Consider the following 144,179-nt stretch of genomic DNA (forward strand, 5'->3'; position numbering starts at 1 on the left):
AGCGGCTTCCGAGGTGGCTCGGGAGTTCATGGCTTCCATGACGGCCATGGACCTGACCCAATTAGTGCAGGGCCCCACTCACGAAGGGGGCCACACACTGGACCTCATTTTTGTATCTGAACAGTGGACGAGTGATCTGGGAATAGGGGACTTAGTCATCACGCCCCTGTCATGGTCAGACCACTCATCCCTCCGGCTGGACTTCCCTGGCGCTATCCCCCACCGCGAGGAGGCGGAACCAGACTCTACAAGCTGGTACCGCCCCAGGCACCTGATGGAATCGGATAGATTCCAGACGGAGCTTGGGCCAATACCTGTAGCCTTGTCCCGCTCCCGCTCCGAGGACCTAGTGACTGCCTGGAATAGGGCGACGACTGGGGCCTTGGACCGGGTTGCGCCTTTGCGACCTCTCCTGCGGCATCGACCCACCCGGGCTCCTTGGTTTACTGAGGAGCTAAGGGTGATGAAGCGCCACAGGAGACGTCTAGAGAGCAGGTGGAGGTCCTCACGCTCCGAATCTGACCGAACACAGGTAAGAGCCTATTTGCGGACTTACCTTGTGGCAATAAGAGCGGCCAAGCGTAGATATTGTGCTGCCCTTATTGCGTCCGTGGATAACCGCCCTGCCGCCCTGTTTCGGGTGACCCGCTCCCTTTTATCGCAGGGGACGCGGGAGACACCCTTACAGGGAAGAGCAGAGGAGTTTGGGGAATATCTTCAGGACAAAATCGATCAGATCCGGAGCGGATGGACCTCCGTCAGTGGACCAGACGAGCCGTCAACAGCGAGTCTTGAGAGACCATTCTGGGAGGAGTTTGACTCTGCTGCCCCCGAGGATTTGGACAGGTTGCGTGGACGGCTGCGACCCACCACATGTTCAATGGACCCGTGCCCCTCCTGGCTGGTACTGGCAGCCTGGGAGGTGACACGAGGCTGGCTTCTGAGCCTGGTGAACGCCTCATTGGGTGAGGGTTACTTACCAACCGCCTTGAAAGAGGCGGTGGTGAGACCCTTGCTCAAGAGACCTTCGCTCGACCCAATGGAGCTAGCTAATTACCGTCCAGTCTCCAACCTCCCCTTCTTGGCGAAGGTTGTTGAGAATGTGGTGGCGCAGCAGTTTCCACGACACCTGGACGAATCCGACTATCTAGACCCACGCCAGTCCGGCTTCCGACCCGGGCACAGCACTGAGACAGCCTTGGTCGTGTTGGTTGATGATCTCTGGAGGGCCAGAGATAGGGGTTGTTCCTCTATCCTGGTCCTATTAGACCTCTCGGCGGCTTTTGATACCATCGACCATGGTATCCTATTGCGCCGGTTGGAGGGGATGGGAGTCGGAGGCACCATTTTGCGGTGGTTCGGCTCCTACCTCTCCGACCGGAAGCAATGTGTGTTGACAGGGGGGCAGAGGTCGTCCCTGAGGCCACTCACTTGTGGGGTGCCGCAGGGGTCGGTCCTCTCGCCTCTCCTGTTCAACGCATATGTGAAGCCGCTGGGTGAGATCATCCATGGCTTTGGGGTTGAGTACCACCTGTACGCTGATGACACTCAGCTGTACATTTCAACCCCAAACCACCCTAACGAGGCTGTCAAAGTGATGTCCCGGTGTTTGGAAGCCGTCGGGGTCTGGATGGGGGACAACAGACTCAAACTCAACCCCTCCAAGACCGAGTGGCTGTGGGTACCGGCACCTCGGTTCAGCCAGCTGACACCATCGCTGGCCATAGGGGGCGAACAACTGTCCCCTGTGGAGCGGGCGCGCAATTTGGGCGTCCTCCTTGAGGCCCGGCTGTCAATGGAGGACCATGTGGCAGCCGTGGCAAGGGGGGCGTTCCACCAGGTTCGCCTGGTGAGCCAATTGCGCCCCCTACTGGACCGGAGTGCCCTGCGCACGGTCACTCATGCGCTGGTGACGTCTCGCCTGGACTACTGCAATGCCCTCTACATGGGGCTTCCCTTGGGACGCATCCGGAGACTGCAGCTAGTTCAGAATGCAGCCGCGCGGGTTATCATGGGGAGTACACGTCACTCCCACGTAACACCGCTCCTGCGCGAGCTGCACTGGCTACCTGTGGCCTTTCGGGTGCGTTTCAAGGTATTGATTACCATCTTTAAAGCGCTCCATGGCATAGGAGCTAGTTATCTGCAGGATCGCATCCTACCACACACGTCCCTGCGACCTATCCGCTCACACAGGGAGGGACTCCTCCTGGTGCCATCCACTAGGCAGTGTCAGCGGGCGACACCTAGGAGTAGGTCCTTCTCTGTGATGGGCCCAACCCTCTGGAATGACCTCCCCCCCGACATTCGAACCACCACCGACCTCCGTTCCTTCCGTCAAAAGTTAAAGACTCACCTATTTCAATCAGCTGGCCTGGCACTCTCTTAGTTTTACCTCCCGGGGATTTATTTTAATTGGGTTTGGGTTTTTAATTGGGGATGTTTTTTAGGATTTTAGAATATATTTATTTCTTGTACAGCCTATCTCCTCCATCCAAATGTATTTGTTTTATGATTGTATTTTTATCTGCATTGACTGTACACCGCCCCGAGTCCCTTTTTGGGAGAGGGGGCGGTCTAGAAATCCAAGAAATAAAATAAAATAATAAAATTTTAGCTATGGTCTCGAGTAGTCTGTTATCTTTTAGCCCACTATCTCACCAGAGCATAGGCAGGAGTTAACCTTGGCCTGAATAGCATTCTTGATTCACTAGGGAAGATTTGGGGGAGTAAACCAAAACAATGTGTTGTTGCTCTGTGCTTTGCTTGTAAAAACTATATAAAAAAGCCAAATAAACTCTGCGAGAGCAGACAGATTTTTTGGACACAAACTGCCGTGATTGATTTCTGAAACCTACAGATATTTTATTTTTGTCAATTCTATATTAAAAATGCAGAATCAAACAATGTCTTCATGAAAGCTATAATCACGAAACCATAATGTGGTTTGTTTGGTTGGCTATGGCTTCACACACTATACAAACCCAACCAATATACTTTTGTTTATAGCTTATTTTATTCTTTGAAGCTTAGCCAATTGTATTTTATTCAGTACTGAATAGACAAGACAAACCTGGATTTAGCATGGATGTAGCATGAACACACCCATTGTCTTTCACACAAATAAGTGGTTCTTTTAAAATTCCCAGCTGCTAGTTGCAGTATGGTAAGCGTGCAAAGAATTTGAGAGTTCCGATCCGAGTCGGGGTGTCCCTGCATGGAAAGGAGTTAGTGTATTGAGGAGCAAGGAATCTGCTCCTGAAAGGTAGCTTCAAATGGGGTACAGAAATTATACATTTTTAAAGAAAAGGTGGAACTTTAGTGGAAGTGTCGTGTTTGAGTGTGTTTGTGTCATGTGATGTTTATTCTTGTGAATGTAGGGTTCCTCTGAGAATCAGGTTTGATTAACTCTATTTGCGTTTATAGACCTTCTTTGGTGTGTGTATTAAGTGGGTAACTTATTTGGCAGTTCAAGGAAGTTTGAGTAAAATAATTTCTCCTGTTTGCTATAAAATTTTCCATATGGGCATAGTATTTCAAAGTAAGGAAAAGAGATCTAATTCAAAAATATTGCTTTTATGTAGACAAATTTAACTGATGTCAAACGTTCAATTTTGTGACTTTGTTATCTAAAATAAACCCCCAAACGAAAAAAGACACATCTAATTTGTTGAGTGCTTTTGAATTTAATGAGCATAAGGTGCTTAATCGGTTAACATTAATGTAAACTATTAAATGAACTTCAGCTTATAATAAAATATGTTACTGAAGGAATTTGGGTATCCTTGGAAGCGAAACAACCTTTTTTTTCATACCCGCTGAATTCCGAGTCTGTTTTCATACGTGCCTGGACGACAAAGAGATTTTTTGCAGACATTGCCCTAATTCTACTTGTTAACTTCAGCAGAAGTCAGTAATTCTTAAATCCACTCGAAGTGAAAAAAGTAAAAAAGTTTGCAAAGCGTTATTGCGCCCAAAGACCAGCAGTTGTGGCAAAAATGTCCCCCGTAAAAACGCAGCGCCCAATCAATCCTGCACAAGGGTCAATTGGGTTTGTGATACGGGCTGACGAATGGGCTAAACGCAACAACGGCGCCCGCGGCTGTCTCCGGTTATCGATTAGTCTGGCCTGCTACTTTTTGCCGCTTTGGGCGCCATCTTTGTGGGGGGCGTCTGAAGGCGTCGAGACGTTGATTTCTTTGCCCGGCGTTAGGAGGAGCCGGCGTCCGTTCGGCTTCAAATCGAGCGATTGCTTCTGTCTGTAAGTGGCGCGGGCCATGAAAAGATGGCGGAGTGTTTTGGCGGCGACGACCGGATTTCTCGTCCCTCAGGATGGCTGGGGCAAGCTTGGTGCCTCAGGCGAGTTGGCATGAATGAACAATGGCTGCTGCTGGAGGATGGGAGCGAGGTGAGAGGGCCGAAGGCCTTTTCTCTCGAACAGGGCTTGAAGGGTTGAGGGAGGGACGGCGAAAAGAGGGAGAAAAAGCTCTTCCCGCGCCCCCTGGCGGCTGCTTAGGAATTACATTCGCGGAGTCCAGGGGTCTCCAACCTTGGCAATTTTAAGCCTGGCGGACTTCAACTCCCAGAATCCCCCAGGCAGCTTTGCTGGCTGGGGAATTCTGGGAGTTGAAGTCCGACAGGCTTAAAAGTTGCTAAGGTTTGAGACCTGCCAGCTTTTTTTTTTTATTAAGTGGTCCGCATTGAGGATCACACCGTGAAAACCCACCTGGCTGCGTTAAGCGAATTAAATTAACATTCTGGAACTGCCAGTGAGGATCTGGGGGGGTGGGGGAAAAACCCACTGTGCCAGAGTAACCTATTTTTATGACAGTAGCTACTTTGGTGTAGAGTATTAAAGGGATGTTGCAGATAAGTGTTTTTGAAACTTAGCAACTTTTAAGATGAGCGGACTTCCAACTTCCAGAATATCCCAAGCCAGCATACATGGGAGTTGAAACTTCACAACTTGAAGTTGTCAAGTTGTGGACTTCACAACTACTGGTTTCAAAAACAGCGCTCCAGGTGTAGTATCCTTGACTTCAGCAAACCTTTGGTAAGGTCTTTCGTCAATTACAGTGACCATGTGCTCTTCATCATAAAGGACAGCTCTCTTTTTTATTTCGGAGAGCTGTCCTTTAAATTTATTTAATTACTTTCTTGGTCTCTGTCTTGGAATTTTCCTTATAAAGCAAAGCCTGTAGCATAAAAACATTACTTAAAAAAAATCCTTGTGAACAGCTTTCAGATTTGTCACCCCCCTTTTTTTTTTAGGTTTGCCCTTTTAGTTTTTGTAAGAAAATATGTCACACTGCTCCTAATGTGTCCTTGTGGGTGGTGATGTATTTTCAATGAAGTGAAAATGTCCTGCATACTTTTTTTAAAAAAAAGTCCCTTCCTGGCTTACAATAATTCATTAGATTACAATTTTAAAAACACCTTGTCTATTTCTTTGTTTAGGTAACTGTAGGTCGAGGAGGTGGTGTCACTTACCAGCTGACATCAAAATCCTGTCCACTGATGATCTCTCGGAATCATTGCATTTTCAAGCAAAATGCCAACGGCGAGTGGACCGTGATGGATAATAAGGTAAATTAATCAGAAAAAGTCAAAGATGCTGAATGTGGAAACCAGTTTGAAAAAATGACATGGAAAGCCATAAGTTTTAATGATAGAAATTTTATATATATATATATATATATATATATATATATATATATATATATATATATATATATATATATATATATATATATATATATATATATATATATATATATATATATATATATATATATATATATATATATATATATATTTATATTTATATTTATATTTATATTTATATTTATATTTATATTTATATTTATATTTATATTTATATTTATATATATATATATTTATATATTTATTTTGTAGGCAATTTTTGAAATTAAGCACTTTCTGGAACCTAGCCTGCTATAATAAAAAACAACAACAGATTCAGGAACTTTGTTTGTGAAAATGTTATCCAGAATGCAAGATCATTATGTTTTACAGTATACTTTAAATTTATCAACTGGATTGGGGATTGGCAAGATGACAAGGGCATTTTAAATTTCATCAACTTTAACTAGCATGGTCAATGATAACAGACTGTGGCAACTGTAGTCTGTTAACGTCTGAAGGGCTGTTCATAGCTCACTTCTTAGCTGAAGAATTGATGAAGATATTCAATGGACAATAAAGGTTGATGTGATTGGAAGACTCCTTATCACTTAATTTCCCCTAGCTGACATGATTAATTTCAGGTTGTTCACGAGACCCCTGTTGTCTTAAAAAAATTTTTTTGGGGGGGGAACAATGCAGGGGAATTGGGAAGGTCTAATGCATAAGAGATCATTCCTACCATGTGTCATGTATTACCGTGTTTCCCCGAAAATACGACAGGGTCTTATATTTTTTTGACCCACGAAATATGGCCTTGGGCTTATTAGAGGGGGAGGTCTTCATATTTTTCAGGTGCAGGAAGCAGCAAGCCCACCAGCCCAACCCTCTCCGTCCCACCATCTGCTTGCCTGCGGCCACAATGACCCAAGTTCTCCTTGCATCCTGGACTTCGCCTGCCCTGCTTGCTGGCCGCGGAACAGCTGACTGTGCTGCTCTGGCCTCGCGGGGGGGGGGTGCTCTTCCTGGAAGAACGAACGAACGAACACACACAGACACCTTCCCCCTCCAAGGCAGCCACATCCCTTCACTAACCTGCTTTCCAGCTCCATTCTCCGTTCCACGTGCAGGACAAGAAAAGTAGGCTGTGTGCCTATGGTAAAAAAAATCCCAGAAAATACCTTCCAAGTTCTCACCCCCCCAAAAAAAAGATCTCGCAAAGTTGGAAGTAAACTAACAAACTACTTTTCTTGCCCTGCAGGTTAGTGGAGGGATGTGGCTGCCTTGCGGGGAGGGGGGGGAGATTAGGGATCTCTCTCTCTCTCTCACACACACACACAAACACACACCATCCTTTCCTTGGGAGCTCTGCACAGACGCAGAGAAGGCTTTGGATAGAGCATTTGGGGGATGTGCGTCTGCGCTGAGATCCCAAGGAAAGAAGGATTGCCAGGAAAAGGGGGATTTTGCCTCTTATCCTATTCTGAGTCTGTGCTGAACTTCAGAACAGGTTAAGAGAAAGTAAAATCTCCCCTCCCCATTTTCAAGCCATTCGCAAAAATGTCTCATTCCGAGCCTTCAATCCTGCAATATGCTGAAGGCTCGAAATGGAACGTTTTTGCAAACCGTTTGAAAATATGGAGGGGGATATTCCTGCCTTTCCGCCTGTTCTGAAGGTCACAGGATAAGAGACAAAATCCTCCCTCCCGCATGCCTTCAATCCTGCAATCCTGGATAATGTGAAGGCTTGGAATGTGGCGTTTTTCAAACGTCTTGAAAATGGGGAGGGGGATTTCGTCTCTTACGTATCCTGTGCCAATCTTCAGAACAGGGGCAGAGGCAGGAATATCTCCCTCCCCATTTTCAAGCCATTCTCAAAAACGCCCCATTTCGAGCCTTCAATGTGAATATGCAGGTGAGAAGCTCCTACTTCCTGTAGGCATTAAAATCCATACTCTTGGGACATCGAAAGAAGCCCTGCGAGGAGACACTGCTGCCGAAGTGCAGGAAATCTCCCCCCCCCCCCCAACCTGCAGATCGTCCTTTCAAAGAGGAGTTTCACCAGGATGAAGAGGTGGATGAAGGCGGCGTTTGTGTCACCTTCATCCTGGTGAAACTCCTCTTTGAAAGGACGATTTGCAGGTTGGGGAGGGGGAGATTTCCTGAACTTCGGCAGCAGTGTCTCCTCGCATGGCTTCTTCCGATGTCCCAGGTGTATTGATTTCCATGCCTTCTTTTCCTGTTCCGTGGACGGAATTGCGAGCTGTGACTGTCACCGTTAGGCAAGGAGGGCATGAGGCATTTGGATTGTGTTGCTTGGGCTCCGGCTTCTTTTGCAGCAGCGATTGGCTGCAAAAGCGACCGGCATTTGCTGTAGGTAGAGGCCTGAGTGGCACCCGCGAATCAGCTGTTTTGTGAACGGAGCAGCCCAACTGATCCGATTAAGGGGCCAAGAAGCCCTGAGGTGACCGGGGAAGGGAAGGGCTGCCCCCTGTTCTGGCTAAACCCACCCCTTCACTAGGGCTTATTTTAGGGGGAGGGTTTATATTTTTGCCCACCACGAAAATCTGGCATGGTCTTAGTTTCAGAACATGTCGTATTGTTGGGAAACACGGTATCTAGTGTAATTCTTTAAATAATCCTGTGTAAGTCAGCCCTTTTCCCCTCAGAGCTTGGGCATTCTGGCATGGATACTTTCCCCTCTTCCCCCCACACCACAAGCAGAGATAGAAAGACAAAATGTTGGTTCATGTGGAAGAAGACAGCTCCCTTTTCCAGTTCAAACCCTGCCTTGGCCCAGATACCACAAGTGGCTGAGTGCTCTTCCAGCTATTTGCATGCCCAGGATCATCACAATAGCATATTTTCTGCTGATTACTTTTCTTTTCTTTTGCTTGGTATTCACCTTGCTTTTGGGAAGTCTCTAATTCCCAGTAGCTTCATTTCCTCAGATTCCCAAGGAAAAGGAAATGGGGCTTCTAATTGGGCTGCGGTTCTAATGGAGCTGACTTACCCATTAAAAGTACTCTTCTCTTACCAATGGTAATTGGGACCAGAGCTTTGTTGTTAAGCAACACGGTTGTAAGGCACAATGCCACATGACTGTGCCAACTTATGATGGCAGTTCTGGCAGCCCCACTTACTGGTGTTAGGTAAATCCTGCATGGCTACAGCATCCAATGGTCACCAGTATTTGTGCCCTACTAGCTTCCCCATTGACTTTGCTTGTTGGAAATGGGAATGAAGGTCGCAAATGGTGATCATGTTGCATTGCAGAGGATGCTGCAATGTTGTAACTGCAGTCCAGTCGCCCAGTGCCCAAATCATGACCATATGACTGTGGAGATGCTGCAGTGACTGCAGCTATGAGGACCCATTGTAAGTATCCCTTACTGTCATAACTTCAAGTGATTGCTGAACTAGTGGATGTTAAATAACTACCTGTATTAATGCCACAGGAGAAACAGAAAAAGCATAAAGTGTGGGCCAATCAGAAAGAAATGTGAATTGTTTATTGATGAGGGAGGAAGAGGACTAATAGCCAATCTCTGAATCCACCATTTTCTTCTGGAAAATAGATTTCATCCTAGTTGTTATGAAATTCTGTAGGATCTTAGGATGGAAAGATGCAGGTCTCCTAGTCTTATACCAGGTCTTGTATTAGTGATCTTCCTGGGGGCTAGTTAATTCTGTCCCTTGAGCCTTCCCTTTTCCAAAGTATTCAAGAAACGTCTTGAGGCTAAGATGCTTCCAAGGCTCTAGGAAGTGGGTTCTCTCTGACTAACAAACCCAATATGTTCTTTAAGGCAACCTTAGATCTGTCTTATGGCTTAGGATAAATCAGAAATATGGTTTATTGTGATACAGGTAGCTGTCATAAAGAGACCACCTTGTTTTGCAACCATTTGCAGTTACGACTATCTGTATATGAATCTGGTCTTTAGGAGACCCCCCCCCCCAAAAAAAAATTATTGTGGCAGTACCATATTTTTTTTCCATATAAAAGCGCATATTTAAAATAATAAACAATAAAAACCATCCATGCATCGTTTGATAGAATATTATACTAAACATTACAGTAAAGGCAATAAAATAAAAACATACAATGGGATGAACAATGGGATTTCACTAATAAATTTTGGCCATTTCCTGTTGAAGTGGACGTGGAGTTTTCCTGTATACTATTTTGTATTATAAGTTGCCTTGGCACTTTGATATCTACAACAGGTATTCTATAATCTTAAAATATTTATAATAAACAGTACGATTTTTTAAAAAGAAATTATTTTGTCATCCATTAAATTAAATCAGCCAACAGCTATAGTCTTTTCCAGATAATGGAAGTAATTGGACAGCTAGTCTACTCTAGAGGTGGTGACTCTAGGAACAATTAATCAATTACAATTTGCTTTGCTGGACTTCTACTTTCCATTAAGTACTACTTCAACCCAAGTAATCAATGTTTTGCTGCGTTCACACTGCCTAGAATATTTGTTGGCTAGTGGCTTTTTGCTTAGCTCCAGATATTATATAACAAGCATTTGTAAGCACTAGACTGTTTTTGAAACTGTCTTGCAGAAATTTGCTAGAAAAAAATTATCTCTGAGCTAATGTTCAGTTATTTTATAGGTTATAAAACAATATACAGTATTTTGAAAGCAATCTCTGTAACTGTGATGTTATGGTAGGCAGAAGTCACGTCTACATATTTGAATCATCCTATGTATAGAATCAAACTTGTAAATTAACTGTATTTTATCTTGCAGTGAAGATGCCTACATGATAACACTGCATCCTCTGAAGCCGCACTTATTGGGAGTGGGAATGATCCAGTGTGATTTGCTTGACCAAGTAGTTAAGATTCCCAAGAAGTCAAAAGCAATAGCTGTTAGAACAGCTTGCATTACGTAACCAGAACTTGATGCTAGAATTTTTTTTGAGATTTCAATCTTGGTAGCAGATTTCTGTTTAGGCACTTTCGCTTCTAGTAGAGGTGTACAGTATGGTCAATTTGCCACAGCCAACTCATTACCAACTCACCATGGACTACTTGCTGTGGCCAATTTATCAAGTTGGCTGTGGCAAATCGTCATAAACTCATAGAAGAGTGTTATATTGCATCTGGTTATTAATTAGCTAATTAGAAGCCAGGCTAAATAAATTACTTTATTAAACAAATAAATACATTCCTTAATAGCCATATTAAATCTGCTTATCCATTGGATCACTTTTTTTCTTCATTTTTTCCCTTTGTTTCCCCCCATAAATTCTCCATAGCTCTTTTTTAAAAAATATCTTTGTTTTTAATTTCTATAGAGCCTAAATGGTGTCTGGCTGAACTGTGAACGCATTGACCCTTCAAGGGCCTATATTTTACAAGAGGGGGACTTTATCCAATTAGGTGTGCCTTTAAAACACAAAGAAACTGCTGAGTATGAATATACACTGATAAAAGAAGAAAGGAAGATAATTAGCCCATTTTTGGCACTGAAAAATGACCAGGTGACAGAAAAAGTAAAGGACAGAAGTAAACGTAAAATTAGCTTGGAGGAATCAGAGACATCTGGAGCCGAAGGGCCTTCCCATTCTAGATCCAAGAGAGATCGAGTATCCTCGGATAATGACTCTTTGGGAAAATCTCAGGAAGGCAGTACCGATCTGTCTAAACCACCAACGGAAAACACAGAAACCATAGTATTACTGTCGTCAAAACCAAGTAAAAAGGAGAAGAAGAAAAACCACTGTAACTCTGTTCAGCCTGCTCAAGTATTTCTCATCTCTAAGGAACAAAAAACACCAAGTCTGGAACAGTCTTGGAACAGTTTGGAACAAGTAATAAAAACTCTGGAAGGCATGACAAAGCTCAAAGCCAAAGTGCAGGAGAAGCAGACAGCGGTCTTGACTGTAAAACAAAAACCCAAATTTGCTCCAAAAGAGATTCAGGTATTGGAGCGGGAGCTGCAACAACTGCAAGAACAGTTATGTACCGAGCAGCAGCAACAGCAGCAACAAGTGGAACAGCTGGAGAAAACTTTCTGTAATGAACTACAGGTAGGTATAACCACGATGAGCTTTCATTTATCTTTTAAAAATAAGGGATGGGGGGTGGGGGCACTGCAGTGTACTTGGAAATGCCAATATTTGGGGTAAAGTAGTAGTCTAATAAAAGTAACATTTGTGGACTTTTGAAAAAGGTAACTTTTTGGTAAATTTAGTTACGTCTTATATAATTTTTAACTTTTTAAGCCTATTTTATGCATAACCTGCTGTTTTTTGTAGTGCAGTACCAGCACTTCATTCAAAAAAAGAATACATCCTTTGGCTTCCTAAAAAAATGATCATCCCAAACATGAATGAACAGAGGGAGGGAAAGGTCAGCTTTTTCAATATTGGCAAATCTTTTCAGATTTTTAGTCGCCATCACCCAATTTCCTCTCCTTTCTCCACAGAACTTGAAAATGTGAAAGGTTTCCTCTCTCCATAGGTTTTCCAAATTTCAGTCTTGGGCAATATGACAATTCTAGGGAATTTTAGAATGTTTATTTTTTTAAAATTAGAATTTGAAGGACTAATGTGTGCCACTGTGGGAAATGATGTTGTTCCCTGGGATGTTTTTCAAGAATAAAACAGCATTTTTATTCTTTATTCTTTATCTTTTATTCTTGTTTAAAATACAGTTTTCAATTACAAAGGATCCTCCTTTAAGATAAAAAGAGTAATTTCATTTGATGAAAAATAAATATTTAATATTCATGGAATATATGTTATGATTACTGGCTCTAGTTCTCCAGACCTGTTATTCTTTGGGGAGATATTTTGAAACATATTTTAAGTTGCATGTTTTCAATCAACAACACTTTTGGAAAAGGTAACTTATATTAATATAGAAAAATTCAATAGCAGCTATTAGGTTCACGTGTTTTCAGCTGAAGGTGTTTCTTCTTCTTCTGGTATGATAACCACTGATGTTTCACTGCTTTATCTGTTTCTATAAATTTGTTGTTTGGTGGGTGGAAGCGGGAGGGTTACCCTAGAAGAGAACAAAGGAACATTTTAAACATCAACAATAGAAGTATTGATGTTAAAAGTACAGTATAGTGTTTAGCAGGATATACTTTTGATTGACAAAAGTGAAGATGATTTTTCAGGATTTATTTTTATTTTAAAATTTTAGTTTTCACAACCAGTAATTGTCCTCTGCTGCATTTTCTTTTAAGTGTTTGGAGAAAAAACTTTGTACATGATATCCAGCAAACTGACATTTTTTTAAATATATATTTTTGTGCTTGTGATTCATATCCTGTTATTATGTAGACAGCAAACGAAGAACATGGAGAAGATAGACTGAAGGACCAACTTGCTCAGGTTATATTACAGGTAATTTTAGAAATTTTAATGTTTTTAATCACTTAAACAAGAAAACATAGTTATTAGATTCATACAAATCTCTTCGTTTCCCCATGGAGTTGGTTTTACACGGCTCTATTTTATGTTCTGTTTATCCTCTTTGTGTTCACTCAGGATTTTACTTTTTTTGTGGCCAGCTTCATCTTTTCCTTGGGCCAATCTAACTGACTTTGGCATTCCTATGCTATTTGTATTCTTAAAAGATTTTTTTTGCCTTATTTACATAAAAATATCTCCACCACATGATTATACTTTGTTGGTCAAAAATTGAGAACACGGTTAAAAACCTTTGTTTTGCCACAAATTCAGTTCTGAAGCTGTGGTCACTTATAGTTCCTCCAGGGAGGGACTGCAGCATGTTTAATTGCTCCGTAGTTGTAGTCGCTTCATCCACTTGATGTCCAGACCAATTATCTTACCCTACTAAAGAAGCTAGTTCCTGATAGCTGTAATTCTGTCTTGACAGTTTTAATACTACTGTATTTCATAGGCCTGACTGTCAACAAGTTGCCAATTTTGCATTGCATTTGACAACCTACATGATACCTGTCCAGAATTCATCCTATTTTGTTTTTTATATTTGTTTCTTTTCCATCTCCATATTGCCTCCTGTTCAGGGGTGGTATTCACTTACCTTCCCTACTGGTTTGCAAATGTAAGTGCGTGCACACAGCCTTCTGCGTATGCGCTTTTGGCGGAAAAAAAGGGCCTAAATGGGATGCCGTAGAGTCGGGGCGGGTGAGCGTGGCCACCCGCGATTTCTGCTACTGGTTCAGGCAAACTGATCTCAACTGGTAGAATACCACCTGTACTCCTGTTGTTTCTTATCAAGTTTGTTTTTCCCCCCTGAAGTTTATATAATTCAGAGATAACGGAGATGTGACCACTGAAAAATTGCTAGGACATTGTGTATCTTGATGTAGTGGAAGTCATTATAGTGTTGGCTTCTCCTATGAGATAAAGGTAGCCAACTTCTTGTTTTGAGGGAATTGTTCTTGCTCACCATTTATATTTTATTTATTCATCTTTTAACAACATTTTACACTGTGCTTCAGCCATCAAGTCCCAGTAATGTTAATGCTAGAACAGTGCCAAGTTACTAAAATAAAAAAAATAAGTGTTCTTAAATAAAGAATATGTATGTATATATGTATGTACTGTGTTTCCCTGAAAATAAGACAGGGTCTTATTTTCTTTTGACCCCCGAAAATAAGCACTTGGCCTTATTTTCGGGGAGGTCTTATTATTTTTGAGGTGCAGGAGGCGGCAAGCGTGGTCACTGCATGGCTGCTGCTGTGTTGCAGTATTTTCAGGGGAGGGATTATTTTCGCGCATGCGCTCAAAAGCCCATTTGGGCTTATCACCCGGGGAGGTCTTATTTACGGGGAAACAGGCTATGGCAGGGGTGTCTAAACTTGGGAACTTTAAGACTTGTGGACTTCAACTCCCAGAATTCCCCAGCCAGCATCTAAAGATAAAGTTCCCAAGTTTGGACACCCCTGGGCTATCGTATGTATATATGTATGTAGTAGTGGTGGTAAGGATGGTCACTTGCTTTGCTTGCTGCTTTTCCCTTTTCTCTTTTAGAGATTGTTTTCAGTGGTGATTTGAGAGGGTGGGAGGGGCAGTAGTCCAAGCCGATGATGCAGCAGCAGCAGAAGACAGCAATGAAGACAATTTACTTATATATCAAATGTATATATACAGGTAGTTCTTGACTTACGACTTCAGTTGAGTCCAACATTTATGTTGCCAAGTGAGACATTTGCTCAGTGAATGTTGTCCCACTTGACAACCTTTCTTGCCACCGTTGTTAAGTGAATCAGTGCAGTTGTTAAGTTAACACGGCTGTTAAATGAATCTGGCTTCCCCATTGACTTTGCTGGTCAGAAGGTCGTAAAAGGGGATCGCATGACCACGGGACACTGCAGCCGTCATAAATATGAATCAGTTACCAAGCATCCGAATTTTTATCACGTGACCATGGGGATGCTGCACTGCTCAAAAGTGTGGAAAAAACGGTCATTAGCCACTTTTTTCAGTGCTGTTGTAACTTTGAACGGTCACTAAATGAATTGTCGTAAGTCGAGGACTACCTGTATTTCTTTAATATATTGTGTATGTGTACCTACATTATAGATACCCATGCAGCTGCAGGGATGGGGGCAAAGAAGGCAGAATGATGAAAACAGTGCCGTGATGTAGGACCCAGTGCTTTTGGGTGCGTCTTGTGACATTACATGCATATACAAAAGGGGTGGGATTTGCAACACAACAATGCAATACTGTTTTTATCATTTTGTCTGCCGTGTATCTTTAAAGTTAATAGCTCTGTGTTATCATAGGCCTCTACTTTTTTTTTAGTGTTTTATGGTTTGATAATCGTGTACATGCAAATATTTGTACGTTTTACGGAACACATTCTGAAGAATAGAATTTCCGTGGCAACCAGCCTCAAAGATATTCATTTTAATGCAGCATATCAAATTATTTTGCCGAAACTGTTTTTGTTTGCTTTTAATTTTTAGCATCAGGCCCTGATGGAAGAACTGAATCGTAATAAGAAAGATTTTGAAGAAATAATTAAAGCCAAGGATAGGGAATTGAAAGAAACCAAGGTATGAATAGACCCTATGAATCTATGGAAAAATGGATAGTGCAGACGTTCTACAATCCTCTTTTTTAAGTGTCTATAAAATTTGTTCAGAAAGCTCCTGTCTTCCTTTCCACCGATACAGTGTGAAATGCCCCCCCCCCTTTTTTTTCCTTTTTATGTTTAAATATGATTGTGGATTGAAAAGCAGTATTTTAACTATAATCATATAGGAAAAAATTATATTTCTCAGTATACAATACATCATTGTAAGAAGCATGTTGTCCCTTTCCTAGCTTCAGCAATTGTATTCCTAGTGTTTTTGTGTTCTGTCTTGGCCTTAGGAGGAGAAGGAGAAAGCAAGAGCACAAAAAGAGGAGGCACTGAACCAGATGAACGATGTATTGGAGAATGAGCTGCAGTGTACAATTTGCTCTGAACACTTTATTGAGGTAAAATAAGTATTATTGTTTTGTTCAAAAGAGAACATTTTAGAGCAAAGTTTGTTCTCCCATATTTTCCAAGTTTGTTCTCCCATATTTTCATGAAAACCGTGGGGGAAGCTTAAAGCTTCCCTGTGAGGAAAACTTAAATGAGATACCAAAGATCTTATGAAAAGGATTTTTAAAAATGTAGACTAGAACTGCTGGAGCATATCAGTTAAATTTATTGAGCAACCGTCAATGAAAAAGTCTATTGAGGCAAACATGAGAATACCAGAAATAGATAAATGTTTTTCTGAGATGCCTCCCTTTGCTTTGCCCCATTTTTCCAGGTTAGGCACGCGGATACTTGTGAGTGTGTGTTTTCAGGTGATGGCATACAAATTGTTGAATCTCCATGTCCCCACTGCTATACCTTGTTGTACAATATAAAAGCAAATAAAAAATAAAACTGCGTATCAGCAAGGCATAATGTAACGTATTATCGCCACAGCCAGGAGATGGACTTTAACCCACTTCAAGGACCCCAGCCTGGGGAAAATGCCAAATTTTTAAGGCCTTACAAAAGATCTACAAGGATGGGATCAGAGGTGGTGTTCAGCAGGTTCTGAGCAGTTCTGGGGAACTGGTAAATACCACCTCTGACTGGCCCCACCCCATCTATTCTCTGCCTCCCGAGTCCCAGCTGATCGGGAGGGAATGGGGATTTTGCAGTAACCTTCCCCTGGAGTGAGATGGGAATGGAGATTTTACAGTATCCTTCCCCTGCCATGCCCACCAAGCCACACCCACAGAACCATTAGTAAAAATGTTTGAATTGCACCACAGATGGGTGCATCAGTGCTAATATTAATCTCAAGGAGGAGGATGTTCCAAAGGGCAGATGTCACAGCAGAGAAGGCTCTCCTCCTGGGCCCAGCTCTGGCAGGACAGGTAGAAACAATTAGGGAGAGATGGTTCCACAGGTAACCTGTCCTAAGCCATGAGAGGCTTTAAAGGTGACAACCAGCATCTTCAATTGCACCCGGAAGCATACCAGAAGCCAATGCAGCTTGTGGAGCAGTGGTATCACATGTGCCGAATGACTGGAACCAGCAACCGCCCATGTTGCTGCATTTTGCACAAACTGAAGTTGAAGCATCCAAATACTCTTCAAGGGCAGCTCCATGTAAAGTGAATTGCAGTAGTCCGATCTGGAGGTTGCAAGAGCATGGGTGGCTGTGATTAGGGGTCCCTTAGTCCAGGACAGGAGCAACTAACATCCAACCTTAAACTGTGCAACGGCTGCCATCTGCAGGAGCCGTGAGTCCAGGAGGATCCCAGATTGCAACAATGGATCTGTCTGGGCAATGCCACCCATCCAAACCCAAAGTTGGAAGATCCCTGGAACCAGAAGGTCCAAAAACATAGTCCTACTTGGTCTTGCTTGGATTGAAGGAAAGCTTATTGTGCCTGATCCAGGCCCTCAGTGCTTCAAGAATCTCTTAGAGAGTAAATTAACTAAACCAGAAGTGATTTAACACTTTTTATATATTTACATTTTTTAATTTGAAGTTTTGTTTTTTCTTCAAATGATGCAAAATATAACGCTAATATAAATGTAGATAGTACAGGTAGTCCTCAACTATCAACCACAATTCAGCCCAAAATGTATGTTGCTAAGTGAGAAATTTGTTAAATGAGTTTTACAACTTTCCTTGCCACATTTGTTATGTTAATCACTGCAGTTGTAAAATTAGCAACATGGTTCTTAAGTGAATCTTGTTTCCCCATTGACTTTGCTTGTGAGAAGGTCGCAAAAGGTGATCACATGACCCCGGGGCACTGCAACGGTCATAAATGTGAGTCAGCTGTCAAGCACCTGAATGTAAACGACCATGGGGATGCTGCCGTGGTCATAAGTATGAAAAAATGGTCCTAAGTCACCTTTTTCAATGCCATTGTAACTTTAAATGGTCACTAAACGACCTGCTGTAAGTCGAGGACCACCTGCACTATGGAAGAAATGTAACAAAATCTATTATACTGCACAGTGGAAATATGCAGAATAACCTTGGAAAGTGCCGGGTTTATGTTTCTCTTTTATACAATTAATTCTTCCCCGAGAAACTGTGATGAGCAAAAGAAGGACCTTCTATAAAGTGGCACTTTTTTTGCATTCTTTTTTTTTTTATAGGCTGTCACTCTGAATTGTGCTCATAGCTTCTGCTCCTATTGCATTGATGAATGGATGAAACGTAAGGTGGAGTGTCCGATATGTAGAGGGACAATATTATCCAAGACTCGGTCGCTGGTTCTAGACAACTGTATTGACCGGATGGTGGAAAACCTGGATGCTGAGACAAAGCGCCGTCGCCTGTCACTTATCCAAGAGAGAAAAGGTGAGAGGTGGGTCCTCCATTCCTAGCAGTTGAAATGTCTTTGTCAGTAGCTTATTTTAGGGAGTAATTTAGAAATGCATCGATAGTAAGCTAAACATACTTCTATAACTTAATTTTATTCATGATGAAATCCCTTATCTGCATTTCTACTATAGCTTTGGGATTGAATTGTGCTCAAATTTGAAAAGAGAACAATACAGCAAATTTGCCAGATATTTTACAAGTTGTACAGTTGCATAGCTTCCCAGAATGTTTAAGAAAAGTGTGAAATAGATTAATTCCCTATTTAATCCACATTGCTTAATACGTGTGTGTATGTATGTATGTATGTATGTATGTATGTATGTATGTATGTATGTATGTATGTATGTTTCTATCTCACTTTCTTCCATTATGGAAATAGAACCATAAATACTGTTATAGTCATTAGGGTATAAAATGGTATTACCTACGGTATCAGCCATAGGTAATAAAATATTAAAATTAGAGCAAACCCATATGAATCTACATAGAAACACGAAACCTGTGCATCTCTGAATAAGTTTATTCATGAGATTAATAGATTTCTACTCTGTATGTCTATATCTGACTTGAAATCATGGTCTGCCCCACCTTTTCTTACACATTTATCTACCTATTACCAGTGGTTCTCAATCTTTGGTCCGCAGATCCATGCGGGGGGTGGGAGGAGGCATGTCGTCACAAGGGATCCGTGAACACTTGAATAAATGTTATGATTTAAATCTTGATTTAAGTCTTGGGGTCTATAGCAATAGTCTATGGCCACAAAAGGCGTTTAAAGGGGGTACCAGGTGAAGAAAATGTTAAGAATCACTGGCCTGTGACTAATTATGGAAGTTCTCCAGTTGGTATCTCCACAACATTAATTTAAGACAGCTGATGATGAAATGGCCTTGTGCAAACTTTCAGTAGATATTTTTGTATGTAATCTTGTGACAAGAGATTTATTTGAAATAAGTTTATTAAAATTATAGATAACTTTTGTATATTGTGGTATCTGTATCAGCCTAAGTCATACAAATGTTGTATACACTAATTGCTGTATTTTTGTGTGTTTAATTGCAGGAAAGCAGATTGTTCCACCAAGCCCACCATCGGACAGTGAGAGCAGTAGTCTTACCTCTTCTTCAGACAGTGAGAGCAGTAGTCTTACCTCAACATTAGATAGTGAGAGCAGTAGCCTTCCATCTATGCATTCCCTTAGTAGCACTTTCACAAGCAGCTCTGAAAGTGATGATTATGATGGTGACTCCGATAGTCCCCATGTGATATGAAAATCTGCTCTGCATGTGTGCAGCTTTTTGGAATCTCCTCAAGATGGTTTCTGTGGAGGGGAAAAGGGTATTTGGAACAAAGAAGATGTCGAATTTTAAATTGTGGATTAAAGGAGCTTTGCAGGATCCTATTCTTTTCTTCATTGCATATATGGGTATCTTTACACCCCCAAAAGTCCAAATTTTCAATTGTATGACTCACTTGTCACGCTGGACTCATGGTGTTTAAACCTTGTCTATTCTTGCTATGAAAACTAGGGCTATGCAAACGTATTTGAAAGATGCCTCACAGCATAGAAGAATGCATAATGAAAAAGTCTTGTTTGAATCAATCAAGCTGCTAATGTATTTTTCTCCAAATTCATGCTCTTCCTTTTCTACAGTCAAGTGAAAAGAGCAGGAACAGCTTCTAGAGCAAACGCATGAACTTGGCAAAACATAGCTGTTTATTGATTAGAAGAGTAGTGCCTCGTACATGCTTCTGTATGTTATGAAGCAGAATTTTTTTAAAGGTTTTCATAGCTTGAATAAAAATTGTGGGTAAGAATGCACAAGCTTGAATATTACAAGGTTGAATTTTCTCTCAGTAACTTTAACAATGATAGTTGGTCAACTGAAGTATATACTATGATGTATCATTTGTGACAGCTATATATATAGGTTCCTAAGAAGAATAAGAATGGTAGCCTCAGTTATAACTTTAAAAAATGTTGAAGATAATTGTTAAAAGTTTGCAGGAACTGTACTGTGTTTTCCATAAAAGGATCTAAATTGTTTTTCTCAATTTCTGTTGCCAGAATAGAATAGAATTAATTCAAAACTTTTTTGGGGGGTGGGTGGGTGGGTGGGAATAATTACTCAGGATACCTTCAGACTAAAGTGAAGAAAATCACCTGAAAAAGCAGAGTGAAGAAGGTGCATATCTGAACAAAGATCTGGAAGATCGCACAATACTACTGTTCTAGAATTTTGTTGTCATAAGTGTACAACATCCGTGTTCCAGGCTTTGCATTCAAACCATCAAGCAATTGACTATGCCTTCTTTTTTGTTTTGGTATTACTTGAAGACATTGTTTTATCTATTTATTAAGGTGAAAGATATAAAAAAGAAATAATCTTTTATTTCTTTGTTTATGGATTTTTGTACAGTCAATTCAGTCAAGAATGATTAATTTTACACTTTAATAACTGGTCTTTGCAAATGTAAATGTTAAATATCATTACAAGTAATTGTAAGCAGCCTCAATAGTTGTCAAAACATTACTGTAGCAAAACCCATATGTGACAAGGTCCTATTCAGACTACTCAGCCCAGAATTTATTGGTGAAGTTACAGCCATGTGAAAAAAGTTAAGTACACCCCCATTGAAATGTTTGACCTTTTCAACATATTTCAACATTTGACCTTCATTTTAACAATATTGGTAAAGTACAAGTATACTTGTACTTTCAAATACCTAAAACTAGACTTAGGTGCGCTACATCTGGTGCAAATGATTAGAATATTGTTAGAGAAGATTTGGAAGGAACTTGTCTTATTCAAACCTGAGACATTACTCTTAGTTGCTGAAGTGTGTGGTATCATGGGCCTATATCAAAAGATGTCTCCGAGGCTTTCAGAAAGAAGATAATAATTGTCTATGACTTTGGGAAGCGATTTAGAAAGCTTGCCAAAAAATTGGATATTAATCTTTCCACTGCATAAAAGATCATCTGCAAATGGAGAATATTTCAAACAACTGCCAACTTTCCCAGGTCTGGCTGTCCCATCAAGTTCAGCCAAAGAGCAGAACACAAATTGCTGAAGGAAGTTTCTAAGAATCCCAAAATTTCATAATGTAACCTACAACTAGCTGCTGTTACTGCTGATATCAAAATGCACGAGCTGCACAAATTAGATCTATATGGAAGGTGGGTCAAGAGGAAAACTTTGCTGTTCAGAAAAAACATCAGGGCAAGACTAAAGTTTGCTCATGAACAGATTCTAGGCAAAGCCCAGATCTTCTGGAACAATGTCCTCTGGACAGAAGAGACAAAGATTGTTATTTGGCCACAGTACCAGAAAACATGTTTACTGAAAACCTAATATATCACCAGAAGAACCTGACACCAACTGTAAAGCATGATGGTGGAAATTAGGTTAAAGTTAGGGTGTGATTTGCTGCACTGGGTAGTTCACCATCATAGAATCTACTATGAATTCTTCATTGCATCAGTGGGCGTTTAAGGCTAATGTAATGTTTGAAGCTTAAACCTCAACTAAAAGTGAACCTTGCAACATGACATGTCAAGGAATAGCTGAGGGAAAAATAGAGGGTTCTATTTAGAGGTATGGCCAAGTCAAAAGCTGGACCTGGGGTGCTGTGGGGCAATTTGGAATGGCTGCGCATGCAAGAAACGCCTCAAACATTGCATAGCTGAAAGAAATCTGGAGGAATGGGGGAAAAAATCTTCCCAGGTGATATCAGAGCTGTTAGGCAGTTATAAGAAATGCATATTTGAGGTGGTTTCTGCAGGCGTTAGAGCAAAGCATGTGAGCAGTGAACCGGTAATAACTGGTTCAGGAACCCACCCCTGATACAGTAGTATTTAAAAATGTATGACTCTTGAATTTTCCATATTTCTGCATAAATATTACCTAAAATTTGATATGTTCTCCACACAAGTCCTAACAACCTAGTTAAATGAGTAAATATATATATATACATAAGGTGCTTTTTCAAGAGGCAATTGGACTTTCTTTTTCCTTGAAGATGTTTCACTTCTCATCCAAGAAGCTTTAGTGCAATTATTTTTATGATGGTTCTTAGTGCTCTTGGTCTGCTATCAGAAGAGTGTTCTGTGAACAAATTTAGATGAAAGAAAGTTCCATCTATCAAACTTGAAAAGGATGCTATTTATTTTTACCATCATACTCGATCCAAGAGGAGTCTATCCTGAACAACTTTGCCACTAAAGTCAGTGTTCTATACTTTTTCTCTTGAGTTTTTCTATCCGATCATTATGTCCCAAAGTAGGTAAGATAAGGATCCCTTTCTTAATGCAAATACGGAAGATGGAAAAAATGTGCTGTACAAAGGACTTTTCAATTTAGAATAATGCTCAACCAGGTGTATTTTGTTACTGATGCTGAATTTCCATTCAGTTCTCAGCCCCAGAAAGCCGGCTAGACGGCTGCATGCATGTTAAATGAAAAAAGATACAATGCAAATAGAGTGATAAATAATAAGCAAATGGAATAAGGAAATACCACAGGAAAAGACAGATGAAAACTCATGTGACAACTTCAGTAGTACATTGAATTCTGACTGAAGTAGATCTATATGAATATTCTATCTAACATGACGACAAAATCATAAATGAAGTATCTTGAAAAACAATTATTTTCTCTCTGACCTCTATCGGAATTTAATATACTTTGTATTTATGACTCAACTTTACTTAATATCTTTACTTACATAAACTCTGTTATATTCTGAAAACTTTAGTTGCATCATAGCATTTTAAAAGGTTTTTTTTTTAAATATTGTGGTTCAGAAAATCTTAATCCAGAGCAGTTTAGAGTTCACGTTAAAAGTAGAAGGAATAATGTATAGTCACAAAAGGTGTACTGCAGAGGTGATATTCAGTCGGTTCTCACCGGTTCGGCGAACTGGTAGCGGCAGCTGCTCTGTCTCCCACCCCCATGAAATGTGCAACCTTCTGCGCATGCGCTCACATTTGTGAACTGCTAGGAAAGGTAAGTGAATCCCACCACTGGTATATTGCTATCAAAATCAACAAGATACAAAAGCAACAAAGGAAAAATTAAAAACAACCACTTAAAATGTCCAGGAGTTTGAAAGTGTAAAACGTTTTCAAAATAGTGTAAGAACTGTTTCCAAGGCCGGGGGCTACGCTTAGTTATTTTGTTTGGGACAAGGATTGCAGGGCAAGAGTAAGCAGGCAGGGCTATATCACAGTGATTTTTTTTTTAAAGGAAAAATGGTATAAAATGAGCAATATTTGTATGTTGTTGTTCTGAGTGCACTGAATGTTTTTTTTCATATACTGTACTTTTTTTTAAATGACTGAAAACTTTCATTGATTTTTTTGGCAACTCAAGAATCGATTGCTAAATTCTGGTAATATAGATAAAAGGGGTCCTTAGTGGCCTAGGTGCTGACTGAAAGGACCTACTATAAATGTATTGAGTAAGGTGGTTCTTTCTTAAAAGACCACTGATATGGAAAAGCTTCTCTTTGCTGCTATGTGTCTCAGCTCTAAAGGTGGGAGTATTGTAATTTAAGGGCTTTTAGTGAAAACTGTTTAGAAGCAGCTGGATAGAAGAGCATGGGATCCTCAAGAGACAAGCTGGAAAGGGCTCTAAAGAGCAAAAATGGCACCTTGAACTGGATTTGAAGCAGACTGAGAATAAACCAATGAAGATGTAAAATTGTTAAAAATATGCCACTAGTGAACTATCCCATCAGCATTCTCCTGTCTTTCGCTTTGCTTTGAATCAGCTGTAGCTTCCAAAGTGTCTGGTGTCCTCACATACAACACACTGTTGTTGTTAGTTGTGAAGTCATGTCCGACCCACCACGACCCCATGGACAACATTCCTCCAACATTCCTTCCTGTCCTCTACCATCCTCTGGAGTCTATTTAAGCTCATGCCTACTGCTTTGGTGACTCCAACCAGCCATCTCATTCTCTGTCGTCCCCTTCTTCTTTTGCCCTCAATCTTTCCCAGCATTGGGCTCTTCTCCAGTGAGTCCTTCCTTCTTCAATATTCATATCCAATTATTACTTATAACACTACACATTGTATACATTATTATCATTATCAATTATTTATTTAACTATATCTATTGTCACTAAATTTCACTAAGTTTAACTAGTTTTAAATTATACTCTTCCATCTATCAACCTGTATCTTTCCAGTAGCAAAACAGTCTCATATCTTCTGCCATTTGTGGTGTCAGTCCTCTAATCATCTCCTTAACCAACTTTGTATGGACTCCTCTTAGCAACTCCTTGCTTATAAAATCTCTCATGTAATTTCGATGCCCTTCTTCTGTTTCCTTAAACAGCTTATCTTTGATTGTCGGTAGTGTTATCAATGATATTGCTAATAAAATTTCTCTCTTTAAATCCACAAATTCTTTTGTTTCTTCTTCTGTACCTTGCCATCTGGGGTAGATTTCCCCTGCATTTAAAGCCTCTTTCAGTATTCCACTTTTTCCATTTTCAGAGACAAACCATTCACCATAAATATCAGCAGTTTTAATTTATATTCATTTTCCTCTTCGATTTTTAGGATTTTAATCACCACTTTTTCCACTTGATAAACATCTCCAATTTCTTCATCATAATTTGCTGTTAGATGCTCTAAGTCTTCCAACTTCTTCTCTATCCTCTCATATGTGTTTGATAATTTCTGTATTTCTGAGAATATCTTTTGCAGACTTAAAATTTCTTTCTGCTGTTGAAATTGTGCCATTATCTCCAGCTAATGAACACTGCTGCTCTAGCTTGGAAGGTTTTAACAAGATTAAGCATAGATTCACAATAACATTTTATTTTCACCTTTCTCTGGTTAGAGATATACTATACCCGTGACGGTGAACCTATGGCACGCGTGCCACAAGTGGCATGCGGAGCCATTTGTCAGGGCATGCGAGGCACTGCCCTGTCAGCTGGCCAGCTGAGTTCACCTTTTTAAAAGCCATTTTTCGCCCTTCCCAGGCTCCAGAGGCTTTATAGGAGCCCGGGGAGGGTGAAAAGAGCCTCCCCCCCCGAGGCCCTCCGGAGGCTTCAGGGACTCCGGAGGCTTCCCTGAAGCCTTCGGGACGCTTAAAACGACCCTCCGAGCAAACCGGAAGTGACTTCCGGGTTGCTCGGAGGGTCGTTTTAAGCGTTCCGAAGGCTTCAGGGAAGCCTCCAGACGGTCCCTGAAGCCTCCGGAGGGCCTCCGGGGGGTGGGGGAGGCTCTTTTCACCCTCCTCAGGCTCCTATAAAGCCTCTGGACCCTGGGGAGGGCAAAAAAAGCATGTAAAAATGGGGGGGGGGTGTCGCACGTTGTGCGCGCATACGCACTGGGGGGGTGTCGCGCATTGCATTATGGGTGCGGCACGCCCGCACATGACCCCCCTGCACTCCCCCCACTTGTGGCACGCGAGCCAAAAAAGGTTCGCCATTGCTGTACTATACTATATGTGCTTTTGTTGGCAGGGTGATGTCTCTGCTTTTTAGTATGCCTTCTAGATTTGTCATAGCTTTCCTCCCCAGGAGCAAGCGTCTTTTAGGCAATCTAATTCAGATGCTATCAGACAGAACAGATCACTCTTGTCATAGTACCTCTTGTTGCCTTGAAACTCAAGCACCCTGCATTTATGTGGAGCTGAGGATCTATTCCCTGAATTTGGGAGATAAATTTTTTTACTTTTGCAAAGGGGCTTTATTGACCATTCGAAAATATGAATCACTAAGTAATCCAGATAAAGAAGCATTTATCAAAGGGGATTTTCAAGTAGTTATATAGGGGACAGAAACAAATGACACCTACAAACAGTGTATGTGCTACTTTAGAAAGCAAGTGATCAGAAATTGATTATGTGTGAGAACTGAACACAGTAAACACTGATTCTAGACAAAATTTCACAAGTAGCAAATTTATATGAGTGATGTTACTTTCCTGCAAGGTTTGTATGTTTCTTAAAACTTGTAAGTTTATTTGAGGGCTTCCAGGATCTGCTCCCGCTGATTAGTTGCTGAAAAGGCTAATGTAAAAGAAATAGTTTGGACTCAAAGGACAAAAAAATTATATCCTGAACTTCAAAAGGAAATATGGATGCCATGCTAGAATGCTAATATCACCTTTATTAAAAAGGCAATATGCCTAAACATCCAAGTAACAATATGATGGGTACCTATAATTTCAGTTTGATTAAAGACTACCATACCCTCAATGTTATGGGAGTGGATAGACATTTTTTTTTTCCAAGGCGATGGATGATGTATTTTTTAAAAACCTCAATGTTTGTATTTAATTTAAACTACTTGAATTATTTATCTATTAACAATGGAACACCCACACAGTGTTTCCCATCCATGCAGTTACATCTACATCCCCAAGGTTGAAATTAATACCTCACTCGGTTTCATAAAACGGAGGAAGGGAATTAGTAGCTGTTTGGAAAACAGAGGCGAAAAATGCCCTAACTTGCCTCATCCGTAGGTTACAGAAATTGACAAGTATACGGACACTACCTTACGAAATCAAAGCACTTAGTTCCGCCGGCACGCCTGCCGCCTCGGCTGCCTTCGGGAACGGAAATAAAGCTGCTTCGTTGCTCAGTTCTAACCGCCCGCCAGTAGGGGCGCCACTCTCAGCCGCGCCTGCCCCAACCTCCCCTTCCCCCCCACCTCGTCTTTGCTTTGCGTCATCAGTGCGCGCCTGCTCGTAGGAAGAACCCGCCCCAGAGAGGAGCTGCCGGGAAACGAAAGTGAATTGTGGCGGAGTATGTAGAGTTGGAGTGGAGCGGGGAGTCGGGCTGCCGTTCCTCCCTGCCAAGCCCAGCCGCACCTGTGGACAGCTCCGAGCCCTGCTCTTCCCTTCTCTTCTCTTTGTTCCGGCACGAGGCAGAGCCCCCTTCCCCTCCCTTGTGAGTGTAGCAGGCAAAGGCCCGGGGCGGGAAAGCGAGTGAGACGAGGAAGGTGAGGGCTGGCTGTGCACGGCCGGCTTCTCCGGTCCGCCCTTCGTGCTCTCTCCCACGGTTCGTTCCCTCCACACAAGAGGATCCCATCGCTCTCGCTCTCCCCTGCCTGCTTCTGTGCCCGTTATAAGCATGGCGATGATGACCTTTTCCCACCGCAGTCGCCCCGCATGCCGTTGGCCGTTTGCCCCTCGCCTCTCACTCCTCTTCACCTTGCCTTCATCGCCTCGCCTTTCTCTTCGCCTCCGCCCGAGCTTTTTTTTTGGGGGGGGGGGAAGCTCTCTTGTTAAATTAGCCTGGGGTTATCCAGATCTACTTCCAAGGAAATAGGTTATTTTGGACCCAGCGGTGTTTTGTTTTGGAGGCTCACCTGCTTTCAAGGTTGCCCATTTTGAGTTTGCCTGAGTTGACTTTAAACTTTTTTCCCAACCACCTTTTGCTCCCGAAGTTTCTCCATGGGGCTTCCTTATTACATTTTTTTGCTCTATGTATAAAGTGCCGTTTGTTTATTCTTTTATGTCTGTATCTTATTCAGTAAAGGCATTCCTTCCCTCTCTTGCAAAATTAAGTATTTCTATCCCTCAGGAACTGATACCCCAATTAAAATTCTATCTTTATAATTCTGAGTATCTTATAGTTTAAAAAGTGACCATCCAATTCACGCCCCGAGTCCCTTTTTGGGAGAGGGGGCGGTTTAGAAATCTAAAGAAATAAATAAATAATAAATAAATACACTTTCCTGTTTCCATTGGGAGGTTAGGCATGGCATGGCATTGAGGCCAAAAAACATCGGAATAAAGTTTTGATATTATATTTCATTATTTTGGAAAATATAGCAATGTATTCTAGCAAATTTGTCTTATGTTCTAAAGTTAATAAAAGTCAATTCTCTCTTTGCTCATTTTTTCCATCACATTATACTGGAATAAGGCCTTTTGAATGAAATTGGCATTTTTAATATTTGTAGTTTTTCTTAATGCTTCAACTTTTTTTTTTAGAAACTATAGTTTTTTGGGTACATGTTATAAATACATAAATCCCACCTAACTGGTTCTATGTTTATTATCCCTCTTCTTTTTCTCCCTAACCTATACAAATCTTGATTCAGCAATTAATTCCATTGTATAAATGGGGCTCAAATAAAAATATTTATGATTCTATCACAAATGTACTGTTTTTAATTTCATTTTTAATTACAATACAATATGATCAGAGAAAGAAACAAGAAAAATAGAAAAAATGGTATAGTATATCAGTTTGAAAGCTGGATTCAATATTAAAGTAAATATTAATTTAAATAATTGACAGCTATATCAGTATGAGTCAATGTATAAATCATAAAAATACTCCAATGTTAGGAGAAATTTACCAAATTTTGTGTGTGATATGAACTCACTTCTTGGATTATAATCCTAAAATAGTTTCCAAGCCTACCTGAATTTTACATCAAATTTAATTAATTTTGATATCATTTTTCTGGCCAATTATGAAATATTTATGCTTTCCAATAAAAAGCATAGTGTAATGAATTTTAGATGGTCTTAACATGTAAATGTTGAATTCAGTATATTTTGTACAAAAGTAAGTTTTAATCATTTAGTAATAAAATGAAAATGTTTATGATTTAGAAAGAAACTTAACGAATTGGTGTCATCTCAGTAAACAGGCTTAATATTCTAATCTTTTACCTTGTTAAATTACTCAGGAGAAATAACATTTTATTGAAATAAGTATAATAGTTTTTTTTAAATAACCAATGCGCTAAATGGAAACAAAAATGTTTTGGAAGGTAATTGTGGGGCCTATTTAGACATGTTATCTTTGAAAACAGACAGTGGTAGAGCTTTATTTTTTCCTTTCCTACTCTTTTTCTTTTAAATGAATAGTATTTAAAATGCACAGAGGCACTCCAATTTTCTATGTTAAATATTTATAAAAAGATTGGAAACTAGGATATTCTATTGCCTTAGAATTATGTGATGTATATGAATTGGTTGGTAAAATATACTCTATTTTCTTACAGTAAAAATGAAGAGAAGAACAGACCCTGAATATGGCAGCCCACAGAAAAGGCAGAAAAAAAGGATAGAAGAGTTGGGTTTGACTCTTAGTTCCACATCAGATGATGAAACCCAACTTAATATTAATCATGCAATTCAAGGTACTTATTGAAGCAATCATTACATACATTCCTGAAGCTTTCAGTCATCTTGGGGAACATTGGATGATGGAGAATGCAACTATGACATTTTTAAAAGTCCCATGCTCAAACAATTATCTCTAACTTTGTTGCATTTAATTTATAGCAATCTCCCCACTGTTCTTAGTTGAATTGTTATTAATGAGAGCTCTGTAATAAAAATACTACGAGGTATCAGTATTGTGAATCAGAAGGTAGTGGAATATTTTAGCCCAACCCAACAAGGCCTTGGGATATGTAGTTTGAGCAGTCAAAGAACATTCAACATCTAGTCACAGCTACAATAACTGCACAAATGACAGAAGGAAGCCTGTCAGGTTCCAAAAATCAACACATGTTGAGCTTCTTCTAAGCAGTTTTCTTTATTGTTCCTTGCTTATATATAGAAATCTTTCTAAACTAAAGTAGACTACTTGTACCATTAAACCTACACTCTGAGAAGTCCTAGGGAAGAGCTGTGTTAATCCCCACCCACCCACACAAAGTATTTAAACTTCACTTTTGCTCCTCTAGAATCAACTCCCTTCAAAGTAAATTAGTGTAAAATGGAATGTTTTTAGCTTGTACAACCTAAGGATATTGACAAATATATGGAAAAATGAGGCCAGCTACGTATTCTTTGCATCTTTGTGCAGTCTGAATTTAGTAATCAGTTAAGACAGTGCTGTCTGTATACACTGTAATCTATAAGAATAGATTGTAAAAATAAATGATAAATATATAAGTGAGGAGTAATATTATCTTATTGGCTTTGAAGGAGATGGAGACAAATCCTGTGGCTTTGAAAAACTAGTTTGATATCTGATTTATAATTTTAAGACGGACTCAGAATGAATAGTTGCTTATAAATGTCAAGCTGTCTGGAAAGGATTGATCCTTTTATCTATCTTCATTCCAATTTGACTTTCTAGATGGATTTGGAAATGGAAGCTACTTTGGTGGATAATATTGCTGTTATTGTATCACTCTTTGCTCCAAAGAATCCCAATGCTATGCACAAGAGAACAATTTAAAAGAATTGATATACAACTAAACCCCTCATGTCTGTTTGATTGTTTATAACCTTCAATTTAGTGAAACAGTGCCTCACAGGACAACATTTGTGAAATAGCATAGCTCAAATGGGCTAACTTATAGAATGCATCCAAAATCCAGGATGTATGAGTCCTATGGGATTGAAATTTGGCAAAATATATCGGATTCACTGCTGCTGCATGGCTTTGCTACTGTGGTCAGTTACAGTCATGTGCTTGTCTTATCCAACACTTTCTGCCAACTTTCTACAAGGAAGGTCAGTGGGAAAGCTGGCAGGAAGTCAGCAGGCATTCCAGGTCCTGCTGCTTTTTTGATTTTGGTCATTCTGATTCTGTTTAGATAAGGAAATATACAATAACAACACGTCATGAGTTGCTAGACAATAATACAAAGTTATTAATATATTATTTATATTATTAATATAAAATAACTAAGTCCCAAAGACGTTAAGAGTACAGACATCTAAAGCAAAGTTCATTTTCAAACTATCGGCTGAAATGGTTGTTTTTTGTCCTACATTTGTCTGTTTTTAGTTACTGAAAACAGCCTGGAGTTAGGAGTTCTCACCAAGACAGCTTTCCTTCTACCCATCTCACGTTAACTGATCTTAATATTTAGACTAGGAGCAGGGATGTTATTATGTACTATATGGATTGGATGGTTTTGTGGAGAAAACATTTTAAAGTATTTAAATTATTAGAAAGCATTTCGATTAATAGACATCAACACCTTAAGCTGGGATGCTTGGAGATTGATAAATTCTCTTGACATATCAATGGCTTCCCATTGTACCTCTCTTAGCTTTTGGGATTATAATAGGTTATTATAATGGACTGCAGTTACACTACAGAAATTAGGTGTTATGTGATCCTGTTTCAAATGGAGACTGCAGCTAACGGATCCCTTTCTCACATTCTCTCTATTCAAAAGATCATTTCTGTTTGATTATTCTCAATCTTCATGTGTTTGGAAACAGGAAAGAAGATGTGCATGTTCCAGATTCCATAGCTCTGTATTAGGCCACCTAGTGTGAATGCAGTTGGTATCAACTTCAGAATGTGACATTTTAGAAATCTAAAATTTCAGAGAACTGCTGCCCAATAATGGGACAGTATTGATAGTTCAAACGGATAAAAGGTAATCTATGTTTGTAGATCATGACTAATATATGTTGTGATGCTGATTTTTCAAGCTTCTATTTCTTCTGTTTGGTTTTCAGATTCTTCCACCACAAGCAGCAGTGAATCTGATAGTGAGAACAATGCGAGGCGGCCTTCTTTTGGCACTTTCAGCAATAAATTCAGTGCAGATTCCCTTGTGGAGGGCACATCTTCCCGCTACTCAATGTACAACAGTGTGTCCCAGAAGCTCATGGTGGGTCAGAATACCTCTTGCTCTGTAGGATCTGCCAGCTTGATCCTGAGAGTAAAATTAGAGTTTTTCATTCTTTATTTGTTAGGGTATCCTTATCCATTGATTCCGGATTTTCAACACTACTAAAACACCTCTTTATATTCTTGGAGTGTCACAATAATGTAATAGCCTCTTAATGGAGCTTCCTTAATCTTCTGTCATTTAGTTAAATATTTCTGGTCTTTCCCTGGTTTTGTTATGTCTTCAACCACCATAAAGCCTGTTACTGGCAACACGTCAGGGTTAAAATAGTTTAAGCTACTATTATTCAGAACCTAGTAATTATTCTTTTCTGTTTACCTCCAGGAACTAGTAGTTTGATATGAGGGCATTTGTTTTCACTTTCAAGGATTTTGAAATTCAGTGCAATCTGTGTGGAATAAGCTTCTAGTTCCATTTTACAGGTAGTCCTCAATTTACGGCCATAATTGAGCCCAACATTTATGTTGCTAAGTGAGAAATTTTATGACTTTTCTTGCCACATTTATTAAGTGAACCACTGCGGTTGTTAAATTAGTAATATGGTTGTTAAGTGAATTTGACTTCCCCATTGACTTTGCTTATCAGAAGGTATAAAAGGGGATACATGACCCCGGGACACGGCAACTGTCATAAATGTGAGTCAGTTATCAAGCATCTGAATGTAAATCACATGACCATGGGGATGCTGCAGCAGTCGTAAGTGTGGAAAATGATCTTGTCACTTTTCCAGTGCCACTGTAACTTCAAACAGTTATTAAGCAAACTGTTTTAAGTCGTACTTGAAGAACAATTAGGGAATTTCTAGGGAAATCAGAATTTTCTTTTTTAGTTCAGCACACTAAACTGGCTTCCCTTTCATATTGTTTTCTGCCCTAATTTTCAAATAATTTAAATTGATTTGTTGCTTAATTTTTTGGGTTGTTTTATAGTATTTAAATTAATTTTTGAAAATTCTATTTTTTAGGTATTGTAGATTATATTGTTTCTGTTTTACACAGACTGTATGTCACCCTTCAAAAGGATGCCTTATCACCAAAATATGTACATTAAAAAAGTTTTAAAAAGCAAAGCATAATTGAAGACTTAAGAGCACGATTACTTTGGGTAGGATTTTCAGTAGCTCTTAGGAGACAATTAAGTGAGCATCTTGAATATCTCTGTGTTACATATATTATCAATATGTATTTAACTCTGTACATTTATTAGTATTATAGGGGGCATGGATTAGACATGAACTGAGTTTACCCGTATGATTTTAATATTTTAATTAATAGACAGTGTTGTCTTTTACAAACTAAATTATCCCAGAAGAATCTGAATGATAGAAGTACAGATGCATTCCTACTTCAGTGAATCTTTAAAGATAAATGAAATTCTTTGTTTAGGACCTTTGGCAATGTATTTCCTATAAAAATGCATGTCTGTATGTAACACATTTTTATATACATGTGTATTTGGTGCTTGGAAATATATGTTTACATGACCTTTTTGAAATATAAGAAATATAGGATATTTCCTTTTAAGCAAGCACTAAAAACCTTAAAGAAGTGCAAAACAAGTCTGTTTTATGAAAAAGTCAGATATGATCTTTCAAACATTACATGAAGTAATATTTTTGTACCAAATGTAATATACTTGTAATGTATATTAACAAACATTTTAGTATGTTAGGCAGAATCACGGATTACTTCTGTGTTGGTAATTGGTAGAAAATGAGCCTTGAACTTCCTAAAAGCCATAGTTACTTTGCATCTTCGATATAACCACTGTGTTTAAGAAGATATGGTTTAGTTAGTGATGGGGAACAGCTTTATTTGGATGCTTTATGCAAATTGGGATTTGTTCAGTCATGGTTGCTTAAACAAACCAGAATGAGTCTTTGAGGTTGAGCAAAGAAATAATAGTTTTCTTTTCTTTTCTTTTCTTTTCTTTTCTTTTCTTTTCTTTTCTTTTCTTTTCTTTTCTTTTCTTTTCTGGTAATCATTATCAAAGTGTTTTCGTTAACTGTAAATGACGGTTTTACTTGTCTTTGGGAATATTTTCTTTTTATGGTGTAATTTGTCTATAGGGATTTTATGGATTGAGCTTGTTTTAATGTGGAAAAGTACTTATGCCAGTTGTTTTGTTTTGTTTTGTTTTTACCACTGTGACTTAGGGTGTGATATCTTTCTGAGAAAGGGATAGAAGTGCTGCAGTGTTTATGTTGAGATTGTTTTTTGGAAAAGTAAAGTCTCATTTTTCTTTATAGAAGTGTGGATGTATTTTTGCAGTGTGTATATTTTTTCGTTTAATATTCTTATGCAATAGTATTTTTATTGAAACATTTTTTAAAGATCAACATTATTTATCAGTGTAAGAATATATCTAAAAGCAATTTGTACAATTGCTTTATAGAAACAAAATGTACAGAAACAAACTACTTTGTTATTTTTTTTTACATTTAAAAAAAAATATTATTGATCCAAGGAAGTACATCAGACTTCCAGTGTTCTAATGTAGTAAACTGGCAGCTAACAGCACACATGTACACAAGAAATTAAGTTTTGCTATTGTCTTGAGAAAAATGGGCAATAAAGCAATAAAGCTACATTAGTATTAGTTATTAAATACTGTTTTATAATGTTTTTAATTTCTCAGAAAATTATCATTGGAGATGATAAACTTGTAGCACTGATTTCATATGAACTATTTGATTACAACCATGCCAAAATAATCTTTGATTAACAGGGATGGAAATTTGGATTTCTCAGAAGATTTTGAATCAGAAAATTTGAATCTGCAAAACTTTCTTATTGAAATGACTATGATTTAAATTAGCCCATTCAATTTCAGTTTTCATAATCTGCAAAAATATTTGAGTTACATTATTTGATGTAAAAATATTATTATTAGCTTATTTCACTGAGTTTGACAGTTACAGCCCGAGAAATGAAAAGTTTTAATATGGGAAGAAAACATATTTTTTATTGAAACTAAGGTTGGGGAAAAGGCAGTAAAACAGAATGCAATAAATTTACCTGAAGTGGAAAGTCACCCTACTTGTATCTTTCTGGACCATAGCATTATCTCTTTTAATTATTTCTTGATGACTTTTTGAAATAGATTTAAAAGGATTTTTTAGTTTGCAAAACACTCATTTGTAAGTGTGCTTGTAGGGTGGTAGCTGAGTCTGTGTATTTGTTAGGGTTTTAGAAGATAGTTCTGGATTTTATATAGGATAGGGTCCTTATGTTCCCTTACACAAAATGGGCATATTGTTCTTTAAGTGTAATTTGGCATATGGAAGTCATATTGTTATCTCTCTGGATAAAAACGTTAGGCTCCAGAAGAAACTCGGCACTGAAGGAAGACAACTGAATATAGTTAAATGAAGATGCCTTGCAAGTATAGTAAGAAATCACTACTGTGTTCTCTGCAGGTTGCTTATTTGTAATAGTTTTATTTCATCATTTGTTTTTTTCTGCTTCATTTTCTAGATATAATTTTCCTATTGGTTAAGTTGAATATATTTGAAAGGAGAATCTGGAAATCTTCTGTAAAAAAATATTTTTAATCAAAGTGCTCTTTGCTGAAAAGTAGCGGAAGGACATAAAATAACTTTTCTACTACCTTGTAGGCTAAGATGGGCTTTCGAGAAGGTGAAGGTCTTGGCAAATATGGCCAGGGAAGGCAAGAGATTGTGGAAGCCTCCCAACAAAAAGGAAGGCGTGGATTGGGACTCATTCTGAAAGGATTTGATGGAGAGATGAACATCAATTGGCAAGATGAGCCAGAGGTAATGACATTTCCCTTAAATCTCCTTCTGATATCCTGTTCTCAGAATATCCTATTGTGAAGAGATCTGATAGATATTTTCCTTTGTGCTACTGACTCAGTTAAGTTCATTATAAAAATCCTCATTTGAGGATTTACTATCTGAAATCAGACACTGATTTCTATTCTTGGATGAGAAGAATGTTTCGATACCTATAATAAGAGTAAGAAATCTGATTCTCTCCGAGCACTCTAGTAAAAATTGGAATGAGGTTGGTTTTCTGATCTATGGGTGAACGCTGAGCCAGATTTATTATACTTATAGGCTCTCTTTTGAAATCATCTTTCTCTTGTCCACAGGCTAGTGCTTATGAGCAAGCGGACTGGTGCCCAGAATGTACCACAGAAATTCCAGATGCTGAAGAAATGAAGGATTGGATGACGATAGGAAAGGTATTCAGATTGCACAACAGAGGAAATAATCACTGCCAAATCTTTATTACTGATGTTTACAGAAAAACAAAGCAAAAATATTGTAGCTAAAGAGATCTATAATCAGAAGTAATAAAAAAGTTCTAAGAAAGAGAAAATATGTTAATGTATTATGAAGATTGTTAAGCAGGGTCTGAAAAATTGTTAGAACACTTATACACAGAAACTAAAATAGTTGTTTTTGTTCCATGATTTTTTTTAAACTACTGAAAGATCAGTCAGGAGATAAAGAAATGTAATTGAACTGCTGAAAAGCATAGCCCTGGAAATAAAAAAGTGAAAAATAAATGGATAATTTTTATTAATGATCAATGACAATATAGCATGAATATAAATTTCTTTACTTGCTTAGGTAAACAAACAAACAAAAAATTACATGCTGAATTGGGTAAGAGTGAAAACGTGCTAGTTAAAAATCAGAAAGGTGGCCAAGTATGCTTAAAGATATGGAAAATTATAAATATAATATTATAATATTATAATATATTATAATATATTATATTATATTATAATAATATAATATAATAATAAATACAATATAATAATAAATATTATATTATATAATATAATTTTATTAAATAAAATTGAAACTATGAAAGTATATTAAAATAATAAATTTAAGAACTTTAAATATAAGTAGAATATCTTGATCTTTGCAACCTTTAAATACAATTACTGGTGAGACCTACACTTCACATTTTTAGTACCTGATTTTAATGAAATCCTATTTAAATGAATTTCCACTGAGGGCACCCCCCTCCCCCCCCAATATTTTAATTCTGTTCTTTCAGGATATCATACATGGTTCCATTTTTATTTTTACATTTAGCTCATGTTTGCCAAGTCAACTTTGTAGCCATAGGACTGAGCATCCATAAAGCCTGGAAAGCAATTATATTTCTTTAATGTTATTTTATGAAAGTACCTGTAAACAGAATTGTTTTATTTTCTTATGTGCCAAAGAAGCGTCGTGGATATTTTTTGTGGCTGGGATACATATTCATGCTTTGTGCTTGGGAGACCCTTCTCAGCCCGTACTTCCTATGAAATAAGCAGCTTGATGCACTTGAGTGGATGGCTGGCTGCCCTTGTTTGTCAGTTTCAAATTATATAATAGTGCCTCTTCACTCCTCTGATTTTGGTATTTGTGAAAGCTTGAATAACGTGACAAGCTGTTTCAATAGAGCAATAGGAAATCACATTTGCTCCAGTGATATTCTCATTTTGTAGAATGCCATTTGTCTGTCTGGCATAGACCATTGCTCTTCAATATTTACATGTTCTAAAAGGTGGCAGTGTAGCTCAGAATGTAAGTAATAGCAGAGAGATGAATAGTTTTTTCCCCTCCATTGGATTTTGGCATATTGTTAAATGATGTGCTGACTACTGCTGAGATAATATATTCTTAGGGGAGTTTATATAAGCTTGCTTTCTCCATGTTGCTCAGACTGAAAATATGCCATGCTTGCGACTTAACACTGAATGGATCTGTTCATGTACTGAAAAATACAGTTAAGGTAGACTCCTTATTTCCATATCTGAAAGTACCATATTTCCTATTATTAAAAAAATGATGACGATGAAGATGATAATGAAACATTGTATGAAAATTATATGCTGCCCAACTCCCAAGAGTCTTGGAGATGTAGATATAGACTGTCTCTGAGTTTTTTCTATAAGATAGAACAATTGGTTTGAATTTGAACACTATGCATTGAACTTGGTATAAAATGAATATTTTGTTAGCCTTGTGTATGTTAGATGAATCTCAATTGCATGGAAAGTCTTACTAAATTGTCCCTGTTGCTCTCAGAATTCTGTGGAGTAGAATTTCGAGACCATATCAGGGAAGGGGCTTTGAAGGGGGAAATAAGGAATGCTTCTATTCCAGTTCAGCTGCTATAAGTCATTCTATAGTTGTGAAATACTAATAGGATATGAAAATTTAAAAGTATACTTTAAGAGTCAGCTTCATACAAGGGCATTTTCAGTTAGCAAAGATAATTTTACAGATTCCCTTCTCCCTGACCCACAAAGCTTTATTTCTTTTTGTATCCATTTATATGTGATAAGCAAACATTTGGGCTCCCCATGATGGTTTTTATAGTAAGACTGTTTATGTAGATTAAGCATCTCTTTCTGATCAGGTGCTCCAAAATCGGGAACACTGTGGCCAATGCACTGGTGGTGATGAGTTTGTGAAACTACATCAGGGTGAGGCAGGGCTTCCTTTTCTCCTGCTGAATGGCTGAACATTTCTTATTTGCAAGCACTCCAAACGCCCCAGTGTTTAAAATGTGTACATTGTCTTAATGGGGTTTACATTGTTTGTAAATTGTTTTTCCTTCGCTGTTTTGGTTCAGTCTTAAATTTTGTTAACAATACCATATCTTTAAAAAAAGGTGATGATCTTGTTAAGACGGTGTAATGATTCAGATGGAAAATGATGATTCATGCAAGTTGCACCAGTTAGCAACTTATTATAAAAAGGGGGTCTCTTCTCCTGGGCTTAGGCTGATGCTGCCAGCAATCCTGGGAAGAGAAACATTTGATATAAAGAGGTACCATCAAATACAATGTGTAGGTCCTCCACGATTCTGGATCACATTTTCTTCTTTTGAGTTGGGAGCGTTATACAGTCTTGGACTTAAAGCAAATGCAGTACACATGTTGATTCATTTCCTCCACATTTTGTTTTATAGAAGAAACTGGTGATTGATGATGAAACGGAATTCTGTGGAAAAGAACTCATACACAGCATGCTCCAATGCAAGGTGAATTTTATCTCCTGGAACCACAACAGGCCTGTCAGTAGAAGGAGAAATACCAGTGCAGTGCAAAGGCAGAACAATCTGAGGGTTGACGGTTTTGAAACATTTAGAATAGAGTAGCTTCCAGTAACATGGAGGCTTAAGTAGCTTCCCTATTTGTTTTTTCCTCCCCCTTCCCTACTGAGTGTTAATAGTCAGAGGGAACTTTGGATGAGTTGCTGCAGATAAACAATCTTAAGCTTGTGTATGTTTCAGTGTAGTTTCCCCCTTGAAAATGCAGTAATTATGCCCAACAAACAGAATACAAGAATAGTCTTATCCTCTTTGAATGAAGCTACTTTGACTTCTATAGAAGAATGCATTCGGTCAATGAAATCTCTTGAGGATGACGCTCTGATAATATTTAAGTGGGTGGCCCTAAGAAAGAGTTTGATGTTACGTGTTTGTGAAATTGCAATCTATGTGCAATATTATTGAGTCCAATTATGGAAAAAATGAATGCAAACCACCAGGTTTTAGGTGAAGCAATGATATTGTCTGATACTCATTTGATATTCACTTGATATTCCTCCTTTTGTGGTGGAGGCCAGTTCCCCATTTATTTTCAGAAGCTTCAGATTGACTCCTTGCCTTGACATCAGAGACTTACAGGGATCCTGCACTGAACAAGAACCCACATTCGAAAGAATGGGAGAAAAAGCACAATAGTGGGTCTCTTAGAGCATGGGTCCTCAATGTGGGCTGTAGTGGGCCGCAGCCCGTTCAGAACCGGGCCATATGAGTGAAGCTCCATTTGTGCAAGCGTAAATGGAGCTGCATGCGCACGTGCCTACCGCTTGCATGGAACCATTCCCTCCCATCTCCCATGCTGGGCCACCAAGCCGGAAAGGTTGGGGACCGCTGTCCTAGAGAGGATGGAAGCAAGGAAAAGAGAACCTTAGTCAAGCCATTGAATAGTAGTTGAGTTCTTGCCCAGCAAACAAATATCTGACTCAGAAGAACTTGAATGTCCTTTCCTACGTTCTGTGGATAGTATGTAGGAAGCTAACAAAATGTTTCTCAGATTGCTTGTGATATAGGCTGGTTATTGGGGCTTACCCCTAGACAAGAGAGCCATTGTGGAAAATTGTGCTGTCCAATGGGGAAGTGTGAATTGATGCATCTGATGATTGCTCCAGGCACAGATCTATTATCCAGAAACTGATTTCCTCTTTATGAAATTCTGGTCATTCGGTGAGAAGACCATTCCTAATAATTCCGGCTACAATAAGCTGTGCTCTAGAATATACTCTTAACAAATCTGAATTGAGGCATACCATTCCAGTTAGCATTTGGCCTTCTGTCCCACCAATGAGAATTGGACATAGGAATATTTCAACTCATACAACTCCTCCTTCTCTATCCCATGGGTGCAATGATTGGGTAGAGTTTCCCTTTAGAAAATATTTGCAGGGTAACATATTTTTCTTGCATTATTTTAATAAATATTACAAAACGGAAAGATTCTTATCAGATAATTTTGCCAGGCCAGAGCTTCAGCTGCCAGGATGAAAGTTGGTTATGGATATGGTCCTTTCGTCCATCCAGGAAAAAGGAATATATTGCTTTTTCACATCCTCAAGTAGCAAGTCTCCTGTATGTGAGAGGAGAAGCGGAATGTTACACTTAGCCATAAATTCCTGTTCTCTAATTATGAAAGGCTGTGCTTAGTTTCACTTGTAAAGAATTTTAATTCAGGAAGAGAGGGATAGGCTTGCAATCATGCCTATAATCTTACCTGAGGGATTCCCCAGGTTTCAGACCAGAGTCACTGGAAAAGTAGTTTGGTTAGAAGGATATGTGAGGCTTCTAGCTGATATTCTACTTTGGGGCGGGGGGAGGGAGGGATTTGCTTCCTGGTAATTTTCATATGAGATAGCCTTATTAATTTACAGAAGGCAGAAATCCACATGCAAATGTATTTTTTTTCATCAGAATTTTCCCTGGCACGCAAATGCACATTCCAGGTCTTCTCAATTGCAGTCGTAAGTCGAACACTATTTCAGATGTAGTGCAGGACATGCAAAAGCAGATTTCCCCAATCTTGTGTCTTCTAAGCATGTTGGACAACAGATAGTCCTTGACTTACAACTATTCATTTAGTGACTGAAGTTACAACGGTGCCGAAAAAAGTGACTTCAGATGGGTTTTAACACTTACGGCCATCACAGTATCCCCACAGTGTAATGTGATCAAAATTCAGACACAAGCAAAGTCAGTGAGGAAGGCAGATTCACTTAACGACTGTTTTGAACTTAACTACAGGTCCTCGACTTGCAAGAGTTCAGTTAGTGACTGTTCAAAGTTATAACAGCACCTGAAAAAGGGACTTGTGACCATTTTGGACTAGAAGACCTCCAAGGTCCCTTCAACTCTGCTATTGTATTGTATTGTATTACCAGTAACTCCATTCCTGTTTTTTCATCTCATTTTCTTCATCTGGTCTGCATATACACTATTTTCATGCCCTGATCTTCTCCTGGTTGCCAGCTATATACCCAAAGCACACCTCTAGTGTATGCTTAACTCCAGTTCCTCAGAAAGCCCTGTGCATAGTGGTATGGTATGTCCCCAGACCACTGGTGGCCAAGTGCTCTGGAACTGGACCATGAAAATTTGCTTCCGGTCCTATTTCTCCATATCGACTCCATGCAGTCTGACTGACAAAATATAACAAAGAGAACCGAATGCTCTATGATCACCTGATGCATCTAGCAGTTGTGATTGCTAATATGGCCATCTGCTTAGAGGTAATTTGGTGTCCCACTGCCCGTTGGGCCCTCTAGGCACATTGCCATATTAGCATTCGCAACTGCTAGCTGCATCAAGTAATAGTAGAGCAGGGATATCACTCAGATGTTATCATGTGGAAACTTGCAGAGACCACTGAAGTACCATTTATAGTAAAGTTTCCCAAACTGCTGCTGACCCAGAATGTGGGATTCCAGGATGTATCCGGTACCAGGCAGACTGGCCATCTTTCCCCACACCACTACTATGATTGCACAATAAATTTTGTCCCCAGAGCAGCTATCCCAAATATTATCTATATGTACTTTCTGAGCTAGAGCTAGTGGATGTCTGTGAATCCATTGAGAAAAATGTGCAGAGCAGGATTATCTGTCACGTTACCTCCCCAGCAGAGGTCTCTGTCCTATTTTTGAAGAATAAATTTGCAAGGGAGAGCTTCATCTTTGTAATGACTATACCTAAATCACATAACTCTGTGCCACCAACTTTCTCTTCTGCTGATCTTGGATCTCCTACAATAATTATTCTCTGCCATTGTCATCACCATACTGGAGCTTCATGGAGTGTACTGTGATCTAGATCAAGAAAGGGGATTATCATCTTGCAGACCTGTTTTAGCCATTTCAAATACTTGGTCATGCCATTCATACTCTGTAAATCCTGATGGTCTTCCAGCTTTTCATGAAGTCTTCAGTTAGCGATTATTTGCCTGGACAACATCTTGATCTACTCCAGGGCACCACAGGAATATATGTCAAATTTATCCTGCAGTGTCTCCAAAAGTATTGTCTGTACTCCAAGCTGGAAAGTGCACATTTGATCTCGTCAAGACAGAACTCCTTGGCTATTTCATTTTCACCTGAAAGCCTGGGCATAGATCTATCAAGGTTCAAGTAAACCAAGTAACAATGTAACAACGTTCTCAAGTGTAGAAGATGATGTGTAGTGGTTCCTAGATATTGCAAACTTCTCTTACAAGTTTATTTCTGCTTTCTCGCATATCATTACTTCCTTCTCTGGTCCACTGTAAAACAAAGAGCCATTCCAATGAAGTTTTCCAATAATTGGAGATGTTTGTATCCGTAGTCCTTCAGCACCCAGACCCCAGGATAAAGATAGTATAAAGCGCTATCTTTATAGTGCCTGCCCCTAACATTGCTCTTGTAGGGCACAACACCAAATGAATCACCTCTCCTGCAGATGTAATCAGTGACACCATATTGGAAGAGCTGCTCACTCTCAAGGGTGCTTTCAAGGTTTGGAAGCAACATCTGAAGGCACACTATGTCCAGTACATATATGACCCAACCACTAGAACCTGGAGCAACTGTGCACAGCCTGTCAACCCAGTTATTGCCAGGTTTGATGGTCTGTCTTATTCCCATGCTTCCAACTTTGGGATCTATGTGTCCCAGCCCCATGCAAACGGGAAGATGCCTTGTCCAGGCTCTCAGATGATGGAGCAGATGCCCTTCACGGCCACAATCTTGCAGCTAGAAAACTTTGCATCCACCTTCTTGACAGCACATATTTGAAACCTGCAGGAAGAAACCATTTCACCCAGGATCAGCTTTAGCCCACCAGTGCAACCTGGACCGATCCAAAATACTGTACCTCTATTTGAGCCTGAGGATGGCTTCTTGCATTATTATGATCACCTTTATTTGCCTTTGGGGGAATTACAAGAGGAAATGCTACAGATTTTGGATTTATAAGACCCTAGGGCAGGGGTGTCCAAACTTGGGAACTTTAAGACTTGTGGACTTCAACTCCCAGAATTCCCTAGCCAGCCGGCTGGGGAATTCTGGGAGTTGAAGTCCACAAGTCTTAAAAGTTCCCAAGTTTGGACACCCCTGCCCTAGGCATAATCATCCAGGATATTTGGCATTTGTGTACCAAGATTGAGGTGTACGTGTAACTACCTGCCATTTTGTAGCCCTCCATTGTCATTCTCTGAAAGTTGATGCGATCCGGCTATGGAAGAAAAACCTTCTTTGAGGTTGCATATGAAAATTGGCAGCATGATAACATTGGGCCATTTTTGTTCCTGGCACTCTCCTCACTAGCAGGCATCCCCTTCCATGCCAGACCCTGTCTTTCATAGCTCCCCCCTCCCCAGCCCTCGTTTTCCTTGCCTACTTGTGTACCCTCTTTGGGCTCTGCTCTTTTATTCTGTTATTGTAGCCAATCCCAATGAAAGTATTTTTAGCAATTCTCTGGAGTTGAATTTTTTGGCCTTGTCTACTTAATGAAGCTTACAGTCTAAAGAACGAAATGAATGGTCCATTGCTAATTGTTCCCCCTAATTGGGTTCTGTAAAGTCCCAAGTATGGAACAGCAAAATGTTCTGTTTAGGTGCCCTTCCCTGTTTAGATTAGATTTTCTAATTTCCTTTTGCAGACTGTTTTTGATGTGCTGGACGGAGAGGAGATGCGCCGAGCTCGTACAAGATCCAATCCCTATGAGATGATCCGCGGAGCCTTCTTCCTAAACAGGTCAGTGAATAGACTACACATTGCGACATATCTGGTCAGTTAAGGGCAAACTCTTAACAAGTGCCCATCTTACACTTACAGAGCTGCAATGAAGATGGCAAACATAGATTATGTCTTCGACTACATGTTTACAAACCCAAAGGATTCCAGTGGGGTGAGGGTTTTCATTTATTTGTGTATCTCTGGTGCCTTCTGTGAATGGGAACAGTGAGTAGGAAAATCCTTAGAGCTTTATTGAAATGGTAGTTGATTAAGCACCTCAGAAGCTAAGCAATTTGACAGATTGATATCAGCAACTATTTACTTGGGAGATTGATTCAGTTGTGGTGATTGAATTTTTATCCTTTCTGTTTGCAGAAACCACTAATTAAAGAGAGTTCTGCTGAATTGCTATATTTTGCTGATGTATGTGCTGGCCCTGGTGGTTTCTCAGAATATGTCCTCTGGAGGAAGAAGTGGCATGCAAAAGGTTTTGGGATGACCTTAAAAGGACCAAACGATTTCAAATTGGAGGATTTCTATGCTGCATCTAGTGAGCTTTTTGAGCCTTACTATGGTAAGCACACACAATTGTTTCCATTAAAAAAAACCATCCTCAGTGGATGCATGGTTTTCTGCAAGAACATTAATTATATAAGAATAGGAAAAACCGGCAGTATTGGGATAAGAAAAATGCCTTTCCTTTTACTAAACATCCTTCTACTTTCCTGCTGAAAGTTAGGTAATTGTTTTTTTAAAAACAGGAGGTGTTTTTAAAAAAAATGTTTCCTTGGTAAGTATAGTATTAATATATGTGATTAAAAATCAAAATCCTTGTTTTCCCACTTAGGTGAAGGGGGTGTTGAGGGAGATGGCGACATCACTCGTCCTGAGAACATATCTGCCTTTCAGCAGTTTGTGCTGGACAACACAGATCAGAAGGGGGTGCATTTCTTAATGGCCGATGGGGTACGTTTTTTCTCTATGGGTGTTATCTGCAGCTTACCTTTCATAGCATGCAGTGACATGCAGTCAAATTAAGAAAATAATCATAATACTAGCTTTCCTTTGCAGCTGCTTCATGGATCATTCTGTTTTATCTTGGAACTGGATTAATGAACTTGTGGAAATGAAATATATAAATACAAATATATGTATTTGTGTTACAACCCCTGGTATGCCCAAATACACACACACACACACACACACACACACACGTTTACTGAATGACACCAAATTATATGTTATAGGTGTCCTTGAGAAACTTAAACTTTGATGTAACTATATAGCTGACCTTGTTGAATGTAGATACTGAGCCTCTATTTACAGTTAATAAAACATATTTTTATGTCCTAAGTGGAGCAAAGCTCTTCGAGAGTTTTTTTGGCCAAGAGAAGGACATTTTGTGAAAGATCTGAGATGTAGTTGACAAATTTTATCTAGCTGCTATAATTATAAAATACCTTTGAATTGAACTTGATTCCTGGGATTATATGGACTTAATTATGCAGAGTCAATCTATCCCAGAGAGATATGCCTTTATTTAATAACGTAGCAAACCTGGGAGTCAAGAGCCTGTGAAACTCAATGAAAGGTTAATTGTCATTTTCCCATTAATTTCCAAGTTCCAAAGGGCTCTCTAGAGGGAATAGGAATCTGAACTCCATCCTTTTCCTTTCCATAAATGCCTCATGTGTACAAGACCTGAGTGCTGTTGCCCTCTGTGAGAATAACCTTGGCCATTGAGCTAGACCAGAGGTTGGCAACCTTAAACACTCAAAGAGCCACAAAGGTCCTAACCGGAAGCTCCTCATTCAATTCTGGAGCCAACCGGTTCCCTCACCATAGAGTCTCCTCTTAGCGTGGCATCCTTTTTCCTCTACCTGTCCTAACCGAAAGACCTATCAATTGTGGAAGTGACCAGAAAACCCTCTCCTTGCCATAGAGTCTCCTCCTGGCACACTGTGCTTCCCCCCGCCCCCTCAAAAAAACGGAAGCTCCTCTTAAACTTTTGGCGCCGACCGGGGACAGAGAGCCACAGCAGAGGGATGAAAGAGCCACATACGGCTCCAGAGCCGCGGGTTGCTGACTCCCGAGCTAGACATTATTGAAAACTGATAGCAGAGGTTCCTTAAAAACTATTATAAAATAACCCCCAATCTACATACGGACAGCAACTCCCAGAATGTTCAGCAAGTATTGTGATAGTATTATACAGAAAAATTAGATGAAAGGAAGAATATGATCCTTTATGAGCAACTGGGCTTTGCAAAAAAGCAAAGCCCCCTCTGTGGGTTGCAGGCAGCATGAAAAACCACACACCACGTGGTCTGCGGAAAAAGCCTTTCTCCGTGGAACTGTCCCTGGTGCCCAAAAGGTTGGGGACCATTGCTTTAGACAGATGATGCCTCTCAGTCTATAACCAGATAGAAGATACTTCGCTTCTGCTTTTGCTTTCTCTTCTGTTCTCTCCCTCCACCCCAAATATCTCAGTTGTAATTTGGTGCTATAATAAATGAAGGGAGCAGAAAAGCAACAAGCATATTCCACTGTGGTTGGTGTTAGTAAGAGATAGATGAGAAAGTGGCAGCAATATTTTGCTCAATTGGCCAAGGTGAAACTTGGCACTCCCGAGAAGGACAAATTAGTTCTGAGGGTGGATTGGTTGGAAGATAGTGCTAAAAAACTTGAAGACCCATTATTTTTTAATTATATAGATGGTGATATTAAACAATTATACATTTAACTTTGTGTGTTTCAGGGCTTCTCAGTAGAAGGGCAGGAAAACATCCAAGAGATCTTAAGCAAACAGCTGACACTTTGTCAATTCCTCACAGGACTCTCTGTTATACGGACAGGTGCTGTCCCATTTTCCCTTACCTCTCTGTATTTTATCCTCCTCTGTGATTTTGATGTTAGATATTCTCCAGTCTATTTTGTCTTTCTCTGTTTATGAAGCTTTTCCCTTGAAGATATTTGGACTATAAGTGACAAGGTGCTCCAGTTTGGGCTCTTTTTGTTTTTTGTTTATTTATTTATTTTTTGTCATTGGGAATTGCTGTTTCTAAAATGCATTTAGATATATGTAGCAGGACAATAGAGACCTTTATAGTAATAGTGTTACATGGATAAATTGTGGTGTGTCCATAACTACTTATGCCACGGCAAGCTGGACCATTTCTCGCTTCTGAATGTGATCAAGGGTAGCCCCATGTAGAGTGCATTGCAGTAATCCAAATGAGAGCTGAATAAGATATGCCTGAACAGGGTTGCATGAAACCAGAAAGGGCGCAATTGGAATAAGATGGATTTGTGCAATCCTGGCCATGACTATCACTAGATCATCAAGATCTTCACAGTTTAGTTTTTCAAGATGTCTGTGGGTAAGGCTTTACTGCTATGATAAATTATGTAGCAGATGGTTATCTAATAAAGCCTGGGACACAATGAGAAAGCATACAGTTGGTTCTTTGAGGAGCATAAACTCATTAAGGAGCTACAGCCAAAGCATCCTGTCTTGCTTTCATTTAGGTTTCAGAAAGATAAACTCAATTTCTTGATGGAAATATAGAATATAAAATAGTATGTGTTTTTCCTTTTAATAGTTTTTTTTCCCCCTCCAGGAGGACACTTTCTCTGCAAAACCTTTGACTTATTCACACCATTCAGTATTGGCCTTGTGTATTTGTTGTATTGCTGCTTTGAACGTGTATCAATCTTCAAACCTGTGACAAGCCGTCCTGCCAATTCGGAAAGGTGAGAAGTGAGAAATGTGAAGGCAATTAATCTGCTTGAATGAGGAAACAAGTGATAAAATATTTGATGTAGTTGCAATCTTGACAGGTGTTTTATGTCTGGTTTTGGCTGTTAATTTTCCATTCTTGGAATCAGAGAAAGCACTATACAAGACAGTTGGGGAGGGGGGGGGTGAGGGGCAAGGGGCACTGGATAAGATTTTTTAAAATTTGCCACCAGATTATGTTTGATCTTTTTGTTTTGCTTTTTTAACATATATATTAGTAATCATTTAGGAAATGTTTGAATTAGCTACAATAACTTAACATTGGTGACATATTAAAATATAAATGGAACAAAGCTACTATAATCTACAATTAATCAGAGCTCACTGTTCATGCAGTTTCTTTTCTGTCACTTGCAAATAGTTTGGAAAAATAGCAACTTCAGGGAAAGCATTAGACAATTCTGGATCCATTGTCTTTCAAAAACTCTAGACTACAGGAAATATTGTACCATTCTAATTGCATGATCTATGTTTCTTCACAAGCATATATACATGAGTTTCCCTTAGAAGCTAGCAAAAGGTATTAGTCATTGTGTAAAAAACTCAAACCCACAAAAAATTAGGAAAAAAGTATTTTGTGTCTCTACAGGTATGTGATAGGCCGTGGTTTAAAAACTGGAATTGAAGAAGTGAGAGACTACCTTTTCACAGTGAACATGAAAATCAACCAGCTACGTAACTCCGACCAAGACGTTAATCTTGTTGTTCCTTTGGAAGTAATCAGAGGCGATCATGATTTCTATGACTACATGATCCACTCAAATAAAAGGTGAGTTAATACATTGAGAGGAAAAAAAAAACTATCTGCAGGAAAAAAATAAAGGATTTGCCTTTGCACTCTTTTTGCTAGTGATTTTACCAAGTTATTTTTACTATCTGAAAATTATCAGTTACTTCCCTGAATATCTTTTTAAATTTAATAGTTTACATAAGAACATATTTTATAAGATACTTTTTTTTTCTTTTTTCATCCATGTGTTTATTGTTAAAATACTGAAATGCAGCGAGGAAAAAAAGCAAATAATAAAATGCAAAGAAAGTTAGAAAAGAAATATGATATGAAGAAGACTATGTCTGAATTTTAAAACATAGTGAAAAAAGATAAACACTTTTTAATTACATATTTTCCCATCCCCTTCTATTTTTAACGCTAACTGCTGGATTAAATAGTAGAACTTTACACCAAACATTAGTAGATGCTAGCTTCTATTGAAGCCCTGAAAACCATATTTCAGGTATCCAGATCTGCTTTGCTTTGTGACATATTCTACATAAGGGAGTCTTCCTGCTTGAATTAATTAAACTCCTATTGTGAATATGCTCCCAATTGCAGCATTTTCTTCAATTTGAAAGAAATGCTTCAAACACCCCTCTGCACTCATGAGAATAGACACTTTTTAAATAGTCTTCTGTAGCCAAGTCTTCTTTTCATGCTTCTGTGACAGCCCAAAGAGAGGTTCCGCTTTAATGAATAACAGAGAGGTGCTACTATTTTGGTGCCTAAAGCATTGGTTTCAAATCTTTGGAGGGGTAGACATCTCTGTTGTGCAAATGAAACAAAAGGTTAAAAAGGTATGATATTTATGTAGTTACTTACCAAGCACATCTGAATGACATTAAAGTAGCCAAATGTTTTGAAGACTCCTAATGTTTGGAAATTGCAAGTTAAAAAATTTGACCCACCCATTTAAAATGTGCAGTAATATTATAGATAAGCGATCCAGTAATCACTGAATTTCACCCAGTGAAAAATATCATGAGCAAAACATGTAAATGAAATACTCTTCAATTTCTAACAATATCAGTGCAATGCGATTCGTTAAAATGTGGTACAAATCTACATGTTTTGTTTTTGTTCTGCCTCTTATTTTTTAATCCATATTTTGATTCATAAGCCTTTCATTTAACAAGTTCCTCTGAATGCTCTAGAATAGACCTGTTTCTCTTGCAGATTCTGTGCTGTTCAGATTAAAGCCCTGGCCAAAATTCATGCCTTTGTTCAAGACACGTAAGTAGATTTGATATTTTCAAAGTATTCTACAAAACTATACTTAAGGATTTTACTGGAATTTAATGTGTAGATTCTTTGAGATGTATAGTTAGTCTCATGAATGTAATCTTCATTTGTAGTGGTAAGGTACAAATTTAGCCGTGATATGATTACAGTGAGACTGATTTAGAGTAAATTTAGTAGGATTTTATTGTCTTTCAAGTCACTGGGCCCTACCTAGTGTGTTGTCACTAAATTTGTCCTATTGATTTTCCTTCGGTAGAAGCAGTGTTTTTTATGGCCCAAATCTGTAATATGGTAGGTTGGCTTTTTCTTATTTGAGCTACTATAGATTGAGTTTTTTTTTCAAAAGCAAGAAATGCCATACTAGTAGGGAAACAAAATTATATGTGAGGCAGCATTGGGTTTCAAAAATTACAGGTAGTCCTCAAATTACGATTTTAATGAAGTCAGCCCATCATGGTCGTAAGTCATGATGGTTGTAAAATGTGGCTGTGTTGTCAAGTGTCCGTAGTTCAGTCATGTTACTGTGTGTATGTGTGTGTGTGTCTGCTGGAAGTTTGAATCTGGGTTATAAATAGCCTCAATGCAGGTCTGTTATAACTTAGAGTGGTTGTTAAGCAACCCGTTGTAAGTTGAGGATACCTGTATTGTTTTTTATGTATTATCTATTCAGAAGATCACTCAATTCAAGCAATGTGACTCAGTGACTAGATGAATGGATAGTAATAAATTATCATTGAGTAGATGGGATAAAAAGAGCCTCAAGTATCTTTTTGATGGAAGATTTAGATACTTACATATTCTTTTAGGACTTTGAATGAAGCACGTCAGGCTGATATCCGAAAAGAATGCCTCCGACTTTGGGGGGTAAGTAGGACAAAGAAGCAAAATATTACACCCACCGTATTTTGTGGTTCTCAATTTTCTTAATATAAGAACTAGGTTTCTGCAGTCCGACTAAGAAGCTCATATATTCTCTGTCAGAAAGGATTCTTTTGTCTTTAGAAGGTCAAGAGGTATGCTCAGGAGGACTCTTCAAAACCAGTTGATGTCAATTTTTAATAACATTGAAGGAACAAATTGACCTAGTTTGGCATAATTTATGATTTTGTTAAACTAGTTGTATTGTCTTCTTCATCCATCTGACACAATCCTCCTTAATATGTCTGAAACACAGCTGGAAGTTACTATTTTACAGGTGAAGTCTCATCCTTTTGTGAGTGAGTCTTCTTTTCACTCCTATCACTGCAGAGAAGACTTGGGAACTTAAAATGATAGCATTTCATCTCCGAATTGAAAATCCTATGTCTTCCTCAGATGGCAGCTGACTAGTTTCTGTGAGAGTAAGAGTTCTTTTTTTTATAAAAAGCACAGAATGTGGAGATTGCAATTTCTTGCTCCTGGAGCTCTGGATGGGTTGTCGGCACTCATTGTTGAGGAAGAAAAACTGCTGACTGGCCCAGTTGACTGGAAGGATGAAGGAGAGAGTTGGAATCATATCTCCTTGTTTTTAGAAGAAAGGAAACCAGAATAAAATTGCTATCTAAATTATTCCATGGATATAATCACAAAACTTTTGACATCCTGAATGATGCAGGTGTTATAGTAACAGTGTTGTCACACAATTAAAACATGTAATTATAAGCGAGGAAACATAATACAGTGTTTTCTTGGCTAATTATCCCAAAGTATATATTTTTTAATATTGTTATGATATCTCCAAATAGAGATTGCTAGCTGAGAATTTGCAAGGATCTCTGAAACATTTTAGGTTTATAATCTTTTATATAAGGGTATTTTTTTCAAATATAATAAATATTCGTTGAAATTACAGAGTAGATAATGCAATAGAATTAAATATAGTTTATTGCTAACAATTGAAGGGAACTAATAGTTTCATTGCCGGTTGGTTTCTCTGTGTGGATCTTGGATTTGGGGGATTTTTATTGCAGCATGTTTTATAGGCTAATAATGTATTGTATGAAAAGTATTTCACTGATTTGAAAAGGAACTCTCATTCTCATTCATGTTTAAATGAACTGCCTAATTCTTTTGGATAATTTGCAGGCATGGACAAAGGCCACATGGGTATCTTATTATAGCAGAAAATCCCCACTGGTCTTTGTGTGGGATTCATGAGGAAGGAGGATTGAGAAGATAAAAATATATGTGGAAAAAGAATATTTTGATTCAACAATAGCATCTACAAGAATAAAATTGTCTGATTTTTTTCCTTTATAGTAAAATGCCATGCTTTCCCCCCCCCTACATTTCAGGGAAATGTAGGCAATTTATAATTTTAAACTAACTAAATTTTTAATCTTTCTAGATTCCAGACCAAGCCCGAATTGCTCCATCCTCTTCTGATCCCTTAACCAAATTCTATGAACTAACTCAGGTAAGACCTTTTTTCCCATTTTCTGTGTCGAGATATTCAGATGACATTCATGCCCTGTATGGTGTCATTCATAGAAAGCAAAGATTAAAAAAAATACCTGGCCAGACTCAATGTCAGCTGCTCTTTGGTTTACATTCTTGTAAAGTTGCTGGCTTGAAATGCACTGTGAAAGGCTTTCACTTAGACACTATGTTTAGTGGTTGGTTGAGTCTTTTGTAAAACTATAGGAAAAGGGATATAAAAAGAGGGAACAAGCTTTATGCTAAGATAGGTAGGCTGATAAGCAATTATCGTGTTGATAGCCTCCGAAGGTAGCATATTGTGATATCTCAGTACATAAAGCATAGTAATGTATTTTAATGCCAGTTGTAGAGTTAGCCCTTTACTTCCCTCAACTTAGTCTCTTTCATATACTCTCATTATGCTTGGTCAGCTTGCTCAGTAGACGTGACTGATGAAAGTTACAGATCAGATCTCTGGAGGTCACCATATTGAAATAAATTGTGGAATTCTCTTTCTTCCTGTCTCTTTCAATTTTGCTTTAGGGTACTAATGTAGAGATCTTTAGTTATAAATCAACTCCTCTCAACTCAAAAACTTTGCACAAAATTCGACCCGTGCTGGATTACAGATGCATGGTATCGGGAAATGAGCAGAAGTTCCTTCTGTCATTAGGGGTATGTGATAATTAAACATATTGGTTAATATCAGTAGGTGAAATAGTATATTTTAAGTAACATGGAATTTGTTTAGATTAGGTATATTTTTCTTTCTGGTTGTCCAGGCAGTCGCCAGGAGTCAATACTGACTCAAAGACACAAAACAAACAAAAAGTTACCAAGTTGATAGTTTGACTGGTGGATTTTCCTTGTCATTTTGAAGACAAATGAAAATACCTCTGCTTATTTGATCGACTTTTGGTTATAATAATTAATATTTCTTATGTTATGTCACATTTTTGGGAATAGCTAGAGAGGCTTGTTAAGTAAACTGAATGTTTATTGTCTTCCCTAATAACATCTCTTCCATATCCTTCTTAAAACATCATCCTACTTTGGATGCACATTTCTCTCACCTGTTATACTACAAACTGCTTGAGAGCACATGGTTTCTTTGGTGAACTGCTTCTCCCTCTAATCCGGCTACCTCCTTTTTTGCTTTTATGTAGAAGTCTCAGATATACACTTGGCTTGGTCGCCAATCGGATCGCTGGACCAAACTGGAATTGAAGATAGAACTGCCACGGGATACACTTCTTTGCGTGGAAATTGTTCCTGAGCTGAAAGGAGAGGTCGGTGACCTTCAGAGTTATTTTCTTTCAAAAATGTTTTTGCCCTGTTTCCTTCCCTGAACAGTGCGATGGATGAATAGATAGGGGAGGGAGAGTCCCTAATCAATCTTTCTGCTGGCCCCATTTATAACCACTCTGCAGCTCCCAGTAAATTGTTCCTCAGGATATCTAGCCCTTGATAGAAAAAAAGATTCCTTATGTTTGGCTAGGAGTTTCTCAGCCTCAGCAACTTTAAGATGCACAGACTGCTGGGAACCAAGGGAGCGGAAATCCACGTATCTTAAAAATTACTGAGGGTGAGAAACACTGGGCCGAAAGTAGAGGTGGACTAACTGCGGCCACAGTAGCAAAAAAATAATGACAATGTTTCTGCTGAATGATGTAGGAAAAGACATAAAGCCTGTAGTGTAAACCCTAAAATAAGCATCACATAGTTGAAAAACAGAGGGAGAGAAAAGCTCAGTTATGTGTCTTATCTCTAGGCCAAACAGGTGAGGCAGTTGAAGTGTTGACCCAGTGGCTGGAGGTTGAACAGATTCAGATCGCATACTTCCAAGGCAGAGTGACTTTGCATTTGCAGGCATGATAATTCTAGAGAAATAAGGTCGTTGGCTCTAAGCGTGTCTGCAAATCCAAAGCCACCCCATAAAATAAAACATCAATAAAAGGGAGAAAAAAAACCCCAAGAATATATAAAAGTCAGTCAGAAGATAAAATTTGGACCTCAAGGTTCATAAAAGAGAAGGTAGTGGGGAGAAATTGATAGGGTTATCTTTTGATTTAAAATTGTGCTATTTAATCTCATTGAAATAAACAGTGAGATTGGATGCAAGTAGCAACTGGCTCATACAGCAACTGTTAGCAATTATGACAGTGATGGAAAAATAACTTTACGAATCCTTGCATTTATGAATTTTGCAGGTCTGTAAAGAAAAAAAACAACAACAACCCCAAAGTAAGATTAAGCATTGTTACGATTTCGCTTAATGACTGAATTTCTGATCCCAACTTACTGCAATCTGTTCTGAGTATTTTCCAGCTGAACTAAAGTCTGTCCATCCCTCTGGCTGAAAATCTGATATTGGTCCAAATTGAAACAGACTAAATTTTAGATTCAGCCACCTACAGTTGCTTAAAAAAGTGAGATGTGCAGCATATAAATTTAATAAATAAACCGTGGTCGCTCATGAGGACTACCACTATATGCAGATATGCACGTTCTTTTACAAGGAGTAGCACTTTGAGATGTTCCTAATTTCCTTTCTTTCTAGGGCAAAGCCCAGCGAAAAATCCACGCCATCCACATCCTGGACGCTTTGGTGCTGAATGGCAGTAATGTTAGAGAGCAGCATTTCAATCAGCGGTAAGTAGAGTTTGGATAGACCGTTGCATAAATATTTTTGTGGGATAGTGGTGCTCCTTTTAACTGTTCATCTGCACCGTTCAAGACAGTTCTTCAGATCAATATTAGAAGCAGACCTTTGTGTTTTCTTTTCGTCCACTTTATCAAAGGAGACATGCCTGTAGGAAAGAAGACTAGGCAACAACTAATCACCTTTTCTTCAGAAGAGACCTGAATTATTAAATCCAATCATTTTTTTATGTTTGTTTTGGGAATATCTGCGCAGCAGACACTGCAGGAAAATCTTATATAAGTTCTACTAATTGTCATTTCCAATACTGTACCATGTATAAATTTCTCTTTCTGATTGCAGAATTCATTTGGCAGAAAAGTTTGTGAAAGCTGTCTCTAAACCTAGCCGCCCAGATATGAGCCCCATCAGGTGAAACAAGCCCTCTTGGATTCTTCTTGGCTTTGAGGTTATGAGGATGAAGTATAATGAATAGAGTTTTGACGTGCTCTATTGCCATTGGACAATTACAAAGGGTAGAGGTGGGGTGGCCTGCTGAGAAAGCTTTTTCAGTTCACTTTGGGAGGACTTTTTAACATCGGGAATAAACTGGAAGAGAGACTGAAGACTTGGTCTATATAAATTCCATGGCAAAGTGGAAGGCTAAATGGAGACCACAGCCTGTTCATCACTAAGAGCCGCCTTAGAAGCAGCTCTTAGAAGAGCAGCTTATATCAAGTAAAGCTTTTTAAAGAAAGCGTATTTGGTGTAGTGGTTAAAACATCAGGCTTGAAACTGGGTGAGTTCTAGTCCCACCTTAGACACAAAGCCAGCTGTGTGACCTTGGATGAGTCCATCTCTCCCGACCCCTGGAAGCAGGCAGTGAAAACTACTTCCGAAAAATCTTTGCCAAGGACATTACTTTATAATGCCTTGGTAAGGCCACACTTGGAATACTGCATTCAGTTCTGGTCGCCACGATGTAAAAAAGATGTGGAGACTCTAGAAAGAGTGCAGAGAAGAGCAACAAAGATGATTAGGGGACTGGAGACTAAAACATATGAAGAACGGTTGCAGGAACTGGGTATGTTTAGCTTAAGAGAAAGAAGGACTAGGGGAGACATGATAGCATTATTCCAATATCTCAGAGGTTGCCACAAAGAAGAGGGAGTCAAACTATTCTCCAAAGCACCTGAGGGTAGAACAAGAAGCAATGGGTGGAAACTAATCAAGGAGAGAAGCAACTTAGAACTGAGGAGAAATTTCCTGACAGTGAGAACAATTAATCAGTGGAACAGCTTGCCTCCAGAAGTTGTGAATGCCCCAACACTGGAAGTCTTTAAGAAGATGTTGGATAGCTATTTGTCTGAAACGGTATAGGGTTTCCTGCCTAGGCAGGGGGTTGGACTAGAAGACCTCCAAGGTCCCTTCCAACTCTACTATTGTATTGTATTTATTGTATGTGTCAAGGCATTTGCAGTCTCCACTGACCACAAAGCATCTCCCCCAAAAGCAACCCTAGGTTGTGATTTTTATTTAGCATATACTGTATAATACTTGCTGGAACAGAATTTCAAAAATCCAGTTTTAATTTTCTGTACATGAATAATTCTGCATTTTTCTGTTTAGCAACAATTTATGGCAATTTGTTTCACACTCAGCAGAATGGTTTGACTTTGCTATCTGGAATTACCAACTGAATGGTGTTGTTGCATCCAGAAATGTTTAGATCTATAGACTCAATTCTATAATGATCTCGAGAGTGAAAAAATATTTAAAAAACACGTGCAGTTTACACTTTGTGGTTTACTATATATTGTTTTTTTTAGTCTTTTTCAATCTTTTCTCTTTAATCATGAAGGCTGCAGTTTTTTTCCTTTTTTTGGTGGGGTCATCATATGCTTAAAGGGCAAGATATTACAAATATTCAGCAAAGGTTCCATAGCTTGTTCCCAACTCTGTCTAGAAGAGGGCTATAGGAAGTCTAGAGACAGTTAGAGGTTGGAGCTTACATATCCAGCTTACTGATTTTTTTTCCCCACAGAGTGAAGGAAGTGTACAGGCTAGAGGATATGGAAAAGATCTTTCTGAGGTAAGGATTTTTTAAAAAAACGTAATTTAATTTTCAGATTGAAAACTCAGAATTCTGTTACTATTTGGGAAAGCAGTATTATTAAGGTCTGATTGACCAGCCTGCCAGAATAAAAGAAATCGTATAGAGAGTGTATTGGAAGGAAAATCGTTTATTCCTTGTTGCCAAACCAATAGGGTTAAAAAAACAACCATAGTGTGGTATGATGATATCATTTGCCTAAAACAAGAGTGGAATAAATGCTTATCTATTGGAAAAAATGTCTGTTTTTAAAAAAAATCAGTTTAATCTGTATGCAGTCCAGAGCTGGTATTCAGTAGGTTCTGACCAGTTCTGGAGAACTGGTAGTGGAAATTTTGAGTAGTTCGGAGAACAGGTAAATACCACCTCTGACTGGCCCCGCCCCCATCTATTCTCTGCCTACCGAGTCCCAGCTGATCGGGAGGAAATGGGGATTTTGCAGTAACCTTCCCCTGGAGTGGGGAGGGAATAGAGATTTTCAGTACCCTTCCTCTGCCATGCCCACCAAGCCATGCCCACCAAACCATGCCATGTCACACCCACCAAACCACGCCCACAGAAGCGCTAGTAAAAAAAATTGAATTCCACCACTGATGCAGTCATACCTTGGGCTAAAAAATCATTCATCAACATTCCTCATCACTTTACCTCTTGTAAGCTATGAATTTCTTTTATGGCAGAGATTCATGGAGGAATTTGACCTTGGCTCCTCTCACAGTTTTTATGCTTATTATACTTTATAATATTCTGAGCCCCTCAATACCCTTATTCAAAGCCTTTGCAGGCATTCCCCCAATCTCCGATGAATGTAATGGCCTCAAGGTTCTACTTACCTCTGGAAATGGACGAGAAAGTTATTTCTCCTGTGTGCTGCTTGGAGAGTCCAAGCATGGGTTAAATTAGTCTGGTTGTCCAAGGACTGAGTTCAAATTCTTTGGCCACACCTCCTGTTCCTCAAGGTTAGTTTTTTAATTCAGTCTGGTCCATTCAGGATGAAATTAAGTGAGCTCCAGCTGTTTTGATTTAATTCAGCTTGGACTCTCCAAATTTAGTACAAATTTATTGTTTTAGCTTGTTATTTTCTTTGTGTGTAGTTTTTTTTTGTTTCAATTGGATTGAGCTATGGAGGTGAGAGAGCAAGGAGCGAGCTGTTGGGGTGTGTGTGATTGCCTCCGTACCTTAAGGGCGGAGGTTTGACTAGCTGAGGGGTCGCTGCAGGTGTCTGGCGCTGCGGACAGCTTCCCCTGCTCAGAGTTTTAAAATAGCCAGCTCGGGAGGCTTTTTTTCTCTTTTCAGCTAGCGCGGCTGCGGCCGCCATTTTGGATTCACCCTCCCTCTGCGTGCGGCGGCCAATGGTAAGCCACCGCTTCACGCGCTTTTGTTGGCGACGCCTGTCTGCGTGGCTCGTCTCCTGGAGGATCGCCACTGGTGATGTGTGGGCATTGGGTCACCGGCAGCGGCACTACCACCCACGCTTTTAATTTTTCTTTACGGGCGGCCGTGTTGTTTTGGCCACCATGTGGTCATTCTCCAGATCCTCCACCTCTTCATTGGATATTGCCGCGCAGCCACCACCTTCTGCAGCGGTGCCAGTAACACAAAGAGTGACCACGTGGCTGCCGAGGCTGCAGGAACCACACGGCGGTGTTTTTATCCCTGCGGTGTGCTTGGGTCGTGTTTCCCAGCGGGAGCGTGTTTCTCCCTTGGCTATTGTGAAAGGGCTTCAACCGGCTAATCCATCCGGCCTACAGATGCTACCACCACATCGGAGCAGCTAGGGCCTTCAGGACATGATAGTTCTGGCCCGCCAAGGGCCAACACCAGGAACAAGGCCAAAGGGAGGAGCAGAATGGCAGGCAAGGGCAAGGTCTCAGTGGTTGCAGCCCCAAAGGCTCATGTGGGCACAGGGTTCGGGACCACCAGACGATCTCCACGTCATCTCATTGCACCTTCCAGTTCCATGAATCGTTAAAAAACTGGCCTTAAGGAGGAACAGGAGACGTAGCCAAAGAATTTGAACTCAGTCCTTGGGCAACCAGATTAATTTAACCCATGCTTGGACTCTCCTGCAGCGCACAGAGAAAGACTCTTCAGGTAAGCCAATGGTCATTCCTCAAAATTCACACTTCAAATTATGGATTTCTATTAGCTCTGCAGTTCTTGAGGCTTCAGAATACATAACCAGCACCCATGTTTTATCAAAGGGTTTCATGAAGAACTTGGAAGGTACATCATAATGTTAGAAACAAGACTCCAATTCTTGGAGGAAAGTAGAATTCTCCCTTTAAAAAAAAAAAGGGTACCAAGCTTTATCCAAAAATTGTGGACCCAACCACCTTATGATTTCTTCATCTTTACAGCATCTGTCTGAGATAAATCACTATTTGTGATAGAGAGCTAAGGTATTGGTTGATTTGGCTGACCCTGAATTTGTATTAAACAAGAATTTAAACTAGATTTCTTTGTCCAAGTCCTGTTTACCTGCTACCAAATCACATTTACTGTCAGAGCTTATGTGATTCTTACAGTTTATGCAAAGATATTGATTGTTTCTCATTCTCATTCTTTCTCTCTTTCTTTCTCTTCACATGTTTGTTAACTTAGGTTAGAAATGAAGGTTATCAAGAGTTCAGGTGGAATCCCACGGCTATCCTACACTGGTCGTGATGACAGGCATTTTGTACCTTTTGGATTGTACATCGTTCGGACTGTCAGCGGTAAATCAATTTTTACTCATGCGAATTCTGATATAATAGTCTAGCCTGAGGCCTGGAATTTGAGCACCGTAGTTGGGTCAATGTCCGTGTGTGTGTGTGTGTGTGTGTGTCTGTGTCTGTGTGTGTGTAATGTTGAGAAAATTAAGTAAGGACACTTATTATTTTTGCTTTGTAGAATGAGAAAAAACAAACATGGATTTCCTTCTTGATTTGTTGCCCCCTTATTATATTTTAATGTCCTTTCTTCCTACCTCAGGTGGTAGAAAATGCATCGAAAATTTTAGAGGCCAAGGGAGAGTTTCTTGGATTCTTCTGTTTACTTTCTTGAAAAGAACTTTAAATCGCTGAAAGATATTTGCTGTAATTAGCTTCTTCATATGCTATTTGTGTTCCTTGCCAGCCATCACTAGTAACTGGCACAAAACCACCTCACAACCTTTTAGTTCAAAGCTGGGTTGCTTATGAATTTTAAAAAATGAAGTACTGTACTGTGATTATTGTGTGGTTGCTGTTCTACAGAAATTACCTATTTTTCTATTTTGATGTTCTTACGGTGTATAAGCTAAACAATAGTTTATATGTTAAGTCGTTTGCTGAGAATGGTACAAAGGAACAGTACAGTTAGAAATTTGGATGTGTTTCTTCCTCTTCTTTCGTTTTTTGATTCCATCTTCTTGGTTTTCTTCAAAGACCCCTGGACGATGGCATTCAGCAAAACCTTTAAAAAAAAGTTTTTCTACAATAAGGCAACACAGAAGGGCACGTACGAACTGCCTCCAGAGTCTGTAGCACCATTTCAGTGAGTATTGAATTTGCAAATAGTAGCAATTCATCCACGAGGGGAAAGCTAGATGCAGTATCACATTAGAACTTTTTATTTATTTATCTCCCCTTCTGTTCTGTAAAGTTTGTACTAATTTCTAAAAAAAATTGAAAGCAAATAAAAACCGATGAGACAATTCTGAATCAATGCGCTTTCTAAGGCATTGCATTCCTTACCAACCAAATATGTTTAGTCTGATAAGCCCTGGTGAGATATTTTAGATTCCGGCATAGATACCTACTTGGATCCTGATTCTTGTCAGCTTTCATCCTTTTAAAGGATGATAGAGACATTAATTATTAATTCATTATTCCAAGCAAAAGGGTTTTTCTACGCTGGGTCCTGCAGACTAAGCTGCCGGTCAAAGAGAGTGAGTGGTGAATTTGAAGCCCTCAGACTTTAAGAGAGAAGTAAGAAGACAATTCATTATTGCTCATTTCTAACGTCTTAATTGAGCTGTAGCAAATCACTTTGGTTTATAGGTCCAGATGCTAGTTTGTAATATATTATACCACTGATTGCATTTGCTATTTGTGTTGGCATCAACTGTTTTTCAGTTAAACTCTTTATATCATTTATAAATAAACTCCATTTGAATTTGTTTGTAATTTACTGTATAATGGGCTTACATTATATTTTAACTCTTAGCTCTCTCCTTCCTTCTTTCTTATGCCTTTACAATAATTCTTCCTTTTATCAAAGCACCATCTTGGATGTCTGAACTTTTTTTGTAGTTGTAAATGACTTTCTGCATCTGATGACACATTAAAGATACTTGTAGGCAACATGTGAAGTACAGCTTGCTTTACAGCTTGCACATAAATACATTTTGCAGATTGCCTTGTTCAGTCTGTATTTTGGAAATGGATATGGGATGTCTCCCTACTTGATTAAACTTAATTCGTTATTTCATTGGGAGAGATTTTTTTTAGAAAAACCCCTTCCTCTGATCAGTACTTCAGAGGAATTCAACCAGGGCACAATTCTATCAGTCAAGGAAGAAACAAAGATGTGAACATTCCAACAACCAATCTAATCCTTTATGATCTTAAAATTTGTGGAGTTTCTTGTAGCCTTCAGTTAGCTTCACAATCTTTTTGTTTTGTATTTTTGAAAAAAAAAAACCTTGTTTTGCTTTACTTGCCTGAAATTCTTTTGAGATGAGAGTCTTTGATCTTGTGGACTTCCTTTAAATTTGCAGCTGCTTTCTGTAAGAAATGTGCTCAACTGTTTACTTTCCTCTGCTTTTATGCCATAAAGGAAGACTGGATTTTCTTTTTCCTCTTAGTTAGAGATGTACAGATTTATATCTCAGAGATGCTTCTCTCATTCATAACTTTCTGATGAAACTTTATTTTTCTATATTATCTTTCTTCCATTTTCTCACTCTGTAACTTCAGGGTTTTCTCTGAATCTCTCACGTGAATTTCTGTAACAACTTTAGAACGATTTTTTTCCTCCATTTTCTCAAAATAGTTAAAACAATTTTATTAGCCCCTAATTTGTAAGTTTTCTCATCTGTCCCTTACAAATCTTTGTCATTCAACTCACTTTTGTGTCCATGCCAGGGATAGGAAATCTTAGTTGATATTTGCACTTTTGAAATTTTGAGAACATGGTAAGGGCGCACTTCTAAAACTGCTATTATTTTGGGTGGGATTGGAGAGAGGTTGCCGTCATGGTTATGGATATTCACAAAACTTTCATTTATTTACCATCTTGTTTCCTGCTATCACTTCTAGGTTTCCATCATACTTTCTGCTCTGTAGAAAGTGTGTAGATGAGTGTGCTTTCAAACAGAAGTGAGCTGCAGCCATCCCCTTTTTTGCAGATTTAGATGTACTTTTTCAATAAACACGGCCCTAAAGATTAATGCTGATCTTTGCAGCATTGCAGCGTCCCATTTTTAAAATTAAAAGAATAGTGGTGGTGGTGGTGGTGCATTTAAAGGGGTAACTGGATGGATGGATGGATGGATAGCATACTGAATATATTATTCTTTGGTTTCTCCTTTTAATGAAGGTGAAATATAGTTCTCACATCCAAGACCGCCACGATTTGTGATCTCCCTGGTTTGTTTCTAGTTTTCCTCCTCTTTCAGTGATGGGTTTTGACAGATACTGTGAATCCTTTCAGCTTCTTTTCTTTGCTCTCTAAGAACAGTAAATAATGTTTTGTACAAACTTTCTTCTTTTATCATCACACCAAATACTTTTCCGGACAGTACTTCACTAGAAGAAGGAAGCTTCTTGAGCCCTGGTATTTTTAGAACTATTCTGAGAGTGGTTTTAGTAATGGAAGCATTGCATTACCATGTGAGCTTTAGTGTGTTTATAATTAGACACTGATATATGTTCTTGATACAATGTTTCGAGCCCAATAATCAATCTCTTAAAATACTGTAACTAAATAGACTGAATATTAAATGCCAGTAATTGCTGTTACATTTCTTGCTGTGAAGTGCTTGGTTTTTATCAATTTGTCAGCAGTCTCAAATCAAGAAACGAATCTGAGCTCTGGAGTACTTATTCAGTAAGAAGGTTTCAAATAAGGGCTTATATGAGCACACAACTCTGTATAAAAAGTTCTGCTTTTATATAGTTTCTTTTATCTAGAAAATTGCTATGGTTCCTACTGCATTTATTTTGTCAGATCTTTCTATGTAAACCATTTTTATATATTCTTGGGAGTTTACTTCATTTCCCTTGCCAGCTGCTTTAAAATTCTCAATTTCTATTTTGGACTGTCATCCCATCCATCTATTTCTGACATGATATACAAATAAAGTAGGTTTTGGTATTTTATCTTCTACGTCTAGGTTTGGGTGCCTTTGCAATAGCAGCCCTTCTGATTCTGCAGAATATTTGATCTAGGTGAAGTTAGACATTTAATTAAGGCGTTGGAGTAATTATCCATCTTTGATCTGATACTGACTTCTAATGCTCTGAGTCTACAAATTCAACTTAAAATAGACATTTCCACTTTGCAATTCTTGGCAGATTTCCTTTCCCTCCCTTGCTAACTATGGACTCTCATTGGGGAAGTGTAAAGCTAATGCCCCATATTAAATTAAGTCAATGTAATTGTGTGAAGTAATAGGAGGTAAGTGTCAACATCCAGCTCAAGAATCCAAATAAAACTTCCATTCAGTTTCTGAAAATCTTACTGTTTATTGAATACACGGCATGATAATGTCAAAGCAAAACTAACTCAGGTTCCCAGACACCAGTTAAATGAGGTTCCCAGACACCAGAATTAAATGATAATTTCCCTAGCCAAACCCCCAAGTTCTCATATAATCCATGTAAACAAGTTCATTTTGTTATGGGAACTGTGTGCTTCAACTCCACCTGTCATGTCGTCCTTGAAAAGGTTTAAGGCACTCATGGTCTTCAGCGGAATGATAGGTTTCACTTTTGTAAACTAATCAATTCTAAAGCAACCCCTCCCCCCAATTCTAATGGCAAGTTGAAACGAAACGTTTCACTCTTGAAATGCTGACCCTGCAACAGAAGAATGGATCTGGAAATGTATAAAAACAAACATATATACATGTAGACGTTGATTAGGATTTTAATTACCTAATCTTTTCCCTTAACGGGGTCATTCAGGGTATATAGAATGGAGATGCTGGAAAGGCCCTGCTGTAGGTAATGCAACCTAACATAGTTCCTAACCATACTGGTTCGTCTCCTTGCCCCTGGTTTTTAGAGTTGGTTGCTGTCTCCATAAAGGCTGAAGAAGTGAGAGTTTATTAAATTCCTCAGAGTACTGTTTCCTTTATTTCGGAGACTATTCTCTGCCATATATTTGTATGTATTCAGATTTAAAAAACAAACAATAAAAATATGAATAATCCATAATTCTGTTTCTCCCCCATCCTTCTTTCTTTTCCTTTACTATCATTAATCCATTACAGTCGCTCAGGAACATGTTGGTTAAGTTTAGGGATTGTCTTGGTCTTAATAATAAAAATTTAGCAGACTAACCGAACATGAGAATAAGAAATAATTTAATTTGTGAAGTTATACACAGAATTTCTACTCTTCATATTTTGTCAGATTTAAAAATGGGTAGATATGAAGGGTCCTTGGTGCTCTCTGAGCTTGCTTGTTTTTTGCCGACGTTTTATTGCTCAACTAGGTAACATCATCAGGCACTAGCATTGATGATGTTACCTAGTTTGGGTAATGAAACGTCTGCAAGAAAACAAGCAAACTCAGCCCCAAAGACCCCTCATGTCAACCCTAAGCTACAAATATTCTCCTTTATTAGTATGGCTAGATACCATTAAGCATATACAATTTGTTTCTTTTTGAAAATGTATGTACACCATGCCAAAGGCCTATAAAATGAGCCTTAGTGTGATACAAATGTTAAATTCTTTTGGATCAGAACCTTGGGTTTCAGATGAGCATTTTTATATTTCAGACCCCCTGCTACATCATACTTAGCTTATCGTGATAGGTGTTGCTATGCTTATGAAAACAATAGTTCTGTAAGTGAGCCAATTCTCATAAGTCATTAAATAATTATGCTTATATTTTCCCTAAAGATTTTGTCCATAGGCCCTGTAAGAATGGGTCTGATTTAACCTGATACAGTCCGTGATTACTTGGCTCAGGCACATGCATTTGCCCTGATACTTTTGAGAAATTAGAAAAGTTCATGATTGGGTCCTTATACCTACAATCAGTGCCGATGGTATTCTGTTAGTTGAGGACCAGGGACACCTATAGCTATGAAGGTTCCAGTGGTGACTCCATGCCATTCATGATCTTTCGGTCCAACCCATTGCTTATAGTTGTTTCTAGGAAAAAATTGGATGATGTCGTATACCACCCTATCATGCTGGAAAGGATGACTATAAATCTATCATTGAAATCAATGCATTGTATTCATCAGTCGGGCCAAATATTTACACTGTTTTGTATCTTTTTTGCATGCAGCATTTGTTACTTTGGTCGCCTCTTCTGGGAATGGGATGATGGTATCAAAATGCACGACCCTCAGAAAAAAGAAGATTCAGAGAAACTATCGAAAGAAACTGTTCTATCCTTCATCAGACAACATTTCAGCCGGTGATTACTCTCTCGTCATATCTTAGGGTATGGGGAATGACCCAGGTGTGGAATAATCAGCAGGGAGCCACGGAGAAAAATACTTTTCAAAGTGGTTCGATTGGATGATAAGGACTCAGTCCAAGAGAAATAGGAGAAAGCTTTGGATTGGAAACGGTGCAGTATATAAGTACCTGCTTCCTGGCCATATTAAGACTGGAGCAGTGCACGTTCTTCTGAATGGATCATCACTGGATCTTCTAGGGCTTCCCCCCTCCCCTGGACATCTGGGCTCTACTAGTAGGCAACAAAAGAAGAGGATGCATTGAACACATGGCATTTTGTAAAATGGAAGGCCAGACAACTTTTGACAAAACTATTTAAAGGAGGACAGAAAAATGAATATACTTTTAATAATCTTTCTTGTTCCTTTCTCTGTGAATCCACTGGGAAGTGTACTTGGGTTTTGTAATTTGGCTTGTGAATGCAGCCTAGAGGTTTTTGAAGGTTCAGGTCTTAGCAGGAAGGAACCAGACAGGTAAAGTTTTTGAATTAGTAATTTAGGTACACTTGCTGTCAACATAACTTGCGACTCTCATCAAAGTTGGACTTTCATGCTTCTATGCAAGTAAATATATTATGCTTTTTCTCACGCTCCACCTTCAAATATGGCAGTCCAAGTATTTTCCTCTCTGAATTCTATACCCAGTACTTTCCCTTCAGAAAGTAAAGGAGATTTGCAATTTAGAGAATTGACTTTAGTGGAACTATATAAATTAGATCCCGTGAAAGAACCGCATACTTCTAAAGAGAGCATCTTCTTTTGGCCTTCAGAAGTTTAAAACTCAACCTTTGCACACATTGGCAGGAAGATATTGATTTTGTAATTGAGAGTGTTGCCTAGATTGTGTCTTAAAGAAATATGACTGTCCTGTAAAGTGAAGGCATCAGCCAGACCTCAGTTCCTAAAGAAAATGGTCAAAAATGGATTTGATGTGGGAAAGCAGAAGTTTCTATATAGATTTTATCTCCATTAAAGTTGACTAGCACAGGAGAATGGTTGTTCTTACTGGAACTGTTTTAAGTCTGAAAACAATTTTGTTTCAAGTTTGAAATAGTTCTATGCTTACAATGGGATGTTTCAGAACACTTGGAATGTTTGAAACCACTATTTTGAACTCACAATATTTTGAATTCAGAAATGTTTGCACACTGCCAGTAAATCTTAATCTTAGCCAAAATAAATAGTTCTAGCTTTCAGAGCCACTTCAAGAATAATATAGGTTAATACTGCACTTTAGTAATAGCAGTTATGCAGTTTAATTGCCACCATCTCATACCATCTTATTTCTAGATTCCGCTATTGAAAAAATATTGGGAAGAATGGAAGTTTAAAGCTCCCCATTTCTCTCAAAGACTGAAGTATAAAAAAGCACTTAATACTGGAGATTCAGTTCTGAGATTTGCTAAATCTCTTTGAGAGTTCCAAAACAAAGATTTAGCTTTTAAGATTCTTTTGGCAAGAATGTTTCAAAATAAATTGCTTTCCCATACAATACAAATGTTTGCCTGAGCAGGCTAGAGGGTAAAACAGCAAATTGAGTGTTTATTTGCAATAGGAAGTGACAGTGATTAAATAATCTCTGACATCTACAGTTCATAGCATTGGCTTTAAAATAATTTGATGAGAAACTTTTGTCACTTTTTCCCTGACTATCATGATGTAACCAATAGGTCAAAGAGTCATTTTGCTTTAAATACAACGTGTTATCAATTTTTCAGATTATATTTCTAGTTAAACTCATCACAAGTTGGAATATTTCAGAAGGAAGATTTCATTGCAAGATTGATTTTAGTTTCTGTTATTAAAGAGTGATTGGTAGATACGCTTTTATATGAGTCAGTGGTACACAAATTATTTGCCTTGACTTAATTCACTTTGGCTGTTATTAGAGACCCTGTTTTGTGGCCTTCTCCTAGGAAACTATTTAAGGGATTTAAAAATATTAAGAGTGTGTGCCTAGAAACCTTAAAAAAAATTTATACCAGTCCTGAAAAACGACTTCATGTTGATTCAGAGCCCAAATGTCAAAGAGTACAAAGAGAAAATTAGAAAGATTTGATCAGTGGATAGTTCAACTTGTTCTTGTTTGTTCTCTTACTGGTCTGTGAAGGAGGTAAAAATGTCTTGCTGAAAGAAATGTTTACAGTGTGTTTTCTCTGAACTCATGTATCAGTTGTGATGATTTCTTGTCCGTTCTTTGCATTGCCAATACAATCCTTATAATTTAAAAATGTGTTTTCTTTTTGGTGTAAACATTCCAGCTTTGTGATACATCCCGGGCTGAGGAAGAACAAGTACTGGTACCACTTGACTCTGGAGCTCACGGAGTGATTTTAGGTCTGCCACTGTTTCAGCCCAAACTGCTTCATAGGGTGGATCTGGGGGTAACATTCGGAGGAAACTATTTCAAAAACTTAAATTTGGGGCAAAAAATATGTGTTTCCCTTATAGAGCCAAAACCTCATCAGAAAACTGGCAACTTCTGTGTAACATCACTAGAGTACATCCAATCTGTAGTAGTCAAATTTTAGGAAATGCAGTTGACAGAAGACTCTGTAGAAAAAGGGCTGTTCTGGATAGAACTCGTATTTTGTGAAATATGCCATTTTTAAATTTGCAATATATAACATAAATACATCAACATAGTTTTCCTACCTAACTTTATAATTTGTTAAGTGATTGCAGAAAAGAGACAGATGTTCAGTGAACTGTCCCAAGGATTGTTTTCTTACAAAATTGAACAATTGTTTTATTTTTATGCACATTGGGAGTATGTTGTTAGGATATATATAGATTTGAAATAAATGCCCACTCTAAGCAAAGCAGCTCTCAAAGCTTTGAATTACCACGTCCTTTGGAAGCCTCACGTGGCTCCTTCAAAAGTCACCTGAAGGTCTGCTTATATACAACCACTTGGGCACGCATGCAGAGTAATTGAAGAGTAGGGCAGCTTCTTTAGCACTTCAAGCAGGGGTACTTTGCTAGTGTGAACAGACTTTCTGAAATAGTTCTTTCTCTTTGTGCAACTGATATTTAGGCAAAATGGAATTTTATCTTCAAAACACTAGATTACATTGTTGGGGAGGCTGCTTGAAGAGTGATAGTCACTTCTGATGAGTTGATGACTCCAAAGGCTGTGATATCTTTTTTTAGGTTTAGGCAGGAGACTGAAAAATAGGCTGCTTTAATGTATAGAGAACTGCTCAGATCACGTCAGGTTTGAAGCACGTTTTGCAAGTCATTTTTAAAATGCGCAGTCCTAACATTTACATTATGTTAAAGAAAAAGGATTTAAAACAGACACACATGGGCAATTTATTTATTTGCAAGGAAGTAAGAGCAGAATTTGTTTTCTTACTGAAAACAGCAAAGTTCAAAGGTGATTTATATACTTTTTTGGACAGAGGGATGTAATTGAATCACAGATACAAAAGGAGGGAGTCAGGGTTATATTTTCAAAGTAGAAAACAAAATGAATGAGGCTTAAGTGCATATTTGAAGCAAAAACTAAAAGGAACCATGAGTGTATTTCCAAAGCAAAAGAAAGCAGCTTGGCAGCATTAGAATGCCTTCTTCCTTCAACAACAGAGGTGCTAATAGGTATTGCTAATAGGTAGGGAACTTGAGGCATTGTTGCAGTCAGGAAAATGTCAAGCCAATTAACTCTAGCATGGTGAAAAACTTAGAAGTCAGGAAAGGAAGAATTACAAAGCGTTCCTGATAAAAGAATTGACAGGGGAGATCTGACCGAGGAAAATGGAAAAGAAAAAAGGCTTTTTTGGAAAAGGGAAGCACATTTAGTTTTAAATTTCTGCATTTTCTTTCAGTTCAAAATGCAAATGTTAATAATCACTTGGATTGACATTTTTTTTCAACGAAGGCAAAACTATATAGTAACTTCTTCCCTTAAAAAATTAATAGAGTTTGATAAAAGTAGTCAGCTGGCTCAAAAAATACAATTAGTAGTCAGCTGGCTTACAAAACAATCTATCAATTAAAAACATTTTAAACATGATTAAAAAGACTTAATGAAAGACATAGAAGCCTCTATAAAGATATATTGCCTGCCATTAAAAAAATGCAGTGACCCCAGCTCAGCCTCTGTAAAGGCTATTCTACGATCAGGGTGCAACTAACCTGCCCTCATAATCCCGTTACCTAGCCATCAGCTGGAAGGTCCAACTAACCCTGCCTTTTGTCCTTGGTTAACTTTCTACTGAAGTTCTTTGGGAGGACTACGCTAAGATGGTCCAAGTTACAGAGCATGTTGGTATGGAAAGCTGATCTTACCCTTGGCACAATTTGGGAAGGGAGGTAGAATTATCACGGTCTACAGTAGTCATTGGATTTCAGCACCTTAATGTTACATGGTCCAGCAGGTGTAAATAACAAACACTAAGAGTATGATGGCTGCTGAAAGCGCTACAGTCTTCCGATTCTCATGACGAAGCATTTTGAGCTCTTTCTCTGGAAAGACAAAAAATATATATAATCATATTGTAAAGACACTCTAAACTTCTCAAAATAAAATGTAATTTGTTTTAAATATTAAGCTTCTCCGTCTTAAGCCTTTTGCGGTATTACTAAACTGAAAACATTAGGATTTTAGGTGTTTCTTAAGCACCACATAGCAGGACAGTAAAAGAGGCATGATTTGGGGAGGGGGGAAAGAGTGGAAAAGAGAAATTACCTCATCAGCTGCAGTTGTAGAACTTGGAGAACAAAGGGCATTTTAACATTTCTTAAGTAACAAGTTTCCCTTGTCTTTGGAATATCATTAATATTCTATTCTTTTTCTGTAGTATAATTTCTGATTATAGGTTTCTTTTTCTGTCATGTATTTTGCACATGGGTAAATTTTCTATGGCACTTGACTCATAACAACCTGAATAGGGCTCAGCATGAAATCTAGGAGTCTTATTCTAAATACTGTTGAGCTTTTAGTTTGCTTTGTATGTATTGTTTGACTGGTATCTCACATACTGCTCTCAAAAGATGAACAAGGTTAATCAGCTGTATTTCATGAAAGGAAATCTCAAGATGTTCAAAGTATCTTTATATAATTAAAGCTGGAATACTGACAAAACTTGTGGCTTCTGCTTAATGCTTTTAAGATTTAAGTAGATAATTTTTTTAAAAAAAGAACATAAAATATATTTTAATTTAAGCCATTACATGATTTAAAGAAGACGTTTGATGGTAGGATTACTCTGATTTACAGAGAATATGTCTTTACATAATATTCACAGGGTTGAAATTTCAAATGGTTAAAAATGTATTTTTAAGGGCAGCAACTTAGGGGATGGGAGTAGAATAAAGTATAACAAATGATTAAGGTGTGTCCCCCCCTCAAATTTAAAGCATTTAAACCTTTGAGTCAAGAGTTTTAAGGTTATCGATAGAATAGCATGAGATTCCTAAAGACTTAACAATTAAATCTGACCTCATTCATATATAAGCATTTTACCTAATTACGTGCCACAAAGCATCTTGAGTAGAAAAAAAATAATCTTGCTTCAAAAGGAATTATTGTAGGGAGGTGATTGACTGAATTCTGCAGGCTGATCTATATAATCTAGGTTATGAGGACTTGCCACAGGGCAAAAGAAATCCCATTTTATAGTAATGGTGCTAGATTCCATTCTGTATATTCGGAGTTCCTCAGAGGAAGGGTGACATACAAATGTAATAAAAAAGCTACTTTAAAATGAAGTCAAAGGCTATTCAACTTCTGCACTATACCGTTTTCATATATCTATTTTCTGCTGCTATACAGCAATCAAGCCCATTCAGAGCCCATTTCAGTGCTTTTGTAATTTCTGGGAAAGGTCAGAGTTTGGGGACGGCTTATTTGACAACAGAATCATTGTTACTGACTGCAGTGGCAGAAAAGGTCAGTGCGGTTCAACCTGGGACTGCCAGAGGAGTATGATTTTAATGGGAAGTCTTGGGTGTTAATATAACAGCTCAGGCAGATGTCCCTTTATATTTGCCAGCTCCCTAAGGGAGGCAGCTTTAGTGAGAGGAGCTCAGTGCATTAAAACACGGGCAAAAGGTCTCTAGCCCTTGGCTGAATGGCAGCTCTAGATTTATTATGGGATGCTTTCTCCTTGTTCTCCGAAGCTTTTGAATGCTGACTCTTTGGCAATGTAATATTGATTGTGGGCATGAATATACTGCAAAATTTTTGTTAGGGAAAAAAATCCAATCCCCAACCATACCTAGATGATATTGCAGCAAGGAGGTTATTAATTTTCTTTGGGTTTTAAAAAACAAGTCTTCATACAATATATATTTACTGTTAACCGAGTAACTTCAGCAAGGACCAGGGCTATTTGCCTTCCTAAGTACTAAGTTCCACAGATGAGCAAAAAGAGACAAAGTTACCCATAAAACAAGCAAGTGCAAAGAAAGCAAATAACTGCATAGGAAAGATTAAATATTTATTTTGGAAATTTACAGAAATCCAAGGAAGCTTTAATATAGATATGGGAGCATGATAAAATACAAATATGACAAAAATTGTACTGTAGACAGATACAAAGAACCATGAATATATGGAAAAATAGTATAAAAAGATTTCAAATAGTAGTTGAACTACTAGAAAATCTTGAAAGTTAATTGGATCCTAGAAAATATTGCTAATGACCAGCAATATCCTACATATTGCTAATGACCAGCAATATCTTAAAATCTTACACAAGTTGACTCAGTTAAAATGCCCCAGATTTGTAATTTAGATTTTTAATAACTAATTAATTTTCATGGACGCTACAGACATTTACAAATATAGATGCCACTTTAGATTCTAAGATGTAATCTTATGTATTGAAAAATATTTCCAAATAAAGGTGAAAAATATACTGAATTTTTCAATAGTCCAGCAGGTGGCAGTACAACCTAAATAACCAAGGACAGATAGTAGGAAAACACAATTACGCTTTAGGACCTTTCCATACAGCAAAGGAAAGCAAGAATTAAGGCAGTATTTACTCTGTCAAAAGTAGTAGCCCAATGCTGCATCTATGGAGGAGCAAAAAAAAAAAAGTAGGTCTGGAAATGAATTTTCTGCCTCTGACTTTTTTGTTTTTAAACAGGACAAATACTTATTTTGCCTAATCTTCAATACTTGGTCACTGGAAAAATGCAGCTGTTGCTCAATTAGCAATGTGTTTTACAATTAACTTTGCTGATTTACAAAGATAAACATCTGACCAATACAGTCTGTGTGCTCCTGTATGTATACACCCACAGTTTAAAAAACGGTTTAACCTTTCAAGTATTCTTTCCAGCTGTAGGCAATGTTAACTAGTCTGTGCCCTTCTGAAATGCAATAAAGAAATAAATAAAAAATCCCTGGCATGATGCCTTGTGCCAGCGCTCTTCCCTGTGAATGCCTTTGAACTGAATTCTGGACTCTAATGCTGTTCTTTGATAATTTCCTGCTACACAGAGACACTTTGGAAGGAGGAAGATATTTTGATTCTTCACAGCAACTACTGACTGAATTCCTTTCCAGGAGTTCTGAGACTTTTCTGTTTCTTCCCAATTAGGCTGTATTGACTTTATCTTTGTACCGCTTGCTGCTGTCGCAGCCAATTACTCAACTCTGTCTCCAATCACCTCTTGATCCTAAGATATTGTGTTCCTTTCTGGGGCAGGAGATTTTAAGATATAGTCTTGGTACAAACTAAAATTTTAGTTTAGCTAGGAGCTGGGAACCCACAGCTCTCCCGGGGCAACTGAAGTAGAGCTCTCAGCAATGCCACACAACGTACCTATGATGAGGAATGTCCTAAATTACATTTACCCATCTGGGGAGCCACAACTTGTAAAAGATAGCTCCTCTTCAACCAAAAAGCTTTACCCGAATGACTTCCTTTTTATTTGAAGTCTCCATAAATGAAAACATGAACACAATTTTGGAAGAGTCGTGCTCTTATTTTATCAGGAGGCTACTCTAGTTATGCTTTTTAATGTTTTATGCAGAACCTAACCTAAGTGCAAGCATCTTCTCACCACAGGGCATCCAGAATTGGGAAGACTCATCACTGCTTCTATTTATAGCTCTTTATGCTGGACAAATTAAAGCTGATAGAAGTGTATCCTGTACAAACCAGTCTCCCCAAAAGTATCACATGAAGAATGTCCTAAATTACATTTACCCATCTGGGGAGCCACAACTTGTAAACCATTTCCCTTTATTGGACAAAAGAAGTGCCAAGATACGATAAGACTATTTTATACTCCCTTTAGTATAAAGAAGACCCAATGCAGGATATATATTATATATATATTTGCAGTGAACTTAATTTAGCTTCTGAAGATAGTCTATAGCCTGTTTTCTCAAGATAGGTTAATGTCCTTAACTTGTAGAAAGCTTTATTGAAATCAACAATTCACTTGTATTTTTAGAGCACGTGTACTTATTTCTGATATGGAACTAAAATCACTTCACTGCAGAAGAGGTCAAGTACATCTGGTGGCACACATTATTTCAGATATTGAAGTGTCAAATTACACTTGTCCTGCACAAGTACTCAGAAATGCATTTTAAGTCTGCCCTTGGAGCAGGATAAAAAAAGGAAGAACCAAATAAACGAGACAGATAAAAAGCACCTGTTTCGAATATCGTAACACTTAATATCCAAGTATCATTTAATTTCAGCAGCCTGGTCATTTTCAAATCTATAGTAGGAGGGTTTGTACCTATTCAGACAGCAGTAAGAAGTATTGGGAAATATTGCGAAGTGCTTGGCCCGTTTTATTTATGTAGCACTTTGTCAGATACATAGGTAGAGATGAGGGGACTTTTCCCTGCTATAGCTGGTGTGCCAATTCTTTCTGGAGCATGAGGTGCAGGCAGGCAATATCTGGAGGCTATTATCACCTCTACAGTTTAATGCTGTCTAGAGCTGCTTTTGAAGGCCACCTGGAAGCTGTTAATTGATGCAAAATGCAAATCCCACAGGCTGCTGGATGACAGCCTTCAGTGCTGCATATAGAAGCATTGAGGCTTTGTGGGCACTACAATGGGTCCAATATGCTTTAAAGTGTTGGTTTTAACCCCTGCAGATTTTTCTGGCTTAGCATCTTCAGGGCCTTCAGATATATTTGTTTTGAGCTGGGATGTGGTGTGGGGAGGGACCTTTCCCCTTCCACCACCACATAAGATGTGGAGAGGGCAAGATATATTTGTTTTGAGCTGGGATGTGGTGTGGGGAGGGACCTTTCCCCTTCCACCACCACATAAGATGTGGAGAGGGCAAGAGCATGGTGTTTATCAGTATTATGTTCCATTATGAAACGCTCTAACCACAAAGATGTGGATGGCATGCTCCCTGATTATGTTTAGAAGCACAGTAAAAACAGTCTTTATGGAGATGTTTTATTAAGTAATTTTAAGTGATATTACTGAGGATTTTCAAACAAATGGTGATCATTGTTGGAATACTGGGACAGATTTTATATCTTGCTTTTAGTGGTTATAAATTGTCTGTGTATTATTGTAAGCCTTTGAGAGTCCATAGAGATTCACTAGTATACAAATATTGCATGTAAACAAATAAGAACAGATGATCCAAATTCTGCTACTGGGGCACAAAACAGTGTTCTCTCTTTAAAGAAATCCAAATGATAAAGAAATCGCTGCATGTATCAATCTAAGTAGTCCCCAGAAGTCAATCTTCTAGATTAGGAGACATGCATTTTATTTATATTTATTTAAATATTCTTTGTTTTGTACATTGCCCTGAACAGGAAGATAATCAAATTTAAAACGTAATAAACCCATTTTTAAACAACTCCGTTGAGGCTCTTGACTTTTAACATTTATAATGGCTCGTTGTAAATAAAACAGACTTGCACTCTGCCTAGATTAAAATAAACTTGAGTTTCTTGGCAAGGGAGCCTCATAAGTGGAGCAATGCTGTAGAAGAGGTCCTTGGTCATGGGTGTCAAACTCTATCGCATCACGTGACGCATCATGACTTTTTTGCCTTTGCGGAGCCTGGGTGGGGGTGGCCTGTGCATGACGCATCCGGCCTATGGACCGCCAGTTTGACAGGCCTGTCCTAGATCAAGAATCTCCTCTTAATGATGTGGCACACAGCACGGCCAGTGAACATCAGACATTACGTAGGTATTTCAGTTACAGCTGTTTTCTGCTACAACAGGCAGAAACCACAAGCTGTCTTCTCTCACTTCTTCACTGACTTGTGCTATATATGCTGACAAACCTCCTTATCTGCCTCGGCACCTACAAATTAAATGGAGGGACCTCTTGAACTTTCCAAATGTGTAAGAAAAATCATTTTAACAGTCTCTTCTGCACCTTTCTGGATTGTAGTTTTTATTTACTTGCAGTTCTTTTTTTTTGAAAATTTAACTATACAGAAGTGTAGACAGGCAGATATATGACCACTGTCACAAGAGTGAGATTTCTAATGTATCAAGGAATTTGTAAACTTTTTAAAAACACATTTATAATACCACTATTTTTTTTTTTTAAAAAAACCCTCTGTTTCCATCTCAGGCAACTTAGAATGATTTTTTTTTAGTTTCAGAGGAAATTACCTTAATTACTTCCCAAACGTGATATCCTCCAGCAATTCTTGCCTGGGATTTCTGGTGAGCGACACCAAGCTACCCGAAGAACACCATAATAGGAAAACGTACTGCATGTACTAGTATGTCTTACCATAAATTTCGGCCTTGGTTTCTAGCATGTTTTTCTCTTTTTCCAGTGATTCTCTGCAAGGAAGTGGGAAAGATAGATACTTAGTAAAAAAAATAAAGGTTTCTGGCCCACAAAGATATACCGTAGTCAGCTTCTATAATGGCAGATGAGGTGACAATCTAGTTATATGACTTCAGTTTGCTGGAAGGTGGTCATATGACTAAGTGTTCCTCTGAACATGCTTGCATTTTGCTATGTTAACTTTCCTGCACACATTTTTTTTTTTAAAAAAAAATCAGTCTTATGATTCCTTCTCTGATTTGGAAGTGACATAATTGACTTTTGAATTGTTACATCATTTGCTATATCATCTCCTTAAAAGAGTTGTTACAAAGCATTGGAAATGGGACAATGAAATTCTCTTAAAGAAAAATTTCCGTCCTGTTCTCTCATAAAACTCTTGGCTGCTTTTACATCGTGAAACATTCAACCTGGAGTTTTTGTGCACGTTGGTGAAATGCTGCACATATTTTAATGTTGCTTCATTTTTTATAAAACTTGCAGCTAAGTAAAAAAACTCAATAAAAAAAGGGATAAATCCAAGATTTATACTGTTAGCAGAAAATTAATCCATAGTTTAAAGCATGAGAACAAAACAAAGCATCTGAAAGTAGCGTCTCTAGCAGCAGCTCCATTACAACACAGAAAACACAGCAGCACTGGTATAGCTGGAAATAAATAGGTGCTAGCTATTTGTTTGCCAGTTCCAAGTAAGCTCTCTAGTATACTATACTAGGAAAGGAAAGGCAATAAGCACAATACAGTTTGTCCCTAGAGAATAAAACAAGATCCAGAGTGAAAATGGTGCCAAACTAGATTACAGAGGGAATTAAGGGTGAAGTGTAGGATAAAGTTATATTGGGAAAGCAAAAGCAGGGCTCTTAGAAGTGTAGCTGAAGAAACAAAACAGTCAAATTCAGACAATTCTAGAATTACTGAGTGTCTAATATATATTATAAATATTGAGATGAAGAGTAATTTGAGAATTAGAATGAAATTGAACCCCAATTTTGTAGTCCATATGCCTCCTGAAGTGGGTGTCATAGGAGGATTAAATTATTTGTGATGTCTGTGTACTGTTTTCATCAGTATCACCAAATGCCCCTGAATAAAATTGCTGAGGAACATAAACAGAAGAAGATTAATTCTGTAACTTTCCCACAATCAGGAAAGCGGACAGCAAAATAAAGCCTTTAGTCCAATCCCACAGAAAATTTCATCATGATGCAGCCACCTTTCAATGTTTGCTACTGCCAAAAGCCATCATCTGTCCTGAGATTTGAATGATAATGGGCAATTTCATCATGTCACATCCTTTAATGTTAATACTTTGTGGGCAGAAAGCCCACAGTGCCAGCAGCTGTTTCCTCACCCTGATATAAGAAACGACACAGAAAGTGATTCTGAGGTGACAAGATGCTACTGGTATAATAAAAAGGGAATAACTACAAACAGAATAGCTTCTGCTTGGACTGACAGGACTTTAAATCTCTAAAATTACTTAGGACTAATTAATTTACTTTTGTAGCTTTTCTTCTTAGAAGTAGCAGCCCCACTTTAGTCTATGCTAGCACAAACTTCAATGAAGCATTTGTTCAGTTTGGGAAACTTTAGGACAGATATATTGTAAATTAATTGGCACAGGTTCAGAGGAAGGTAACAGATATGGTGGAAAAGTATGCCTAAATAGAAAAGGAGTAATTTGGCTTGTTTATTTAGGTCAATAGGAGCCCCAATAAGCAATCTCTAGGCACCTTATATCAGTGATGGCAAACTTTTTTTGGCTGCCATGCCAAAAGCGAGGGGAGCACCGGGGAAGGGGTTGTGCACTGGTGTGCCACATGTGTGCGACCACCCCGCGCATGCGTGGAACCAGCGAGCCCCCCCGCTTTTGCCGCAGTTTTTTCACCCTCCCCAGGCTCCAGGGGCTTTCTAGGGGAGGGCAAAAACAACCTCTCCTGCCTCCCCCCCTCCGAGGCCTTCCGGAGGCCTCCGGAGCTTCCCTGAAGCCTCTGGAGGGCAAAAACGGACCTACAGGGAACTTGGAAGTTCAGGAATGATGACTTCCGGTTTGTTCATAGGGTCGATTTTTGACCTCTGTACCAACCTGAAGTCACTTCCGGTTTGCTTGTAGGGCTGGTTTTTGCCCTTTGGAGCCTTCAGGGAAGCCTCCTGAAAGCCACTGAAGGCTTCGGAGGTCAAAAATCGGCCCTACGGACAAACTGGAAGTCACCATTCCCAAACTTCCAGGTTCCCTGTAGGTCCACCTTTTGCCCTCTAGAGCCTTCAGGGGTCATCAGGAGGCTTCCCTGAAGGCTCTGGAGGGCAAAAACCGCCCCTACTAGCAAACCGGAAGTGACTTCCGGTTTGTCTGTAGGGCTGATCTTCGACCTCCGGAGCCTTCAGGGAAGCCTCCAGAAGGCTCCGGAGGGCGAAAAACGGTCCTATGAGGAAACCGGAAGTCCGGTCCCGAACTTTAGGGAAACTTCTGGAGGACAAAAAAGGCCCATATGGACAAACAGAGCAGAAATCATGCATTGGGAACATATGGAATATAATACAGTGCTGTGCAAAGTTTTTATCCAACCTGTGAAGTGTCCAGTCATAATAAAATCAAGCTCCACAGAAACATTTAAATGAACTTTCTCCCAATAAGGAGAATTCAATGAAGTATTTCTGCCTCTTCCTCTATATTCAATATACTCCTTTTAAAAAGAAATGAGAAGCTCATTTTTATCTCTGCTTGATCCAGAATAGCACACAATAATCAAACCAACATACTTCAAGAGTCAGAGATGCATGGCTAGACCAAGACAAGTTCTATTAGTACCTTCGTGCAGATGTTAGTTCTTCTCTGCGTAGCTTAAAATCCACCTCTTCCAAAGCTTGCCTGCAAAGCATCAACTTGTCTTCTAAGCTCTCTACCTGAAATACATTAGACAAGCAGGAATGACAAGATATTTCATCGATGCCCTTTCTCTTAAGCAGCAGCACTTGACCAGTGTGTGCATACCTTGCATTTTAGCTGAAGGATCTGCTGCAATTACATTCCTCACGACCTTCAAATTTTTTGAGCAAAACAGACAAAGCCTCTGGATTGAAACTATCACTCTTACCAATAAGGCAGAGAATATTGAGTGAGCCCATAATCTTCCATTCCACCTCCTCTATGTCAAACTGCACTTCCAATGTTTATTGTTAAGTTGATCTGTTTGTGTAGGGTAATTTTATGAAAAACTAGCTGATAACCTGGTGTTGTCCAGGTATTTATTTATGGGGGGAAATGTGCGGACCAAATGTAATTTCTAATGTTGGGTTTTCCTCCTTATCAGAGTCTGTCTGTCTGTCTATATCTATTATCTATCTATCATCTATCTATCTATCTATCATCTATCTATCTATCTATCTATCTATCTATCTATCTATCTATCTATCATCTATCTATCTATCTATCTATCTATCTATCATCTATCTATCTATCATCTATTTATCTATCATCTATCATCTATCTATCATCTATCTATCTATCTATCTATCTATCTATCTATCTATCTATCTATCTATCTATCTATCTATCTATCTATCATCATCTATCTATCTATACATTCTATCTATACATCCATACATTCTGTGAAACATTCTAGAAACACACCTGATTTTCACAGATGGGGAAATGTGACAGAAACTAACAAAAATAGTGGTTACTGGTAGTCCTCGACTTACAACCATTCATTTAATTACTGTTTGAAGTTACAATAGTTCTCAAAAAAGAGATCTACAACCATTATTCGCACTTACGACCATCACAGCATCCCCACAATCATTAAAATTTGTGGGCTTGGCAATCTGCATGTATTTGACAGTTGTAGCATCCTGTGGTCATTTGATTCTCATTTGTGATCTTCCCAGGTCTGACAAGCAAAGACAACGGGAAGCCAGATTTGCTTAATGATCACAAGATTCACTTAACAGCAGTGATCCGCTTAACCTTGGTAAAAGGTCATAAAATTGGGCATGACTCATTAACTCCTCTTAGCAACAAGAAATTCTGGTCTCAAATGGTCATAATGGAAGACTAAATAAGTTAAATTGGTTTTTTTTTTGTGGAACTCCATGATTGCAAAGTCAGATTGGGATCAATCCAGTATCAATGTTAAGATTTCAACCTCTGAAATTAAACATTCCAAGAGTCAATGAATCCAGAAATAGGCTTTCAGAACTAAAATTAAATTTAGGCCAAATTTCAAATAGAATTAAACTGGGGCTAAGCTGCCCAGTTCTCTAGCTTTAGTTTTATATACCAGCAACTGAACAAATTTCTTTTGACTAAATTATCAGATAGTTCAAGTTTGAGTAGTGGATACCTCTCCAATAATCATTTAGTCCAATTCTTCATGAATCATAATTTATTTGACCAATGACAAGGGCTTTACAGAAATTGTGAGTCAAAGAATATAGAAACGAGGCATAGAAATCAATTAAGAAAGATCACACATTACTAGTCCTGAGCTAACTAATTAGGGCTAAATTGCTAGGAATGGGAAGATAGGAGAAAGGGAATCTTCAGTCTTCCAGGAACCTTATGTAGAGTTCTTATTGCTGAGTTTCTGTTGTCATTAGCTATGGAAACAAACAATATAATTAGAGAAAGTGGTATAAGTTCAGTAATCTTTTCAGGAAAGCTATATACAGGTAGTCCTTGACTTAAACTACAATCGGGAATGGAACTTCCTTTGTTAAGTGAGGTGATTAAGTGGATTGAACCCAATTTTATCACCTTTTTTGACCATGGTTATTAAGTGAACCGCACAGTTGTTAAGTGCATTTGGCTTCTCTACTGACTTTACTTGACGAAAACCGGATTGCAAATGGTGATCACGTCACTGCAACTATTGTACATTCATGCTGGTTGCCAAGTGCCCATATTTTGATCAGATGATCATAGGGAAGTTGTGCCAGTCATAAATGCGAGGATTGATTGTAAATCATTCCTTCGGCACCATCGTTAATTTGAGCAGTTGCTAAACGGTGGCAAATCAAGGACCACTTACATGTGCTACATAATCCCTATCTCAAATTTGGAAATCAAACCTAAAGGCCAAATCACAGAGCCAAAAAGAATATTTGCATTCCAAGGACTACTTGATATAATGTGTACTTCCAGTTATGGAAACAAAGAAAGCTATCCCTTCATATAAGTCTCAATCTGGCTAAGAGTATTAAGAATAAAATAATGCATAGCTAATATGGATGCACATCTGGATCGCCATCAGTTTTTCACTTCTGCTCTCCAGATGTTTGGGGCTTAAAACACTCAGAACAATTTGTGCATTCAGCTTCTCAGTCCACAATTTTTGCAGCAAAATAAATACTTCTGCTTCTTGAAGCTGATAATATGTGCATATTTTCCTACAAGGAAATAATTAATAAGAAAACTCCTATGTTATTGTTAATGCAAATATTACAACATGTATATGTATGGAATATAATCATATTCATTAAATAACATACAGGTGGACCAACCTGTGAATGTTGATATACTTTTCTGTTCAACTGCTTGGACTTTTTCCCCCACTGAAATAAGACATCACCTATATTGCCTTTGCTGCTTTTTCACAACTTCAGGCAGCCATGTCTTCAAAATAAAAAGCTGACATTGGAAGAGGCTCAGGGACTTGCCCCAGGTGGAGCAGGCAAATTAACTTGGGCAATTCTAAGTCTCAAGTGGATACTTTTAACTGCTGTGATCATCTTGTATTCAGCTGGAGTTGTGGCAGGAAGCAACTGCTGGCTGCTAAAGATAGTCATCTAATTAGTCTGTTAATTTATTTTTCAGTAAAGTGGAAAGACAAGAGAGGGAGAGGAACAGCTGAAGCAGGCAGCATAGGTAATCAAGGTTTTGAAGAGGGAAAGGACGTTTCAGAACAGAAGTCACGCCAAAGGGAAAAGGGCTCTAGGGATTCTCACTGGTTTGGAGCCCAAGGTAAAACCACTGTTTTTGTAATTCTGGGTACAAAGAATGTGGTCTTTGCTGGCTAGAAGAATATCGACTTTCAAACTACTGTTCATCTAGCCAGGCAGAATGCACACACTCAGACAATTGTTTTGCTCTTTCTCTTTCTTTATTTAGTTCTGTGCTCTGCACAGAATACAGTATGATATGTTCTTTCTCCAGAAATTAGTGCCTTCCCCTGCAGGAGGATTAGAAAGTGCACTTGGCATGATGAGAAGATGATAAAAATGGCTGACAAATTCATGCCAGCTTCCTTTCCAATTCCCCCTTTCATTGCATACGGTGAGTCACCCATGTGCCCAAAGGGAAGGGAAAGTGTGATTGTTCACCTGGTCAGCCTCTTCCATTAGCCTGATGAGATACATGGAATTGGGGACCACTGCCAGACCTTTTCTACCATAGCACATATCCCTTCCACGAGTAATATTTGGAAATCAATTCTACTGATCCCTGGTTAATCACTTTATGGGTTAATTCTGGGCTAATTAGCAATTCTCACACTCTGCTGTGGGAAAGAAAGCAAAGTTAGCCTCAGGCAAGGGACAGGAGAGAAAAACAGAGGTGGGGGACTAATTTATGCCAAGAAAAGCAGGCTGCTATGAAAAAAAAATACTGTCTTTCCTTGTAATCTGATGACAAAATACATCAGTTGAAATGCTATTATGTAAAGTACTGGTATTTAGCAACAACAATGGTAGGAGCAGAAATCTTCAAGGTGCCACTAGCCTTTGCTGCAAAAGGCGAATAGACTACAAAGAATAATTATTCAGGATAATACCAAAGGTTCAGCTAGTCCAGCATCCTTCTTGCCCAAATGATCAAATACTTATGGAAAGCACACAAACATAAGGGAAAGAACTACTCCTGCTGTTCTTGCTGCTTAGCAACCAGAACTGAGTGTCATCATATCTAATAGATCTTTAAAAAACCCTCCTGCACAAATTTGACCATGCTGCCACAAATTTTCCTGTTCTGAGAGCAGATGTTGTTCTCAGATACATGCTATTTCTGTGACTATTACGATAATTCATATGGATTTAATTTAATATGTACTTAATTCCCATCATCTGTAAGAGCTACTTAGGAGGAGACATGAGATCCAAAGAAAAGATGAAGAATGTTTTTTTTCTTAAATTGGCACCCTCCAGGGGACCACAAGTCTAATGATCCCCAGACACATGGTTCTTCTCTCCGAGTTCAAAGTCCTAGCAATGTCACTGTCTTCTTCAGCTGCATGTTTTGTTGAACCCTACGCTTGGCCTCCAGAAGTGCCCAAGCTCAGTCATGAGACTAAAACATATGAAGAACGGTTGCAGGAACTGGGTATGTTTAGCTTAAGAGAAAGAAGGACTAGGGGAGACATGATAGCATTGTTCCAATATCTCAGGGGTTGCCACAAAGAAGAGGGAATCAAACTATTCTCCAAGGCACCTGAGGGTAGAACAAGAAGCAATGGGTGGAAACTAATCAAGGAGAGAAGCAACTTAGAACTGAGGAGAAATTTCCTGACAGTTAGAACAATTAATCAGTGGAACAGCTTGCCTCCAGAAGTTGTGAATGCCCCAACACTGGAAGTCTTTAAGAAGATGTTGGATAGCTATTTGTCTGAAACGGTATAGGGTTTCCTGCCTAGGCAGGGGGTTGGACTAGAAGACCTCCAAGGTCCCTTCCAACTCTACTATTGTATTGTATTGTATTGTATTGTATATTCTGATTAGCCAATCCCTTCTCATTTTACCACTTTTTTCCTCCAGAATCTGCTGAAGGGAATGGAGAACAGAATACGATTTACTGCTTACTCCTCATCCAATTAGTATATCCCCTTCAGAATAAATGCAGCAGCGCCATGAACTTTTTTTTGAAATAAGTATTTAGACATGTGTTCAGATACAATGACCGCTTCTGAAATTTGGATTCCCTTGAGAGATCTTGAGACAATTGCCCCAAAACTTAAGCTGGACCCACAAAGGAGAAAAAAATTCACAGCCCCAAGAGATGTATTTTGTACACTTAATGCTGATATTAATTTAGACTATCTCTGGTAAAAAGACCAAGAATCGGACATCACAACTGAGGAATGATATGAATGTGTGCTCAAATATTTTGAGATTCCAAAATAAATAACTTTTCTAATGAATTAATAAAAAGCACTGTTCCTTGCACAAAGGCCATGAAAAGATTTTAAGAAAAACTTTTCCAAAACTGTCAAGTAAATGAAGTGATATTTGATAAGGGAATTTTATCCCCGGCATTTAAAATGGCTTATATTAGAATTGTACCAAAGGTAGATAAGGATCATACTCAAGTGTGCTAATTATCACCCTACCTTATGGTGATAGTGATAAAGATTTTAATATTAATAATAATAATAATAATAAATTTGCATTTATTAGCCGCTCCCTTTCCAGGCAGGACTCGGGGCGGCGTACACTAGGACATATAAAACATAACACGTATGTACAAACACATAAACATACATATATACAAAGACATACATGCACGGAGGAGGAATAATAGATTACAACATTTAGACAATTTAAAACCATTAACATACCCCAATAATAAAAAACCCAATATACAATAAGAATTTAAAATTTAAAAAAGACAGTCAGGAGGAATATGAAAAATTACGGTTGAGCCAGGCCAGATAATTGAAAGAGGTGGGTCTTCAACTGTACACGGAAGGAGCGGAGATCGGAAATAATCCTGATGTCACGGGGGAGGTCATTCCACAGGGCTGGGCCCATCACAGAGAAGGCTCTGCTCCTGGGTGTCGCCCCCCGACACTGTTTGGCGGACGGCACCCGGAGAAGTCCCTCTCTGTGTGAGTGAATTGGTCGTAGGGATGTGTGGGGCAGGATGCGATCCTGCATGTAACTAGGTCCTGTGCCATGAAGCGCTTTAAAGATCATAATCAAAACCTTGAAACGCACTCGGTAGACCACAGGAAGCCAGTGCAGCTCGCGCAGGAGAGATGTTACAGGGGAGTATCTAGTCCGCCCCATAATCACCCGCGCGGCCGCGTTCTGGACCAACTGTAGTCTCCGAGTGCATCTCAAGGGAAGCCCCATGTAGAGAGCATTGCAGTAGTCCAGGCGAGACGTCACTAGCGCATGGGTGACTGTGCATAGGGCATCCCGGTCCAATAAGGGGCGCAATTGGCGCATCAGGCGGACCTGATGGAACGCCCCCCTTGCCACGGCTGTTACATGGTCATCCATGGACAGCCGGGCATCTAAGAGGACGCCCAAATTGCGCACCTGTTCCATGGGGGCTAGTTGCACGCCCCCAATGGCCAGAGATGGAAACACCTGGTTGAACCGGGGGGCCGGAAGCCACAGCCACTCCGTCTTGGAAGGGTTGAGTTTTAGTCGGTTGCCATCCATCCAGACCCGTACGGCCTCCAAACACCGGGACATCATTTCGACGGCCTCATTGGGGTGGTTCGGGGTGGAAATGTATAGCTGAGTATCATCAGCATACAGATGATATCCCACCCCAAAACCACGGATGATCTCGCCCAGCGGTTTCATGTATGTGTTGAACAGGAGAGGCGAGAGCACCGATCCCTGTGGCACTCCACATGTGAGTGACCTCCGGGTCGAACTCTGCTCCCCTGCCAACACACGTTGCGTCCGGTCAGAGAGGTAGGAGCCAAACCACCGTAAGACGGTGCCCCTGACTCCCAGCCCCTCTAGCCGGTGCAACAAGATACCATGGTCGATGGTATCGAACGCCGCCGAGAGATCTAATAGGACCAGGATAGAGGAACAACCCCTATCTCTGGCCCTCCAGAGATCATCAACCAATGCGACCAAGGCCGTCTCCGTGCTGTGCCCGGGTCGGAAGCCGGACTGGCGTGGGTCTAGATAATCATTTTCCTCCAGGTGACGTGGGAACTGCTGTACCACCACACTCTCTACAACCTTCGCTAAAAAAGGAAGGTTGGAGACAGGACGATAATTGACTAGGTCCGTTGGGTCCAGGGAAGGCTTCTTGAGCAGGGGCCTCACCACCGCCTCTTTCAAGGTGGCCGGAAGAGACCCCTCACCCAACGAGGCGTTCACTAGGCCCAGGAGCCAGTCGCGCGTAACCTCCCAGGATGCCAGTACAAGCCAGGAGGGACACGGGTCCAATAAACATGTGGTGGGTCGCAGACGTCCACGCAACCTGTCCAAATCCTCGATGGCAACCGAGTCAAACTCCTCCCAAAGCGGTCCCTCAAGACTCGCCACGGGCGTCTCTACTGGACCACTGAAAGGGGCCCATCCCATCCGGATTTGAGCGAATTAGTGTCACTACATTATTTATTAACATTTATTTAAAAAATTTATATGGCCACTCAATCCATGGTGACTTTAGGCAGCTTACACCATTAAAATTCTGCAATATAAAAAAACCTAGCCCTTTTCTTAAACTAATCAGAACTATAGAATGTAATGCCTAATAAAAAAGGTTCGACATTTTTTTCTCATGCTAAATTGACTTTAAGGGACAAATTTTAAAAATTGGGAAAAAATTTGATATGGAAACATTGATTGGAAGCAAGGATATTGACTTTGGAAAATTGGTAAGACAATGAAACTGAATTTTTTACTCGATGCTGAGACAAATATCCACCAGGTGTAACCCAATGACAAATTTACAGTCACAACATTTGTTAACAACATTGTTTGGAGCAGCAGCATTTTCAGCTTCTGAGACACGTGAACAATGTATTAAATAATTAAAACTAAAAAACAACATACCATTAGTTTCTATAGATATTTGTATCAATAAACCAATTTGATACTGAGATAATAAATGAAATAAATAATTATAACTTCCCATAGAAAATGGGTATTTTAACTTCTATAACAACAGTGTAAATGGACCTTAAATTAAGACTTATACACATTTTTTTTTAGAATTTACTGGATTCCATTACATTTATACAGGGCTGTTAAAAACAGCATTTTGTCGGGGATAACAGAATAACAGAGTTGGAAGGGACCTTGGAGGTCTTCTAGTTCAATCCCCTGCTCAAGCGGAAGACCCTATAACATTTTAGACAAATGGCTGCCAGTCTCTTCTTAAAATCTCTGGAGATGGAGTACCTACAATTTCTGAAGGCAAGCCATTCTCCTGGATGATTATTCTTACTGTCAGGAAATTTCTCCTTAGTTCTAGGTTGCTTCTCTCCTTAGTTTTCAGCCATTGCTCCTTGTCTTGCTTTCTGAGGTTAATGCTTATGTAAAACACATTTTTATTACCAAGTTCTGGGACAAAGTATTAAATTATATAAATAGAATTGTGTGACAAAAGCTAAAATGTTCAGATGATAATATCCGTTGAACTATGTATCTAGAACATGGAATCTGACAACTGGAAAATGTAAATGGATTTATCCATGCCCTTACCACAACTAAAAATATTGTTATTCCAAGACTGGAAAGATAAATCTATGGCCTCATTCACCCAATGGATTGATTGCGTTTGCCACCTATGACTGGGTTGCCTACAGATGTACACTTTGTATGGAAAAATATAATAAAATATGGGACTCAGTTATGCAAATTACAGGCTAATATATGACTATATAAATGCATTAGAAATAGATATGGGCTTGACTAATTGCATTAGATAACCATGTGCAGAATTGTAACTATTTACAGCTAAAATGATATATATATATATATATATATATATATATATATATATATATATATATATATATATATATATATATATATATATATATATATATATATATATATATATATATTCTTTTGTCTTTTTTTCACTTAAAAACACTGTGTTTTCTTTGACAATGCATGTATTTTTATCTTTGTGGGTTTCCCCCCATTTCTCTGTCAGCATTTTAAAAGCAATAAAATAATAAATAAAAGAAATTGCAACCCCTCATGCTTTTATGTGTTCTTTAATGAAGAACCTGACATTTAGTTTTACATCACACATTTTCTGACATCTAAAGGTATTAAATAATGAGGCCACATACCTTCTGACCCTCTGAAAAGACAAATTAAACTGCTTTTCTCTTAAGTATATTTGCCCATGTCCTTTTCTGGCAGCTTTCCCTCATATTCCCGTTGTTAACTAGTCTATCACAATGTATGGATTGCTTGGATGTTGGAAAGGCACAAGATAAAGTGAGAAGGAATAACATCATTTGTCACACTTCTATATCTCACTTAAACATGTTTGACCCCCACCCCTCCCATCACTAGGCCAGACCACTGCGATGTGCTCTACCTGGGGATACCTTCGCCATGAAACCCAGCTGAAGACTGTGCACCAGTCACTCTCTCTCAGCACAATCCACCTCACAAGGTTGTTCTTGTAGGGGAAATAGAAAGAGGGAAGTGTGTTGGATATGTTTGCCACCTTCAGTTATTTTTAAAAATAAAGGTGGGATACAAATAAATAAATAAAAATAAACACTAGTCCATTTGAAGGCTTCTTGGAAGCTGCAATTGGGGCAGAGGGCAGCTGTCCACCTGGTGGTAAAACAGAATAAGAGAGTTGGAAAGGACTCTGGAGGTCTTGTAGCCTAACCGCCTGCTCAGGCAGGAAACACTTTACCAGTGACCTCTAACCTTTTTGGCGCTGAGTGCCAAAAGCGTGCATTTGTGCAAACAAACCCATAATGCAAAGCACCCCTCCCATGCACTCCGCCCCATACATGTGCACGTGATGCCCCCGGGCGCCCCCCCACATGCATGGCAGAGACCTAAAAATCAGCTGGCTGGTGGGAGGCGCGCATGCATGAATGGTAGAACTGAGCTGGGGTGACGACTCGCGTGCCCGCAGAGGGCCATAGGTTTGCCATCACAATACCATTTTAAACAAATGGTTGTCCAATTTCTTCTAAAAAGCTTCCAGTGCTGGAGCACCCACCAATTCTGGAGGTAAATCATTCCACTGATTAATTGTTCTGTTAGGAAATTTTTCCTTAGTTCTATGTTGCTTCTCTCCTTGGTTAGTTTCCATCCATTGCTTCTTGTCCTACTCTCAGGTGCTTGGAGAATAGCTTGCCTCCCTCTTTTTTAGGGCAACCCCTGAAATATTGGAACACTGTTATGTCTCCCCTACTCCTTCTTTTCATTAAACTAGACATACCGAATTCCAGCAACCATTTTATATAAGTTTTAGCCCTTCTTCTTCTTTTTGTGCCATATCTATCATCAGACGTTGGTGATCATGTTGGCAATCCTATTCTTTTAGCTCCCAGTCCCCTAATCATCTTTGTTGCTCTTCTCTATACACTTTCTAGACTCTCAACATTTTTTTAATATAGTGGAGACCAAAACTGGATGCAGCATTTCAAATGTAGCCTTACCAAGTCATTATAGAGTGGTAGTAACATTTCATGTAATCTTGATTCTATCCTTCTGTTAATGCAGCCTAGAACTGGGTTGGCTTTTTTGGCAGCTGCAGCACACTGCTGGCTCATGTTTAAGTGATTGTCCACTAGGACTCCAAGATCCCTCCCACAATTACTACTATTGAACCAGTTACCACCTATAGTATTCCTGTGCATTTGCTTTTTCTTGCCTAAATGTAGAACCTTACTTTCTTCACCATTGAATTGAATGGTGTATGAGAGCCATTACAGCCATGGAACACAATAGGCTTCTGGGAACAATTTCATCATTACAGTCACTATGTATTGTCTGGGGCCTGACCCATTATTTTTCCCCTTTGCAGAGCAGAGAGATTGGAGAGGAAGAGATTGTAAGAGAAATCAGGCACACAATGGTCATCCCTTGTGCTCTTGGGGATATGATGGAAGAGGAAAAAACTGGGTCAGGCACAGGAAGGTTTGCTCGTTTCCTATTCCCCCTTTCTGAAGAATAGAGACTGGAGAGGAAGGAATAAGTTAGAAAGCAGGCACACAATGGGGAATACATCAGCTGTTTGCACAGGCTGCCAAAGCCAGTGCATTCTCCACTGTATGTCTACTTACTCTTTTGTAATCCCTTCCTCTCCAAAGAATGTAAGTTCTGGGACAAAGTATTAAATTATATAAATAGAATTGTGTGACAAAAGCTAAAATGTTCAGATGATAATATCCGTTGAACTATGTATCTAGAACATGGAATCTGACAACTGGAAAATGTAAATGGATTTATCCATGCCCTTACCACAACTAAAAATATTGTTATTCCAAGACTGGAAAGATAAATCTATGGCCTCATTCACCCAATGGATTGATTGCGTTTGCCACCTATGACTGGGTTGCCTACAGATGTACACTTTGTATGGAAAAATATAATAAAATATGGGACTCAGTTATGCAAATTACAGGCTAATATATGACTATATAAATGCATTAGAAATAGATATGGGCTTGACTAATTGCATTAGATAACCATGTGCAGAATTGTAACTATTTACAGCTAAAATGATATATATATATATATATATATATATATATATATATATATATATATATATATATATATATATATATATATATATATATATATATATATATATTCTTTTGTCTTTTTTTCACTTAAAAACACTGTGTTTTCTTTGACAATGCATGTATTTTTATCTTTGTGGGTTTCCCCCCATTTCTCTGTCAGCATTTTAAAAGCAATAAAATAATAAATAAAAGAAATTGCAACCCCTCATGCTTTTATGTGTTCTTTAATGAAGAACCTGACATTTAGTTTTACATCACACATTTTCTGACATCTAAAGGTATTAAATAATGAGGCCACATACCTTCTGACCCTCTGAAAAGACAAATTAAACTGCTTTTCTCTTAAGTATATTTGCCCATGTCCTTTTCTGGCAGCTTTCCCTCATATTCCCGTTGTTAACTAGTCTATCACAATGTATGGATTGCTTGGATGTTGGAAAGGCACAAGATAAAGTGAGAAGGAATAACATCATTTGTCACACTTCTATATCTCACTTAAACATGTTTGACCCCCACCCCTCCCATCACTAGGCCAGACCACTGCGATGTGCTCTACCTGGGGATACCTTCGCCATGAAACCCAGCTGAAGACTGTGCACCAGTCACTCTCTCTCAGCACAATCCACCTCACAAGGTTGTTCTTGTAGGGGAAATAGAAAGAGGGAAGTGTGTTGGATATGTTTGCCACCTTCAGTTATTTTTAAAAATAAAGGTGGGATACAAATAAATAAATAAAAATAAACACTAGTCCATTTGAAGGCTTCTTGGAAGCTGCAATTGGGGCAGAGGGCAGCTGTCCACCTGGTGGTAAAACAGAATAAGAGAGTTGGAAAGGACTCTGGAGGTCTTGTAGCCTAACCGCCTGCTCAGGCAGGAAACACTTTACCAGTGACCTCTAACCTTTTTGGCGCTGAGTGCCAAAAGCGTGCATTTGTGCAAACAAACCCATAATGCAAAGCACCCCTCCCATGCACTCCGCCCCATACATGTGCACGTGATGCCCCCGGGCGCCCCCCCACATGCATGGCAGAGACCTAAAAATCAGCTGGCTGGTGGGAGGCGCGCATGCATGAATGGTAGAACTGAGCTGGGGTGACGACTCGCGTGCCCGCAGAGGGCCATAGGTTTGCCATCACAATACCATTTTAAACAAATGGTTGTCCAATTTCTTCTAAAAAGCTTCCAGTGCTGGAGCACCCACCAATTCTGGAGGTAAATCATTCCACTGATTAATTGTTCTGTTAGGAAATTTTTCCTTAGTTCTATGTTGCTTCTCTCCTTGGTTAGTTTCCATCCATTGCTTCTTGTCCTACTCTCAGGTGCTTGGAGAATAGCTTGCCTCCCTCTTTTTTAGGGCAACCCCTGAAATATTGGAACACTGTTATGTCTCCCCTACTCCTTCTTTTCATTAAACTAGACATACCGAATTCCAGCAACCATTTTATATAAGTTTTAGCCCTTCTTCTTCTTTTTGTGCCATATCTATCATCAGACGTTGGTGATCATGTTGGCAATCCTATTCTTTTAGCTCCCAGTCCCCTAATCATCTTTGTTGCTCTTCTCTATACACTTTCTAGACTCTCAACATTTTTTTAATATAGTGGAGACCAAAACTGGATGCAGCATTTCAAATGTAGCCTTACCAAGTCATTATAGAGTGGTAGTAACATTTCATGTAATCTTGATTCTATCCTTCTGTTAATGCAGCCTAGAACTGGGTTGGCTTTTTTGGCAGCTGCAGCACACTGCTGGCTCATGTTTAAGTGATTGTCCACTAGGACTCCAAGATCCCTCCCACAATTACTACTATTGAACCAGTTACCACCTATAGTATTCCTGTGCATTTGCTTTTTCTTGCCTAAATGTAGAACCTTACTTTCTTCACCATTGAATTGAATGGTGTATGAGAGCCATTACAGCCATGGAACACAATAGGCTTCTGGGAACAATTTCATCATTACAGTCACTATGTATTGTCTGGGGCCTGACCCATTATTTTTCCCCTTTGCAGAGCAGAGAGATTGGAGAGGAAGAGATTGTAAGAGAAATCAGGCACACAATGGTCATCCCTTGTGCTCTTGGGGATATGATGGAAGAGGAAAAAACTGGGTCAGGCACAGGAAGGTTTGCTCGTTTCCTATTCCCCCTTTCTGAAGAATAGAGACTGGAGAGGAAGGAATAAGTTAGAAAGCAGGCACACAATGGGGAATACATCAGCTGTTTGCACAGGCTGCCAAAGCCAGTGCATTCTCCACTGTATGTCTACTTACTCTTTTGTAATCCCTTCCTCTCCAAAGAATGTAAATACAAAGATTAATCCCATACTAATTATTCCAGTGCCAGGGTGAACATTCGAAAGGTTTAGGAAAGTGGAGAAATGGAAAGCAGAGAACCCCACTTAGTGACCACTATTACCACCAATAGAACTGCCTTTCCCAATCGTGGTCATTAAATGAGGACTTACATTTCAGGCAAAACCAACCTATCCACTTCATTTGTGGTTAGAATGCTGAGGATACCCAAACTTTGAGTGGGGAGCTAGAAATGATGATATTCTCTGTTGGTCCCACTGTGTGGAATAGTCTTTCACCAGAAGTCAGACTAGCATGAACTCCGATAGCTTACCATAAAGCTGTCAAAGCAGTGTCTTTGTAAGATGATGTTGGCAATGATGGGTTGGCACTATCACGTAACTATATAATTACTATTGGGATTTTATTCTTACTTCTGTTATGCTGTGTTGTTTTAGCCATTTGTTTTGATGTCTTTTATGAATGTGTATTTTCATTGGTTCTAGGATTTTGGTAGTACATTAAATAAACAAATGATCACTATCTATAGACAAAGACTAATGTGAAGAATTTGCTTTCATATAAAATTAAGACAATTAAAGGATCTGTCCAAAGCCAGTAAAGGAAAAAACAGGGGTGGAGTGGGTAGGGTTTGACACCCCTGGTGTAGAGATTAAAATATCAGGCTAGAAACTGAGAGACGGTGAATTCTATTTCCACTTTAGGTACAATGCTAACTGAGCGCTCTTGGACCAGTCATTCTGTCACAGTCCTGGGAAAGAGGCAATAGCAAACCATGTGTAAAGTCTTACCTGAAAACCTGCAGGGACTTGTTCAGGCAGTCACCAGGAGTCAAGACTGACTTGAATGCACCAAAAAAATAAAAAATAAAAAATCCCCTCCAACATATACCTTTGTGACTTATACACCAATACACCAGATATACAATGTATTATTAAACCAGTTCCTTGAAAAAGGAAGATTTTTTTTTACTGAAAACATAGCTTTGCCTTTATGGAATTGTGAAACTTAAGCATATATAAAATAAGTTATCTGTCCAGGATAGTGAAGATTTAGTTCTCTATACTGTCATTCATTTATAAGAAAAGCATTAATGTATTTCATTCAAATGTATTACTTTTTGTTAGGACAATAGAACAACTGAACTAACTTAAAATATCAAATCCTGTAATGACAATCACATACATTTAACACTAAAGGAAAATATCTTGGGAAAGAATTGGGAATTTATAATTTCTTTGTTGAAGGACAGCAATTTTAGATTGGATCAAGGACAGGCGAGACGTTCCATAGGACACAATGCATGTTAATTTGACTATGTACATCAAATGTGATAATCACACAATAATTACATGACATAAATTAATATGTTTACTCTCTTCTAAAGTACTGGAGAGTTGAAACACGCAATAATATACCAGAATTTACTCATATTTGTGTTTGAGCAGGAAATAATTGTGGATATCTAGTCATTCTTATTCGTCTCAGATCATGAAAAAGAAGTTTGTCCCCAGGGACATTGGTGCTGTCTAAATTGAGATTGGTGAATACACTCCTGTTTATTCCCCTCTATTTCACTTTTTCCCTATGTTGCTATTGGAAAGAGCAGAAACGAAAACAACCACCACTGAGGTGGAGGACTTAGATAGTCCTCCTGTTCACAACTTTTTTCTAGTCAAAGTCATTGGAAGGGGCAGTCAACCCTCTAGTAAGTAGTTCACACAATACAGGGGAGTTGATTGTCTAGCCCAGGTATGTTTGGAGTTAAATTTAGTCCACTCAGGTTTAAATGCTTGATCAATTCCATCAGGGAGTTTATTTGAGATGCTTATTTAACCTTCTCTTATCCACGTCATGTGAATAATGTTACAATACTTCAATATCTAGTTGACTTTATGACTGTGGTGAAGTATTTTTCATACAGATAGTATCTTACAGTATAGCCATAAAAATCAGTATAAACATTTGAAATAAACATATATTCATGTTTATAGGGAAATTGTGGCAAAAGTTGAGAATGTCAGTTATTACTATTTATGTAGACGTACAACACACAGAGAGTTTATTTAGAGTACAAAAGAAGATACAACTGTCCTAAGAAGGCAACAATTTAAAATTCAGCAAAAGGATAACTGGGGTGGGGGCTCACAAAAAGCAGAAGTAAAAGCAGGGAGGAAAATGGATTCCTGTTACAAATTTAGATTTTTAATTTTTTTTTGCCTTCCCTTTACTTGTTTAATTGAAGCCATCTGCTGAGAAATGTGTGCTGTACTTCTGTACTCAAAAGAGGCCTTGGTAGGTCTAATAACAATAGGGAAAATTGCTAAATGTTACTCTCAGTAGAAGATACCAAAACAATCATGCATTTTGAGTCAAAATGCTATATTGCCAACATATAACAGCCCATTTCCAATTGTATTATTCATATTTTTGTTTCACTGATATACATTTCATTGCATTTAGTAATACCTTTGTCCAAAGTATTGTTAATGAGCAAATAGGGATCATACCCTTTCCAAAAAAATCTTAAAATTTTGTCAAAATAACAGCATAATTTGAATGATGCCAAATTGGCACCCTTCACATTGACGTACCACCATATTGCCATTAGTAAGGCTAATATACAGTATATGGTGGTTTGGGTTTTGTAAAAGCTGATGTCCACTACAACTGGACATTACCCAGGAAAAAAGTAATGCATTTTTTTTAGGTCAGTGCAAACATACACTGGCATTAAAGAGTGAGTGGGAGTCCCTTGAAAGCAGAAGAATCCCTCTGATGTAGACATCAAATGATACCTTGATGAATACATTAGTTGAAGAATAATTTATGGGTGAATAAATCATTACTGCATCCCCACAATTCATGAAAGATACAGCTCTTTTAATGAGTTGTAGAAAGGTGTTTCATTTGTGCTTCTGTATATTACAAAACTCCTTTTCTGAATTTAATCAGGGATACTACATTAAATTGATTTCAGGAATGATGTGGCGACAACTTTCACAATTTCATTACATTGGAAGATGTTTTTCCAAGGTATCATCTGCCATCATCCCGAACCACTGAATGTGGTGTCTAGGAATGATGAAAACTGTAGCTCAAACATACTGAGAACATTAGATTGGAAAAGGTTGGCTGTTGGTTAGGCTGCTTTTTAAAAAAGATTTATTTTTGTACATTTCAAACCAACATTCTAATTCAATGAAGCTATCAAGCTTGCTATTAGGGGGAATGATGATTCTGGGATTGCTGTGAGATATAATTTTCTGGATGCATGAACTAAAAATTACTCTGATAGTTCATTGGGAATTGATTAGACATGTTCAGATTCCTAAAAGCTTTTTGTTTATACAGATTCCACTCTTAATATTTATGATGTGTTTAATAAATTGTTCATATAGACATACTTTTTACCAGTAGGTGCAAACTGCTCTAGGAATTAGAATTCACACTATTGTATCGGCAGGATACTGGTGATGGAAACATTTCATAAAAAACAGTTTGTACAATGATTTAAACAAGATTTCTATGCAACAAAGGAAAACATTTGCCGGTATTATTGAGAACTAAAGCTACTGCAAAACAGGCTGTGTCACTTTCATTAGTGAAGCTTGAAACCTTACATTCTCATTCCAGGATTTCCCATTTGTGAACATTTGGTAGCTCTGCTCAGATCAGCAAGTTCTTTTGATTAAATCAACATATCACTGCCTCTCATTTAGGCAAGTTTTTAAAAGCTCAAAAGAAATGCAGCAGCCAGGTGAAGGTTTTACAACACAGTATAGGGGTGCCAGTGAGTTGACTCCTGAAACTGTAAGTGTAATAGTGGGAATGGTTGCTGGAAGTGTGGAAAAAGCAGAATCATCCGATTTACAAAACTTTTTGTACACCCTGAAAGCCAAGGTTGGGAGGAAGAAATGGTGATCAAAACAAACATAGCAAGGAAAGAAAAGTTAACAGAGAGCCCCACATATTTTGATATTGACACAACCTCCACACAAGAAATAATGCATAGGAACCCACATTTTATTTCCATCCTTGTCTCAGACACGCATAGACATTTAACACTTGAGTATACAAAGGAAATATGGAAATAAAAGCAAATGGTTTAAGTAGCTGGGAAAGAATGCCGAGGAAGCTCTTGTCAATTCTCCTCCTATATGCCCCCATATAAAGTTCTATAATCAAATATTCTTTTCAGACCAAACAAAAAATAGTAAAATTGCATGCTCATTATTATAACAAAAAAGAGAGTAATATTTGCATGGGTTCTAAACTAAACTTTATTTTTTAAAACTGAATAAAATATAAATTTATACAAAAATGGTAACTAATGAAATAATTTTACAAGCCATGCTAATTCCCATAGGCTAACATATTTAATCCCTATTTTACTATCCCAAAATGGTGAAATAGACTATAATGCTTCTTATAGAATAGAAATAAACAACTGGGAGATCAGATAGAAAGGACCTAATTATTTTTTTGATGATTTTCAGAAATGCTTAGCATGGAAGAAGAAATAAAAAAGATACCTCTCCCCTGCTATAATCTGAAACCAAATAGTTTATTCTGATATCCATGCTATGCAAATATCAATTATGTTCCTCTTTGGGTTCATCACATGCAGATTAGAGGAATTCATTTGCCATTTTTCCAAAGTGGGTTGCTCAGTATGTCCAATAGGTAACATTGCATCATTATCAGAACTAAGCTGGACTTCTTGATTCCCACCCAAAATGGTAGCTAATTCCTACGCTCTGCAATTTTTACCAAGACAGTGTTTTATTCTCCTACTTTAACACCATCAATTAAAGTAATACAGTAGTGCAGGAAACAAATGCCAGAAGGTCACAAACTAATAAGGATGTTATATCTTCTGTAATGTTGTGTTTAAACAAAAATAAACCCCATTAAGTTTAAATCGAAGCCATTGCACTGAATTATAACCTCCAATTTATAGTGACCACAGTATGTAGAAATTAAATGGTCCTCTAAGTATTGTTCAACTACAAGCATGACAAATGGTTATCCTGGTTGAGGATAAGGTGAGCCAAAATCAAGTCACAGGAAGCCACAGGATAGGCAATCTAATTTCATAAAATTGATTAATTACCTATTCCTGTTGGGATAGATAAATGGAATCCTTGTTTTATCTTCCAAGTATCTGTGCCGACTTGTTTTATTCTTCATTCATATTATGGCTTTAAACTGTTTTTATTGTGTTGCACATTTTTTTTTTAGAAACTGTTTTGAATGTGTTATTTAAAAAAGAATTATCCATTTCAAAATGAAGATAATGCCTCCTTTTCAAACAGCAGATGAAATAGGAAGGTATTAGACGCTACCCTATACTACTTGGCTTACTTTCGTTGGCATGAGTTGCAGTGTGAATGAGTTAAGTGTGTTTTGCTGGCTGAGTCCAGAAGGAGGAGTCTTGTATTAGTCTTTTTGTTTTTTGTTTTAACTCACCCTTCCCAAAGGGTGTGTGTGTGTGTGTGAAAATTCCGTTATTCTTCAATCTGCTCATCTATAAAGAGACTAATAAGAACAGAATAAGAGAGTTGGAAGGAACCTTGGAGGTCTTCTAGTCCACCCCCCTGCTCAGGCAGGAAACCCTGCCTACACCATTTCAGATAAATGCTTGTCCAATCTTTTCTTTAAAAGGAAAAGATTTCTTTTCTTTTTTTAAAAAAAGAGCCCTGGGACTACTGCTGTAAATTTGACATATCAAGCTGGGTTATCCAAAGGGCTAAATTTGTTTTATACTCCAGGCTTTTCTTTCTTTAAAAAGTAGGGAAGATAAAATCTGGGGGAGAAAAATCACATACATTTCGTTGTTATTCAAATACTTCATTTGAGTCACGACATTTGATTTCAGCTCTCAAGAAAGATTGGGTGATGTGGCAGGGTGAGTTGTGGCAGGTTTCCCCAGCTCTTACACACCTATACACGCAATACCCCGCAGCTCCTTCTCACAGGGCCTCTCTTCCCCCGACCTTTGTGGTCCTTTCAGGCCTTTGGGTACACAATTCACCACCTCCCCTCATTGATCCCTTAACGAGGCCTCAGCCAAGTCCTCCATCTTTGTTCCGTGCCTCCCCGGGGTCGTCGTTTAGTTGCCAAGGCAGCGTGCCGCACTCCTCACCTGCTGAGCTATGCTCAAACCCTCCGCTTTCTCAACCATTTTCCTTCCTCCGCGCGGTCCGAGTTGGCTCATGTGGACGACGTCGTTCCTCTCTTGGTCGGGTCTTTTCGGACGCCAGGTGCTGACGTAGGATCCCGTCGGGGGAGGGAAGCCTAGGCTTGACAACCGCCGCAGCCATCTTTGTCACGGGCGACCGCTGCCCTCTCTATTTTGCCCGGGCCCCGCTATGTTCGAGGGGCGTGGCCACGGGTCGTTTTTCTGGCTGTCCCACAGAAGCATCAAGATTTGAGAAAGGCGTTTGTAAAGCTACTGGGTGTGTTAGTCAATCGTTGATGTTGTGTAGCCTCCCCCCCCCCTTTTGCATTTAAATCGCTTGAAAATAAAATAATTACAAAACCCATCGGGGTGTGTGCGTGTGCATTTTTGTTATCGTTTTTGTTATTATTTAGTTGGCGTCTCCTCCCGATTTCCCCCATTGGGGTCCCGTTGGTGGCTCTTTAAATCGGAAAGCTTTTAGAAGCCTTGCGGGATACTTTTTTGCCAAGCTGTAATTATGAAGTGCTACTATTGTGGTCGACTGTCCTTTAAATTGTGGAACACGGGGTAATCATTAGGATACATTATAAGTTTTATATAGCCTGCAAAAGAATTTTTCAAATGTGATTAGATCGTGAGAAACATATTCCTTTGCGTTGCTCCCAAATATATATATTTAAACTGGAAATAGAACAGAACAGGCCAAAACAGAATAACAGAGTTGGAAGGGACCTTGCAGGTATTTAGTCCAACATCCTGTCTAGGCAGGAAACCCTACACCACTTCAGACAAATGGTTATCCAATATCTTAAACATTTCCAGTGTTGGAGCATTCACAGATTCTGGAGGCAAGTTGTTCCACTGATTAATTGTTCTAACTGTAAGGAAATTTCTCCTTAGTTCCGTTGAAAGAGATGTCCTTCTGGGTTCGGCTCCAAGGGTGGAAAAAGACACTGGAGACATGGAGGCTGCTTGGAAAGATGGTTTTAATGGTAGACAGGACCACATGGCTTGAGTCCTGAACAGAAAAGGTGATCACATGCTTCAATGTTGGGGAAGAAAAAGAGAAGGGAGGATTGAGAGTCCCTGGTTTTATGCCCTCTCTGGCCTTTGATCTTGAGCTTATCTTCTGATTGGTTGTCAGACTCCCATGGGGCCATGCAGGGGAAACTCTCTAAGTTGTGTTTTGAATCCAGGTTTGGTTGAGTTCTCAGATGCCATGTGGCGAGTTGGGTAAAGGGCCAATATTATCATGCCTTCATTCCCATCCCCCTGGAGCTGAAGGGGAGAACTCTTTATTATGTAAAGGGAGTGGCTTGGCCACCTTAATGGCCCATTGACAAAGTGGGTGGAGGCAGGAAGCTACAAGGAGCTATTCTCTCTTTAAACATGTTTCTTCCTTTTCACATCCAGGGAAATGTAATATTCTGCCTTTTCAATATTTCCTAGGTTATTTCATTTTTCTGGGAGGGGGCTGGGTGATAACTTTCCACAACCTGAAGGCAGGACAAGAAGCAATGGGTGGAAACTAATCAAGGAGAGAAGCAACTTAGAACTGTGAAGTATGGCACTCACTATTAAATGCTTGGTTTTGCTTGACAGCGGGAGTGATAATTTTACCCGCACAAACATCTGTGTTACATGCACTGATAACCCTATGAATTTTAGATTGCTGGGGATAGAAATATTCTGTATCAATTAATTCTCTGTCCCCGCTGTTCAGATTAAATGTTTATCCAGAAAATCTGTGAATTTAATGCCAAGTAACTCAGTCCCTTTATTGGATGGGTGCAAACCATCTCTTTTGTACAGTTTTTCAATATTGTCCTTAACATTAGTAGGGAATGCTGCATATGGCCACAGTAAGAATGAAGTTGGTAATCAAGTCCACATTTCTCTTATCAGAATATATTATGTAAAAGCCTTGATTCAGCAAAACAATGGATGAAAGAGAACCAATATCTAAGTCTATCTGGGGACAACCCTGGTTTATGGAAGATGACAACTTGAATATAAGAGAAGCACATGGTAAAGAGCATGGATTAACAAATTCATGAAAGAAACAAACATTGTTATGTGAAACTAAGAGAAAGGGGAAGTCTATAATAGAACTGAACGAAAGTTGTTTGATGTTGTGATATAATTGATGAATATATATATATATATATATTGGAAAGTTAATGTATAGATTTAATTAAGATAAAAAGGACCAAATATATGTCAGAAGGTATGAATTGATATTGGATACGAAAATATGATTCATAGGTTGATGATATGTGCATGTTGCAGTCCAGTTTCTAGTGATAATGAAAGAAATAAGGATAAATTATGAACAAATAATGTGATCTGAATGAGTGGGACGAAAAATAGGTGATATGAATGAGTGGGAATAAAATGAGAAACTACAAAAGGTGATTGGGCTATTTGGAGATTTAAGAATACATCAGAATGGTGATTTACATGAATAGCTGCTTAGAAAAAGGTCTATTTAAGTATGCCAATTCATTTATAGATGGAAAAGGAATAATTCAAAAACTGTAATTATAATAATTATTGAAGATTATGGAGGAAATGAGAAGTTCTGCTTGGGAGAGCTAGACCATTATTTGATGGTATAAGGAGTGGATCTTGAAAATAAGTGGTGTGGTGTTTTGTAGAGAATGGTGTTATGCAGTGTTTCTCAACTGGCCAGGGATAGTGTTGGTAACAATATCATGGCTTGCACAAAGTAGTTTCTGTGAAATTGCAAGTTGAAGTCCACACATCTTGATATTACCAAAGTTGAGAAACATTGTGTTAATGTAAATGAGATTTAGCTGTATTTCCTTGTCTTTTTTCATAACCCATGCACATAATTTTTTTTTAGTTTATAATTTCTTTTTATGGATATGGGGAAGCTAAATTAGATTCAGAGGAGAGTTGCCAGAGCATTAAGGGGTTTAAAGATCAAACTATATGAACAATGTTTAAAAGAACTGGGCGTCTTTATTTTTCAAAGGAGGTGATGTGATAGTGGTCTACAAATTCCTAAAAGTGTATTAGATGCAAAGGACCTGTTCTGTTTAGCAATCAAGAGGAAGACAAATACCAGTGGATAGAAATTAAAATAAAGTACATTTAGATCAAATAGGTTAACTAAATATTTTTATGTACACTGAGAGCATATGCACCAAAGACAAATTCCTTGTGTGTCCAATCACATTTGGCCAATAAAGAATTCTATTCTATTCTATTCTATTCTATTCTATTCTATTCTATTCTATTCTATTCTATTCTATTCTATTCTATTCTAAATAGTAGGAAGAATTTGCTGAGAATAAGAGCTGTCAAGGACTGAACAGATTGCCCAGACTAGTAGTGGATTATTCCTTGCTGAAGTTTTTCTTGTAGGGCATGGTTGTTGACTTTCTATGCTGGGCAGCGGGTTGGATTAGGTGATTTACAAAGCTGAGTTTATTCTCTTCTGTATTCTGAATCCATTTTTGCAAATTTAATTCTTGTAAACATTTTTCAGAGGAAACTTCAGAAGTTCTGGCACATCCTTTAGTCTTAATGTATTCCATTTGGCAGGCATAGTCACATGTTGAAATTCCTTGCTACAGTCAACGAAGCAAAGATAGAAAACCTCCCTGTATTCTCCCTCTTTCTCCATTATCCATCTTGTTTCAACTGTCTCCTGTAAGTTTGGCTTTTCTGAAATCTGCTTGCTGAAACTTTGCTCTTCATAAATAGCTATAGTCTTTGTAAAATATTATTCATTCATTTAGAGAATATAAAGGGCCACCCATCTTACGTACACGACTGTAGGCAGCTAACAATCAAAACAAAAGATGAACAAAGTACAATCCAGTGATTTTAAAAAATGACACGAGAGAATAAAATAGTTGAGACTATTTTACACTGTAAAACACTGTAAAACACTGTACAATCAATATAACCAGACAATGAAATCAGCCACATTATCTGGGACTCAGGCTTGATGGGAAAGTCAAAATTTTAATGCCTTGTGAAAGGCCAGCAGGATCATATAGATTGAGAAAAACCAGGCTTAATAGCGATAACTGTGAGAGGGATCTTGGAGTCTTAGTGGACAACCAAATAAATATGAGTCAACAGTGTTAAGTGGCAACCAAAAAAAGCCAATGCAATCCTAAATTGCATTAACAGAGAGATTCAATCAAGTGAGGTACTAATACCACTCTATAAAGCCTTAGTAAGATCACACCTAGAATACTGCATCCAATTTTGGTCACCACACTATTAAAAAAAATGTTGAGACTCTAGAAAGAGAAGAGCAGCAAAGATGATTAGGGAATTGGAGGCTAAAACATATGAAGAATGGTTATAAGAACTGGGCATGGCTAGTCTGGTGAAGAGTGTCAGGGTGGAAATTCAGCCCTGTTCCCCTCCTGGGGTAATTGTATTTAATGAGGGATGAACCGTGGTGTTTCCTTGAAGTATACCATAATTAAGAAAAATAAACCCGAGATATATTCTAAGAAACACATTTTATTGTAAAGAAAATGAAAACAAAACTTACTAGCTAATGATTACATTTTGGCAGTTTTCCTGCCTACCTTCTTGGCAGACGAACAAAAAGCAAAGATGTGTGGAACAGAATGTAGACATGCATAGTGAGCTTAGTGATAAGAGTCAGATCAGTCCACTGTATGTCTTAGAGTTTAAGCACAGCTGGCAAACAAACAAAAACAAAAAAACAAAAAACAAAACGCAGTGACAAAGAGAAGGACCTGTAGCAGTGTTCTAATACTTGAGGGACTGTCACAGAGAGGAGGGGTCAACCTATTTTCCAAAGCACCCGAAAGCCAGAGAAGGAATAGTTGAATGGAAACTGATCAAGAAGAGATTCAACCTAGAAATAAGGAAAAATTTTCCGACAGTGAGAACTATCAACCAATGGAACACTTTGCCTTCAGACGTTGTGGGAGTTTCCTCACTGGAAGCTTTCAAGAAGAGACTGGACTGCCATCTGTCAGAAATGGTGTAGGGTCTCCTGCTTGGGTGGGTGGGGATTGGACTAGATGACTTACAAGGTACCTTCCAATTCTGTTATTCTGATCAGGATAAATCTGATTTTAAGGGGAATGGTTCTCCAAAGGGTATTCTGATCATATTCTCGCAGGACTGAAAGGGATGACACCGTTTTGTGAATAGAAACTGGAACATGCCTCTCCTGCTGGATCTAACATGACCAGGAGACACCACTTAGGTCAGACATTCCCATAAGTAACTTCTCACAATTAAAAATTTTCTTGCATGAACAATTAATGTAATGTATTGGTAATTTACACTTTCTCTTGCATTTGCCTTCTTTTGTAAAGGTATTTGTAACAAGCTTTCCCAATCTTAGGGGCCATAAACCTGTTTCATATTTGTTGACATACAGCTGTTAGTACTTTAACTGCCTCTTTTTTCCTGTTTGAAGTCTTCAATTTGTATTTTAACTGCTTTCCTGTGTGATAGAGGGTATATTGTTTTTTATTCTAAGTGTTTGACTGGCGTTGATTCAGGAATATATTTTATTCCACAAATGTATCTGTCATTTTGTAAAAGGTTTCTGTATATTCTCAGATCTCTTCTGTGAAAACTCTTGAGTATTTCTATCTTAACTTTACATTTTTCCTCTGATTTCTCTAATCTTCTTTAAAACATGTCTCATTTTTTTTTCTGGTTTCTGTTGTTTGTAACATTGATATATCTTTCCTTGTGCTTACTTATCTCAATATATATTCTTATATTTGCCCAAGAATTTTCATATTCCCTTTTGCCCAAATTCTAATGAAGAATTGTTCTGCAAGTTACTTGGGTATTTTTTTCCTTAAAATCCTGAAAATATTTTTTCCCAATTTGCTTTTCATGATGAGATTCTTTTCTTTCCAGAGCAACTTAGACTTTCCTTTATAAGCTAAGCATACTGAGTCTGTTTGGATGCTCGTTTTATATTCTATATTTCATAAGTCATATATAGTGTGCACACCTATTTCCTTGAATTTTCTGATTTGTGTCTTTGACAATTGCTAATCATATTGACATTTGCATTTGTAAATGTCCTGGCTGATTCGATTGGATCAGAGGTGGGTTGCTACCGATTTGCACTGGTTCAGGTGAACAGGTAGTGGAAATTGGAACTGGATTGCTGAACAGGTAGAGATGACAGGCTGACCATGCCCCCAAACTGGTTTCTCAGATGCCCATGCCATTGCCGGCATGTTTTTTAGTCATTTTATAATGTTCTGCGCATGGGCAGAACAATCTTCAGGCAGCTTTGTATGTACAAGCAAAGCGAACCGGCATTAACGCTGGCAGCAATCCACCCCTGGATTGGATGATTCCCTCCTCTGTTTCCTGTTATACTCCAGTTTATTCCAACATTGGAATAATATATTCTCCAATTTATTCCAACATTGTCCATCCAGTGATGTCCAGATATACAAATCTGCATTTATGTTGCTTGAAACAGGTGTTGGCAATAAAGAATTCTCTTCATAAAACTCTGTTAATTATCTCCTGCATCTTTGTATTTATTTAGTTTAAATCTTACAACACTACAATACAATACAATAGCAGAGTTGGAAGGGACCTTGGAGGTCTTCTAGTCCAACCCCCTGCCTAGGCAGGAAATCCTATACCGTTTCAGACAAATAGTGATCCAACATCTTCTTAAAGACTTCCAGTGTTGGGGCATTCACAACTTCTGGAGGCAAGCTGTTCCACTGATTAATTGTTCTGTCAGGAAATTTCTCCTCAGTTCTAAGTTGCTTCTCTCCTTGATTAGTTTCCACCCATTGCTTCTTGTTCTACCCTCGGGTGCCTTGGAGAATAGTTTGACACCCTCTTCTTTGTGGCAACCCCTGAGATATTGGTACAATGCTATCATGTCTCCCCTAGTCCTTCTTTCTCTTAAGCTAGACATACCCAGTTCCTGCAACTGTTCTTCATATGTTTTAGTCTCCAGTCCCCTAATCATCTTTGTTGCTCTTCTCTGCACTCTTTCTAGTCTTAATGTGACTTAATGTGACTCAGACTCTTTAATGTTTCCAGTTTCTGCAATTCAATCATCTATAATACGGCGTCCTTTCTTGATGCTGCATCTAACATTTTGTGCAGTTTCTTATAGAATTTTTGCAATGTGTTTATAGAAAGTACACACACTTGGCATTTATCAGGCTGTAATGAAGCACATATTTAGTGATGTTTTTTAAAAAAATATCTACTCTTGCATGTGGTCATCCTTTGTTCATATACAGTATATTCATTCCCTAAATTGCATATCAGGTAACACCTGATTTAAAATAGTTCAATTCCTGCCTACCTAAGTTTTCTTATTCCATAAACATCCAATGTACAACACTTGCTTTTCATTTTGACCATTTCATATCTTCTTTGGTTTGTGCTTCTGAATATATGTGTCCTTTTTCAATACCATTGATGACCAGGCTTGTGTTGGATCGGTAATGGAAAGGCACACTCAGGCTAAAGGCAACAACAGCTCTTTATTGTAACAGAACAAGTATGTACAATCCAGCGAAGGTTGAGTCTGACAGCAGCCCTTTTATAGGGAACTGTCAGATCCTTCGACCAATGAGATTAAACCTCTGTTCCTGCAGGAAGAGAGGACCTTGGTGGAAACCATTATAACTGTAGCTAGTATCTAACACCTGGAGATGTGTCATCATTTCCAGAACCATGCATGGAAGACACTTCTTCCCTAATGCCTTCTCATCTGGTAATCTTAATCCTCTAGTAGATGCCTCCATATAGTTTCCTTGGTTTTCTGTGTTTTATTTCCATGCAAACCATATTCTGTTACTTCTTTTGGGCAAAACAACTTAATTCAGAAAGAAAATATCTAAGGCTTGGTTTTAAGCCAATCAAATCAAACAACCAGGTGCATCAGTTGTGTAGGGCTGGGGGGCTTTGATGAAATAAGATGGGAAGCATGCTTTGTTGAACGTTTTGCATCCATACTAAGGAAAATGCTCTGAATACCATTTCCCAGGCAGAATAATGGTTGAATTCATTATTCATTTAAAGCTAGAAGACATTTGTGTATAAGACATATAAATATATGAAGAAACTGCTATAACTAGCCCTGAGTAATAACTAGCATTCTGTGAACACATCTCCAATGTGCCCATTTTACTAATTGCTTGTAAAAATAGAAAAGTTACAGTTAATGGTATTATTTCATTTATCTTAATAATAGATAGAAATTTAATCTAATGATGTTAAATTTTAATTGTTGGGTCTTGGAATTAAAGGCAAGTTCTTTAATTTTAAAAGTATTTATTCTGTCTTATTGCTGCAATATTCATAACAGCTTTTCAATCTCAAAATGGTTGCTGCTGTATCTTCATTCCTATAAAGCAGCCAAGCAAAATATTTATGCAAATGTAGATGAAAAACTTACTTTTCTTTTAGTTTGCAACCCCTGATGCAGTTCCTGTCTCTCCCTGTATTCAAAAGGTTTGCAAATATTAGTGTTTGAGGTTTGTTTGTTTTCAGAATTTTTTTGTTTAAATGGTCATTGAATTCTATTCTTGAAACCTACTAATCGAAAGGGGGGGTCCTATCCATGGGCCATGAGCTGCATACGGCCCTGCACAGCTTGTAATGAAATCCTGTAAGATTGTAAACTTTTAGCATAATTATGTGATTTTATATTATAAAACCACATTATGTTTTATTATAGTTTACTGTATTATGTGGCTGAAGATCGTTCCTTTTCAGTCAGTGTAGCCCAGGTAAGCCAAAATGTTGGGCATCCATGAGCTAGAGTTAGAAAATGACTGCATTTTGTTTTTCCGGAAATTGGACATGTTGAAAAGTTTGTTGTTTTTCCCAAAGACAGCGAGCACTTCCAACCACTGCCAGTGTTTTCCCACCCCATATACTTTATAGCATTTTGAAGAAGGTCCACAGAGCATCTCAAACAACAACAAAAATAGATTTGGTTGTTGCTTGACATGAGCTGCAGCTACTAAGAAATAAATCAGCCCAGCTTTCCAACACAACCAATGTTTGGAAATAGCAAAAGTCAGCAACTGCTTTCAAACTAACATAGTTTTTCATGTGAAAATGCCCAGAGTGCTCTCTGTTCCTTTTAGAGAAAAGAAAAAACAGCTCATGTCAGCTGGATTTACATACTTTGCAGGTGATTCAGTGGTACCAAGTGGTATTTTCTTTCATTACTGCAACAGGAAAGTGAGACACTTTGTACATTAGTAACATTCAGGATCATGCTAACTGTTTGTAAAAACGGTTCCGGTTATATTTGTTCCTTTTCTTCAAAGACTCAGACCTGTAGAAACAAATGCAAATTTACAACTTCTATTCAATCTATTGTTTACTCTCTGACCTTCCACTCATTCTTACAATTAACACATTTGAGTCTACCTAATTCAAAGTCTAGTTAGCTTGGCTAGGTTGACATTCCAAGAGAACAAAGTGTGACATTACTGTAGGTATTTACCACAACTACACTGATATTGAAATGATGGCATGTGTATCATGATGTCATTGGGCAAATTACACAACTATGAAATTTATATCAGTTGCATCATGCTGTTTGAAGTATGAAAATCATATAATTTGTGTGAAAAGGTGGTGATGTCACAAAAATAAAATATAAATAACTTAAGTAATGAAAAATAAAAATGCATTTTTAAAATGAAGACATTTGTTGTATGCATGGTAATCCTGTAATATAGAAAACTCATTTTCAAAAACTGATCAGTGCAGAACAAAGGTGTTCCATAGATATATATTTGACGTCTTTCACAGAGCGAAGATAAAAATTTAACTTTTGTTCTGTATCAGTCAAATTTCTTTACTGAGTATAATTCTGGACATTATATTTTGAGATGGGCTCAAGCTCAAGTACAAGAGAAAGGGTAACAAGATGATTGGGAGACTAGAAACTAGAGATTGGAGGTACTCAAATTGTTTAGGTTTAGAGGAGAAGATTGGGGAATAATATGATAAAATTCTTTAAATATTTAAAAAGCTGTCATGTAGAAGGATACAAAATAATAGTCTGACTTTATAGGAAGGCAGATATCAACCTGAATATTAGAGTGAAAAAATTATACAAGAGCAATTTGAAGATGGAACTAAGCACCCAGAAAGGTAATGTATGTTCTCTTGCAGGCTATTTTGGATTTTTGGATCAAGTAGTAATTGGAACTGATGGCCCTAGGATTCTCTATATTATGAATACATTTCACACACATGCAGAGCTATATTTGATATTTATGTGCTTGTTCACTCAAGTCCTAGTTGTCTCACAGTTGGACTATTGCAATGTGCTCTACATGGGGCTATCCTTGAAGAGCATTTGGAAGCTACAGCTGGTGCAGAGTACAGTGGTGCATGCAGTTCTTAGGGCCCCTAGAGTGGATTGTGTTACACCACTGCTTTGTGAGTGGCACTGGTTGCCGGTTTGCTTCCAAGGACAAATCAGGGTGTTGGTCATCACCTTTAAGCCCTGCATGGCATGGATCCAGGTTACTTGAAGAACCATCTCTGATGGGACTGGCCTGCCTCACCTGTGCTGGCAGAGGCGATACACTGTGGATCCTGTCAGTCAGAAATTTCAACTGGCAGATGCAGGAGAAGAGCCCATGGAGTTGGGTGCCGCCAAACCCCGCTTGTTGCGCACGGAGATGGACAGACGGCGTGCAGGGGGGTTGTGTTTCTACTGTGGGGATTTTGGACACTTGGCTTTGGTTTGCCCCAAAAAGGGTAGGGGGGCTGTGCGGACTGCTGCCTCCCCTCAGCAACGTGTTGGGAAACGGGCGGGGCCCACTCTGAGGGAGACTTCGGGTCGGGCACAGGCCGGAACAGAGGTGGAGGGGCCTCCACGACATCTGATTCTTGCAGCGCACATTCTCTTGTCGGGTAGTCCGCAGGGACTTCCAGCCCATGCCTTGGTTGATTCCGGGGCTACCACGAACTTTATGGATGCAGCGTTTGTCATGAAATATCATGTCCCTCTGTGCCCGGTAGACCCTCCGATGCGAGTGGAGACCATTGACGGTCGGGTGCTTCTGTCTGGGCCCATCAAGAAAGCCACGCAGCCTTTGTGCCTGATCCTCGGGGAGCATGAGGAGGCCATCCAATTTTACGTGGCTTCGGGTCTGCATTTTCCCTTGGTGTTGGGCCTGGCTTGGCTGCGGGCGCACGATCCCCAGATCCACTGGTCGCAGAACCGCATCTCGTTCCCGTCCTTGCAATGCGTGGACCACACCCGTCATGTTTGCGCGGCTCAGGTGCCCAGTTCGGCCGAGGTGACAGTGCCGCCGGATTTAGCGGAGTTCGCGGACGTGTTTAGCGAGCAGGAGGCGGACCAACTGCCACTGCACCGGCCTTACGACTGTCCCATTGACCTGGTACCTGATGCGAAACTCCCGACGGGCTGCCTATACTCCATGTCTGAACCGGAGTTGGCCGCATTGCGGGACTTCATTGACAAGAACCTTGCCCGGGATTTTATCCGGCCTTCGTCTTCGCCCTTGTCTGCCCCGGTTTTGTTCGTCAAAAAGAAGACCGGGGATCTAAGACTTTGTTGCGATTACCGGCGCTTGAACGACATCATGATCTCTAATCGCTACCCGTTGCCTCTGATTCCCGAGTTGTTGGAGCGGCTCCAGGAGGCCGCGGCGTTTACAAAACTGGACTTACGTGGAGCTTACAATCTGGTCCGAGTCAGAGCGGGGGACGAATGGAAGACAGCCTTTGGTACCCGATATGGACATTTCGAGTATATGGTCATGCCGTTCGGGTTGACCAATGCCCCAGCTGTCTTCCAACATTTTATGAATGATATCTTTCGGGACCTTTTGGATCAGTTTGTCATCATCTACCTGGACGACATCTTGATCTACTCTACGTCTCGGAAGGATCATCAACAGCACTTGCGTCAGGTCTTGCAGCGCCTTCGAAAGCATCGCTTATTTGCCAAGCTGGAGAAGTGTCAGTTCTGGCAGACCACCATCGAGTTCCTGGGGCACCGTATATCCCCTGAAGGAATTGCGATGGAGCTAGGCAAGGTGGAGTCATTACGAAGTTGGCAATCTCCTCGATGGATGAAAGACGTTCAGAGACTCCTCGGGTTTGCCAACTACTACCGGTCCTTCATCCCCGGCTTTGCTTTCTTGACCGCGCCCCTCACTCGGCTCCTGCAAAAGAAAGTGCCGTTTCACTGGGGGTCCACGGAACAACAAGCATTCGTGGACTTGAAGCGCGCTTTTACAAAGGAGCCGATCTTGAAACACCCTGATCCCCATCGCCCCTTTGTAGTCGAGGTGGATGCGTCCGACATCGCGGTGGGGGCGGTGTTATTGCAGGCTCACGCCCCTGATGGCACCCTTTTCCCTTGCGCCTATTACTCTCGGAAACTCAATCCTTCCGAGCGCAATTATACCATCTGGGAGAAGGAGTTGCTGGCTATCAAGGCGGCGTTCGAAGCCTGGCGACATCACTTGGAGGGGGCCAGGCATCAGGTCGAAGTCCAGACAGACCATCGGAATTTGGAGTTTTTGACAACAGCCCGGAAGCTGAATCAACGCCAGATCCGGTGGTCTCTGTTTTTTGCCCGGTTCCACTTCAAGGTCACGTATATCCCCAGTGCCTTGAACCGTCGAGTCCTTCGCTGCAATCCAGGAACCCGTGGATTTACGGTCGTTGATACGGAATGCGCAGCGAAACGATGAGTGGGTGGAACAACAGCGGGCAGAGGTAGGGCCGACTTCCCCGTGGACCTTTGACGAGGACCTTTTGAGGTATCGGGATCGGCTCTACGTGCCTGCAGGACCGCTCTGTGGATTGGTTCTCTCCCAGTGTCATGACACTGCGGCAGCGGGACACTTTGGCCTGTTCAAAACTTTGCACCTGGTTTCCCGTACGTTTTGGTGGCCTCGCCTGCGACACGACGTGCAGACCTACGTCACGTCGTGTGTGCAGTGTCGACAGGCCAAATCAGCGACGGGAGCTCCTCCAGGCTTGCTACAGCCATTGCCGACCCGGGACAGACCCTGGGGAGCTGTGTCCATGGACTTCTTGACGGAACTGCCTCCGTCGTCCGGTTTCACTACGGTCCTAGTGGTGGTGGACATGCTCACCAAGATGGCGCATTTCATCCCCTGCCGGAGATTGCCGACAGCCCGTGCCACCGCCCGCATGTTCATCCAGCACGTGTTCCGGCTGCACGGCCTACGAGGTGTCCTCTGAGTCGGCTCAAGAGGAGGTGGGGGACCCTGGACAGGGTTCCGACGCTGAGCAGGGCGCAGAGAGGCTGGTTGGCCACCAGGGGGCGCCTGAGGCATGGAGCAGTGGTGAAAGCCAAAGGAAGGGGGCTCCTGATGTCATGCCTTGGAGCAGTGGGGAGGAGTCACAGGCCAGTGAGTCAGACATCAGCAGTGAGCTATTAGATGCTTGTTACCGACGTGCTACCCGGTAAGGAGCAATTGAGCAATTACAGGAGATAATGGCTCTCAGCTGCTGATCATTAGACTCCTCTCCAGACTATAAAGGGACTGCTTGTGGACACACCCTTTGCAGGAATCAACTGATCATTGGAGTTGGAGAAGCTCAGATCTATGTCGTATTTTGGCAGGCTGGATTGCTGCTAAAGGGTTTACCTGGATTGCTGTCAATCTGTTCCCTGGACCTTGGCAGGCAGGAGTGCTGCTAAGGTGATTATCTGGAGCTTGGTAGCTGGATTGCTGCCAAGGGGTGTCGCTGTAGCTGGATTGCTGCCCAGAGTGCTATCTTGACCTTGGCAGGCTGGATTGCTGCCAAGGTGAAACCTGTATGTCAATAAACATCTTTGAAGAGACTTTGTGTCGGAGTGTCTTGGTATACAAGAGGAGGGGGTCAGAACAGATATCAATATGTGATCCAACTCTCTCCCCCTAGTAACCCCATCCCCCAGTCCAATCTGCACACCCCACAGGTGTCATGTGGGCTGCAGCTTCAAAACCCACCAACAGGTTGGTATGCCGGACGGTTGGCCTCAGCGGCAATTCCACTATCTGTAGCATGCACAGTAGATAGTGAGAAAACCACTCCCTTCTTCATTCACTCCTGTGCTTAAGCTTCCCCTCCCAAATATCATGTTATCTCCCCCCTCCCCGTTTCAATGGCAGCCGAAAGCAAGCAGCAAAGCAGAGGCTGACATCAAGATTTTGTAGTCTATACAAAAAGCACACCTAGAAGTACTTCCTCTAACTTTATTTATTATAAGGTTATATTAACAAATTCTTGCAAGTACATCTTCACGTTCCTTCTTTGGATTCAGCTATTGCTTGTCTGATCATTTATTAGCCTGCGTCTCTTCCTCCTGCCTTCAAAGGTATTTTCCATGTATTATTACAATATTCCAGGAATCTAAGACTTTGTGTTATGACAGTAGGACATGGAAGTAAAACAGCAGCATGCAAGATATAAATTATTCTATAGAGCATTTAACCTGGATCAGTATGGATGAAACGTTATGACCACTGGTGGATCAGTTATACAGTACAGTCATTTCAGTCCTGTTACATTTTATTAACATTGCAGCAAGGTGAATGGAGTAAACAATAGGAGAGGGAAGTGAGATTGGGCTTGAAAATAAACTCCAAACATTGTAAATGTGCAAGCCAGCCCTTACAAGAAACAGGTTTGCATTAAAACTCTATTTTTTGGAAAAATGAAAAATCTCTTCATGTTTGTGTTTTTGGCTCCTTGCCTTTAATATGCACTGCATGCATCTCTCCCCAGCGACCAGTGGAACACAGAATTTTAATCGAATATTTATTAAAAGAAAACCAAATTCACAACATCTTTCTGCAGATTTCTTATATTTCTAGCAGCCTAGAAACTCTCAAAATTATGGGTCTTATAATTAAACTAGACAGGTAAGTACCTCTGGGTATACTGGGAAATCTATCCAAAACAACACAAGCTGCCACTAAAATACAACCATCTTGTGTTCTTGGGCAGAACTTAATCATCTGTTATAACAGACGGGCCAAAGTAGCCTGAAATGAAAATAAAGCAATGGTATTGCTTAAGAAAAAAAGGGAAGGAGGTTTTGGCAAAGTGAAAGTGAATCAAATTATTGGTTTCATATAACCAGAAAAGCTATTGAAACATACTTCTGATTAACATCTCATTAATATGTAAATGCACACATTACTGAGCACCATTATTATACATTTATTGGTGTTTTTAAAAATGCACCTTGGGGATTTTTTCCCTTTATACAGCAAATACCTTCTACAAATACCTATTTCTCTCCGTTCCACAGAATTTTCCATTATAATAAATCTTATGTGCTTTGCCTTGCATTTGATCCTTTTTCTTTCTTTCCTAGATCTCATTACAGATAGTCCTTGACATATGACTGTAACGGACCCTGATCATTATGGTCATGTGTCATGATGATTGCCCTGAGCTTGACCCAATTTTAGGGCTTTTTTTTGCAATGGCTGTTAAGCAACTGCAGCAATCATTAACTGGACCAAGGTTTGGCTGTGGGCGCCCTTTTGCCAAAACTGGAAATAAGTGCCAGGTTCTTTTTTTTTTTGACAAAGCTGGCATAAAACATGGTCACATAACCACATGATGCTGCAAACAGCCGTAAATATGGCCATGTTGCTGTGTGCCCTAAATTCGGTCACATGACTAAGGAGGAAACCTGGGCATCTGGGTCCTAAGTCACATTTTTGGGGTCTGCCATAACTTTGTGCTGTATAGCAGCCAATTGTAAGTCAAGGACTACGTATACATCTGCCTTCCTCAGTCTGGCTTCCAGTAAGCACCTGCCAGTACAGCTGTTCTCATCTCAAACCAGCATAATGGTTGACCTTGAAGCTGCTTATCAATGTTCTTCTTTTTCTTTTGCTCCATATCAATCTAGACCAGTGTTTCTCAAACTTGGCGACTTTAAGTCCTGTGGACTTCAACTCCCAGAATCCCCCAGCCAGCATAGCTGGCTGGGGAATTCTGGGAGTTGAAGTCCACAAGACTTAAAGTCGCCAAGTTTGAGAAACACTGATCTAGACCAATCTCCAACCTTGGTGACTTTAAGCCTGGCGGACTTCAACTCCCAGACTTCTCCCCCCTTCTTCCTTTTCTTTCAACTCCCCTTCCTTCCCTTCCTTTCAACTCCCAGAATTCTCCCAGCTTTGCTGGCTGGGGAATTCTGGGAGTTGAAGTCCGTCAAGGCTTAACATTGCCAAGGTTGGGGATCCCTGATCTAGACCACATTTCTAATAGACTTTCTCCCTTCTCTTCCTTGCATTCTTTTCATTTCCTGCGACTAGAAAAAGGTTCAAAAATGAAAATCCAAATAATATTTAGATTAGCTGAGATGTTAATTGCAAAGTAGCTGAGATGGATAATGAATCCTTGCATAGCAAAAGCATTTTTAATGCAGATAACATCAGCTGGAGAGGGTGAATATTACTTGAAAGAAATTTCATTCTTTCCTCCCTTGTGTTCCTAAGAAAAATCACCCTGAGACTGCATCGAGCAAAAATAGGCCACTAGCTGTGATGATGGATGTTCCAGCTAATACTGGTTCTGAAAGATTTTTAAGATCCAAGCCAAGTTGTTGAAAAAAGTATTAAACAATTCATCCTTCTTGCTTCTATGTTCCTAGGAATCCCCCCACTTCACAGTGTTATTCACATTCTTAAAAGTGCATATCTAAATTAAAAGATGTATTTAAGATAGTGTTGTTTGCTCTTTTACTCTTTGTTTTGTTTCACTCTTTCTTTTATGTCTGTTCCTCACAGTGAACATAACAATAATACATAAGGCCTATTAGTTCACTCACTAAAAGGTTTCTCATATATATTGCATTTACAACAGAGTGTAACTTTGTGCAAATCATAAAACTGTTTTTTCTTGCCAATTTGCCAAACAGCTTCTTGGATTTAGGTTCATGAAACACTGACTTTTTGAAATACACTGTTTAAATGAATAATGCTGTGCCATGTTTCTGGCTTTATGTGTACTGTACCATGCATCAAAATGTTCCTTCCATAAATCTCTCCTCCTATTCATAAAAAATCAGGAACCAGGATTGTGACTTGGACCATTATATTAATCTTAGAATAGGAGATGAATGAATGAACAAGTCCACGGCTGAAAACAACCTGCAGTTGTGATTCTTTCCATGCTTGTTTAAGAAGCCCATTGAAGAGTAGGATTTTTTAAAGAGGTTCAAGTTGGATTGGATATAGAACAGGTGCAGAGCCCCCCACTTTTTTTTGCTGCTATCTGTTTTTAAATTATTAGAACTAGGAGCATTTTTTCACTCCAGTTATTTTGGGGAAATTCACTAGGTTCTGTGTTAGAAACCAAACTGGGATTGCAACAATTATTTTAAAGCATATACAGGTGTTTTGTTTCAGATGCTACTCTTGTTTAGGTCATAGTTTTTAATAGGGCAAACCATCCATCAGTTCCGTAGCAACAAATTGCTGCCTTAGAAAAGTCAGTATTGATTTGGTGGTGATGGAGTTTCTATACCGTCGTTAGTAAAAGCATATGTGTTAGCATTGTCCTCTTCCTTACAGGCTGAGGCTGAAAAAAGCGGGAGTATCTGGTTTTCCTTCAAGGTGGAATAGAAGAAATTGTGTGCTGCATCTAATAACTTAGTATTAATTGGTCCACCCTCAGGAACTGATGGAGCTGCAAGGGTTCCAGAGGCAACTTGGGGTTGTTTCTGATAGTCTACCGCATGGTCTGGCAAAGGCCTTTGGTCATCACTTGGAACAAGAGGGTGGCTGTGGTGTACTAGAACAGATCCCACCACCAGCAGAGACACCAACACACTCGTTCAAACCAGGAGATAGGGTGTGGGTTAAACATTGGAAGGAGGACCCACTAACACCCAGGTGGAAAGGGCCCTATACTGTTGTCATGTGTTCTCCATTCGCAGTTAAAACCTTAGAAGGGAAGAGTTGGATCCATTGGACCAGACTCAAGGCAGCAAGAGACTCTGACCCAATACAATATCGAGTGCAAAAGACTGATAAACCCCTAGTACTGAAATTCTCTAAAAAGGCATCCTACTGAACCTGACCAGGAAAAAAGGTTCTCAACGTACGATGCGAAGATAAACTCTACCGAATCCTACTGGCAACAGATTCTCTACACACAGTCTGAGACATCAAGCCTTGCTGAAACCACTCCTTGGAAGCTGGTTTCCCGGCGCACGGCGGAAGAAGGGAGTGGAGGAGAAAAAATATTCCATTTGTTAGGATGTAAAATGAAGTAGAAACCTAGCCATTTGTCAGGGAACAGAAAGCCACTCATACATAGCCATAAGTCTTTTGGAATTGCCCCCAATCCAAAGGGACTGGGGCTGAGTCAAAAGACACTGCCTGTGCTAGAGACCAGTACGAGACCCCTGAAGATACTTATGTTTGAGGAAACCTGGGAGTGGGGACTCTGTGCTGCTGTCCTACTCCTAGGATTGTGGACATTATATTTAACAAATAAGGACTGGCTTTGTGGGACACCTAAGACTGATATTGACCAACAAGTCATATATACTCCCAAACCCCTTCCTGACGTGGTGAGTCTGTAGACTAAGGGCATTGGGATTGAATAAGGGCCTGTGTGTGTGTAGGGAGGAAGCTATGATGACCCTCCTGTTGCTTTGGGTGATGTTGGCAAAGGGTCTATTAAGTGATATCCTGAGTGGTAGTTCCCAGAGTTGTAAGGATGCCCGTGAAATCCCCCTCGTCCTTGAGGGAGGATCTGGGGAGGTTGGGAACCCCATGGAACTGGACAAGAACAAGTCACAGAGTGGGGCTACCCTGGGTCAGGTTCGTTCTCACCAACGACGTGTCATCGAGAGGTGGGGTCGAGACCCTGGACCTAGGCCAACCCCAAGGTCCAAGGACAAGCGTCCGACAATCCCAGTAAAAGGAGGAGTAGGAAAAAGGGATAACGGGCCTCTAAATCAATTGAAAAAAGGGAACTACATGTTGGGGATACTGGAATTAGGACAGAGCATTGTGAATCAGTCTGACCCTGTCCTAAGTCAAAAATGCTGGTTATGTTTGTCTGCTAGTCCTTCATCTTATAATGCTATTCCAGTTGAGTCAGATCTCTGGGAGAGAACCAAAGCCACAATAGTCCTTGAGAAAAATATTAGATGGAGAACCAAAACAGCAGCAGCCAAATTGCAGAAAGACTTTTATAATGCATTCAAAAGACTGGGAGAAAGCCGTCTCCAAATTGTTGGCCCTACAGCTGTTGGTGTGGAAATCATAGGGACACCTTCTTTATGTGTAAAGAGATATCAGGAACCTGGTAATCATGTAGGGTCCCTGACAAAAGAGCAATGTTCATCAGAAATATATATTGGTCCTAGGAACAAGACCTTATGGGAGATAAAACTAATCCCAGGCATTTCTCCCTCTGCGCACCACTTATTTCACCAAAAGGTCACTCACTCACCAACACCAGCTGCCTCCATTACAAGATGGGGAGGATGGAATATATCTTGGGAAAAGTGTCCAAGGGCATTCCAGCCCCCTCGAAACAATATCTGGCTATCCCGAAAAAGCACAGATGGTTTAGGTATTACTTTCCCCCCGGGAAGAAATAACACGTCCCGTTATGTTTTTGAAGACACAATCCTCAGAGACAAGCAAAAGGACCCTTCACGAGAGGTCCCATTACAGCCACTGACTGGCATGCAAGTGGCAGGGACTTTGGGGTTCTGGACTTATGAAAAGAACCACCGGGTTCATGTCTTTTCCATGAACGTGGGTGTGTGACAAACTCTGTAATACAGTTTCAACAATTGTCAGAAGAATTTTAAGAAATCTTGAACCAAATTGCTGGATCTACCCATGCACTGTCAAACATTATATGCTTGCTTGCTTGTTAAGAAGTATTGAATGTTACGTATTTACTGAACCAAAATAGACAGATAAGAAGCAGTGGAAGTTTCTGCATGGAAAAACTTCCATAGGGGGGACTAATATGGAATAATGTGGAATAATATGGAATAATAGGAATTGTAATATATGTGACTTATGTTATAATTGAGCATGTTAAGAGTTTTGTAAGAGGAGATAGCATGAGGAAGCACCTCACATATAGCACCTGTAACCGCAGTCATAACGGCAGGAAACTTAGATCGCTTTTGCAAACATCCTGTGACCTATTTAGAAGAGGCAACAAGTCATTTAGCTTTTTGGCATAGCAACGAGGGAAGGAGAGTTGAGATGAGGGGGGAGGGAAAGCTGTGGGCTGTCAGAATATGTAACCAATCATGAAATGTCACACATATGTATAATAGTGATGAATTAGAATCCTTCGGAGTTCAGTCTTTGCTTCTTGTGTTGCTAACTGAACCTGCGCAATAAACCTTTTCTGTTTGATCCTGGAATTCCGTGTCAGTTCCTATATTCCATAATAAAGGCCTTAGATCAGATTGTACCAGGGGTGGGTTCCTGCCAGTTCTAACCTCGTCTATAGAAGAGGTTCCACAAATCTACAGTGCTGTTTAGAACCGGTTCCAGCTCCCTCCCATCCGCACATCATCAAGATGAAGAGCGAGAGGAGGAATTTTGGGAGTTGAAGTCCACAAGTCTTAAAACTGTCAAGTTTGAACACCCCTGGGTTTTTTTTCTAAAGGGTTAGGGGTGCAAGGGTCTTGTAACTGGACAGCTTTAAGACTTGCGTGCTTCAAATGCCAGAGTTTCTGAGCCAACAGTTTGGTTGCTAAGCAAGAGCATTGTTAAGTGAGTTTCACCACATTTTACAAGTTGGCCATGCCCACCCGGTCACATGGCCAGCAAACCACTTGCACAAAGCAGGCCACACCTACAGAAGAGGTTCTAAAAAAATTTGAAACTGGATTGTACCCATGAGATCTCTCCCTTCCTGTGCATGCTGGCATGCTCTGTGATTTACAGAAGGGAGTATGAAACTGGGAAGAGATATCTAGAGTGTTTCTGGAAGTCAATGAAGGATGAACTTGACTGAACACATGTGAGAGCTGCTATTAAGATTTGCCTTGTAGCAGTTAGGGTGGTGAAATGACAACATTTTCTACGGCTTATTGCATCAATGGATTGTTACCCATTGTTCCAAGTGACCTGAGCCTTTTTGAGCATGGGTGTGGAAGTGGGAGATTTCCTTACAAGGCCTGTTGGACAAAATTGTTCAAATTTGTTCCCAATGCCAGCCTTGAAGCAAGTCCCATGAAGATATCTGGAGCACAGTCTTATCCAGTTATATAGGAACAATTAGACTGCGAGCAGAATTTCCTGCACTTTAGACCCATGCCCTTCCTGGTTAGCTAATGCTACCCTAGGGGTGATATGGAAGTGGGTTGGTGTGGCGCTGAATTTATTCTTGCGAGTGGGGGTTGTCCCTTTACCTCTTAAGAAATCATTGCTCTGACCCTTGCTCTTAAAGATGCCATTGCTTGATACCACCATACTGGACAACTTTCAACCAGTATTCAATGTCCCCCTTTTTAGGGAAAGTTAGTGGTCATACAGCAGCTTCAAGGAATTCTGGAGGAAGTGAATTATTTGGACCCCTTTCAGTCAGGCACAACAGGCTTCAGCTGAAAGCTAGTAAAACTGTGTGATTTTGATTTTTAGGGCTGGTGGGAAATACCCAGGCAGGCGGGGAGGAGGAATCAAGCAGGGATTCAGCTTTGAATTGTTGTGCAGATGGAAGAGATCCAGGACAAACCCTTCTTACGTTCCATGAAACTTTATCTACCTGTTCCCAAGGGAAGGCAAGCAGACTGAAGAGATTCTTGTATTATAGGCAGAATACAATAAAGTAGTTAGCTTGGATTATACGTGGATCCGATCATTTTCAGATGACAAGAACCTTCTGATTCTGGAATTCTACCATTGTTGGTACTGGATAGGATTGCATTGCCCCAAACAGACCCAGTATGCAATCTGTGAGTCCCTTCTAGACTCATGACACTTGCCCAAGGAACAGTCATGGCCAGAAAGGCCTTTGTGCAACTTTGTGTTGTGCATCAGTTGCTCCCATTCCTGGATTGTGACATTCTACTCACAGTTACTCATGCCCTGGCCATCTCTCAAATAAACTACACGGAACTGTCTTTGAATAGTATAAGGAAACTTCTGCCAGTGCAAAATGCAGCAGCATGGACACTTATAGGTGTTTCTAGAAGAAAAGATACTTTGGTTCTCTGAGCTACATTGGTTACCAGTTTGCTTCCAGGTACAATTTAAGGTGCTAGTTTTTAATTTTAATGCCCTATGTGGCATGAGGCCAGATTATCTGAGTGACTGTCTCTCGCCATTTACTTTTACCCATCTGTTCAGGTCCAGCAGGACAGGCATGTTATGGATGCTATCTGCTAAGAAGTTCCTTTTTAAAAATAACTTTGACTTATAAACAAGAAATATAAGTTAAGGAATTTCATGTAATATGTCCCAGGAGATTAACCACCTCTGTTTTACAACCACATTGGTTTCCCCACACCCGAACAGCATCCCCGTTGATGGCGTTGAAGTTAGCCCCCACCTTTTGTAAAGCAACAGCAATAGCAATACCACTTAAACCTATATACTGCTTAATAGTGTTTTTCGGCACTTTCTAAGCAGTTTACAGAGTCAGCATATTGCCCCCTACAATCTGAGTCCTCAAGGCTGAGTCTACTTTGAGCCAGTCAAGATCAAACTCCAAGCTTTGGGTAGAGTTTTTCTGCAATACTGTATTCTAACCACTGCACCGCCAGGGTTCTAAATATATATTTTTTATCAGAACTGGGGGTCCCGTGGTAACAGAGAGCCCGTGTGTTAGTTGCACCATATATCAAATTGTAATTAACTCTTTTTCAGTCTCTTTTTTACTTGTTCTAACCCAGAGTTATCCAATCAGATGCGTCACATGCAGGCCACGTCCACCCCAGGTCCACAAAGGGGGAAAAACATCATGAAATGTCATGTGATAGCAACATGATGCCACACGTTTGACATCTGTGTGATAACCATTTAATCATTTTAACTGATTTTATATTCTGTTTTAATACTTGGTTTTATTGTATACCTCCCAAAGTCATCTTGAGTGAGATGGGCGATCATATACATTTGATACATATATTCAATTAATACTTGATTTTGGTTATTTTTACCATTGACTTATTGCTCTATAAAATTTTGGATTGTAATTTTCATCATACTTATTCAACTATCACTTAGGGCAATCTAAGTTCTAGGAAAGTTCTATTGATTTAGCCCAATATTTCCCCCGAAAGGAATGTCTCCTGGAGAATAACATGGTTCCTGTGTTACAAATATATGTTTTAATGTTCAATTGCCCTTCCAAACGATGCACTGATAAATAAGGTGGAGATTTTGTTTTTTCTTGCTTCTGTACTACAGAATACCAATCACTTTTTGCTTTTGATTCTTGAATAATAGCCTGCAATTTTGTCTCATACAATAGCTTCAAACTCTGTATTTAAAAATGTTAACTATAATCCCTTAGGTATTGACCATAGGCTCTCTCAGTGGCTGGAATTTTACCCAAGCTAATTGGAGCTAGTTAAATGTATAAGGAAAGATGTGAACCAGAGAATGCCAAGGAACACACATGTACGCATGCGTACTTGCGCGCGTGCACACACACACACACAGCCTTGGCACCAATTTGAGGAGAATATTCTGCCTGATCATTGACTTTGTAGAACCATTCATTTTAAGAAAGAAAGATGATCATTAATCTCATGAAAAGTAGAAATACGCTACTCCAGGACTACTCCTTACCCTTAATATTTTTCTTCATACTTTCTATTCTTCTCTTATTTTCTGTGTTATGCTCTTATCTTGTTTGCGATCTGGTTTAGTGGCAATTTTACCAAATGTAGACAGAATTGCAACCCTGGCAAAGCATGTTAATGTAGCAGTTAGTAAGAATGCCCCGTGAGGCCGCTTCTTACGGGTAACCACTACTTTTTAGCATTTCTTTCTCTTACATTTCTTGGTTTCACTGCTGCACATGTCTTGCTTCTCCAGTCAGTTGATGTTTGGCTTTTTATTCAAAGAAATATGGAACGTCACCTGGATGAAGGTGCCCAGTGCTGCCATCCTTCTGATGGGTCATTTCACCATTCAATCGTCACAGTATCGTTTGGGGCAAACAGCCTATATTCATGTTTTGTTGTAGAATGTTTTGTGTTTCCATTTGTTTGCAGAATGGTGCCTCAGTGGTGCAAAGGGCCTTGGAGTAATGCGATCCCGTGATTGCTGGTGATAGGAAATGAAACTATATCCAATCATGTTGAATGGTCATTTGGAAATCTGAGAAGGTTTCTATAAAACTCTCCCTGCAATGCCTCACTTTTTCTTTGGAGAACTGAGGCAGGTATCTGTCTGTCTGCCTATCTTATATCCACCCACCCACCCATCTCAGTTGGAGAAATGGTCTGATCCTATGCATTTGCTCATCAGATCTCTCCTAAAACAAAGAAATATTTTGATAGGAGTATGTGAAGCAGTTGTTCCTCTAATAATGAAACCAATGAATTAATGCCAATAGAATTTTAGCAGAAAAATAGTGGTAGAGAAATGAATGGGGATAATATGCTCAATATATGCATATTGAGATGTTTAACAGAAGTAGTAAAATGGTGTGTCTGAGTGTGTGTGTGTTGAGAAGAAGCATTAGTGGATTGATCCAACTCCTTCCAATAATGTTGTATGTGAGGATTCTTCTCTGGTTTCCAGATGCATATCTACTGTGTGTGTGCACAGCACTCAAAGACTGCCCTTGGTGTCAGCGCTGGTGAGCTGAGCTGTGTTTTAGCTCAGCTGAGGCGTGGTAATCTTTTTTGCCATGCGAATCAGCTGCGCTAAAAAACAAGGGAATATAGGACAGGGAGTGACCAGGCAGGAGGACGGGGTCAACCAGAGGTGGCATTTGCCGGTTATCGGAACTACTCAGAATTTCCGCTACCAGTTAGCCTGAACTGGTCCGAACCAGCTGAATACCACTTCTGATTGTATGCTAGAAAAGCAGGTGTGTATTTCAATGCAGGCTATCTGGCTAACAGTAGGATATTTCTTGCACTAAATGAAGGTAATAACCAATATGGTACTGGATTGGAATAGAGAGGAAGGAAGCCAGGGTTAGATTTTGTTTTATTTTTATATTGAAGCTTACTTGGTGACTCTAAGCAAATCACTGGGTACCTCATGGAGCTGAATAATCTGGCCAAAGATGTTGGGTGCTGTGATCCTGAATCCTCAGAAATCATATGGGAGGCCATATAAATACACATACAATCAGTTCAATATATTGGCCATTTTGAATTAACCACCTGCAATCATCTACTGCCAGTTAGCCTTATTCATAGATAATGATGGAACAAGTCCAATAATGGGTTTTTGTTTTTGGGTTTTTCTTGGCAGAATTAGATATAAAATATGCATGCATTTGTAATATATTTCACCCATGGCCGTACAGAAAACATTCAATGGATGTTGTGAGTATGGAAATGGCAGAAAATGACAGCAGGAGCCCTCCAGGTTAAACGATACAAAACTGGACAACACTCTCTCCCAAGGCCACTTATCTGGGTGAGATAAACATACAGAAATCCTTGAACTTGGTTTGCCTCTCTGTCACCTTCTGTGCTTCCACCTTGACAGCTGTGTGCAGGTTTTAGGAACAGCTTGAGATTAGAGAATTAATTAGAATTAAATTAATTCACACACCCACCATGAGGCTGCCCGGTTCCACAAAGTGAGCAATTCTCTTAAGAGGTATTTCTGTAGACAGGGCTGATGTTCATCACGCTTGTCAACACCTCTCATTTTGATGAAGTTTTGCCTCTTTCATCCTTGGAGTTTGTGATGGGGACTGGAACTCAAACACTTGAAAAGGTAAGTGACAGAGATGCTTTCTGTGCATTGGGGGCAAGATGAGATGTAATCATTTCAGAAAAGGAAAAAGAAAAGAAAGGTTTATAATTATTATGCCTTCGGCTCCGTCTGTAACTCAAACTTATTTATGGACAGTGAATATTAATTTCAGCTACTGGGAAGAAACATCTGGATTGTTCATAACAACTCTGCCAGCACCTTCAGAAAGACTTTCAATCTCCAAATGGTCATAATGAGAAACAGAAACTGAGAGGAAGCTGCTGTTAAAATGATGTATGAATGTTCTGTTCAATATGGCTTTTCTGCGAGAATTACAAATGTGAATAATGTAAATAATATTCTTTGGCTAGAAACAAAGTAAGGATCCCTTGGGGTACTTGAGTCACTTCAACATTAAAAATGCAGGAGAAAATTACATTCAGCTTCACTTGTGCCATGTGCGGAGGGTCTAAAGTTTTCAGACCTCTCTAAGCTTAATAAATTTGCAATAACTTTTATAGTCGGTTGAAAAGTAGAGGCTGGATATTGGGTATGAAGAAGCTCAGAGCAAGGTTCAGAGTATCAGAAGATTTACCCAGAGTTGCTCTAAGGGTGATCATATCTTTCTTTTGGGGCTATTAACAGACAGACAGAGAAGTCTATTCAAAGCTCTGCAAGATCAAACGCTAAAATTCAATTTTTCCCCTCCCATGCAGAGGTGACAAGTGCAGGCCAATCTGATACAGCACCAGTTTAGTCTACTTATTCCAAGGGTACCAAACTCTTGTATATCCTATGTAAAACTTCGGTATTGTTGATTCCTTTTCTTAATATTAATGCTTTATATTTTCAGCTCATATGAAGGGCAACTAAACAGGTAAAACTTTATAATCTCTACTATTTTAGACAATAGGATACAAATCACTATTTAAAAAAACAAGAATAAGAAAAAAGCTGTAGCTTAACCATCATATGTTAGTTTTGTAGTTTTTGTCAACCACAAAGTAACAAACTCCATGATCCTACACCTACAGTTTGAAGCAGGGGTAAAATCCTCCTGGCTTTTGGTTCTGGTAGTAAAAAAAAAAAAAAAGCTTCCGAGATTGCGCAGCTCAGCTTCGCCCAAACCGGCAGGAAAAAAGTGCTTTAAGAAGTGAAAAAAAGTTGGCCACACCCACCCAGTCACATGACCTCCTCACCAAGCCACGTCCACAGAACCAGTGGCAAAAATTTTTAGATTTCACCACTGGTTTGAAGTGATACAGTCCAGACAGGGTTTCACCTAGTCATCGACTATAGTCTGTGAACCAAACCCTATAGAGGAAAACGGGAGAATAAAGGAAGGTGAGTTCTCAGCACACTGATGCCTCTATTAACGCAAACCTCTCTGCGATCCATGATGGCTCTTCTATTTTCTAAATAGGGCCAAGTAATTGCATCCTTCCAGGCCTTTGCTGAGCTCTGTGGGAATGCCTGGTTCACTGTTTCCAGCTGCTGCTGATGAAGAAGTTAGTGGGGAGCCTGAAATTATATATTTCCCCCGATATCATTTTTCTAGCTCTAGACGCCTACAACCCAGAATGATCAACAGCGACAAATGTGCTTGAAAATGGGAAACTGACAATGCATCTTAATGTCCTGTAGCCCACAAAGCTGAAATCCACCTTGCTCACGGACACAAACAGAGTTTTAAATGAATGGAGAAAATCCCGCCGCTAGCACTTTCTCAGAGACCTAATGAATCCTCCCCTACTTTCCCTCCAGCCTGCAACTACTACAAAATAAAATATGCAAATCATTAGCCAAACCCAAGTTCAGCCACTATCTAACTCACCTGATTCAGTTCTTTTATGACCTCATTGTGCTTACCAGAAAAAGCTTTTTTGGGGTACAAATAGATCAATACGCTTTCTACATGGGGCTGCTCTTGAAGAGCACCCGGAGGCTTCAGCTGGTCCAGAATGCGGCCGTGCGGGTTGTCATGGGGGTACCTAGGTGCTCCCATGTTACACCCCTTTTACGCGGCCTGCACTGGTTGCCGGTTGTTTTCCGGGTGCAATTCAAGGTGTTAATTATGATTTTTAAAGCGCTCCATGGCTTAGGCCCAGGTTACTTGCGAGACCACCTACTGCCACCGATAGCCTCCCACCGTCCAGTATGATCCCACAGAGTTGGCCTCCTCAGGGTGCCATCGGCAAGGCAGTGTTGGCTGGTGACCCCCAGGGGGAGAGCCTTTTCTGTGAGAGCACCTTCCCTCTGGAATGAGCTGCCCCCGGAGCTTCTCATAATTCCTGACCTCTGTTCCTTCCAGAGCGCCCTAAAAAGTTGGCTTTTCCAGCAAGCCCGCCTGCCCTGAATAAAATAAATTATTAATTTTAATTGTTAATTTTAATTTAATTTCTAAATCTCATTGTAGATACCTATTGGGTTTTTTGGATATTCTTTGTAATCTTTTTTTTAACTTTTGTAATATGTGTTTTTAAGTTGTACGCCGCCCTGAGTCCTTTGGGAGAAGGGCGGCATATAAGTCCAATAAACCTGAAACCTGATAGATGATGGATCTAATGCATACTGCATACAGCCTGGATGTTCCTTATCTCATCCTCTCCATGCAGGTATGCTAACTAAAATCTATTCTAGCACCCATTTGCTGGGAAACAGTATAGTCTCCTGAATTTTTTATAGCTTCACTTAGGTTGGAGACAATCCAAAGGTCAAGCAATGTGCTATATCTCCAGTCACCTTGCTAGTCAGCACAGATTGCAGGACAATGGGACTGTCTGAATCCTGATTGCCCACAGGGCACTAAATTACTGCTCTTATGCTGCAATTTGCAATACAATATTACTCTTTGATACAGTACCTGTCTTTGTCTGTCTGCATAGCGGCAAGGGCTGTATGCATTATTTACCAACCTAGGCACAGTTCTGCAGTTGCTGCAGTTTCCTGCTGCACAAATAGAACTGGAAAGTGGGTTTGAAACAGAAGAAAATAGGACACGGCAAATTGGCATCACATCTCCAATGAAAAATAGTGCTGGGTTGAGTTTGAGGTTAGCTGTATAAAGCTGGACTTTTCAACCACTCAAACACTGAATGTCATACTGAATCCCCAGCAGATGTTCCCTCCTTCAACCATTTCCTTCTGGAGCAGGATTGTTGAAGTTCAATGACAAGCAATTATTTCTAATTCCTGCAGTTATTTGGACACAGCGTACCTTTCCAGTGCTTCATGTTTATATAATTCAAAATCTGAGAAACTTGTGACTATGTTGTACATATTTTAATTTAAGAAGCAGCTATAAAACCATATGAATCCACAGAGGGGAGTAAAAGGATGGGGCTGACATTGCAACGCTCTGTCATTGTGCTGATTTTGACGTACACACATACGCCCGCCCAGCCTACACATGAAATATTATCCAGAGAATATAAGATATGGTTTGGCTGAAGTCAAAGCTACTTAGGCACACTTAAGCACTTTAAATCATGTTGATTTCAATGGAATGTAATTGATTTAATTTTTCTATGATTTATGCCTGGTATATTAGAGATGACAATTGCAAACTGTATACACCATCTGTTTTGCCTCCTTCCTTAGTATATTGGGACATATAAGATTAAACTGTTTCTGTGGGATAGGGATAACACTTTAGAGCTAGTATCTTCAAACTTTTTACCTTTTTACCATAAGGGCTGGTTCCAGTATATTGTATGGTTCATCCATTCCTATATAAACATTCTAGTTTTCTTAGATCACTGGGGGACATTCGATTCTGTTGCATTTTCTAGCTGTGTGGCATCAGAGCTTCTTCCAGATCAAAGAGACAGATTATGCTTTGATTTGTCTAAGGTCTTTGAAAACCCAATTGATTGTCATTTTAATCTAACTGTGGTAGGTTCCTATTATGTGGCATTTATGTGTTTCAGTCTTTTCAATGGACTCTACTATAGAATAGAATAGAATAGAATAGAATACAGAGTTGGAAGGGACCAACTCCCTTCCAACTTCTTCTAGTCCAAACCCCTGCCTAGGCAGGACACCCTACACCACTTCATGACAAATGGTTATCCAATCTCTTCTTTAAAATTTCCAATGTTGGAACATTTACAACTTTTGGAGGCAAGTTGTTCCACTGATTAATTGTTCTAACTGTCAGGGAATTTCTCCTTAGTTCTAAGCTGCTTCTCTCCTTGATTAGTTTCCACCCATTGTTTCCTGTCCTGTCTTCACATGCTTTTAAAAATAGCTTGATTCCTTCTTCTTTGTGGGAGCCCCTGAGATATTGCAACACTGGTATCATGTCATCTCTAGTCCTTCTTTTCATCATACTAGACATATCCAGTTCCAGCAGCTGTTCTTTATATGTTTTAGCCTCCAGTCCCCTAATCATCTTTGTTGCTCTTCTCTGCACTCTTTCTAGAGTCTCATCTCTTTCTAGAATCTTTTTATATTGTGGTGACCAAAACTAGATGCAGTATTCCAAGTGTGGCTTACCAAGGCATTATAAAGTGGTATTAACACTTCACTTGATCTTGATTCTATCCCGCTGTTTATGCAGCCTCAAACTGTGTTGGCTTTTTGGGCAGCTGCTGCACACCGCTAGCTCATATTTAAATGATTGTCCACTAGGACTCCAAGATCCCTCTCACAGTTACTACTGTTGAGCAAGGTATCACATGTAATGTACCTGTGCATTTTGTTTTTTCTTGCCTAAATGTAGAACCTTACTTTTTTTCACCATTGAATTTCATTTTATTAGATAGTGCCCAATGTTCAAGTTTGTCAAGATCCTTCTGTATCTTAAGCCTATCTTCTGGAGTGTTGGCTATTCCTGCCAGCTTGGTGTCATCTGCAAATTTGATGAGTTCCCCATCTATCCTCTCATCCAAATCATTGATGAAGATGTTGAAGGGTACTGGGTCCAAAACAGAGCTTTGGGGTACTCCACTGCATACCTCCCTCCATGTAGATGCAGTTTCATTGAGGACTACATGTTGACTGCAGTTGGTCAGCCAGTTATGGAGCCATCTGGTGGTGATGCTGTCTAACCCACATTTTTCTATTTTATCAAGTAGTAGGTTATGATCTACTTTATCAAATGCCTTATTGAAGTCCAAGTAAATTATATCGGCAGCATTACTCTGGTCCACTAATTTTATCACTTTGTCAAAAAGTGCAATAAGATTAGTCTAGTATGATCTATTTTGACAAAGTCATGTTGGCTTTTGGTTATTACTTTGTTTCTTCTATGTGTTTGCTGATTCATTGCTTGATTATCTTTTCCAGAATCTTCCCTCCTATTGAGGTCAGGCTGAGAGGTCTGTAGTTTCCTGGATCTATTTCCCCCCCTTTTTTGAAGATGGGAACTACAGCAGCTCTTTCCAAGTCCTCTCGCAGTTCCCTGGTGCTCCAGGATCTTTGAAAGATATAGTTCAGTGGTTCTGAGATCTCGATTGTCAGTTCCTTCCAAACCTTGGTGTGTAATACATCTGGTCTTGGTGATTTGAACTCACCTAGGGTAGACAGGTGCTCATTTACTATTTTCTTCCCTATTTTAACTTGTGTTCCTAATTTGTTTTTTGTGGTGCTCTTTTTGATAGGTTGGACTGTTTTTTTCCCTTTGTGTAAAGACAGTTGCAAAAAACAAGTTAAGTAGTTCTGCTTTCTCCCTGTTGCTTGTCACCTTCTTGCCACTTTCTCCCAGCAATGGACCGATTGTTTCCCTGACTTTTTCCTTGTTTTTAACATTTTAGGCAATGTTGACAATGCAACATCAGGGATAACCAATCTTAGTGCTTTTGAGGGCACTCCTCTATTGTGTATAGTTGGTTGGGAGCTACATGCCATGGTTTAGGGCCAAGAATGGGCTGAAGCAAATTTAAGGAAGGGACAGAAAAATATTCATTTTACATATTTTTGAAAGTGACATAGTTAAAAAAATTTTTTTTTTGCCTGTAGCAGGAAATAGCTGAATGTGCTGTTCTGACACCCTTCATTTTTCCTCTCTATTGCATTGCACTTTTTCTCTACCTGCAGCTGGCTGCCAAGAAAGGAACAAATCACTCTTGCTGAAGATTTCAGTTATTAACACACAGTGATTGAAGAGATTAAGGCAAGGGTTGCAGTAAGACCCTTATTCTAAGTAATTAAATTAATTAACACAAACATTTTGCTAGTGTCACCTTGGATTTTTCTGCAAAGTGAACTTTTGGCAGTTTTGTCATTAAACTGGAGGATATTGTTAATTTCAAATGTAGTGCTACCATAAAGGAAATATAGCTTCTGATGGGTATACAGTTAGAAAAGATATATACAGAGACCTTTTTGGGTGTGACATAATTCACTGTTTCTTAGAACACAAAGGCAATTTGGATAAGGACCAGTAATTTAAAATGGAGAAGGAATGAAAATACAACCTCTACCTATGTTCAGTAGGAGTGAATAGGTGTTGCATATTGGGGCAATCAAAATATCTGAACAACATCCAGATATTACATTTTTTTATTGCTAGACAAATGATACATTAACCTCTACCCTCATTGACACCAGTTCGATTGTAACAACACAAAAATCAGCCATACTACCACCTACGACGCTCGTTCATCAAAGCCTGGCACTCTATAAGTAATTCCATCAACAGACACATTGACCTACAACCAGCCTACAAACCATCAAATCAACTGCAAGGCCAACCAGAGACTGTACTTACCCTCAACTAACCTATACAACCCCCCCATCAGCTGTTCCCTTCCCAATGACTCTGACCTGACGTTATCTCCTTATCATAAGACCCATCACAAGATCCAACAGAAGACTCACTAATGGCTCACAGCTGACCCATCACAAGAACCTCACTTGACATACCCACACCTGAAGCCCTTATAAACAGAAGAACACTGGCATCCCCTAAACTCTGCTAAAGGTGTTACCCAGCCTGGTAATGAAACATTCAGAAACCAATCCCCAAGCTTGGTGAATGAACCTTCACCCTCAAATGATACATATACAGAGAAGCATACAAAATGTGGAATATGAGTTAACTATTTCTTCTTATCCTCACTGATTCAGAGATTAACATGCTTTGAATAGTTAGTCCAAAATGAAAGTGAAACAAAATAGAGAAAATGGATTGATGCAAACCCTCTCCATGGTTGCAGATGGAATCTCTTCTTAGCTCTCAAAGTGGATATTTTTTATTGTATCTAGCTGCTCTCAATGGGCCTGTCATCTTTTAGGGTCCATTATTTCCGCTGCCTCTTATATCACCAGTCAATCTATTTGCATTCCAGACACAAAGTCCATCTTGTCTCCATGCAGATTTTTGAGTTTTTAACTGGTTCCTTTTTCTATTCATTAAGCTGGTCATTTATGAACGACAGTTCCTAAAACATAAAGAATCCACCCAAATATAAAATAAAACATGAAGAAAGTAAGAAAAAAAGGCCACAGAAAGAAATATCTAGAGTTCAGCTTTGTCAATTGTGCTTAGAATGCAATTCACAGATCAGATGTTTCCTCAGTAGGTAATTGTCAGGGGATGGGAGTGAAGAATTGAGGTATAGTTAATATTATGGTAGAGAGCCTTAAAATTTGAATTGGTTGGCACTTTGGTCAGCTATACGATGGTTTTTTGACCCCAGACTGTGCTGGTGGGATGCACTTGCATTGTCTCCAGCCGACTTCCTTGGCTCAGGCTGGCTCCATTATTATTTTTCCTTAGGAAGCAGATTGCAGGCTGCTGTTCCAACTCATCCCTGAAAGGAGCCCTTAAAAGAAACGGCTCCCTGATTGAAATACTCCCTTGCAATTGTTGCAGAGACCCAGCAGCAGCAACGCGGGAACCTTGTAGGTGATGTTGCCTGTGCAAAGAAGTTGCGGGTGAAGTTGCCTCTGCCCCTGCTTTCTTCTGCCACCTGCACCTCTTTTGTGCCACGGTGCCTTTTTTGGTGACCTCGCCTCTTCCTTCTGCTCTCTTGATCCAGGAAAGATAAATGGCAAGCATAAGTCTCCTTCTGGAGCCACAGTTTGCTCACAAAGACAAAAAGGGTTTTCTTTCTCTCTCCTGATGCATTTGTGGCCTTTTGCACTTTTGCCTGCAACGCAGGACAGAGCTAATTTTCACTGTAAGATTGATTTCCCAGCATCTGCAGTTTCTACTTACATTTGCATATTTCAGAGGTTTCCCCTGCTTTTTATTGCCTGTAATCGAGATGGTTTATGTATTATTTTTGTAGATGAAATACCTTCTCTTTCAAAATGGGAGCTGCTTTATAGCAGGATTCAGCATTAGAAAGATTGGTTTCCCCACTCCAAGCAAAAACAATTGAGAAATAAAAACCGTTTCCCTTCTTCTATTGCAGCCGCGACTTACAGTATTCTTGTTGAAGCACAGAGGTTGGAAAAACAACCCCTAGGTGCTGAAACTTGGTTGCCAGGCTCTACGGGGATCTGCCTGGGGCAACCCAGGACAGATTTCAAACTGTATTATTTATTTTATTTAAATATATTGCCTATTTTAATGGCCAGTGATGGTTAACCTTTTTGTTGCTGAGTGCCGAAACCCATAATGCAAAGTGCACATGACCCCACTTACATACGTGTGCAACTACCGCACATGTGCCTATCCCACCCACATGCATGTGCATCTCTCACATGCGCCTTGTCCCCTGTGCATGTGTGGCAGAGACCCGAAAACCAGTTGGCTGGTGGGAGGCACATGTACATGCATGGTGGAGCTGTGCCGGGGTGACAGCTTGTGTGCCCGCAGAGAGGGCTCTGCATGCCACCTAGGGCACGCATGCCATAGATTCGCCATCACAGCCGTAGGGAGTCATCTGTTCCAAAATTACACCGAAGTGCACACTCTGCTGGAGAGGAATTCCTTGAAGATGGGCTCCAGCACATGTCCAAAAGCTCAGAAGAATAAACCTCTGATCCCGGTGACTGACCCAAACTGGATCCTGCAACATTATCCTGGGACACGTTGTATATTTGCCTTCATTTGTGAGTTGCAAAGACTATAAAATGAAACAATTTTAAAATACAAGGCAAAGCTTTAAAGCAGTTGTAGGGACCTCAGTGGCTTTCTGTTGGACGCTGTGGAAAAAGGTGAAGGTGAATCTTTGGGGAGCTATTTTTCCCAGTGGATCCTGAATTTTGGTAAATGCCCCTCCATTTAAAGGAATTATTGGGATCCCAATCAGAGACATTTTGGAGAAAAAGAAAGCTTCAGATCAGTTCAAATCTCTTCCCCTCTCTTCAGTGGAACAAGCCATTTGAAAGCTTATAGCTTCCAGAAACCATGCTGGGATGCTGCCTTGTTGCCAGAGCTGCTTTCTGCTGATGAAGTCATCCACTTCCTATTCCCTCTCCATGGGTCTACAGAGGAGATTAAAGTGCTCTGCCAGTTTTCTAAAATCAAGTTGCACATTCAGTCTCGAAAACTAGTAACATAACGAAAAGCAGCATCTTGTTATAAATTATATAAAGAGCAGCAATCTTTGGCTATAAGGATCATTTTATGTCTCTGGCGATTCTTCTTCTTTCGCCACGAACTTTAAGATTTTTGATAATTTATATGCAACCTTTAGAAACTTTTTGTATACAGTGGAGCCAAAGCAAAATATGGTCTTATCAAGCAGCTAAAAGAATAATAATAGATATATTCATAGCTAAGATTGTTTATTAATGAGAAAAATGTAGTGTGATTTTCATCTGGACTATTAATTTGTCTCCAAATAAATCTAGGAATTGAAACCAGCATCTTTACATGTGTCATAGCAATTCATGGGTTATTTGTCCTCAGTGATTTGTAATATTGTCTAACGTCATCTGCCAGCATTAAAATTCTGATAGAAATCTTGTCTTCTTTATTGTCATATAATGCTGGCTGGAAAAGTCTAGGAGATGTTGGCGCCTCTTTCCATTTGTCTAAAAGTCACTCTCAGATGGATATTTTTTGTGTCAGATTGTTCCTTTTAAGGTCTTTGGTCACTGCTGAGATGAAATGTTAACCACCATCCACAGATAAAATATATTGACATGAAATTTGCTGTCCTTAATACTGATCCCTTATTATTGTTAGTTGTGAAGTTGTGTTCGACCCATTGTGACCCCCATGGACAATGTTCCTCCAGGCCTTCCTGTCCTCTACATCCTCTGGAGTCCATTTAAGCTCACACCTATTGTTCGGTGACTCCATCCAGCCACCTCATTCTCTGTCGTCCCCTTCTTCTTTTGCCCTCAATCTTTCCCAGCATTAGGCTCATCTCCAGTGAGTTCGTCCTTCTCATTAGGTGGCCAAAGTATTTGAGTTTCATCTTCAGGAACCGGCCTTCTAAAGAGCAGTCAGGCTTGATCTCTTCTAGGACTGACCGGTTTGATTGCCTTGCAGTCCAAGGGACTCACAGGAGTCTTCTCCACCACATGATCCCTACCTTGCCTCAAATGCCTGTTTCACTTGACTTCTTCTAAAATAATGGATTACAAAGCCTAACAGAACTTCCACACCTCTCCTAGACATTGTTAGAATAAGGAGGAAAATACTATTTTAATATATGTGCAGCTAACATTGATTTTTGGATGGTCACATTCATGGCCTTTGAATGAGATGAATGTCATGATGACACAGAAGAAGAAAATACTGGCATGGTATGCTTGTGCCATAGTTAAATATAAGTGAGGAAAGACCCTTAGTCTGTCTTTGGGATTATTATTGGTTGTATGCATGGATGCTGGGGAATAGATTGGAATTCAATACAAAACAGTATTTGCACTTTTTCCATTTACTCAAACTTCCGATAAAGCACCTCAAGAGAATAGCACTTTTGATGTCTCAATCTCAAGCATATCTAACTAGACTTCATATTACTCTGAATGACTTTTCCCTTGTTACTAATCTCAGATGATAAGATGAGAAAGACAATGGTCTTTACCATGGGTTAAGAGCATGTTTAAAATACTCAAAATTTCAGTACTATAAACCAACTCTAGATTTATATAGTATATGTGCAGATTATGACATTCATTCTTGATTCCACCTCTTTTTATCTCTATAAAAAGAAACACTTTTTAAGTATTCAATTCCCACTGCATTCAACTTTCTTTTATGTTTCTCCTGGTATATGCACCTCTCACCTTCAATTCTTTACTTGCACAAAGTGTTCCATAATTCAAGACAGTTCATTTTATCATATGCATTCACTAAATCTACAAATCTACAATAAAGTCCTCACCTTGATATATTTTTTCACAACCTGCTGAAAGAACAAACATATGGCTTCTGCTATTATAAAGCCTGATTCTACTTCCCAAATTGTTCTTACTGACTCTTCTCTTTTTCAGTCAGAATTCTGACAATCACTTCCCTAAGCATACGGTACTTAAACAACAAATACCTTTATAACTTTTATATTCACTCTTGCTATTGTCTCTTTGCATTGAAGAATGCTAACAGCACAGATGCATCCATTGAACACAAATTAAATAAGTCACACAACCACTTCACAAGCAAATTACACCCATATTTTAATCTTTCTCCAGTTCTGTCATTTATGACTTCCGCTTTACTATTTTTCAATATTTTCATAGCATGTATAACTTCCTTTTCATTATTTTTATTAGATGCTTGCATTTCTAACATTCTTTTCTATTCCACTCTTTGACATATTACCATTATTCCCATATAAATCTCTAAAATATTCCCTCCCAGCATTCCCTCATTTCAGATTCATTCCAAATAATTTCATCACTTTCATTTTTTACTTCTGTTCACTGTGCTGGAGGCACCGCGTTTAGCTTTCTTCATTCTTTTTCAAAACAAATTTTATCCCCGTCAAAATCATCATGCATTTTCTTTGCCTCTTTTATTCTTAACCATTCCTTGTTTGAGCTACATTTTTGCAACCATCTTTTTCCTTCCATACCCATTATGCAATAACTTACTCTCATCTCATTTTTTTTGCAGAAATAATTCTTTTATATGCATCTTCAGCCACAATCTTTTTCATTTTATTATTTTTCCAAGATCCTTTTTCATACTTCACATTAGTGAAACACCCCACACTTCTGTAGCATTCTGTAACATAATTATTTTCATGCTGTTTGAAACAGTTTCCACATCTTCTTTTCTTTCTATTCATTCTGTTGGGAAATTACTCTATCTTCTAATACTTTGTCATACAGAATTCATGCTTCTTGCAGTCATTTTCATTTCTTTCTATTTCATGTCTGGGTTTTCCCCATTCGACTTTCATTATTTCCACTTGCAAATTATCTCTCTCTTATTCAGAATACCTGATCACCTCTGTATCTTTCATTAATTATTTTAACTATAATAAACAACCAATCATGTTTTATATTTATATTAATTTTGTAATACTAATTTATGCCTGAACAGAATGTTTTCTAAACCGATCAAATATTGACCATTCTAAGTCATTCTTGAGTTTGCTGCACCCTCTTGTCTCATTTCCACCCACCATTCTGTCATCATTTGATAGGCATTTGATAAGGTAGGCCATAACCTACTACTAGATAAAGTAGAAGAATGTGTGTTAGACAGCATCATGACCAGATGGATTCGTAACTGGCTTATCAACCGCACTCAATGTGTAGTCCTCAATGGAATTGCATCTACATGAAGGGAGGTATGCAGTGGAGTACCCCAAGGCTCTGTTTTAAGCCCAGTACTCTTCAACATCTTCATCAATTATTTGGATGAGGGAATAAATGGGGAACTCCTCAAATTTGCAGATGACACCAAGCTGGCAGGAATAGCCAACACTTCAGAAGATAGGCTAAAGATACAGAAGGATCTTGACAAACTTGAACATTGGGCACTATCTAACAAAATGAAATTCAATGGTGAAAAGAGTAAGGTTCTACATTTAGGCAACAAAAACAAAATGCACAGGTACAGTATAGGTGGTACCTTGCTCAACAGTAGTAACTGTGAAAGGGATCTTGGAGTCCTAGTGGACAACCATTTAAATATGAGCCAGCAGTGTGCAGCAGCTGCCAAAAACGCCAACACAGTTCTAGGCTGCATCAACAGAGGGCTAGAATCAAGATTACGTGAAGTGTTAATACCACTTTATAATGCCTTGGTAAGGCCAAACTTGGAATACTGCATTCAGTTTTGGTCACCACCTACGTTCCCTCTAAGGTGCGCGGCTGCACGGCCGCGCAGGTGGCAAGAAAACACCACACAGCAGTTTTCAACTGCCGTGCAGTGATTTCTATTGCCACAGGCTCCGGAAGCTGGGGAGGTCCTTTGCAGGCAGCTAGAACGGGCCGCCCGCAAAGGACTTCCCCAGACTTGCTTTGAGGAGCACGGGGCGACTGAGGCTAGTTGTGAAGCCCCAAAGCCCCCACTGCCACCGGAAGAACTGCTACCACTTCCTCCTCCTCCTCCTCTAACAGGCAGCACTGCCGGATTTGCCGCCCGGTGCTGTGGCTGAGATGAAGCCGCCAAAGCTCCAGCCGGCATCCCCGCGCGTGGCAGCGGTGCCTCCCCTCTGCTCGGAGCACCTGAGCTCAGCGCTGGGTTACCCCTGCCCCCTCCTCCTCCTCCGCCGTGCTTTTGAAGAGCCATGAGGCTGCGGGAGACAGTAGGAAGGCGGGGGGGAGCAGGGGGAAAAAAGCCTCATGGCTCCTCAAAAGCACGGAGGAGGAGGAGCGGGCAGGGGTAACCCAGCGCTGAGCTCAGGAGCAAATCTGGTGGTGGTGTTGGAGGAGGAGGAGGAGGTAGCAGCTCGTCGGCATCTTCAGCAGCAGCCCTGCCCACAATGAAGAAAGCAAAGATGGAGCAGATCCACGCAGATGACGTCGCTGCAACATGACTGGAGGAGGAATTCTGGGAGTTGAAGTCCACAAGTCTTAAAGCTGTCAGGTTTGAAGACCTCTGTGTTTTTTTTCTAGGGGTGGAAGGGTCTTGTAACTTGACAGCTTTAAGACTTCCATGCTTCAAATGCCAGAGTTCCTGAGCCAACAGGACTGGAGGAGGAATTCTGGGAGTTGAAGTCCACAAGTCTTAAAGCTGTCAGATTTGAAGACCCCTGGGGTTTTTTTCCCTAAAGGATTAGGGGTGGAAGGGTCTTGTAACTTGACAGCTTTAAGACTTGCACACTTCAATGCCAGAGTTCCTGAGCCAACATGACTGGAGGAGGAATTCTGGGAGTTGAAGTCCACAAATCTTAAAGCTGTCAGGTTTGAAGACCCCTGGGGTTTTTTTCCTAAAGGGTTAGGGGTGCAAGGGTCTTGTAACTTGACAGCTTTAAGAGTTGCGTGCTTCAAATGCCAGAGTTTCTGAGCCAACATTTTGGTTGCTAAGCAGGAGCGTTGTTAAATGATACTGATATTATATAACACTTTTAATTAAGCGGGTACCTTGAAGAAACATAACTTTGAGTTTCAAATAATACTGATTTCGTTGTTGTCTTAGGTGACATCAGGTGCTCAGGCATGAAAATGTGCCGCTCAAACACTATATTTTTCTGCTCACATCGAAAAAAAATTAGAGGGAACATTGGTCACCACGATGTAGAAAAGGTGTGGAGACTCTAGAAAGAGTGCAGAGAAGAGCAACAAAGATGATTAGGGGACTGGAGACTAAAACATATGAAGAACGGTTGCAGGAACTGGGTATGTCTAGTTTAATAGAAGGACTAGGGGAGACATGATAGCAGTGTTCCAATACCTCAGAGGTTGCCACAAGGAAGAGGGAGTCAAACTATTCTCCAAGGCACCTGAGGGTAGAACAAGAAGCAATGGGTGGAAACTAATCAAGGAGAGAAGCAACTTAGAACTGAGGAGAAACTTCCTGACAGTTAGAACAATTAATCAGTGGAACAAGCTTGCCTCCAGAAGTTGTGAATGCTCCAACACTGGAAGTCTTTAAGAAGATGCTGGATAGCCATTTGTCTGAAACGGTGTAGGATTTCCTGCCTAGGCAGGGGGTTGGACTAGAAGACCTCCAAGGTCCCTTCCAACTCTGCTATTGTATTGTATCATCATCATCATCATCATCATCATCATCATCATCATCATCATCATCATCATCATCAATAACAAAATTCCCCAGATCCCATTTGTTTGGAATGTTGTATAATTATTTTCCCCAAAACTCATCTTCCATTATCACCAATCATTATAGCATGATATGCATCATTTACAAACCTATGGATACCTATAAGATGAAGGCATTTCCATTTCCAGCTATTACACTTTTTTGTTTTTTCATAGTTTTAGAGACACACACAATTTATCCAGTTTTCTTTCTTTCTTTTATTTCATTTATTAATTCATGCTGCATGCCATTTACTTTCCAAGTCACATTTTCTTTTATGCTGTGATTGTCATCAAATGCTCCTATAGATATTAATCTCTGGTTTTGGTCAATTAAGGCTTTAATATAATAATTTTTAACAGAGTACAGCATGTGGATTATGTTTATACCCATGCCTGCAGCGTTCCTTGCTAATGTTAAAAATATTGGACCGTTTTGACATACAGTATTCTATGTTAAGGATAAAACATATTCACATTATTCCATGCAATTTTAATTAAGGAATTTTAATCAAGAGTATCTTGTAAGTTAACATACAGTTAACTTACAGGGCTATTGACCATACAATCAGAAGGCAATGATTGAATCTATTATTATTCTCTAGTTTGGTTACCTTTTCATTTTTTTAAAAAAATATTTTTATTTGAATCTAAGCTATTTAGGGCCTTGTAGATTAACAATAATACTTCAAACTGGATCAATTGTTCAATGCAAATTTGTTTCAGGATTGGTGCTATATAGTTTCTATTAGGCTGCCCAACTTAATTGAGTAATTATGTTCTATACACATTATAGCTTCTGGACAAAATACAAGGGTAACCACTGAGTATATTGCAGTAATCCAATCAAAGACATTTTGAGGATATAGATCACTAAGACTATAGGATGTCATGATCCAGGTAGGCTCAAAATTGGTGCAGCAGTCAAAATTGTACACTGCCCCCCCTTTAAAACAACCTGTGCTTTTAGTGACATATTGGAATCAAAGGAAGCCCCCAAACTATGCATCTGTTCTTTCCACTTGTTTCCCAGGCCAGACCTATCCATAGTTTCCTCATATTATTTGGATTTAACTTTAGTTTCTTAGCCCTCGTCAAGTCCATTAAAGCCCTAAGGCAATAATATCCCTTGATTCCGACAGAAAGCAGAGACAGAGCAGAATCTCATTCACATGCTGATAAAATGTTTACCCCATGGTTCCAATTAGGGCTAGAACTAATTAATACAGTTAAAGGGAACAATAATTAGAAGATTGCTACTATTATTCTTGGAATGGGGCAAAGCAAACAGGAAGAAAGAGATTGGAAGAAGAAACAGATTGTTTACTGCAGAGAGTTTTGCAATGTAAGTTAAGAATCAGGGACTGTGAACGCTAATTAGAAAACCAGCTTTAAAATGAAGAAATGACAATTAAGAAGAGAAAGTAATGAATGGAAGGAAGGGATATAAAAGTAGAGAGCCAGTTAGGAGAGTAGGGGCATGGGATGGAAGTTTAACCAGAAAGACAAAACTGCTGACAAAATAAAGGAGAAGTCTTGGACTACAAGAAGGTAAGAATTTTGGTGGGCAGTACTCAAATAATGGAGAAGGAGAATGACTGACAGAGGAATGAGGAACCACCCAGTGGCTTAGTTGGGGATGAATGCCAGAGGGGTCAAGTGGAACAGGAGGGAGAGGAGAAATGGACTTAGCCACCCATACCAGGAAGAAGGAACAGAGACAGTGGAAGCAATCCAAAGTGAGAGGAATTTGGGCTATTTGGCAAAAGGATGAGTAGCTGTGGAAAACCACAGAGCTGACTTTGGGGCTGCTAAGCAATGCAGTAATGGTTGCACAGCCCAAAGCATATTTTGAGGCTGGATGACAGTGAAAGTGAGAAATTCCAATGTCAGAAGGAGAGTAGGGCAAATCCGTTAAGTCTGTCAAGATGCTGTTACAAAAGCCAATATTAGTAAACTAGAGTTCTAGTTGGATTTGGCCTCAAAGGGCTGACTCCAGAGCCTAGAGAGGGCAAAAAACAGGCCCAGCGGCCCAACCGGAAGTTCAGAAACAAACTTCCGGTTGGGCCATTGGGTTTGTTTTTCACCGTCCCAGGCTCCGGAGGCTTTCCTGAAGCTTCCCCAGGCTTCAGGAAAGTTTCCAAAGCCTTGAGAGGGCAAAAATTCACCCCCCATGTAGGGGTCGCTCACACATGTGCGGTGGGTGGGGGGAGTCGCTCATGCATGCTCAGGTGGGGGAGTCTCTTGTGCATATGCAGGTGCACATGATAGCATGCACACACACAGTTTTGGCACACCTTTAGAAAAAGGTTAGCCATCACTGGCCTACCCCATGAAATTATCTCCTCTCTGAGATTCAATTGGGACTGACCCAGGGGTGGGTTCCAGCAGCCGTTACTGTCAATTCAATCAGGGGTGCTTTGCGCACATGCTTCGCACACTTGATGCCCACTTTGCACACTTGATGTGTGCTGCGCACCAGGCACAGTGCACTAAAATTACTCTGTGCATGCGCAGAAGCAAAAACAAGATGGCGGCACCTATGGCGCCCCAGGAGAATTGATTTGGGAGGTGGCAGGCCTGGGTCGCTGCCGGTTCCAGCAACCCAGGCCACCAAGTTACTACTGGTTCGACTGAACCGGCCCAAACCAGTAGGAACTCACCTCGGGACTGACCCTGTAAATCTTTGAAAGCTTTTGAAGATCTAGCTGTGCTTTTTTTGAGTTGGTGCCAGGACACTGATAAACTCATTCCTCAAGATGTAAAGTTGGGTCCGGTGCCCCAACTGTGTGTTATGTTGTGTTTTTGTTGTTTTGTTGTTTTCATGTTATTCTAGTTATTGCTGTACGGTACATTGCCAGGAGTTGAATTTTTGAATGTTGGGTAACCAAATCAATGATCAGCAAGTCTCTCTAAAGGACAGAAGGGGATTCATTCACTAAGTTTTCTAGTGGTCCTTAAACAAATTCTTTTGAAAGTACATAGAAGGAGCTGTGGGAATGGCCGTGGGAGACTGGGCAAAGAGATGCTGCCAAAGGAACAGTCAAACAAGAGACAGTACAGATGCAGCTGAATAGTGGGCAGGGCAAGAAGCTCAGAAGAGACCATCCTTAGTTTCTTGGGCTATGAAGAAGACAGGGGGAGAACTGTACTTTCAGATTTACAAGATTCTGTCAACGTGGCTTAACAATAATGTAGAATTAGCTTATCTGATGATATTTCCTATCTGGTTTGCTCTGCAAGGTTGACACAGTATTATTGGTGTTTTGTTCAACTATTTTAAGCCATCCAAGTCATTTTCTATGGTTCACCACAATATTTTGAAAGTATTGAGTATGCTAAGCAGCAAGCCAGCTAAGTGGTTGTTATGTAGACTGGTAGGTTACTGGAACGTGATTGGCTGGACTGCATAGTCAATGCACAAAGGCTTCTTGTTGTAAGCAGCACCACTCTTTAGGAATCTCTCCCACCCTCATAGTCCATGCCTTCTGTGGTGGTTCTGGGCTCCCTGTAGGCATAGCAGTTG

General features: G+C 39.5%; 3 protein-coding genes and 1 long non-coding RNA gene across 9 annotated transcripts; 3 read left to right on the forward strand and 1 right to left on the reverse strand.

The window, feature by feature from the left end:
- Positions 1 to 4,202: 4,202 nt before the first annotated feature.
- Positions 4,203 to 19,893, forward strand: RNF8 (ring finger protein 8). 3 transcript variants are annotated; one of them, XM_081941745.1, is made up of 8 exons: positions 4,203 to 4,408; positions 5,458 to 5,586; positions 10,960 to 11,694; positions 12,958 to 13,020; positions 15,579 to 15,668; positions 15,988 to 16,095; positions 18,263 to 18,474; positions 19,554 to 19,737. In XM_081941745.1, exons 1-8 carry the CDS (start codon positions 4,286 to 4,288, stop codon positions 19,591 to 19,593), a joined length of 1,500 nt encoding a protein of 499 aa, XP_081797871.1. In that variant the 5' UTR covers positions 4,203 to 4,285; the 3' UTR covers positions 19,594 to 19,737. The 3 variants fall into 3 exon arrangements, with proteins under 3 accessions (XP_081797871.1, XP_081797869.1, XP_081797870.1); XM_081941743.1 differs by having other exon boundaries at positions 4,204 to 4,408; positions 18,263 to 18,467; positions 19,554 to 19,893; XM_081941744.1 differs by having other exon boundaries at positions 4,220 to 4,359; positions 18,263 to 18,467; positions 19,554 to 19,893.
- A 7,292-nt stretch (positions 19,894 to 27,185) lies between these two features.
- CMTR1 (cap methyltransferase 1) lies at positions 27,186 to 69,169 on the forward strand. 4 transcript variants are annotated; one of them, XM_081942157.1, is made up of 24 exons: positions 27,186 to 27,521; positions 29,485 to 29,622; positions 31,916 to 32,070; positions 35,708 to 35,866; positions 36,205 to 36,297; positions 39,039 to 39,110; positions 44,298 to 44,392; positions 44,474 to 44,546; positions 44,750 to 44,948; positions 45,222 to 45,340; positions 47,133 to 47,229; positions 47,995 to 48,127; positions 48,763 to 48,942; positions 50,125 to 50,181; positions 50,997 to 51,054; positions 52,517 to 52,585; positions 53,131 to 53,262; positions 53,754 to 53,876; positions 55,148 to 55,239; positions 55,592 to 55,660; positions 57,273 to 57,320; positions 59,946 to 60,058; positions 60,749 to 60,857; positions 65,831 to 69,169. In XM_081942157.1, the coding sequence occupies exons 2-24, from the start codon at positions 29,490 to 29,492 to the stop codon at positions 65,964 to 65,966; spliced, it is 2,514 nt and encodes an 837-aa protein (XP_081798283.1). In that variant the 5' UTR covers positions 27,186 to 27,521; positions 29,485 to 29,489; the 3' UTR covers positions 65,967 to 69,169. The 4 variants fall into 4 exon arrangements, with proteins under 4 accessions (XP_081798283.1, XP_081798281.1, XP_081798282.1 ...); XM_081942155.1 differs by having other exon boundaries at positions 27,186 to 27,462; XM_081942156.1 differs by having other exon boundaries at positions 27,186 to 27,410.
- A 135-nt stretch (positions 69,170 to 69,304) lies between these two features.
- Positions 69,305 to 99,816, reverse strand: CCDC167 (coiled-coil domain containing 167). The gene is made up of 4 exons (XM_081942159.1): positions 99,648 to 99,816; positions 79,574 to 79,668; positions 76,705 to 76,757; positions 69,305 to 70,472 (listed from the first exon to the last, which is right to left on the reverse strand). The coding sequence occupies exons 1-4, from the start codon at positions 99,717 to 99,719 to the stop codon at positions 70,369 to 70,371; spliced, it is 324 nt and encodes a 107-aa protein (XP_081798285.1). The 5' UTR covers positions 99,720 to 99,816; the 3' UTR covers positions 69,305 to 70,368.
- Positions 70,420 to 76,508, forward strand: LOC309386594. The gene is made up of 2 exons (XR_014174452.1): positions 70,420 to 74,136; positions 74,183 to 76,508. It is a non-coding gene; the product is annotated as an uncharacterized lncRNA (long non-coding RNA).
- Positions 99,817 to 144,179: the final 44,363 nt, after the last annotated feature.

The sequence above is a fragment of the Natrix helvetica genome (genome assembly GCF_964273705.1).
Source record: "Natrix helvetica genome assembly, chromosome: 2".
Classification (NCBI taxonomy): domain Eukaryota; kingdom Metazoa; phylum Chordata; class Lepidosauria; order Squamata; family Natricidae; genus Natrix; species Natrix helvetica.

Excerpts from the sequence above, each read along its gene's own strand:
- CMTR1 (XM_081942157.1), top strand. The coding sequence starts at position 29,490 with ATGAAGAGAAGAACAGACCCTGAATATGGCAGCCCACAGAAAAGGCAG. Across the intron at positions 32,071-35,707 it reads GTGTGTCCCAGAAGCTCATG|GCTAAGATGGGCTTTCGAGA; the intron begins GTGGGTCAGAAT and ends ACTACCTTGTAG. Across the intron at positions 60,858-65,830 it reads GAGTCTGTAGCACCATTTCA|CATTTGTTACTTTGGTCGCC; the intron begins GTGAGTATTGAA and ends TTTTGCATGCAG.
- RNF8 (XM_081941743.1), top strand. The coding sequence starts at position 4,286 with ATGGCGGAGTGTTTTGGCGGCGACGACCGGATTTCTCGTCCCTCAGGA. Across the intron at positions 11,695-12,957 it reads CTTTCTGTAATGAACTACAG|ACAGCAAACGAAGAACATGG; the intron begins GTAGGTATAACC and ends GTTATTATGTAG. Across the intron at positions 13,021-15,578 it reads TTGCTCAGGTTATATTACAG|CATCAGGCCCTGATGGAAGA; the intron begins GTAATTTTAGAA and ends TTTAATTTTTAG.
- CCDC167 (XM_081942159.1), bottom strand. The coding sequence starts at position 99,719 with ATGAGCCAACTCGGACCGCGCGGAGGAAGGAAAATGGTTGAGAAAGCG. Across the intron at positions 79,669-99,647 it reads GTTTGAGCATAGCTCAGCAG|GTAGAGAGCTTAGAAGACAA; the intron begins GTGAGGAGTGCG and ends AATGTATTTCAG. Across the intron at positions 76,758-79,573 it reads GAACTAACATCTGCACGAAG|AGAATCACTGGAAAAAGAGA; the intron begins GTACTAATAGAA and ends ACTTCCTTGCAG.